Source organism: Lampetra planeri, chromosome 20 (assembly GCF_965212315.1).
Source record: "Lampetra planeri chromosome 20, kcLamPlan1.2.h2, whole genome shotgun sequence".
Classification (NCBI taxonomy): domain Eukaryota; kingdom Metazoa; phylum Chordata; class Hyperoartia; order Petromyzontiformes; family Petromyzontidae; genus Lampetra; species Lampetra planeri.
This window is the reverse complement of record NC_136126.1, coordinates 7,622,707-7,766,885: the sequence shown is the minus strand read 5'-3', so window position 1 is coordinate 7,766,885 and position 144,179 is coordinate 7,622,707. Positions and strand designations below refer to the sequence as shown.

The following is a 144,179-nucleotide window of genomic DNA, read 5'->3' as shown; positions in this document are numbered from 1 at the left end:
ATAAAACAATAAAAATATAAAACAATAAAAATTCTCACGACGTTTCGACCGCAACACAAGCAATCGTCATCAGGTGTGAAATCCACAGCAAGAAATTTTGAAAGAAGTGGCGTTTTTTTAATTGTTTAATATTTTTATTATTTCATTATTTCCCTTCTACGTGACTTTACCGAAAGAACCAACATAACAAGAAGAGCCATGTTATTGGAATTCAGTAAGAAACTCAATATTTCAAGAGCCGCGATGCAATGTGAATATGAAACAACGGTGGGGGTCCTCAATAAATAACGGTCACGGAGCCACAGGTTGCCGGCCCGTGCCCTAGACCAGTGCCGGATTATCCTCGTAGCAAAAGTAGCTACATATGTAGTAGCTACTTCTTCTTGGTTCTTTCGGTAAAGTCACGTAGAATGGAAATAATAAAATAATAAAAATAAAACATAATAAAACAATTCTCACGACGTTTCGGCCACAACGCAAGCAGCCGTCCTCAGGTGGAGAACAGGTCTGTCGAGAAGACACCTGAGGACGGCTGCTTGCGTTGTGGCCGAAACGTCGTGAGAATTATTTTATTATGTTTTATTTTATTATTTTATTATTTCCATTCTACGTGACTTTACCGAAAGGACCAAGAAGATGAATCCCTGCAGTCACGAAAGCTTTAAATCGAAATTTAGTAGCTACTTGTGCCGCATATATGTAGCACAAGTAGCTGCTACATATGTAGTAGCTACGGGCCCCGCACTTTCAAGGGCCCCGCGCTAAATGCTATCAAGCTATCGATTCCGGTTCAGTGATTCTGCACTTGCTCTATTACTATAGTACTACACTGCCATACATTTTTATGAACGACTGGGTGTTTAAGGTTAGCGATTTGTCGTATTATCTGGCTGTACAGCAAATAAAAAAAAATACAATTACTTTACTATGCAAGTAAAAAATATGTGTTTTAATGTTTATTTTTATTTAGGGCCCCTTTATAACATATGCTACAGGCCCCGCACTAGCTTTATCCGGCACTGCCCCAGACCCGCCATCACCAAGCTGCACTGACCAGCATAACTGATTAGCCATGGGGCAGCCTTCATCCACAATTAGGCTTATTGTGCAAATCCCACTCGTGCAAAAAACATTTTACGAATTATCTGACATTTAGACAACCAGAATTTGGATTTACAACCTCGACATCGACATAGAGTTGCCACTAAATTAATATCCAAACGAAAGAAGGCGATCTGAGAGTGACCTCATCCAGGTTCATTCAAAATGCAAGTCAAGAAACTGGCCTAAGCTCCCAATAAAGGACCCTCCTAAAAAGGAGCCCTGTGGTGCCCATCGATGCTTTCCAGAATAAATAAGGTAACGGTTAAATTTCGATTTAAAGCTTTCGTGACTGCAGGGATTCATCTTCTTGGTTCTTTCGGTAAAGTCACGTAGAAGTGAAATAATAAAATAATAAAAATATTATTTCCCTTTTACGTGACTTTACCGAAAGAACCAAGAAGAAGGTAACGGTTAGTTGTTGTTTTTGTTGTCATTTTGATTAGACCGACACGAGGGCATTGCCATTTTTATTTTGTCGAAGGGATGCACCTGCCGAGTTTGCTATGGAAACGCGCACACACGCACGCGCGCACACACGCGCGCGTGTTCGGGCATTGTTGAACGAGCGCGCAAATTTCCACCCACGACGGTTAGAGTTTTTTTTTCTCAGAAAAAAGCTTTCATTTTTCTTTATTACGGGCCCAGGGCACTCGTGGGCTGTTTCGCGGCAAGGAACACAGGCGACGTCGGGTGCTTAAAGTAATGACGGACCGTGGAGATGGAGAAACTCATCCCAGGAGCAAGACACAAAAACACTGTGATTGTGAAACATCAGACTTCTGCGATGGCTGTGTTTACGCCCCGTGAGTGTCATGCGGCTCTTTGTTCGAATGCCTCCACAGTGCAGTTTGGAAAACCGCTAAGGATGCTGCTGGATTGATGCATTTGGCTTTCCGCCGTGCCGTGCTATTAGGTCAGGGGGAGGAGGGGGGGGGGTGAAGGAGAGATGTCGCACACACACAGAAGATGTGAACATCGTCTTACGAATGGCAATGCGCTCCGCGGTGACATGCCTGGCTCGCAGTACGGGGAGGGGTTGGAGCGGTGGCGCAGTGGTTAGCACGCTGTGCTGCGTACCTGGCCAGCTCAAGTTCAAATCGCAGTCACGGCTGACATCGGTGGCGAGCGATAGAGCGGTGAGATCTGAACCGGTCTTGGCACCGCCGTTGGCACCACTACCCCTGTGCCGCTAAGCTCAAGCTTGTGGAGGCGAGGTTTGGTGGATTCTGCAGATTTGTTAAAGTCACAAAGGCAGGTGGCCAGGATGATGGCAGCACAGAAATTGTTTTGTGAGATCAACAGCGTGGACACTTTCCGGATTATCGTGGAATGTCCACCGGCTTACCATTGATTGACACTTTACCAAACGCTTGCACGAAACGACCGCGAGTGTGTGTTTTATTTTTAATATATTACATTCGTGCAGAAATTAGAACCCTTCCTGATGAATCCAGATGATCAGATTAGCGTGTGTCAGTTCAGTGACGGTCCTCTGATACACCCAACACCTTGCATGAATTAATTAGCGCAATGCAATCCACGAGCATTGGCAGCACCGATGTTCCATGACTACCAAAATAGCCTTTTGGGAAGGACAGGAACACAATACGGTGTCAGTGCGATTGAAATTGCGGTAAAAAGTTAGCTTACGGCTTCATAACGTTACACTGCAGCAAATATTCATAACGTTAAGGCTACTCGTTATTACATTTTGCAGTTTAAAAAAAATATTAATTGAATACAGTTGTTGTTGTTGTTGCTGCATACGAGAGTTTTAAATATAATAATAGTGTTTTCCCCCGTTTTTTCTGGCAACAAAACTGAAACCTTCTTACAAGGATTCATGTCTGCATTAACCACAATACTTGCAGTCAAAATTCAAACAAAAAACACACTATGATAATATATGCATTGTCCTGAAACTGATTGGTCCACACAAAGGGACGGCTTTTTTTTAGCCTCGACCCAATTGGTGGACGCCAAAAGGCGTATAGCTCACAAGCAATGCACTATCATTTTGACTGCAAGTATTGTGGTTAATGCAGACATGAATCCTTGTAAAACGGTTTCAGTTTTGTTGTCAGAAAAAAAAGGGGAAAAAAATCCTATTATTATATTTTGGTACTGGCAAAGGAGGTCTAATGATGTAGAGTCTTAAATGTTTATTGCATGCAATGTTGAGATCGTATAGACTGCAAAAAAAGGTGGGATCAGGCAGGATGGGACGGTGGCCGTTGGTCTGGCCTCACGACAGAATGGCAGCCAAGAGGATGTCACACAACCCGGAAGGACGTCCACTGTGGAGGTGGAACAATGAAATCAGCTCGTGCAGGTTGATCGTTGGATTGCAGGACCATGAGAGGTTGCTATCACCTTCGTTCGGCAGTGGATTGATTATGGCTAAGGATGATGATGAATATCGAGATGAAAATTAAATAATATTAGAGGGGTTGTTTTTCTTTGATAAATAGTTTTCCTTTCAGCTATAAACAAGACCACACTTTGCATTCTTCACTTAGAGCACTCTTCCACCAGTGACTATTTCCAGCCGGTTTCAGAGCAGAGATAATCCATCCATTCACCCTACAACTTACCGCCACAACTTCAGTTTCTCCTTGAGTGCAGGTGTCTTCTGGAAATGTACTTTACCCGGTAATGGACTCTGACAATATAACAATTGTACATTTTGTACTCTCAGATCCAAACACGCTCAAATTACGCCCGAACACGCATTTGTCTTTTTGGCGACAGGTCTATTGTACAATTGGCAGTGGGCTCTGCTCATGTCATCCGTCGCAGGCTGTGCCGGTTAGCAAGTTGAACATCACGAGTTCACAGGAAATATAAAAAAATTGCAAAGTACATCCGCAGAATATCAATTGCGGATTTTTTTTATTTCAAATTACCCGAGGTCGTGGGCCACTGCTTTAAAGACATATCAGTTCAATACCAGGACAATGGCCGTACCAGGAGCCTCTTGGAAACGAGGCACGAGTCTCCGTGAGGCTGTCCACGGCAAACAAACGTAAAAATAAACACAACATATTTATAATGCATAGTGTGCTTGAGAAAAAAAAATCTGGAAACAAAGCCAACGATAAAAAAAACCCGTGGCGAAAAACGTGAGCAAATGTAATTGTTCATTTCTGTTTTGAAGACAATGGCAGACTTTGAGCAACGTGACAGTAAAAGTGCACGTGGTTGGAACCGACGTTGGCACCCGACCGAGGTTCCATGTTTACGGGGTTGCTGGTATGACAAATTGTACGTTTAAAAGATATTTGGGAAATAAATGCATCAAAATAAATACAGTCCAAAAGTGTACATTGGGTATTTTAAAGGTAATGGGTGTGTGTTTATGTTGAGGTGGGGTGGTGGGAAGAATGTGTGAGCTCGTTATTTTACATTCGCGCCGGTAAAGAAAGTGTACATAAACAAAATTGGCTGTGGAGACATTCTAAATCTACATCTAAATCACCAAATAGCCCTGGAGAAGGAAATGAGAATCACCGCTATCCCCGTAGATTCAAAGACAGAAGCAAGAGGGCATTTGAGTTAAATGTGTTATTTGTTTTCATAACGACTTCATTTGTTATTATAAACTGCTTTGGGTTATAGTTATGAGGAACATTTGCTAATTTTTAAAGAGGTAATTTCACGCAATACATTATCGGGCATTGAAGATTTTATTCCCAAGACCAATTCATCGTAAGCAACACGATGAGTCATTTACATTGTAAGGGAATTTAAGTAGCCATTACAAGTGGTTAGGAGTTTTAATGGGAGTGGAATTCAATTTAATTTGGTTGGAAAATAATTGTTGCGCAATTATGAGTGCTGTTCATTCGGAGGATGCAAATGTGTACACGCTACGAATTCTAATAACCATTGCGCTGAAACTTATACGAACGCCCTTTGAAGCCTACGCCAGGGCAAAAAAGGGCGTATCAAAAAATGTCAAGGGCTATTATACTCAACAAACATCTATAGTATAATAGCAAGACATTTGACAATCAATTTCATAGAATCGATCAATAAATCTAAGATTTATAACACGCCATATTCAGCAAAAAGCTGAAGCACGGATGGCACTGAGGACATTTTGTTAAACTGAACAGAGTACGTTGAATGCTAAATATTAGCATTGTATATATGTCTTCTTGGTTCTTTCGGTAAAGTCACGTAGAAGGGAAGTAATAAAATAATAAAAATTAAACATAATAATTTTAATTTAATTATGTTTTATTTTTATTATTTTATTACTTCCCTTCTACGTGACTTTACCGAAAGAACCAAGAAGATGAATCCCTGCAGTCACGAAAGCTTTAAACTGTATATATGTACAAGATATTTGATCATTGATAACAATCGTTATATCGTACATCATTCGAAATGTTCAACGGAGATACGCGCAGCAGCTCTGAATTTGAGACGCGTTCATCGCTAATGCCGCGTGTCATTTAGAAGTGCGATGACGGAAAACGCATTGTCCTGCGGAGGGAGCTGGTAGGAACGTTGGGTTGCTCGGTCAATGGCCAGAGTCAACGGCGGCGTGGTGTATTCCGCAAAATATGGCCGACTGTGAGGGCGGGCACAAGCCGGCGTGAGTAGGTTGAACGTTGAGTTTTATAAGGGCACCACGGGGTGACCAGCCTTCCCCACCCAGCCCCTCCCCATCCTCCCCTCCCCACCCAGCCCCACCCTCCCCACCCAGCCCCTCCCCACCCTCCCCTCTCCACCCAGCCCCACCCCTCCCATTTTTGAATGCACGACGGACGGACGGACGGACACAATAATCCCCTGTGGGCTGGTGGAACCAGGTGGTTCCTACCAGTATTAAATCGTTTCGTCGTACGATGGTGGAGGAGGAGAGTCACGCTAAGTTGTCTTAACACGCGTCCCCAGACCAGCTCGCCTGACTGCATTTCAACCAGTCTCCGAACCACCCGCTTCTTCAAATCGATTTAATCTACTTGAAACGTTTTTTTATTATGATTTTACCAGGTAAGTCCCACTGAGCCATATAGCTTTTTTCGGAAACGACCTGGCCACAAATGATACCTCGACGAAGTGGCTGATCATGTGGAAATGTATAGTAGCCAAATACGCGAAACGCACGTTGATTCTAAATGTGGAGGGAAAATCCCGGAGAAAAATCCACGCGACCACGGGTAGAGAGAACACGCAAACCCCAAATATACAGCAGGCGTCAAGGTCGGGATATAACCCACGACTTCATGTATACCAGGCGAGGTAGTTAACATCTTGCCACCGTGTCACCAAACATCTTAACATTCGAAAAGCTCATGGCATTCAACCCACTTAAAGTCACCTTCCCATCGAGTTCCCACTGCTTTATTGACGTGCATTTTTCATGATCCCGAAGACAAGGGGTTTGAAAGGGGTTACCCTGCGAGTAACCCAGGGAGGCATGGTCACCACCAACAAACTGACACGTTCCTAGAATGAGATTTTGTTCTTTAAATTGCGTATTGACAGATGGACCCACGGTTATTTAGACATTCTCCCGACGTATCAGTACAGTAGGCTTGTAACGATTCACTATTTTTTCTTTAAATTGTCACGATTTGTGTGTCACGATTTGATACAAGAAACGATTCAATGTATTTCTTCAACATGTTGGTGATTTGTAGTCGCCACTGGTGGTCCCGTGAACCCGTTACATTCAGCACGCGAACGGGAAATACAGTACAGGTAATCAACTCTGACATGCAAGATGTGATGCCTAACATCGTGAATATGAGACTCAATCTTAAATCGACGAATGCGTGTATCGTTGCATGACTGGTGTGCAATACATTACGTGACTGATGTTGCTATTTGGCAGTGACGTGGCTGTTGAGTGCGCAGGCGGTGCAACTGCACCGGGGCCCACATGAGCCTGGCTACGAAGAGGTAAGAATTGTGTACAAGGCAAGGCCCATTAATGCCTTGCACCAGGACCCACGCCAACCACGTTCCACCACTGCTGTTTGGCATTCACCAAAAATATGATATCTGAATGTACGGCAGTGGTGTAAATGGGCTGGAACGCCCCATAACGCCGTGATGGAAGTGAACATTTTAACCTGGCTGCGTTCCGGAAGGAATCAAGGATGCATGTTTTATTTTATTTGACTCACAGATAGACCCCCCTGGACGAACAGAGAGACCCACAGACACGCTCAGAGACCCACGGACACGTTGAGCTGCTTTAAAGACCTGTATTAGGTGCAGATCGTATGCATTATTTTCAAACCACTGCATGGACTGATTCAGTCTTACCGACCCCAGCAACAGTGCACTAAGCGCTGAGCAGAGCTCACCAACTCCGTTTGCATGTCAGTTGGGCATCACGCCGCACCAGTCTGCATTGCTCAGGGTATACCACAGAGGTCGCAAACGGGTTTTGATTCCTTACCCGTACCCTACCCGAAATGAGTGACAAACGGTTACTCACCAGTGACTCACGGCCTACCCGTACCCGGCCGCACGAGGGTCGCAAACGGCTACCCGTACCCGTACCCGGCCGGGTACGGGTAGCCGGGTATCGGGTAGGGTACGGGTATCGGGGGGTACCCGGTTGCGACCTCTGGTATACCATCGTCACAGAGTACCGGAGTCATCCACCTCGTGAAGCGTTCCTCCGGTGTTAAGAAGACACCGCAGTAGCGGGTTACAGTCGCTAAGCCTTTCCTGCGTCGAAGGAGCGACGCGAGTTGCCAATTTTGCTTCTGGAATAAATGTGGAGGCAAGGAGGCGCCACGCAGCGTGTCCGTGGCATTGACGCATCCCATCGCGTTGGCGACCTTCCAATGAGGCACGCCGACCTGTATCTGCCTCGTGACTCCGCTAATAAACTCAGCTCGACTCTGCGATCAACATCACTGAGCAAGAAGTATCAATCCGCAAGGCACAGAATAGCACGAAAATTACCATTGTGATTACACCCCTGGCTGCGAACGCGGCATCAATCAGCACCGCGCTGGATGAAGACCTCCCACTGAAATCACGTTTCCTGCCCTGACCAAGCGGCATCATTTGAACAACGTATTATAAATGATCGTAACCACCGGCAGAGCTGTGCACTCACTGGCTACAAAGAATAAAAGGAACGCCGGGAGGGTGAGGGACCCTCGTTTCAAACAGCTTCACCTTTGCCAGAGGTGCCACGCACACTAATTTGTGAAAAGGAGCTTCATAGCTCATCGGATTCCTCCAGTATGAAAACTGATTCCGGTTCTGAAACAATGCTGGTGTCAAAATGTGCCCTCGAGCGATCGGTGATTACTGAGTGTTTAATTCAGTGTGGTGGGAGTTTCTCGGAGATGAAAGAGGATCACTTGACTGCACTTTCTCCAGGAGAGCATTGTCTCTGCTCCTCCGCACGAAAAGCCCGCCCGAGACTCTGGGCTGGTCCCTGGGTAAGCCGAAATCATGATCAAGTTGTCTCTTGCAACACACCGCCCCCGTTTATTCTGCGATAAGACTCTGAGGCTACTTGCCCACTGCAGACAAACTGCTCGAGATAAATCCCTGGAATTACAAGACCTGCCGCGGCGAGTTTGTAAATCGGTGATAAGTGTTAATAAAAAAAATCTGCGTACAGTTTGTGGCAAAGCGAGTGTTTTTTTCTAGCAAGTATATGCAGCAATATGCGGTAGATAGTTAATATACGTTTGTGGCGACGTGTACTCCATCCGTGGAATATTAATTACGGCGAAATATTACCAAAATGTAATGTCAACCCCTCCCCGCCCCAAAAAACATAATTCTTAATTAGGCTACACCGTGGAAATTAAATTAGATTGAACGCAAACGTATCTGTGTTGATATAGAGCAGCGGCGCTTGTGTTGTTCGTGGGTGGATTTACGCGTGTTGTTTGTGTGGAGGTTGTATCATCCTGAAACGATCCTGATTAACGAATGGGCACCCATGCCCTGTTTCTCTCTCTCCTCTGCCATCCGACGCCCGGCACGGTAAAATTCACTGAGCCCCCCCCCCAAGTTAAATAATAATGCGGGTGTCCTTGCTTTGCGCGCTGCTACAGCAGCAAGACGTTTCCAATGCGTGCGCACACAACATCCATGTTCACACAAACTAAGAGCCAAACAAACTGGTATGAATCGTTAAACACATTGTCTGGTAATGATGCTGCATTGGCAGTAGTGCACAACCACAAATAGCAATAACAACAACAACAACAAATCAGCTTAACACGTTCCTCAATAACACTGTGGCCTTAAAAGAAGACGTGCCATGAAGAACAGGGCAATTGCCTGAAACGTTGCCTACTAATTGTTTCCTTTTCTGGTTTTTAATGCACGTGGAGAGTTTTTATTTTATTTTAATGAGCCAGAAATACAAAATCCAGGTTTTGTTCAACATAGTTTGCAATTTCCTGATAGATGCCGAGTAATAACGTAACAAACAAGCCGATACGTTACCACACACAGAACACGTTCAGTCCATCAACCTACCAGCATTGTGCGTTAGTTGGCAAACTCTGCTATTGGTTTCAACTTACTGAGGAGTCCCATCATCACTGTGAGAACTGTCAGCATTACCCGCCCTATCCTCTTGGCAAGAGCACCCAACCCGCACCGTGAAAACCTGTAACCGTGCTCGTTACGGCAACGTTACACAGCATGCACTCTACCTCCGGTGTGGAGGATTGCGGGTGATTTAAGAATGTCCTCGTGGATATTTGGTGGCAGAATGTTCGCCAAAACAGGCAGCCGGGGGATCGGTGGCGGGTTTTTTTGTGATGCACATTCCGTAAATTGTGCATCTAGCAGTTTTGTACGTATGTGTGTTGAACTTCTTTCGCACCGTACGTCGACAACCGTGCTAATCGGAGGTGTGGGGGGAGGACAACAAGCTAAACACAAAAAAGCAGTTCTAAAGAAATTAGTTTTTAATCTAGATTTACAAGTGCGTCGCTCCAGTGGCTTCCTAATGTTGGGCGGAAGAGCGTTCCAGACGGCCGCAGAAGCACATCTGAAAGTGTGCAATGCAGTGACCGTCTTTGTTCAGTGGCTAACCAAAAGTTCGTGCCCCATGCAGCACAGTGACCTGCCACTGAGCAGATCATCGGTGAGAGGGCGGCGGTTCGCAGCGCATCAGCTGAGGCACCCCAGGTTCGTTCCTACAAGTTTCTGTAGCAGGGCGATTCTTGAATTGGTCTCGTCACAAATCTGTTTCACGTGGGGCTAAAATGTCAGCGTTTCTGGCCATGACACGGATGGCATCTTGTGTGCACGATTGTTTAAGTGGAAAGGACGCGTGGCCTTTTTTGGAAGGATTAATGAAGAATTAATGTGCACAAGATATGAGGCTGATAGGCTGGCAATTCCTCACCGTTTGGTCTCCCATCGAGAGGATGACCAGCGTGGCGATAGGTCGATGAGATCAATTCATGTGCAGGAGCACGATGGATTGTGGCCATCACCGGACCGCGAGCGATGGTGATGGTGTGGGGGGAGGCCTTCATCCAGCAGTGGATGGACCATGGCTGCTGACGATATCTCAAAACGTTAAAATAGTCTGTGCTGGATCCGCTTTTGTACAAATGTTGGCAGCAGTCATGGAACCAGCGCCTGTTGTTTATAGCATTGTTTATATCACAGTAAATCAAGCCGAGATAGCATGCGTGTGCGTCTATATATATATCGCTGTGTATACAACCCAATACGTGTATCTGCAGAAGGCATAATGCCGCCACATTGAATTCAACAACTGTTTTCTATCGCCAGTTAAAAGCGTGATAAATTCAAAGCTGGAACTGCCTTGTCGCTCTCTTTGCAGATTGCGAAGCCTGCAGATTGACCGCAAGCGAAGAAAGCCTCAATTTTGAAAAGCGACTGTGACATTTGTTTGTACCGATCTATAATCTATAGCCCTTTGCAAACCACTGAGGGATGGTCTCACCACACTGTGTGGAGGGGTGGGGGGGGGGGTGTTAGCCATACTTGACCACACTGTGTGGAGGGGGGGGTGTTAGCCATACTTGACCACACTTTGTGGAGGGGGGGGGGGTAGCCATACTTCACCACACTGGTCAGTGCGAGTTGGTGAAGAGAGTCGGGCCCAGGACCGGTTCAGATATCACTCGCCAATGATGTTCAGCCGTGGCCCGGAATCAACCGGCGTAGCCAAGTTATGGTCAAACAACCCTTACGAGCAGCAAGCAGAGTGTGGAGTGGGCTTCATCCAAATGTACCTTCATACATCTTATAAAAAGCATTGTCACTTAACCACACATGTATATATAATCATGCTTACTGCCGTGTTGGTCATTGTTTCAAGTTAAACTTGAATATAAAACTGAGGAAGAGTGTGGAAATGAGACGAAAAGCTGTGTTATGACCCAGTTACGTACAAAGCCGTTTCATCAGCCTTGGGCAATCCAGACATACGGTGGCTTTAAAAAAAATAACTACAGGAGACCCAGGACACAGCCACTGCATAAGCATAGCAGAAGGAGTTTGTGGCACCATCGCAGGCAATGGTAAAACCAAGCTATCTGATCTGATATTGAAATGCCCTGCTGTGTGCACCACATAGGATTGCCACCTCTAAGGTCTAAGGATTAGGAGCATAACGTGGAAAATTTTAATATCTCATGATAACAGACGAAGGGAGAAGTACATTTACATGGATTGTCTTATTATGCAGCTGACAAAAAAAACGTGGGATTTTATCTTGCACGAAGGCTTACACATTTTACAGGACAGCCACCTCAAAGGAATAACGATCCTGGGAAAATCAGGACAGGTGGAAAACCCCTGGTTAGCACTTAATAGCAGTTACTAACATGGTGCTTGACAGTACTTGAAGTGTACTGTACACCGAGGGATGACTTTCCGAGGAATGACAAATGATTTGACGTTTCATATCATCAACAATGTCACAGGATATAGTTGGAACCCAACAACGAAAAATGGCGTCGGTGATGTATGGAACCCTGTTCGATTGTATCATCCACACAGTGCTGCAGAATCCGACATCTGCCCAAGCCTCGCAGAACTCATGAGATATCCCGGTGGTATGACTGAATGTACAAACGCAACACTTGTTCAATTTATAAAAGTGGTCTGAAAACGAATTTTGTATTCTTCTGAAACTGAATTTCAAGTCCCGGTTGGTTAAAAACGTGGCATTATTTTCTCTCGTACTACAACTCGGCAGAACCTTGCCCACGTGTGTGGGGGAGAGCGATAGTGTAGCGGTTAGCGCTGCGCTATGAACCCGGCGACACGGGTTCGTATTCCCGCTCACGGCCAACACCAGTGACGATTATCTGAACCGGTCCTGGGCCTCCCCTAGGTCGACTCAGCCTCAAATGAGTACCTGGTGCGGTGTGTAAACATTGCCACTAGGGAGACAAAGGCGGTCGGGCGTGGTGCTGGCCACCCACCCCCTCGTGTACCATTCCGGCCTTCATAGGTGCTCGCTAACAGCACTTGCCCTACAGTCTGTTAAGGCTACACGGGGGATCTTTGATTGGTGCTGCGCCACCCACTACCCTCGTGTGCCGTGCCTTCCTTCACATGAGCTGCTCGTGACCAGCACTTGCACCCAACATTCTGTTAAGGCGGGGGGGGGGGTTCTATGTCTTTGTATTGATCATCCCCAGTGGTGGTTTGCACAATCAACTTCGGCGCCTTGAGCACAAACAACCCCTCTGCCTATCGTAACCACCGCTTGATTACGCAGCGTTCCTATCGATTTACGCAAGTTACCTTGTCGGAACGCGTGTCCTTGCGCGTACCCAGAGTCACTTTGGAAATGAATAGCGTGCCTATGGAATTGCATCTACAACGCTGATAATTAGGATAACGAGCGTGTGGCTAACGAGAAAAAAATATATTTTTTAATCGAAAAACCATTCATGCAAATCATCATGCTTACAAGTACAGAGTCAGTAATGTCACTTTTTTGTTATCACTTATTAAAACTGTGGTAATGTTGTGAATTGGTATTTAAGGATTGCACGAAATATTCGACGGCTCATGGGGAATGTGCGTGTTTTTTTAAACGTCTTTTTTTCTTACGTAAAATGATTTATGGAGACAAACAATAAAGTACTGTACAGCTTTATTCTTAGCGTGCGCTGGGCCAGTGTTCTCACACTGTAGTCATCCTTTTCATTTGGAAACACGGCGTGCATTTAATGCGCGGACGCGGCGGCTTTTCACTCACTGCACCGGTAATAACCGGGAAAAGGCAGAATAAATCATGTGTAGTTTTAGCGCAAAAGTGCAGCTTACAACAAAGCTTCAGGCGGCCTTGAGCAGGCCGGAAGAGAGAGGACAAAACGAGATCCATGAATCTTTCGCATCAGCATAACCTTGAACTGGCAGCAATAATGCCTCTTATCCTCGCGGTAATAATAATTATAATCAGTCGCCTTGGGGTTTTATAGGTCACTTTATAGCTGTTCCACTACACGAGATTCCTTAAGGGAGTTTAACACATTGGAGCCAATTTGCGAATTCCATCCAAATATTGTCGACAGCATTTAAGCCACAAACATAATTTGCCAATTTGGATGCTTTAAAATCGCCATGAGCAACGACTGTATTCTAAGTATTTATTTTTTTTGCCAAAATGCAATCTATGTATTCATTATTAACTGCGAACCCTTTCAAAAGGAATTTTATAATACCTGCTAAGCTTCTATAAAGCTGCGGGGAATTATGTCTTGTTCCCCAAACGTGCGGGCACACCCGTTGCCGTCGTCGCGCTTGAGAGCGGCAATTTCTCCCACAAGGCAAAGAGCGGAATAATCTCCTGAAAGGGAATTGTGGCGCACCCAACGCTGTGCATGCAGGAGCGTGACCTCCTTAGGAGCGCGGAGAACGACACCGTGACCCCGAGTGAACCAGCGTCGCTTCAGTGTCGCTTGAATCCACGTTTTTTTTTAAAAAAATCTACCTTTTATTATTTGATGTATTTATTTTTCTTATTTTTTTATTCACTTTATTATTATTTTTCTATTTACGCTACTTTACCGAAAGAACCACATAATATGGATGGCTTGTATTTGTGTTAAAATTGTTAAATGAAAGGGAAGTCCGTTATGATTATGATATACGTTTCAAATATGTTTTATGGCACGAGTTTGTATTGAGGTAAACGGTGCAGCCATACAATTGCTTGTTAGCGACACTGCCGGCTGTAAGGGCCTCAGTTAAAGAGAGCCCCTCCGTAGAGGGTGTATTTGGCCTACTCTTTCGGGCTGGCGAGATGTCTTGCGAAAGGTGGGAGTAACCCACACTTCACCCCAGCGCACGCGATCTGCTGATCGTCTCCACTTGGTGTACTTATTTATATATATATATATCACTGAGTGGACAGGAGGTCGAATCGAACCTGCGACCTCCGGTTTTGCAATTCCAGTGTGCGAACCGTTACACCACGGTAGCATCTCTCACATAAAAAAAAACTAATCTGCCTTTAAAAAAATCTGGATGGGCTATGTTTGCGTTAAAATACTGACGACGGGAAGCGTTACTCCATTTTAAATGTATCGTATTTCAGTAGAATGTCTTAACTATCACACGTAAGCACAAGCTAAATACATCATCTTCTGATCCGTATAGATATATATTTTTAAAATGCAATCGTAAATTGAAACTGACACCGACGAGTATTGAATCGCTTAAAGTTTAATTGACTTGACCTAATTTAGATTTTTTTTCCCCCCTTTCATCATGTGCACCGCACTTCAAGAGATCAAAACATCGGCTTCGACATCTCCATGTCAAGGGGCATTGCGTCCACAAACGCCGGATACAATAATCCTGGAACTAACGGGGGGGGGGGAGAAGCTTTCCCGAGAGGACTGTGCAACATTTGTAGAACAGACGCTGGCCGACGCCGCCGTCACTTTGTTTGGGGCTCGCAAAAAAAAAAAAATCTGTGAATTATTTTTTTGCGTGCGCTGTTGAGCGGACGAGCCATGTGCGCGTCTCTCTTGAACATGTCACTGAGCGAGTGAAAGAGATGAGGACGGAGGAGTGCGGTAGAGGAAAGCGCGTCGCCGGTCGATGCACGAATCGCCGGCGTGTGACAAACCCGATCAGCGAGATTCTGCGGGAGGAGAAAACCAAAGCGTTACCAATTCCATACAGTCGATGGGAATAAATGTATTTACGTATACTGCGTGGGGTTTTTGGTGGTGGTGGTTGTTGTTGCTGTTGTTGATGCGATTGTTGTTGTTGTTGTTGTACAGTTATCGCACGTGGTTTTTTTTTTGTCGGATTGTATCCGCGCGTGTTGTTCCACGTAATTTCTTCGCTCCACGTGTTGGGAGATTGAATTCCTCTAAGCTTCGGCGTTATTTTTGAATTATGAAGCAGCTCCCGGCAGTAAGGGCGAAACATCAGGCATCGTGCCAAAGCAACCCGCGGTACAAACCGGGATAAACAACATCGGAGAGCAAATACATTTGGTTGCGCTGTGCAATTGCTGGGGAACTCGTGCAACGTATTGCAAGGGCTCCGTTGGCACACTAGCCGGGCTGGACGTACTATGTTGAACTTCTTTCACACCGTACGTAGCCAACCAAGCTAAATCGGAGGTGTGGACGATGCGCGGTGCTCCACGCGAGGCGGATTGTGCTTTCGGAACACGCTGCTGCGTCGGGTGGTGGCGGGTTTAACGACACATTTATATTTACGCGATCTAACCCCCCCCCCCAAAAAAAACCTCGATATTATGGATGATATTGGTCGCGAAAGCCTGCGTGTTAAACTGCCGTTGTCCTGTTTGTGCCATCGTATTCATGGCTGCCGTGAAAGCTCACTTGAAGACCGGACGCACAAATAAGCCTGCGTGAATAAATGTGAACAATACAGCCTTTAAAAATTAACCCGTAAAAACAAAGTTTTTCACTATAAATCCTTTATATGCGTGGCATCGGGGCGGCTAGAGTCCTCTCGTCCTCTGGCTTGAGATGGCTGCCACCTATGGGTCAGATGATTGTCTGGCAGCATTAAGCAATTGGTAATTAAATATTTTTAAAAAATTCCCTAAACAGTGTAAAATTTTGGAAAAAATGTTTTCACGAAAATGCATTGTCACGCACAACGAGTCTGTGTGCAAAATGTCAGCTCGATTGGATCACGGGAAGTGGGTTAAAAAACAACCGAAAGATTTGCACGGTCCTAAGCAAGTGTAATAAAGGACTCGACCTCGGTATCTGGCTTGGTGTCCTTTATTCGGGTTCGTATACTTTTCCCACACGGCTCTTCCCCTTTTCCGTAGCAGCCTCACTGCTAATCTCCTCGTGCAGCTTCTCCAGCTGCCCTCGTTGCAGCCCCACCCCTGCTCTCTCTTCTCCGAAGCAGTCCCGCTGCTGTTCTCTTCATGCAGCCTCCCAGCTGCCCTCGCTGCAGCCTTACCGCTGCTCCCCGCTTCTCCGGGGTCGGTCACCACTGGCCGACGGTGCCCTATCCGTACTCTGTGTGTGTGGCGGTCTCGCCACTCTCCCCAGCCTTCGCCCTGCGTGGCCTTACTCTAGCCCAGTCTCCAACAACCCCCCTTCCTCTTCCGGTTTCTCCCCTTTTAGACCCGAACCCTCTCCCCCACGTGACGTAACTCCTCCCCCCATGACGTCACATCCGGAAGGTCGTTTACACCCGCATTACACCACCCTCCCCCGTAGAGAAAATCCAGCCGACCTCGGCTGAACAACAACTCCAACAAGTAATGCGAGTGAACACGACCGAACACGTTAAAGGACACGAAGCATACAATAATATAACAGTAAAACGAAGAACACAACACAACATTCAACGAAATGTGAGGGATTTTGAGCGGGTGCGGGTCGCCGGCCCGTCCCGGACGGTCGGCGGCCCACCCGCCGAGCGGGAACGTGACAGGGTTTTAGGAGCGACAGGACAAAGTTCATCTGTCGCTATTGGAGGCCCGCCAACGTCCCGGTCCCGTATTCCCGAAGGCCCAGCGTCAGAGGTGTCCCGCGATCGCGTCTGCGGCGGGGTCGGAAGGGCTGCGGGTCTCAGAGTTTTCGCAGCCGTAGTAGGCACACCCCGAGCAGAGCCTCCTCTGTTCTGCGGCGTCACGGCCGGCTTGTCTGTAAAAGGCACGACAGGCGCTCTTGCAAGGTCAACAGGCACAGGCAAGGGCGAGTCGGCAGCAACAGACCCCAGCAAGGCAACATCAGGAGATGACGCATCAGGTCGAGGGGCCACGTATGGTTTCAAGCGAGATGTGTGAACGAACCAACGCCGGGATCCAACCCGAACACGCGCCGACTGTGGGTTGGGAACCTCGATGAGGCGAACCGGCCCTTGCCAAGGTTTATGTAATTTAGGAGAGGTACCTGGCCGCACTTGTGGGCAATGGAGCCAGGCCAGGTCCCCCACTTTCCAGGGGCACTCCCCCTTAGAGCGTCGAGCATACCGCTCGTTCCGGGCCTGGGCTTTGGCCGTAGCCATGCGGGCCCCTTCCCGCGCCACAGTAACACGGCGAACGGTGTCCTGAATATAATCAGGAAGAGGCTTAACAGGTCCCCTCACTCCAGTTCTCAACTGCACATTAATCGGCGGCACGTTTTCACGACCATACATAAGAAAAAACGGCGAATATCCTGTAGCCGCATGCGGCGTCATCCGGTACGCCGAAAGTACGCCAGGGATATGCAAATCCCAATCTGATTGTTTTTCACTCACCGTGTGACACAACATGGCGGACAAGGTCCGATGTAGCCGTTCAACCATACCATCCGTTTGTGGGTGGTAGGGAGAAGTCCGTATTTTCTTAGTTCCGAGAGCCGCACACACTTCACCCAACAATTTAGAAGAAAAATTTCGGCCCTGATCCGTGAGGAGCCTCTCCGGCGCCCCCTTGTCCATAACGTACCCAAATAGAAAGGCGTCTGTAATGGACGCCGCTGACTGGTCGGGCAAGGGCCAGGCCATCGGCCAGCGGGAGAGGTACTCCACGCCAACTAGCAAATATTTATTTCCCTTAGCGGATGGCGGAAAGGGTCCCAAAATATCTAACGCCACCAATTCATTAACTCGAGACACCTGAATAGACTGTATCGGCGGCACATATGGATGTTTAGGTGGCTCCCGGCGGGCACAATCGGGACACGCGCGAACGTGACCGACGACGTCTGTCGTCATGCCGTGCCAATAGTAATCTCGCTGCAGCGTCAATAGGGTCTTCTGCACCCCCAGGTGTAAAAGCGTGTCGCAATGCAGAGTCCTAATCAATTCGTACCGCAAAGATGCCGGTACAAGCAGACGCCAGCGTTCCTGTATCCCTTCCCTCCACATCAGCAGACCATCACGGAGAGCGGTTTCCGGCACACCCCCCGTACCCGGTCCCCCACCCTCCTTCACAGGCCGCTTACGTAAAGTCACCAATGAATTGTCCAACATTTGTTCCCGAATCCACACAGACCTCGGGAGATGCAAAATCCCATCAGCCGGTCCTCCATCAGCCGGCCCCGGCTCATTCGGAGCTTCAGGCACTTCGACCGCCAGCGCGACAGGCTGAGGGGGGTGCTGAATCGGCCCACATCTATGCGTCCCAGACGCGCATGCACAAGGGGATCGCTGTGGCAGCCTGGAAAGCGCGTCCGCATTGGCGTGACGCACCCCCTTCCGATGGTGAATTTGGAAGGAAAATTCTTGCAGCGTGTCCAACCACCGCGCCAGCTGGCCGGATGGCTGATCCATCTTAAGAGCATACTGCAAGGCCGCATGATCCGTGCGTACGATAAACGAACGGCCGTACAGATACGGTCGAAATTGGCGGAGAAAAAAAACAATAGCCAACAGTTCCCTGCGAGTGACGCAGTAGCGGGTTTCCGCGGGAGACAAAACCCGACTACCGTACGCCACCACGCGTTCCACACCACCTTTGGACTGAGACAACACCGCCCCAATGCCCGTGTCGCTCGCGTCCATATCCAGAATGAAAGGATGGTCAAAATCTGGATAATCCAACGTCGGCGCCGTAGCCAATAGATCGCGCAGGCCCAGAAATGCCGCCTCTTCTGGCGGTCCCCAAGCAAATTTGTGACCTTTACCCGTAAGGAGGTGCAAGGGCCTCGCGATCGTCGCAAAATTCGGAACAAACCTCCGATAATATGAGGCAAACCCCAAAAACCGACGCACATCCCCCACCGTGGCCGGGGTTGGCCAGTCACGGACGCACGCTCTTTTTTCCGGATCCGTGGCCACCCCGTCCGCACTAACGATGTGCCCCAAGTAACGCACAGAGTGTTGCAGTAGGTGACATTTCTTAGGCTTAAATTTCAAATTAGCGGAACGCATCCTGGTGAACACAGCCTCCAATCGCAGTAAATGCTCGTCAAATGTGCGGCTGAAAACTATAATATCGTCTAAATATATCAGACATGTCTCCCACTGCAACCCCGTTAATACCAACTCCATCAACCTTTGAAAAGTGGCAGGGGCCGCATTCAACCCCATCGGAAGACAGTTAAATTGGAATAACCCCTGCGGCGTACGGAAAGCAGTCTTCTCCCGCGAGGACTCGTCAAGGGGAAGCTGCCAGAAGCCCGAAGAGAGATCCAGCGTTGAAAAGAACTTAGCCCACGACAAGGCATCGAGAGAGTCGTCCATACGCGGCAGGGGGTACGCATCTGCCACCGACACTTTATTAAATTTGCGGAAATCTACACAAAATCGCAATTTGCCGTCCTTTTTCTTAACCAAAACAACAGGCGCGCCCCACGGGCTGTTAGATGGAGATATTATGTCCGCAGCCAACATGTCATCCACTGCCCCACGAACGTGCTCTCGCTCAGCCGGACTCATCCGATGCGAGTTCAACCGAATAGGGGCAGCGTCCCCTGTGTCAATATGATGGTAAAGCAACGAGGTGTGTCCCAAGTCCAAATCGTCGGAGCTAAACACATCAGAATAACTCAATAATAATTTACGAATCGCACAACGTTGTTCCCCGGAAAGGGCAGAATTCTCCCCACACAATTCGGCGATCCAGCGATCATCTGCAGCCTCAGGCCCTGAAACACCACCAACCATAACCTGGCCGGCCAGATGATCATGAGCCGTGAATGCAGTAGTGGCATGTGCCACAACCGTACCAGCCGGTACACACACACTTTCGGTACTTGCGTTAAGCACTTGCAAAAATGGCTGCTGGTCCGGCCGGACAATAGTTTGCGCCCCAACGAGCGCCGATCCGCCCGTGATGGTGGCGGACGGCGACAACAAAACCCCAATAGCTCCTTGACGACCAGGCACAGGCTTCCGATATCGCAAGGGAATGAGCATCTGTGAGCCTGGTGGAATATCAACAGATACTTCGGACAGCGCCTGTACCTGGGCGACAGGAGCAGGTCGCCCCCAGGGCGACGGCAGAAATGTAATTTTACGCCCCTCCGGTAATTCAATGCAGTTATCATTAATTCTAATTAGAATGGGCATCTTGGCCAGAAAATCCGTACCCAACAAACAAGGGACCTCGAAATTAACACGATTCCCGAGGCCGACACTCCCCCGATAGATATTTTAGCGTCCACCTGGCCCACAATGCCCATGCTACCCCCGTTTGCAGCGACGCAGGAAGCGTAAGCCGGACTCACGGCCGCTGGTGGGATGTTCAACAGATGGAATATTACATCCGATATAATGGTCGCGGACGCTCCGGAATCAACCAAAATACATACGTCCACCCCTTGTATTGACCCAGGTACAGTGGACGAACCGGTAGCGGCCGCAACAACCCGCCGAGCCAACTTACGCCACTGCGTTACCGAGCGACATGGACCAGTCAATGGCCTCCCGTTATTAACAACACCCGGATCGCATGACAACGGTGATGAGTGAGGTGTCAAGCCTTGCCGGGAGTCTGGTGCGCACCGACTTGCCTGTGCTGGAGGATCGTTCCATGGTGCGTCCGCTGTCGAGGCCTCCTGCTGGGGCGGACCTGGGACGCGGGCCCAGCAGTCCCTGGCGTAATGGCCCTTACGCCCGCAGCGGAAGCAGTCGACGTCGTTGCGCCGCGCTGCGGGCACCCCGTCCCGACGCGGCCGCGTCGGCGGCGCAGCCCGCGGCCCCGGCCCCCTGCGGACCGGCCACGGAGCAGAGGCGGCTGACAGCTCCTGCGGGCCCCTCTCGTCAGGCACATACACCGCCTTTGTGGGATCCCAACCCGCGGCTCCTCCAGCGACGATGGGCCCCCCCGTCCACGCCGTGACTTGTTTCCACCGGCGCAGGTTAAACTGGGCATCCAGACACTTAGCTGCAGCCCGGGATGTCAGCTTTTCATGGCCACACACCGGCATAGGAATGCCCAGATCCCGGGACAGCTCGAGCATCTTACCCAAGATGAGAGGTTCCAGCAAGTCAGGCTCCGTCTCCGGGTAAGCGGCCATAGCCAGCTCCAGTACCGCACCCCTATATGCCACCGGCGACTCCTCGGGTGCTCGCTGTCATTGAACGAACCAGCGATGAGCATCATCTGGTGGCTCGTAAGCATCCGCCATTTCGTCGAACACTCCTCTCAATGTTTTCTTCTTCGCGGCCTTTATAGAGCGAAAGAATCTGACCGACTCGTCATCGAGAAGAGTCGGCAGAACTTCCAATGCCTCAGTGTCGGTCCACCTTGCAGAGCGTACCGCCGCCAAGAATCTGCAGGCGAAAGCACTCCAATCGCCCCCGATGGAGAATTCTTTAACAGTTGTAAGATGGCGACTGCGACTCCTTGGCGCGCCGTCTTCAGCCGATGACTCATCTGGTGGCATGTTCAACATGGCGTCGCATCGTGGCGTGGTCAAGATGGCGGCCTCTCGCCGCGGAGAGCACAAAATGGCGGCTTCCCACCTTCCTTCGCCTGCCACGCCCAAGATGGCGTCTTCGTGCCGCGTGGCCGATGGCGTCGACAGCGAAGGCAGAGCGGCGACCTGCAGACCACCATCGGCTCTCCCCGACGCCGTCCTCGGCGTGACGAGCTCACACAACTGCGCCAGTACGTTTTTCAGTGTTACAAGCTTCTCCGCCATCTGTCCCCATCGTAGATCCGCGGCATTTGGTGCAGACGGGTCCGCCGACGCGGCGACATCTTGGACCCCCGGCTCCGCGCTCGTTCCAGCACGGATCTCCTCCTCCATCGTAGTCAGGTTCCCCGTTGGAGGAAGGTCGTCGTCGTCGGACGATGAAGCAGATACTGGCGACGGAATATTCTTTTTTCTTAGTTGTTTTGCCATGCCGTTACACTTCAGACACCAGTGTAATAAAGGACTCGACCTCGGTATCTGGCTTGGTGTCCTTTATTCGGGTTCGTATACTTTTCCCACACGGCTCTTCCCCTTTTCCGTAGCAGCCTCACTGCTAATCTCCTCGTGCAGCTTCTCCAGCTGCCCTCGTTGCAGCCCCACCGCTGCTCTCTCTTCTCCGAAGCAGTCCCGCTGCTGTTCTCTTCATGCAGCCTCCCAGCTGCCCTCGCTGCAGCCTTACCGCTGCTCCCCGCTTCTCCGGGGTCGGTCACCGCTGGCCGACGGTGCCCTATCCGTACTCTGTGTGTGTGGCGATCTTGCCACTCTCCCCAGCCTTTGCCCTGCGTGGCCTTACTCTAGCCCAGTCTCCAACAACCCCCCTTCCTCTTCCGGTTTCTCCCCTTTTAGACCCGAACCCTCTCCCCCACGTGACGTAACTCCTCCCCCCATGACGTCACATCCGGAAGGTCGTTTACACCCGCATTACAAAGCAAGCGAACTTAATATAAAGGATTTAAAAACAATTAACCCGTAAAAACAAAGTTTTTCACTATAAATCCTTTATATGCGTGGCGGCTAGAGTCCTCTCGTCCTCTGGCTTGAGATGGCTGCCACCTATGGGTCAGATGATTGCCTGCCACCATTAAGCAATTGGTAATTAAATATTTTAAAAAAATTCCTAAAAAGTGTAAAATTTTGGAAAAAAAATTTTCACGAAAATTAATTGTCACGCACAACGAGTCTGTGTGCAAAATGTCAGCTCGATTGGATCACGGGAAGTGGGTTAAAAAAACGACCTAAAGATTTGCACGGTCGTAAGCGTGCAAGCAAGCAAGTGAACTTAATATAAAGGATTTAAAAGCACACACACAAACACAGAACGTGTTCTTGTTTTATAGTCTTACAAAATGAAACCTTATAATTCCACTCCTTCTCAAATCCCCCCCCCCCTCCTTTTGATTGCATACACAGCCTGCTATAAATTGTTTCTGGTGTGCGTCAGGAAACATTGGAAGAGAAATTGGGGTTAAAGGAACGAACGTCGAGTTTACGAACCTCTTGCCCTGCACATCCAACCCCCTTGTAAATTAGCGACTCATCTCCATACGGCTGCCCCCCCTAATTAAATCAATTGATCCGCGAGTCAGGTGAGGGAGTCTCTTTCTCTCTGGGAAGAACAGCCTGGTGAGCACACGTGGGACTGCGCGATAGGAATGTTATTGTAATTAGGCGGGAACGATTCTCCACAAATCATATTTGGGTCATGGCGGTGTCATCCAGAATCCCACTGTTGACAATCATATTACAGGGTCTTTAACCTTCTTGGTTCTTTCGGTAAAGTCACGTAGAAGGGAAATAATACAAATAAAACATAATAAAATAATTCTCACGACGTTTCGGCCACAACGCAAGCAGCCGTCCTCAGGTGAAGAACAGGTCTGTCGGAAAGACAGCGTCTCATTTAGAACAGGTCTGTCGGAAAGACAGCGTCTGAATGAGACACCTGAGGAAAGACAGCGTCTGAATGAGACGCTGTCTTTCCGACAGACCTGTTCTTCACCTGAGGACGGCTGCTTGCGTTGTGGCCGAAACGTCGTGAGAATTATTGTATTGTTTTATTTTTATTATTTTATTATTTCCCTTCTACGTGACTTTACCGAAAGAACCAAGAAGATGAATCCCTGCAGTCACGAAAGCTTTAAATCGAGGGTCTTTAATGTTGACCTTTTAGAGCAGCCTGCACTTTGGTAACGTCTCACAGTGGTACGATTTGAACCGCTGAACTCCAGCAAGCTGCCAGTGGTGAGCACGTTAACCCCCTTGGTTACGTATGTTTAAAACTCTGTTTATACCACCGTAAATATTTACAGTGTCTCGTGAATTAGAGGACTGTTATTACAACCACTGCTACTCATGATTCTTCCGATATGAGCTAGTGGCATGAGATCTGACACAGACTGCTGTAATCACATTTAATTTTTACTTTTAAATCAGCTACATTATTTACAACCATTGAAACCTATTTTATCGGTAATATAAATTTACGACCATAATATAGGTTGTTGGGTTAGATCGCGTAGATATATAAATGTGTCGTTAAACCCGCCACCACCCGACACAGCCAATTAGCAAGGCGTCAGCTAAACAAAATGTTGCCAATTCGTTCCCAGTTCAGCACACCGGCATGTTGGAAAGTAAGCCCACATCGACAATTCTAGAACAACACTCGTAACGAATTTGCATGTTTTGTTTACGTGACAAACCTTACCAATTGGCTGTGTCGGGTGGTGGCGGGTTTAACGACAGTCATATTTACGCGATCTAACCCAACATCTATTACGGATATTGGTCGCAAAAGCCTATACGTGTTAAACCAAATTTACAACCATTCACCGTTTGCTCAACTTAAGTAACACATTTAAAGTGAATTCAAATTGATACAATGGACACGTTAACGATGTATGGACTCCAGCAACCATGCATTGCAATTCCAAACACGACATCCAAAAAAATAAGTCTTATAAGCCTGTGGGCTTTGGGCACTATCCATTGACAGAACCCCGCTGAAGTGAAGTCATGCGGTGGCATTGATTACAGAATAATGTAAAAGGATTGGAGCCAAAAGGGTCGCTCTATTCGCATGAGCTGTGTGGCAGTAATGGGCTCCCTTTTGCACTGCAACCACCTTCAATATTGAGCCCGTTTACATTTGCCCTCCGCTTTATGGCACATGCGGAACCGCACGTGCGCATGGATGCGTCTGTACCAAAGCAAAAATGCATTACCTACCGAGACTTCTGCTCGTATCAGTCTTGATGTCTTCTAGAATGCAATGTACAGCCAAGCTTCTGGATCAATTTAGAGCAAGCAGTCATCTACTGCATATTTGGCTAAGTTAGGAGTCTGAAATGGACTTAAGGTCGTATCCGAGGACGGGTTGAAAGCTTGTTACCAAGAGCACTGTTAATACTCAAGTTAATGACATTTAATGTGATGGGTGATGTTCTTTGGGTATGTAATTTTTTTGGACAATTTCCATTTTCAGCTACCAATTACATTACACCAAAACACACAATGGCATATAAATGTCCATAATGATCAACCAATGAAACTTAAATATACAAATCCTGTTTGACATTCACCACCATCGTCCATACACCATTACTGCCAAGGCAGACAACAGCCGTCATCGCCATCTACAAGTTTCCTGGCTTAAAATGGTTTTAAAAGTATTTTCATGGCGAAAAGGGCATAGGCAATCTCAGAGTGTCAGCAGTGCCTTTAGCACTGGAGGAAAAAAATATCTCTTTGAAATGTATTCCCACTGTGAGAGTGCATTTGGGTTGTTGGGGGAAGCTACTGGTGCATCTGTTGCCTGCATTTGCCACCAACGACAAGAGATCAGTCCTCTGCATTTGCAGTACTCACAGAATGGCACCGCAGTTAGGTTTTAGGACACATCAAGAGCAAGTTGTACGAGTGCTCATGACCATTCACAATGATTAAAACATGAAGGTGATACATCAAAAATGGGACAATATAGATGTTCATCCAGTCCTCCAAAATGTTGATAGTTTTGATGTTTCAAAGGGTATGAGATAAATGCAACTTTAAACATATTGCACGTTATTAAATGTTTTTCATGCCTTTGCTGAAATAGGCAGTGATCATGTTATGTATAAAAAAACCTTTTCTGACCAAACACTTTTTTGGTCCTGAAATTTGTCTAAAAGCACATTTGTGAGTAAATAACAGGATGTCTAAATGCAAGATATGTCACTAACATACTGCTTGTGGAGGCTGCTAACTACAAACAATAAAATTCGAAAATAAACACTTAAAACTCAACACAAAACACAATTGCAAATTTTATTTTTTGATAGAAGTGTGTGTGAGAGAGCCGGGGCGTAGCGATGTGACTACCAGGTCAGGCTTGGGTGACCACAACTCTCAGGCTGCACAAACCATGGCAGGTTTTAATGCACAGCCTTCATACAAGGCCACCCACGCAGTGACATCCCCAGTGGCGGCGATGCCATCAACCTGCCAACCACATCACCATCCACGTACCATCATCATTTTTCACTTTTTGGTATACTTTGCAATAAAAAAACAACTCCCAATAAACACATCTATTTTACCCCTCTATTTCAACAACAAAAAATGAGATACGAGTTATGGAATGATATTTTTTTAAACCATAAACTACAAAATAAGTTCCTCAAATACAGTAATTGCTTTCAAATGCTTAGCATGGAGCATGGGATTGGAACACAAAATAATGATTCAACAGTTATCAAAGTGAAATCTACACATTGTAAATTGCACGAATGACTACCAAAACGTGCTGTGGCTTAAATAACGAAATGTAAGGGGGTGGACAATAACCGGTGGTTAACAGGCAAAGAAAGCTTGGCGATGGTTAAGCTTGAGAATGAAGGTCATGTTTCGGTTACAGGCAAAGGTCAAGCGTATGTTCTCAGTCACGCTAAGGGCATATTAGTGTCGGTCCCGGTCGCAGTATGTCACTGTAAGGGACACGGTGAATCACGCTATGGATAAAGGTCACGCGTGGTGTTGGGCTAAGACACGAGGGGAGATGGATGTGTTTCGATGCACAGCGGTGTTACAAGCGCTCCAGTTTTTCAGACAAAAACTCCTCCACGCTGTCCGTGTTCCACTTGGTGATGCTCAACTCTTCGGCCACGTTCCCACTCTCGTCCAGCAGCTTCAGCACGGGGTCCGAGCCGCGCACGTACTGCACCAAAGACAAAGATCCGCCGTAGAGGCTTAGCAGACTATTCGGGGAAGTGCTGTTAACGAGCACCTATGAAGGTCAACACAAAGTGGTCGTGTGGCTCTCATTGTGCCAATCATCTTTTTCTCCCCTCCCCCTCCCCCCTCCATGGTGATGCTTACACACCACACCAGGTAGTCATTTTAAAGCCGAGTTGACCTAGGGGGGGGGGACCCAGGACCGGTTGAGATTTTGGCAAACTGAGATTGGCTGCGAGCAGGAACCGAACTTGGGTCGTTGGGTTCATCGCGCAGTGTGATAACCACTACACGAGCACTACCCAACACGTGCTCGGACACACAGACACGTAAGCACATGTGGATAACATTGTTGTCGCATGTGCAAGCATTATTGGCCAAATCAATCATAATAGACGTTGACTGTGGTGACACATTTAACAACTGAAGATCTTCATATGAACACGGCACAGGCCTAACTGTTGATTGAGCAAGGATGTAGTCTTTAAGCACGCGTAACATTTCAATAATAAGCTTCTGCAAATTAAATTACAGATGCGTTAGACCTTGGAGTCTCACCTTGATCGTTAGACCTTTAAACGTGCTGGGCTTGTTGCTCCGCACAAATGCTGCCAATAAACACACACACAAAGTTAACATTTTCACTTTTTAACGAGGGGCATTTATACAAAACGTTTTAAAATTATTGTCACCTTTTATTTATCTATTTTAAGCAATGCCTTAATGAGAACACTTTAACTTCCATAAAAAAGGCAGCTGTCTGAGCTGGTAAAGTAAATATTAAAAAAACCGAGGGAATTGAAACTGTTAAAAAAAAAGCAAGCTATTAGAGATGGAAGCATATGAGGGAGGCCTTCACACAGTTTTAGAAAGTTATAGACTAACAACAATGTCACAAAATGTATGCACCTTTTAAAACAGTCTGCCTCAGCAGCAGGCCATGCTTTCCCACCTGACGACAGACACTTGTGTTGCGCCCAAAACGACGCGATCTATTTTATTTTATACCTACGTGACTTTACCCAAAGAACCAAAGAGCATAAGCTATTACGGCTTTTGCACTTTAAGGAGTAACACAATTCAAACAACTATGCTGAACTACATTTGGTAGACAGAAGCGACGTTTAACATGTATGTTCATGTGTATTTTTTTAATTGGCTTCACAGCTGTATCTCGACAATGGACATGTCCTGAGAACAACCGAAGAGAGATGCTCAAAATGAGCACCATTGTGGAGAAAAGGCAAAAAGTAAGCGGAGGAAGACAGCGGAAGAGATGGCAGCAGCGAGACAAAATCTAAGAGTTCCGAGGCCATGACTGGACAGGTGCAACGAAGGAAAGAAATGGAAGAATATGAAGAGGGAGGCCTTCACACAGCTTTGGAAAGTTATAGGCTCACAACAATATGTATCACCATTGGAACCTCATTTGCCAGTAAAAATATGATAATTGTTTTTTTACCCTTCTATCTGGCAACAAAACTGACACCTTTTTACAAGGAGTCATGTTTGCATAGACCACAATACCTGCAGTCATAATGTAAACAAAAAACATAACTCTGATAATGTGCACTGTCCTTGAAGCTGATTGGTCCACACCAGAGACAGCTTTCCTTAGAGCCTAGTCTCACATGGGTTGGACCAGATGACGCATGTGAGACTAGGCTCTAAGGAAAGCTGTCTCGGGTGTGGACCAATCAACTTCAAGGACAGTGCACATTATCAGAGTTATGTTTTTTTTTGTTTGCATTATGACTGCAGGTATTGTGGTCTATGCAAACATGAATCCTTGCAAAAATGTGTCAGTTTTGTTTCCAGATAGAAGGGTAAAAAACCAATTAACCATATGTATGTTGAACTTCTTTCGCACCGTACGCAGCCAAATGTGATAATCAGAGGTGTGGGGGAAGAACAAACTAAACAAAAAAAGCAGTTCTAAAGAAATATAAATTAGCTTGCCACGTGGCAAAGTTTTTATACGAAAAAAAAGCCCAAATGGGTGCATTTAAGTAAACGTATCTCTTCCCTTCTACCGCATGACCCCTGTGGAGCGCGGCTCCGCACGAAGTGACGTCACCCACACTCAATCACACCACCGTCCCATTCATCACGCGCGCAGGGACGGACAAAATTGTGATGATGCATGGCACAAGTTTAGAGGACGCAGACAGATTAAAACCCCCAGCACCAAGCGGGCAAAGATAGAGCCAGGAGGGCGAGCGGTCTTAATCACGGCCGACAGCGCACCGTCTCTTGAGCAACGACTCTCTGCATTGTCTTCCAGCATTAACGTCAGCGGCAAAGTATTAAATATATTCCACGACAAAACAACATTGACACTTTTAAATGTCGTTGATGTTAGGTGTTTGGAAGTTGGACTTGCATTTAATAGAAACATTCAAGCTTGCTAATTACTTTGTCCGTTTATGTTATAATGTTTTTTTGTCATTTCGTTGAATATGTTTGGGGGCAAATTCTGTGAAGATGTCTGTTAACCAATCTCTTGTTTTTAAAAAGCAGATAGTACAGCACTGTGTAACATTAACCTTTATAGCTTACAAGAAATTAAATGAACACAGGTGTAGTTGATCCATCAGGTTTACTTATCGCGGCAGATTTCCCATATACTGCAGTGCCCAGTGCCTGGGACACCTTAGAGGTATACCATCCAGAATTCAACAATCGTGGAGCGAATGGACATTTTCTTGCCAATTGTTTGATAGTATTTTTTTTATCAAAAAGGCTGATCAAGCCATCCTATTCGAAATCTTGCAAAAATACTTGCCAGCAAATCAATTTCAATACATTACAAAGTCAACGAGAATTATATTTTAATGCGTTACAAAATACGGACGAATGATTACTTTATTTGAAGGGAGAAAAGTTGTGTTTACATTTTCAGATGCCAAATATGAAGAGATAAAAACGAATTACATTCGGAATAAGAGAGCAATGTGAAAGTTAACACCTGAAATGTGGTAATGTTTTTAGGGCTACCTTGCATTGCAGATGCATTCATTTTTCTACACTCGATTACCAAGCTATTAAAATATAAACAATTTTTGAGTTAAGTTGTTGGACTCTGCCGTAAAGCAGATTTAGCATCAAACAACTCACAGAAGCCGATATAGAGAATGTTGCGATGTGACTCGACATCTGTGAAAGAGCGCTATACTCTTTGGTTTTTTCGGTAAAGTCACGTAGGTAAAAAAAAAATTAAAACAACTAAATTAAATCACGACGTTTCGGGCGCATCACAAGCATGACGGACGCTTGTGTTGCGCCAGAAACGTCGTGATTTAATTTAGTTTTCATTTATTTTATTTTTTACCTACGTGACTCTACCGATAAAACCAAAGAGTATGAATCCTTGCAGTCACGAAAGCTTCAAATCTAGAGCGCTGTATAGCTCATCGGATTCCTCCAGAATAAATATTCTGATTCTGTCTGTGTGAAACAAGCAGGACGGACGGTAATTTTTAAATTGAAAATCTTTTCACAACAGTCGTGGTGGGGGTACGGCAATTTACAAGTGAATTCCTTCTGTGAATGAGGAAGGAGGCGGTTCGAGCCATGAGTCACAGTGGGTCGTTAATGTTGCTGTGGCCACAGCCGTACAATAGCTCCTCTCTCCATGAGCGTGCTTGGCGGAGTTCTTTCTCACACGAGACTTCCGGCTTAACATTCTTGCATCCATTGACTTCTCTCCGAAAATCCCCCACCACATCTTCCCCAAAAGCGATGAGAGAGTTACAATATTGATCAATCTACAGCATAACCAAACAAAATCCTTGGGTTATCTTACAGTTTGCACGCGTTAATAATTTAGCAGTGGCTAGCCTGTAGAACTTGGTCCGTTTTGTATGGGTTAATGTGCCGTGTAACACAAATGCAGGGAGTGATAATAAAACAGTCGAAGGGAGATTGTTTCTCGTCATCTCTTTACAGGGCGAGTACATACAGAGATGCGAATGTTGTTCGCTTTGTGTTGCATCACGGAAGAATGTATATTACGAATTTTTTTCAAAGAACTCAAAAGCAATCCTTTAAGTTCAAATATTTCATATTGATGAAGAATACGCATCTCGATTGCAAAGAAAGCGAGACAGGGCTGCACTGTCGGAAATGGAATTTTAATGGTACCTTCATTTGCCTATTTTCATTCACATTTAACATCCTCATCAGAAATGGAAAAAAAACGTGGGAAATATATATATTTCACTCTACACGTACTGCGTATGATGTATGCTGTGATGTTCACCAAGAAAACAAATTGCATTTGTTAGAAAAATTGCACCTATGTGTTGTAAGCAAATAGTGTTCACAACTTGGCTTCAAATCGAATACAACAAAGGTGTATTTTCTATTTGTTACAATTAAACTTGACAATTTGGCCAAACCAAAAATATTTATCAACACGTGATGACTACTGTTTAATGTTAGGATTTTTCTTTTAGAATACTTTGTTACTCGGCATATAAAAGGTATGAATTTAACCCCATCCACCCCTTTTTCCCTTGACTTTGTTCCTCTTCCCTTGCCTTCCCCCATATAAAAACCCTACGTTCCCACTGGGATTTTTGCACAGCGTTGGTGTACGGTGCTTTTTTTTCTGTTTGCGCATAGTCACTTTAAGATTTTTCTTCTTCATGTTTTTGTTATTTTGTTTGTTGCGGTTGCACCCGATTCAAGAGCCGAATGGCTCACAGGGCTATACCAAATAAATGAAACTGAAGTCCCTACGTGAGCGGGGCAGTGAGTCCAATCTTATCTCCTCCCCCAGACCCCAGGGAACACCGACTTAGTGCTTTGGGTCCACAACATTTCTGTACCCCCCCCCCAACCTCCTTATTACGGTTCGAGCCTTTTACCGGGCCTCTTGTCAAATAAAAAAACAAGAAAGTACGAATTGAAGAATCGTGTTTATGGTACAAAACGAGCGCTATCGCGGGTTTTTATTGGCCCTGCAGAGAAGCTACCGATGCATGTGACTCCTGGGATCAATGTGGGAATGCATGTGGCCAGTCAGCTCCACTGAACTGCAAATAATCATGATGGACCGATCATGCTCATCAGTACAGCACTCTTAATTGCTTAGTGTCGTGCTGGAAGGGATATTTAACTCCCAGATATTCTAATTAGTTTCTACCCCCAGATAATGCATTTTGGGGCAAGCACAGCGGTACAGTGGTCAGCTCACTACGATATTAACCAGGCGACCCGAGTCATGGCGAACATCAGTGGCGGGCAATATCTGAATTGTCCCTGGGCTCCCCGTTCAACAACGTGCACTGACCAGCGTAGCAAAGTATGGTCGAACTACCCCCATGACCTAACACGGCATGGAAAGGGCTCAATCCAGCAGCCAATGGATACATCACTGTAAATGATTATCATTCCAGAAATGAAGTTGCCTAAGATAGAGATTCTCAACTGCATAGGATTGATTATTTGAGCTCGTTCCTTTTTTTTATCTCAACCAATTTTTTCGTTTCAACCCCTGAAACATTCCTTTTGCATGCAGGTCAGAGCCAATCCTAAGAGAACAAAGAATGGCAGGGGCAGAGCTTAAGAGTCCAATGCACGTCTATCATGACAATCCAGACTAACAGTTGGGAGCTGAACAATGCAAGATGATACAACGGCCTTGACCAACTGCCCATGTCAGGTCTGCAAGAGCCCACGAAACACTGAGGCAACGGTCCCGTTATTACATTTATTATTCCACAGAAACCGCACGTGCAGAACTGGCTGGAATGTATGATGTGCACGATAAATGCAAAACAGGAGCATCAAATAGAAACATTTCGGTATTGTGCAATTGAAAATACGATTGCACATTCACAGAAGACTTTTGTTGCATAAAAAAAAAGAATTCCTCCAATGCAACAATTCTAATTTTTTTTCCATAACATGAAAGCTCCTGCTTACATTAAACTAACAAAGTCAACGACTCACCCTGGACTTGTGGGAACCGGCCCAGTTTTCATCCACACACTTCAAGAACTGCTCCAGGATAAAGCTGTTCCACATTCAAAGCAAAACACGATGTTAATGATTGAATTAGACAACTCATTTACATATTATATTTCTCCAGGCTTTTGTTCAAACTTCTGACGGTGAAATAAATGAAGTGCTGCACACCAGTATGGGGCAAAATTACTGCTCACCTGTCGAGGGGTGGTTATGAAGGAGCGACGCTCATTTTCAACTCATACCATTGTTAAAAAATTAACCCGTAAAAACAAAGTTTTTCACTATAAATCCTTTATATGCGTGGCATCGGTTTTATTTTATTATTCATTTCTGTTTTTCTTGAGTAAAAGTTTCATTTTTATCACATTGGTATTTGAAATTAAATGACATTTTTTTTTTCCTAAAAAGTGGAAAATTTTTGAAAAAAAAATTCACGAAAATAAGTTGTCACGCACAACAAGTCTGTGTGCAAAATGTCAGCTCGATTGGATCACGGGAAGTGGGTTAAAAAACGACGGAAAGATTTGCACGGTCGTAAGCACGCAAGCAAGCAAGTAAGTGAACTTAATATAAAGGATTTATAAAAATACATCTGCCTTGAAAATAATTAACGATTAAAGTTCGAAATTCAAGTACCAACGCAGAGTAAAGGCATTTAACCCTTTCCCATTCTGAGACGTCTGCAAGTTGCAGGGTGGGTCCCGTTGACCTCCGAATCTCGGAAGGCGCAAGAGCCTCAGCGTTCAATTTATTTAGAGGCATAGCGCCGTTGTTCGTAAAGACATTGTTCTCTTTCGATTTAAAGCTTTCGTGACTGCAGGGATTCATCTTCTTGGTTCTTTCGGTAAAGTCACGTAGAATGGAAATAATAAAATAATAAAAATAAAACATAATAAAATAATTCTCACGACGTTTCGGCCACAACACGAGCAGCCGTCCTCAGGTGAGAACAGGTCTGTCGGAAAGACAGCGTCTGAATGAACACCACCAGGCTTGGAGCGTATCATGATACGTGACTTTACCGAAAGAACCAAGAAGACATTGTGCTCACCGCAGAGAACTATAGCGACACGACCACATTCTATGATAGTTGGTGCCAAACTGTGCCACTCGCCCTCCCGCATGGCATTGTGGGGAGCCTCAGTACTCGAGGTTATTTTATTTTAGTTTTTATTCCGGTTTCATTTTGATTCACGTACATCATCAGAACTTGAAAGGATTAAGCAGGAAAATGCTTTTGGCAATGACATTTTTTGTTTAATATAGTTTTAGTAAGTGTGAATATAAGGTTATTGCAACAATAAACACTATGTGTAGTTTATTTAATAAGAATCATTATATTCAATCAGTCCATTCAGTTCTTACAGTTTTAAGTGCAGCTGCTGGAAGAACAACCTTGAGATTAAATTTTTTTTAGAAGAGGCATTGCATTCATTGGGTTAAAGAAACCCCACCGCTCTCATATAGGCTACTTTGCCGGCTGGTACATGCCTGATTAATAGCATTATCAAAGCAAACAACCCGTTAGAGTAGCTGGGAACATTAGTCTGTGAAGGTGTTATCCCTCTTTTGTCCAAATGGGAATACAGCATTGACTTTAAGAGAGCATTTTTTTTGCCGAGATTGTTAATGGTGCAGGCCATTCAAGAAGTGTGGTCCCCTTAACCCTGCCATCAGTAGCAAAAATATCTCTGAAACCACTTAAAAGTAAATTCAATGTCACCAGCCTTCACGTGACTGAATGTTCTAGAAGCAACATTTTTTCCCACTTCGACTTTATGCCAAAAGAACGAGCAATACAATTTCAGGTTATTTTATTGCCAAGTATAATTTTGAATGTGCATCAGTGGCGATAAAAAAGAGGCTAAAATAAATAAACCTGTGGCACGAGTGGCTGCACTTGTGAGCGAATGTGGCAAGTGTGATTTTCGATGGCTTTCTTGCATATTACCGTATTATCATTCGCACATTAACATTTTACCTCTCTTTTGCGACGTGAAGATGGGCAATAGCCTGCTATAATTAATTTATATTAAACATTGTACTTACCAAATTAGCATGCAGCACTGATGCTCAAAGTGACTTCTCCCCTGACCAAGTGCTGGGTGCTTCACTATATTAACCTTTAAACATTTCATGCAAATAGCAGTCCAAGTCACTTAAATGTCCCTGACAATTTCAGAATGCTGAGCTCAAAAGAGGTTTTGCTGTGGGTGTGCGCACACAGGATTAAAAGGCTTTGGACGCATTCTGACCTGACCGTTAACCTTTTGACATAAAAATCAATTGTATACTAGAGTGTGATCCTTGACCATCCATGAAATTTTTCATCAGGATTGCTGCGAGGAGTGCAAGAGGCATTGCAGGTACAAGCAGTTTATATTCATCTAACACAGATTTAGTATATAGAGTAAGTAATGGTGTGTGTGTGTGTACGTGGGTCTCGTTGCCAAAAACGTATCATGTTGTGATACGTGGTGACTAATTGCAGTATTACCTAAATCAAATGAAAAATATTCAATAAATGTAACATTACTACGCTGTTACGGATTCGTTTTTTATGCTTTTAGTCTTGTTTTAGTGTCTGGATCCAAAAAGGATGGCTGCATTTTGATCGTTGGCATATTATGCAAAAATTACATCAATGACCTTGCATAGACACATATGCAAAGTGACACGTCAGCTCTCAAGGCAATCAATGTAATTTCTAAACGGCAGTTTTTTTTTCTCCCAGCCATAAACATGATGATTAATTAAGTCATTGAATTATGCAATGGTCTGTTAATTCTTCCACATTTCCAATGTGATGAAAAAATCCCACTTGATGGTGCAGAAAGTTCCATTCTGTAAGCTCAGGTGCACCTCAACCTGACACTCAATCAATATTACAAGTCTCACTGCTCTGCAGTTCCATTAATGCCACAAGCTGAGCTTTGGACTGCAATGAACTGGTGATAAAGTTAATATTGGATGTTTTATTATTTACAACACGAAAAATGAAATTTCTTTCATATCACGAGGTTAAAACCTGCTGCAGGACAGAACTGAAATAATCGGATATGCTACACTCATACGAGAAAGGAAGAGTTGACTTAGCTCATTAAAGCACCACATTACTGATTTGCTGTTTATTCATTCAAAGAGTGAACAGGAATCTACTCGCACGGTTTTAAATGTTAAATAAATATATTTACAAATATATTTACGTATATATAGCACAATGATATTTCGGGAAATGGACCTTTTTGAGAGCAGGGAGGGGGCATAAACATCGGCCTATAGCTGGACTTCAGCCTTTAGACTGTGGGCTTTTTGAGAAAACTGTGGAATTGAGAAAACTGGGAAAGTGAATATGCTCATATGGTCAATTCAAAGTTTCTGAATTTTTATCAATATATAGAAATGCTTGCCCTTCTGCATCTTTGATCTGAATGAGAGCCATTTCCCCAAAACATCAGCCAACTATATATTAAACTTGATTTGAAGCTTTCGTGACTGCAGAAATTACTCTTTGGTTCTTTCGGTAAAGTCACGTAGAAAGAAAATAAATTAAATAATAAAATACGACGTTTCGATTGCAACACAATCAATCATCATCAAATCAACATAGACACATGTTGTGTGTGTCTCTGTGTCTCTGTGTTGTCTCTCTCTGCTCGTGTCTGTGTGTCTCCGTGTCTGTGTTTTGTCTCTCTCTCAAATTGAGTTATACCAGATGACGATTGCTTGTGTTGCAATCGAATCGTCGTATTTTATTATTTAATTGATTTCCTTTCTACGTGACTTCACCGAAAGAACCAAAGAGTAGCCACTATATATTTTTTCATTATGTCAATGACAAAGATGTTGAGTATTTTGTAAGTTGTGCCTGCACGGCTCTGCAAATTCCTACAACACTCGATGTAGGAATTTGGTAGCAACAATCTTCGTATAACAAGCCAATTTCATAATGCTGACATGCCTTATTGTCAGCGTGGTTCACTTGGGAAACGTATGAACGGCTTTACAGAGGCTACCATCATTAACACTATCAGATGGACCAACCAGGCAAGGCTGGGGAAAGCCACATGATAATTTGATTCTACCCATTGGCACAGTTGACAAGATATGCCATAATATGGAGCTTCAGAATAGTTTTACTGTAATGTGTTGACACTGACTAATGAGCACAAACATAATTAAGAAATATTAAAAAAACTATACAGCCAAAGTGAAGATAAATTTTCATAGCTAGCTTAATATGCCATTAAGCTGGTTTACAGACTGCCATAATTTGCCTGTATACTGTTAATGCTTTTTTCATAATTAATAATTAACATGGAAATAATAATCTAACACATTTTAAGGTATTTGTGCAGTTTGTACATTCTCGAATTAAACAGCATACTAATTATTTAAGAAAAGTACTGTGGTGTAAGGGTTAGTTAAAATTAGCCCAATATTGTTTAAATCAAGTATTGCACAATGCAATAGGCTCATCACATAGGCAGTATAATGTACAAGAGGAATTGTGCATAATTAGCAACCAGGGGTTTGAGTACAGAAAAAACTGAAAACTGCGTAAAATCGACCAGATAACGACTTGCATAGGCTCTGAAACGCGTAGTGCAAAACCCGGAGCACCTGGGGCTCGTCATAGCCAGTTGATGAACGCGCGTCAGTGGTTGTTGTGCATTACGTCATTCCCTCCGGCTCCCACCAGCCAACCAGCTGCCAGGAAAACTATCCCCGTTAACCACCGCTGCCGTTGTTGCGTACGTACATTGTCAGTAGACCCCATACGCAAGCGTACGCATTTGGGTTAACCCCCCCCTTCCCCCCTCCATGCGTACGTACTAAATGGATGGCCCCATAAGGGGGGTGCGATAGCAGACCTTCAGAGCAGACTCTTCCACCTCCATCTGACAGCAGCGCTTGCAGCCAGGGTCCAGTTGGTCCAGCCCAAACTGGGACAGCAAGTCGCACGAGCTGCATAGCAGGTTACTGGAGAAGCCCAGGTCTCTGCAGGCTTCCGACGTGAACTCTGTGGCATACACCGATATCTGAATTCACACACACACACACAACACATGTTGCGGTTGAACGCTGCAAACGTGGAACAGGGCGTATGTGGAAATTTGACGTTGGTGCCAGTTAAGTCACTGCTTGTGGTGTGAATGGGCATGGCACATATTTGTCTCAAACCCTTCTTGTTTATGGTTTACGAAGCATTTTGACAAGATATGTTAAACCAATGTCAACAAATGCCATCAAAATGTGTGAAGCAGCTTCCATTTGAGAAACACACCCAAGCCCTTGCATTAATCCAATTCGAGCATTAATTCAATTTTAGCATGGATCAGATGTGCCAAATTGCGTTAACCTGCAGGCTGCAGCTCTACTGGACAAAACAAATTCTTACTGACATCGCTGTTGGTAATTTTCTACAATTTTGTACACACCAATATGCAAGCAACAACAATCAAGGAACAATTTTAAGGGTAATTCAATGCCTGTGCAAAATCAGTCGAGGAAACTTGTGCTCATACAGTAAACGTATCCATTTACAAAAGGCTCCTTTTTCATTCCACATTAATTTCCAATGCGTTACATGATGAATAACGCACAATTATATACGAGACGAGTTGAGATTATCCACCCAGTAAAACCGAGAAGCTGGTTTAATCAGCTGTGGATGCAAAGATTCAAAATCATGATCTCAGCCGTGCTGGTTCAACAGTCAGCCCTAAGGCTTGAAACCAAGATCTCAGAGGTACCAGACCAGTGCTCTAACAGGGCCTTTAATGAACCCCTCACTCCCCTCCCCTGAGACTCTTCACCTCAGGACCTTATCCCATCCCAACATCTGTGATGCTGGTTTCCTGCTCTAACAAGACCTTCATATTAACTCATGAAACACACACAGCCCCAGGTCTTTAACTCTTGCTCTCAGCTGTTCCATTGCTCTGGTAGGGTCATTATGAACCACCTGACATTCTACCCAGGAGCTGAACTGTAAACCTCAGCAGTGCTGGCTCTGTCTGTGACAAGGATACTATGGACTTTCTGAGAGACACGAAGCTCTAGGACTTGAACTCTGAACTTCTGGTTCAGGCTCATTGTCCGACACTGTCATTCGGACCCCGCTTCCAAGTATGATGAGATGTTAACTACCTCGCCTGGTATATAGGAGTTAGTGGGTTCGATCCGGACGATGACGCCTGCTGTATATTTGGACCTTGCATGTCTCTCTCCCCGTGGTCACGTGTATTTATCTCCGCGTCCTCCGCTTTTTCCTTCCACACTTATAAACATGCGTTTTGAGTATTTGCCTGCTATAAATGTCCACGTGATACGCCACGTCGTTGAGCTATCATTCGTGGCCAAGTCGCTTCAGCAAAAAAGAGTTATACAAAGTTCAGTTGCCCTTATAAAAGTGTAGTTTAGTTTTAAAAAATCCATTAGCATCGCTACAAAATAAACATACACCAGGCTCAACAAACATCAATATAAGCAGCTTATTCGTGCCTTGTTGCGGTCTTCATGTGAATTATCAAACTCAAAAGTCCAAGTTCCTGTGGCGGCCGCGACCAATGGCAGAGGCACACGCGGGGCCCTCTCCTCCCCCACGTCACCATCAGCTGTGCTGCGTCCGCCTTCACACAACTGCGTGCGTGTCTCTCTTAAACTTATATACACACATGAGCACACAAATGTTGAGATAAACAACTCCCCTCTCTCTCTTGAGTAGCTCGCTACACACTTGGATTTTTGTTTGAATGCGTTTTTGTCCAGCAGTGGTTCGATCACGGCTTAATGATGTCAACCTGTTACAGCTACCGGCGTGTTGCGTGTGGCTTCGGTCCATCTCGCCAGTCGATGGTGAATGAAGAAAACTCGAAACGCACGTCTGTAACACGTGTGTTGACACGCTTGTCAATCCACTGCTGGATGAAGGCCTCGGCCACGTAGCGCGAGTCGTGGGGGTGTGGGGGGGGGTAACTTCACCGCGCTGGTCAGTGCGGATTGAATGAACTTCCAAATTTAGTTTGAACTTTAAACTTAAGTTTATCTTAGTTTAAACTTGGGTGAATCAGCGGCCTTTGCTCGTGTAAATCACGACTACATTTAAAGCCGAATTGACGATTACTTCCAAACCGGCTCGTGTTGGATATCCCACGACAGACAAAACGAAGGGGGTTTAATAAACCGCGTTTGTTTTCTGGCGCTCGCCTTCCACTTCCCTTTGTTATTACAAGAACACCTCGCTCCATAGCCCTACCCCATGCCAGAGAAAGATAGCGGTGATCTCTTTCTACCATATCATCCTCAAAGCAACACATCCTCCGTAACAGGAGTGGTTTACATCTCTGCCTCTATCGCGAGAGACGATATCTTCTACCACGCAGAAGGGCACGTTGCCCGAAACGTCGCCTTGAGTTAAGCGCATGGCGTGTGTTGTTGTTGCATCGCTGGCGACGCATTGCGAGAGAAAGGGCGGCTGTGTGTGTCCGTGGTGTCACGGCGGCCTCGTGTCCACCCCCTTTGGTTGCTCACCGCCTTGAGCAGCAGCAGCAGGAGCCCAGGCCGCAGCGCCGCCATTTCTGCCGCTCTCCCTCTCACCCTCTCTCTCTTAGCTCTCCCCCACCCTCTCTCTCTTAGCTCTCCCCCACCCTCTCTCTCTTAGCTCCCTCCCCCCCTCTCTCTCTTAGCTCTCCCCCACCCTCTCTCCCTCCCACCCTCTCTCCCTCAGCCCTCTCTCTTAGCTCTCCCCCTCCCTATCCCCCACCCTCTTTCCCAACTCCTCCCCCCCCTCTCCCCCCCTCTCTCCCCTCTCCCTTCCCTCTCTCCCCGCGCTGCGAAGCCCCCCCCCCCAAGCCGGCTTCTCACTCCCCAACTGCGCACGCGCGAGGACGGCCTCTCCAATTGGTCAGCTCGCCAAGATCTCGGCCAATCACGTCGCGACGTGAGAATTTTCAACGTAGGTGTCCAAAGCGGTCCCAGAGTCTAATGCCTGACGTAATGTCTCGTATAAAAAAAATTGCATCATTGGGAGGATGAGATTAACACATTAGAACAAGTATTTGTGTGTGTGTGAATTAGACAATAATGCTGGTAAAAGGCAATGACTGGCAAATTAACAGAATGGGTTCTACTGGCGTCAGTAGTAGACAGCCTCTGAACATACTCTTAGGTTTTTTTCGGTAAAGTCACGTAGGTGAAAATAAAAATAATAGAAATAAAATAATTATTATTCATTAATAGAAATAATAATAGAAATAAAATAATTATTTCTATTATTTGTATGATTTATTTTCACCTACGTGAAACGAAAGCTTCAAATCTAGCTTCAAATCTAGCCTCTGAACAGTTTCGTGAGCGGAACTCGGTATCTTTGGGAAGACTCAACCAGGATTTTAATCACGCAACACAAAACGATGAAGTTAAAGCCAAAACGTTGCTTTATTTGATTTAGTCAGCATCAGCCGATGAGTGTCAACGTCTTCCGGAAGTTTTATATTCTGGAAGTTGTCTACCGATTGTTTTATTTGGCGTCCACAGAAAGTGATACTCTACAATGGCAACGTCAGCCTCTGGATCTTCCGGAAGATTCTTTCGCAGACAGATGCTGCCACTCGCTCCGTTCCTCCCCCACGTTCGACTCGGAGTTAGTGCCGTATAACTCCAGCGATTGTCATTATTATTATTAATCACGCGTTTACGAGTTGTGTTTTTTTTTACGATCGAAACAAAATAAATTTTGACAGGCGGCGACGAGTACGCTCGCTTACATAATTTTTTGTACATATACGAGGAAAAAAATATGTAAACATCTTCTTGGTTCTTTCGGTAAAGTCACGTAGAATGGAAATAATAAAATAATAAAAATAAAACATTCTTTTGTTATGGAAATAATAACATAATAAAAATAAACCTTTTGTTATGTTTTATTTTTATTATTTTATTATTTCCATTCTACGTGACTTTACCGAAAGAACCAAGAAGATGAATCCCTGCAGTCACGAAAGCTTTAAATCGAAATATGTAAACATGTTTCACTGTTACGTTTAATTGATTGAAATACGTAACCACGCCCCTTTCACCAACCAAGCTAGTTCGCACCGCCCCCTTGCCCCGCCCTTCTCCCTCTTGCCCCGCCCCCATTCCCCAAAATCACCCAATCCCGACCCCCCCTCTATTAACTCCCCCCCACCCAACCACAGCCGTCTCTGCCTCTCTCTCACCTAACCCCCCCCACAAACCCCGCCCCTCCCCACCTTTTTACTCTCGACCCCCCTCCTCTCCACTCTCACCCCGCCCCCACTCAGCCACCTCCCCCCTCTCAACGATCCCTCTCCCAACCCAAACCCCGCCCCTCTCACTGACCCCTGTCGCCCCCTCCCCCCGTTAGCCCCTCCTCCTCCCTGCCCATCCCCCCCGTGAAAGCGGCGCGTGCCGCCGTGCGGCTGGGAAGGCGCGAGAGGGGTGGGGGGAGAGGGAGGGCGAGAGGGGGAGGGGTAGAGAGAGAGGGAGGGGTAGAGAGAGAGGGCGGGAGGGGGTAGCGAGAGGGAGGGCGAGGGAGGGCGGGGGAGGGTGGAGAGCGCGAGAGGGAGGGCGAGAGGGGGAGGGAAAGCGGTTGGGAGGAGAGAGGGAGGGCGAGGGGGAGGGTTAGAGCGTGAGGGAGGGGGTAGAGGGAGTGGGGAGAGGGGGGGGTAAAGGGAGGGGGCAGAGCGGGGGGGGAGCGCGCGCGCGGGACCCAGGGTGTAGTACACGTGCTCGCGCTCGCGCGCAACACACAACACGCAGATCACGCACGGCACCCACACAGCACCCACAAGCACGTGTTCCTCCCTCCTTGCCTGCACACAGACACACACAGAGACAGAGCACGACACGCTCGCTCGTGTCGTGTGTAGTGTGGTGTGAGCAACACAACGCAGCGTTGTGCGCTCGGCCCGCGTGAGTTTGCCCTGAACGGCGCACACGCGCCACCCGCTCCGGCCGTCTTCTTCGTCTTCCTTCCTCCTCTCCGTGTGTGTGTCCCGCTCCCGTGTTGGTACGTGCTCGCACGCGGGCATGACAAGGCGGAGTTGATGGGCTTAGCGCGAAGCATGCCGTCCAAGCTGCAGTTCCTTGCGGCGCTCGGCTTGGTGCTCGCCATGGTGTACCTCGAGAACCAGATCCAGCGCCTGGAAGAGTCCAAGGGCAAGCTGGGTACGTGTCCCCGTGTGTGTGTCCCTGTGTGTGTGTCACCATGTGTATGTGTCCCTGTGTGTGTGTCCCCGTGTGTGTCCTCGTGTGTCCCCCCCCCCTCTCTACGCCGCCTGACACGATGCTTGTGATGCGTGTGTCTGTGAGAGCGATTTCACTACGGTATGTGTTGTATCCTGTACTGTATGACGGAACTACGGTGTGTTGTGTGTGTTTATACTGCACTGTATGTGCACACTGCGCTTTGTGTGTGCGCCGTGCAGTGTGTACACTGCACTGTATGCAAGAGCACGAGTGTGTGTCCATTGTGTGTTAGAGAGCACTACTGTGCCTGTGTGTACACTGCTACAGCACGACAAATGTGCACACTGCACTGTGTTATGGCACTACATTGTGTGTGTACACGACACTCTATGTACGTTAGAACACTAGAGTGTGTCCATTGTGTGTTGGAGAGCACTCCAGTGTCTGTGTACACTGCTGCAGCACTACATTGTGTGTGTGTACACGACACTATATGTACGTTAGAGCTCTCTAATGCGTTGTGTGTACTGCACTTTGTGTGCGTGCAGTGTTTATACACCGTCATGTGAGTGCGTGTACACTGGCTGTACACTAAACAATTGATTTGTGTGTATACGCTGCACGCTACGTGAGTGTGTATACTGCAACTGTGTGAAACAATGCATTGTGTGTATTGTAGATGTACTGTACTTGTGTGTGTATATCGTGTGTGCGCATATACACAATTGTGCAGTGATTGTGTATACACCACATGTGTGTGTCTTAGTATGTATGCATGTCCCGTGTGATCTATGTCTGTGCTCTGTATATAATATATACATTGTGCTGTCAGTGTACATTGTGTGAGTGGAGGCGTTGTAAATATGCTGTGAATGCATTGCCAGCATGTGTACTGTGTATACAATGCAGTGAAAGTCTACTGTGTACACACTGGGCTGAGAGTGTTGTGTGTTTTAAAGTGCTTGTGTGTACAATGTGCACCATGTGTGTGTACTACATGTACACAGCTGGGAGAATATACACACGGTCCAGTGTTTGTACACTGTAACATAAACTGTAGCGTGTATGCATTGTGCTGTAGGTATGCATTGTATGTGTACTGTCTATATATATAAGGTGCTTTAGAATTGTATTGTCTGTTGTGAGTGTGTACATTGTGTGTGTGCACCTGGGTCCGTCTCGTAACGTGCCAGCATCGAGCCCTTTGCTACTTCACGGTGGCCTCGAGGTGCACCTAGCCTGGCACAAGCTCAGTGGTGATGTCACCGCCACTTAGTGTCGAACGCCGGTCATTGTTGTTGTTGCTGCTTCTGCCTGTGACTGTGTGTGTACAACATACACAGTTCGTACGCCGTACACAGTATTCCGATGGCATTCTCAGTGTGTGCATGCTCTCGCCGGTTTGATTCTCACTGCATCTGTTTAAGAGTAATTATCTAAACCCTCAAATTTCACTATTGACGACGTGGGATCACCTCAGCGCGGCATCTGCTGTGTGGTTGGGCGTCGTCGTCGTTGTATTCTGGTGGTGGCTAGCAATTTCTGTGTCGCTGGATTGCTGAGACCACGGTGGCGAGATGTTGGCTACCTCCCACTGGAGGAGGTCGTGGGTTTGATCCCGATCCTGACGGCTTAGAAATGTGGAGTTTGTGTGTCTTTCTCTCTCCACCGTGGTCGCGTGGATTTTTCTCCGGGTCCTCCGGTTTTTTACCCCTCCACATTTAGAAAGAACGTGCGTTTAGATGATTTGGTTGGTTTACATTTCCACACAATGAGCCACTTCGTTGGGTTATCATTTGTGGCCAGGTGGCTTATGAAAAAAAGAGCTATAAAAACTCGGTTGGCCTTACCTGGTAAAATAAAAAAAAAGTTAAAATCACAAAATTGAAAAATGACAACAGAGGATGGTGCAAGTTGTGGTGACACGTATACAACAGTATTTACAGCCATTCCTTGCAATACAAGTAACCACCCCAAATGGTTAAATATAGGACGCGCAAATAACTTTTGCTTTCTTTAAGGACACTGTGTTATCTCATGTGTGCACTGAAACGAACCATAACCAAGCTCAACAAAAGTCTGAACCTTGACCTTAGCCCAAAACTATAACCCACCTGAGCCTCTTAATGAGACACAAGCAGGATAAGCCAACTTGAGGTTTTTAAGTAATCCCCTATAGGCCATATGAGCTACTTATTATTTGCACTGTATTTTATCTCGTGTCTTATTTTGTTATATAACAAATGTTTTAGTAACAGCTGTGCTTGTGTTGAATGTAGGATTTTGTGAGTGATAGAGACAAATAATTTAGATTGTTAAGTCTTAAAAATACCACTTGCTGGTGATTTTATATGGCACTGATGTGTATTGAAAAAGAGCTGTGTTGATTAAAACATTGCCTTCAATTCTCATTGCTGCCACTGATTTCAAATGATTACGTTTGACCTATTTTCAAAATCATCCCAAAGCAGAAGTTACAGCAAATAATGAAAGCAGCGTTTGCCATCCTAAGTGGCCTCCAGTATTGTTTTTTTGGTCTATATTGCCCCAGGTTTTTCTTTTCAAGATTTCTTTCTCATCGAAGCCTCGTAGCGTGGGTTTTAGGTCCCTCGGCTCCTGGAGCCAAGCTAAGGCACTTAGACAAGATGAAACCAAAGAGAAGATGAGACGGCACACGCCACGTTTCTGTTTGCAATTGCAGCCAATTAAGACGTCCTTCTTGTTCCGTTTTGACAGCGTCACGGTGCCACACTTTGCAACTGCCCCTTAATACTTTCTTTGAACTGCACAAGTGTTCAGTGCTGCAGCCTCTAACCCAGAATAAGTGAAGACTTTGCCCCCCCCCCCTCCATAGTGCAGAGCAGCTGGAAAATCAAGGACAGATGTGCTAGTGTCCTATCTTGCACAAAGGAGGACTTCTTTTGAACCATCATGTGCTACTGTCATTATCATTTACCCCCAGTGAGAGTCAGCAGAACGCAGTACAGTGGTCCCATTATTTGTAGCACCAGCAGGGAGAAAGAAAGTGGGGTTTATTCACCATAATTCAAATATTTTTCTACGGCTTTGTGATTCGTGCAAGGTCTTGTTCGGCATCATTATCAACGTCCAGTTGCCCTAAGTGAATAATGTTGGGGGTCATCTCCATGGGAGGGTCATTCTAGCTGACATCAGTCCCTTTTCCGGATCTCCCTGGTTGTTTGTGATATATTTTTATCGCCTACCATTGTTTTCGCTTGGTTGGGGCACGAATTCACAAATTAATCACTTTAAAATAAGCTTAATGGCTGTATCGGCGATGCAAGTGTTGGCTATCACAGGGTTTCACGATAACCAAAGGCAACTAAGCCTATTGTTGTCTTCTCTGAACACTTTGAAGTTGTGGCAGAGGTGGCCCACACTGATTTCAACTGCAGCGGGGACCATAGAACAACAAAAAGCAAAGTTACCGTAAGACGGAAGCCTAAAAAGTGTCAGTAAGACTACTCTTGAAAAGGAGTGTGTGTGTGTACTCACTGGCTTGAGAGGCATACGACTGTTCAATTTTTCAATACCAGTCTCTGAGAATAAAGCCGCTTCTGTTATGCGTGTTGCTGTTGGTGTAACATATGACTCGCCGGAGATGTTTCTCCATTTGACATTTTCTTTTTTGAAGGTAAATTGCGTTTTGCGAACAAAAAAATTCAAATCCAGAGCTCCCCTCTAACACGTGGCCCCTCGTGAGTTCTTTCCTTTCATATGTAGATGCCTCGATTTTGCCAGCATCATTATTTTAGTAAGATGCAGCGGACAGGCGGGCAATCATGGCTGGCACACACCCCCCACCCACCCCCTTGTGTCGTACAGCAAAGGAAAGGAACGTGTTTGCTTTTCGCACTTTAAGTGAGTTCCGTATCCTGGGGGGGGGGGGCTGGTGGCAAGTTGGCTGATGGTGGTGAGGATGTGGTGGGGCGGAAGGGGGGGGGCCCCCTTCACCAATGCGCACCTGCTCACTCTGAGCCGTGCCAACAGCTGCACGTTTTTAAATGGCAAGCACGCGGGCTCGGCTCGGCGTTTGATAAAGCTGCGGTGCCGAAACTGTGGCCGGCCCTGGCATTTTCAGCCCGAGCCGTTCCAAGTGAAACTCCGCAGCGGACGGGGATGCGCTTAAGAATTATCCGTGAAAAGTTTCGGGTAAATGATATACGTCAGGTTTTCCCCCCAAAAATAAAGTACAATTATGCGCACATTACTTAGTGCAACAGGTCTCCAAATGGTGGCCTTTAAAACGACGATTAAACGTAGCTGAAGCTGAATGGGTTTTTTTTTTTCGCGTTTGTTAGGCGGAAATGGGAGTATCTTGGGGAAACATAAAAGTTAAGTGTTATCAAGGCTTTCTAAGACGCCTGCTTTTGTCAAACGTTTACAAAGCAAAATGTGGCTTCCCTTTAAGGTTTATCCAACAGAAACCTGTTCACACAGGAGCACCGGGGGTCCGTGCTCCTCTTCCGCGATGGCAGCCCTGAGGTTTGTTATCACCTCTATGCATTGCAGTCGTCACGTCGAGGGCCCAGATTCATTTCCATAGGCCTCGAGTCTTTGACAGCGAAACGGCCTCGAGTTGGTTCGGGGGTCAGTCGAGAAGTGTCAGCAGAGGAAGCTTAAGGGGTCAATGGTGCAGATTTTCACCTATGTGTGTACCCAGGCCTAAGCCACGGCTGCTGCTTTGCACAGTGTTTCTTTTTTTTGCCGAGATTTTCTAGGTAAACAAACCAGAACCCCCTTTCTTCATCGCGCTGGAAAATCCAAAACAACATTCGCCGAGTTTGTGCGCAATGCGTTGGCGGTAGCCATCGGTGGAGAATTGTCAGACTCGACCGCAGTGCCATGAGACTTGCCTGATGTGTAAATACGTGGCAGTGTTTGTAGACCAGGGGCGCCGAGGTAACATCTGCCAGAGCATATCCATAACAACGACAAAGGACTTCACGCCTGCAAGCGTTGCACTGTGCCCATTCACTGTGTGTGCAAACATCCAGTAGCAAGGTGGCCCTGTACTTTGACTAAGATCCGAATGAGCTTCGGGTCTTTGATTGTGCACACGCTGAGGTGCAACTAAACGCATTTAGACAACGGTACGTGGGAATGATTCGAGCGTTTACTGCCTGCCTCTGTGAGAACAGCCTACACAGAGCATCTATTGTCTCGTGAATGGACACACGGAGTTTATTGCGGGGCCTTGGTCCTGTTCCCTTGATGGGCGGATTGCAATTTTGAATTGCATTCTCCCCCCCGCATTGCTGTTGACAACTGAGATTGTGCACATGCAGTCGCATCGCATCCTCCGTGTGCACTAACCACACTGCAGATACATCGCACGTCGCTTCAGAGCGTGTGCATCTGCAAGCGTCTGCTGGTGCTTTCACGGTGTCGCTCGTGCGCGGTTGGTGCTGCTGTCCCATGCAAGAGATCTTCTCGGGGCCGAAGAAATGTCGGCGCTTCAACTCTATTTGCGCAGTTGACGTTGCAGAAATGTGGCTCTATTTTGTAGGAAGGCGTTTGCACGCAAGCATGGCGTATTTTCAGATGGCCTTCTGCGGCCGTTTGGAATGCCCTTCTGATAATAGGAAGCCACTGGAATTATGCACTTTAAAATCTAGATTGTAAAATAATTTCTTTATAACTGCTTTTTGTGTTTAGTTTGTTGTCTTTCCCCTGCACCTCCGATTAGCACGGTTGGTTATGCACGGTGCGAAAGAAGTTCAACATACACACATACATGGGGAAGACACAAGCCGTGAAGTAGTTGGCTAGCCAAAAACTGTATGCGGAGAATAGCAAGTTCATAAGTTACGCGTGTTTATTTTTAAACTTGGTGGGAGCCTCAAAATAATGTGGTCTGTGTCGCATTAGTAATTTTATGAGCACCCTCTAGTGAAAATTTGTGGTGCCGCGTGTGAGTAGATTTTCCCGCTGTCGGATAAAACGGGGGAGTCTGAAGGTGGGGATGGTCTTACATAAAACATATATTCGTGCTCTATTCAGTACTTCTGCTGTGGAAATGTGTTTTTTTTTATGATTTAAATTACAAAAAGATTAAACGCTGCCTTCAACAGGCCAAAAAAAACTCGTTTTTATTTCCCCCATTGTGTCTGGCCAACACAAATATTTCAGACGATGATACATTTCAATAAATAATAAGGTAATCACTTTTCATTCGTCTGTTCAGGTCTCTTCACAGATGTTTTAACAATGCGAGAAATGTGAATGTAACCTAAAGTTTATGAGTTTGGGCTTGTGTGCAGTTGCAATTTGCTTAAGCAGCAATGGAGTGGCGCTTACATTTTAATTATTCCCACGAAAGAATGAGTATTTAAATGAATTGCTGTGGGTAAATTGCACTTTCATTTGTAGTATCGTCGAGTAGGACAATCTAGAATGTGTAAAGAACTATTATGAATTGAGATAAAATTCCATGTGAACGTCATGCCTCTTGTAAAATGAGTATAATTATAGGAAATAGTTTAATATGTAAATTAACAAGGAATTCCGTTGTGTGGAAAAGTATACCTTTCTGCCACGTGTGTGCATATAAAGTGTACACCCAATACAGCAGTGCTAATTAAATGTTTTTCCTAAGTATTTGCGCGCCGTTTGTAATTGTTTCACATGCGTGCACCGCAGCAGTAAAACTCTCCCCTGGCCAAAACCGCACACTCCTGAGCACAAGCCCCACCATTGTTGGCAGCAAACTCCCTGCTCGCCGTTTTCTGAGGACCTTTTGGCCTCAATCGCAGCCACTGCTGTTTGGGTCGCACTCCATGGCGGTGCCGCTTTAATTGCGACGATTTAGTGCGTGCACACGCACATGCGCGCTCGGGCACGCTCCGTCCATACTGTACACGGACTCCCACCGGCGTGCTTTCGGCACGCCGCGGGCTAAAGTTGCACCGCAGAGGGCTCAACGCGGCTCAACCGAGGGGTTTGTTGCCGTGGAGTTTTCGTGAGCCGGCACGCTTGTCCGCCGGGAAAACACCCGTTTAGGTCGTTTCGTCTCGATCTGAGGTTGTTGCTCCCGCGCGCTGCTTTTCTGGCGCAGGAAAGAGTGGAACTCGGCGTCTTGGCGTCTTGCACCAGCCGTGTGACCCGAAATTTTTGGAGCCGGGCCGCAGCTTAACGTTGCAAGTGAGATTGCCGGCTTGCGCGGCTTATGCCGGCGTGGCCACCTCGGAACGATTTATAGGTCCGCCCAGGAGGTAGTCTACAAAGCAGCGGAGTGGGCTGTTTTTATATCGATATAAATGTGGTTCGAGTGTGTATAGAGGCTGCTTAACAGCATAAAGCATTCGTCAAAGCATTACTCAAGCCGTCCTAACTCCAGTGTGAAGATGGCCTTTGTGATGGCCACGTTCACTGCCTTTGGGTGCATCTTTCTCGTAAAGGCTTGGGCACCGGGTGTACAGTTTGTGGGCACACAATTACAGTAATTGACCCGGATTTATCCTGTTCAGATTTTACCATAAGGTTTTTTTTTAGTAAATGAAGACACCACTTTTCATACTTGGTGAATTGGCAATAGTAAAAGATACAGCTGCATTATTCAAAGAAATTAACAATTGGGCTTCACTCACTATTTATCAGGCAGAAACAGCCTGACATGGGCATTTTGGTCTTTAAGTGTATTACGTAGAGGTGCATGTCGTTAATCCCCTGGTGCTTGCCACACAAGCACGCACGTGAATACATTTACGGGCACGGATTTTCATGGCACGGCATTTTAAATATTGCTTTCACATACCGGAGCCTCACTCATGGGGTTACGAATGCACGGCACAGTAGGAAATAATGGCAATGCTCTGGTAGAGTGGCTCGGATTCCATCTCTCAAACTTGTGGTGTCAGCTCACTGCATGTATTTGGGCCGACCTTTAAAAGCACAGGTTTGCCAGCCACCACTATCGAGATATTGTTCTTAGTTTTGCCCACACCTCCCCTTCAAAGCACTGCTATCCCTTTACTCATTGTCATTCACTTTGAATGCTGATTTATCCAGATAACAAGTTGTTGCTCTGTCCAAGCTTCGTGCAGTCATTTGATCGATTGAAACGATCATATTTAACGTGTGTAATCTGATGATAAGGCGCCAGGGGTCTGAGAAGTTGCAGGATTATTTGCCGGCTATCGGTGAACTTTAGGCTCGGTGCATCTCTCGTGCGAGATGGTGTGAGTGGGTGGGGGGGAAATTGGATGGGACCAGTAGCTGGGGAAGGGGGGTGGTGGGTGGGTAGTGGCTGAATAGAAAACCAGCAAATTGAATTATTGCTGTTGAAATGCCTTGTAAACAGTTTAATAGCATAAAGTAAAATCTTTTCAGTTGAAATAACTTTTCTTGGCAGTCTCCTCTGCCAAGATGTCTGATTTTGTCTCGTGTGCTTTGCGCGGGCTGTAAACAATACAAGAGCTCCAGAGACTTTACGACGGTGGGGCCTAATGAGCAGCACTGTGACCTCTGGGTCCGGAGTTCATTGGTTTGAGTTCAACCTCTGCTCTAAAATAATTTGTCACGGAGGGGACCTTTGCAAGCAAACAGGTCTATGTGCTTTTAATAAAAGATTCCCTGACACTGATGGAAAGAGTAAGCCATTATTATGATCCAGTGTTGGGACTACATTATAAGAATTATATGCGGTGGAACAAGCAATTAGTATGTTTTTACTGCCTTTCTTTTTTCAGGCTCATCGGATTTGTGTAGAAACCCAACGTGACCGTGGTTGTGAACGTGCAACTGGCTGAATACCTTCTCCGTCGAACCAGGAGCTTGAACTCTGACGCGCCACGTGACGTGACTTACCAGACGCATTATGCAGAATCTCTTTCCCCCGTCTCACTTTTATTAATTATACTTTGGTATTCATTGCAGCTTCAGCTGATAAAAATGTAAACGTTTTGGAATGCTCCCATGGGCTCGAAAGAAGTTCAAAATTTGTACATACAAACATGACCCAACGTTCCAGCTGTTCTAAGAAGAACTTGAAAAGTAGTGTCTGGTGACTGCCCAGAATCTATAATAGAAGTTTCATAAGGAGCTCTGTGGATGTAACAATGGCCTTATAAGAGCACAACGCACAATAGAAAAAAATGTGCATGTCTAAAGTAAAAATTCAGTACTCTGCCAGTCGTCCTACAAACTTGTTTAAGATTCGCCAAAAATCCCTGCCCACATGCCCCTCGGCACAACTATTTTTGGCACTGCAGATATCTCTTCTGTCAGGCTGAAAAGTAAAACTATGATGAGACTCGACTCTCTTGCCCACCATAGTGTGTGTGTGTGCACACGCATATATATCTAGAGGCATCGAAGGACAGCCGAGCTAAGGGAAACTAGTTATTGCCTGCGGTCTTGGCATCTCATTGCCATTGCAAAAAAAAATAGATTTTCAAAAGCTCTTGTCTTTTGATGTGCGGTGCAGTTTTAACTGCTGCACTGTTTTTACCGCTGTGGTGGTAGGCAGCGTATCGGTGCTTTGTGGCCTTGCCAGCTCGCTGTAAACAATGGAAATAAAACTACGAGCCAGTTGGGGTTGCAGTATGATGCCCAGGATGAGCGATGCTCTCCCTCGACCATCGCATTTAGGCCAACCAGCATAGTTGTTTCATTCATTTGGTTTGTTGTCATTCATTAGGTCCTTGTCTGTTTGTAGCCATATCGAACATGTAATTTAGCAGCAGAGTGGAAGTTTGTGCAGGGAGATGTCGAGAACATTACGCCTGACAAGAAGGTTGCGAGCCTTTCTGTAAACTTAATCGTTGGAACATTACGGCTGAGAACTGTGGTCCATTCGACACATTTGTTAAAAAATAATTGAGAAGAATACAAAAGCATTGCCAGTACTTATATGAGCACTATTTTTCACTAAACAAATTGGAGGTATTGATCGAGCAGTCAAGAGTGGACGATAACGCACCTCCAGCGAATATCATTGCGCATTACGTGCATGTTGAAAGTTGTCGGTCAGGCTACCATTTCTAACATAACCGCCGTAGTTAAAATAAATCATTGTTTATGGGCTGCCTGCAAGCAGTGTGTTGCCCATGACCAGGTTTAAAAATAATATTGTTAAAATCCTTGCCCGTTGGGAGACATCTCCAGGAAGAGATACTCCTTTGCGGCACTCAGAGCACTTGCAGATTATATAATATATAGTGCTGCTTCTGCAATAACATTGTTTGTAATTCGTAAAAAAAAGACTTTGAAATTTTCCCCCGACGGCCAAATTGCGCCGAAATCTGGGATCTGTTGGTAATAAACTAATGAATGTAAAATTTTGTTTCGTCGTTTGGGGTTGGCATGTTATCTGAATAAAATAACCTTCTTTGCTATTTTCACCGTGGTGGAACAACAGGTTAATTATTCCTCGAAGAGTACGAGCGAAAAGCGTGTGGTAATTCGCGGTGATACCGCAGGTGTGATTGTGAAATTTTAATGCATATTTACTTTGGACTAAATTGCCAAGTGCATTCGTGATGGCTTTGTTTTGTTGACAACCAGAGGAAACGCATTAACGTTATTGCTGAGAGAGGGCGAGTGGAGGGAATGCGGGGGGGGGGGTGCTCACTGCATTTTCACAGACCATTTATTTATTTGTGTTTAGTACCAGTGAGGCAAATCGTTCAAACACAACCCGCATTTGCACACAAGCCCCAGCGTTCACGTCTGATGAATACGAGTAGGCTTCAGAACGCGCATGTGTGTTTGCCAAGCTCGGTAGAAAATAACTCTTCGGGAACTCGATAATAAAACATTTCATCGAAATAAAATGGTGACTTTTGTTTATTTTTATATGAATAAAGATCCTTTTGCCGTGTTTTTAGCTGACGATAGTGCAGCGCGCTTGTTTGTTTATCATGCATTGGAACGTAATCGGAAGTAAACAATGTTTTGTTTAGTGAATGAGCACTTGTGATTTTACGCTCTCCGTACATCACGCATGCAGAGGAGTGTGCATTATAAACGAGAGTGAGCAGCAGCACTAAAGTAAATACAGAAGAAGCCATTGCATTTTATGGAAAGCCATTTGTCAGATAATAAAATAATAAGCAAACAGGCCAGGGTCTGCTTCACTACGTAACAAATACAAGAAAATGTTTGCAATCAGCATTTGGGCAAATCTATGTAGCGGCTTCAAATTTCTGAGTCACTTCAGCAGAGTTCTGCTTTGTTTGACATTGTTCAGTCGCTCGCTTGATATTTATAATTAGTCATGCACGACTAACCCCTTCCGTCCTGCTTTGTTGCTTTGCGAATCTGCGTCCATCGAAACAAAGCAAGCGGGGCAAGTGGCCGCACAAAAAAAAACTAGAAAAGTAAACGTCCGGCGAAGGGTTTGGTAACCCATTTGTCGTTGACATGCCGGCCTTTTAAGGGGCAGCTGCATACTCGAGTCGCGTCCCCTGTGTGATTTAAAACACAGGCGACCACGCCTGGGATGTGCGCACGCACACATGCGCACGCCACGCGCCACATCAACAGTTAAGGCAGTGAGCATTATATAACCCTTCAGTACTGCTGCGAACTAAAACGCGTGTTTAATAAATCACGTGAATCACAATGGATGCGTTTTGGGTTTTTTTTTTACGACGGTAAAAGTCGTGCCAAAATTAATTTGTGTCCCGTGTACTCACCCCTTAGGTTTTGATTTACTTTCAGCTTTTGCTCCACAGCCCGTTTTTATTTATTAATTATCCACTGTGCTTCTGCTAGGCAAGGGTGCGGGGCGGTTGGGCGAGGGGCCAGTCAGTCATGCCCCAATATTCTTCATCGTTTGGACTGTCCGAACCAATTGAGCGTGGCTGTAAAAGGTTGGGAGGACTTAGGAGTTGGCGGGGTGGGTGGTTTGGGGGGAGAGCAAAAGAACAACCATTGCCTCGGCCACGATTGACCTTTTACGTAGGAGGATGACGCCGAGGTGTCAGCATCGGATTAGAGAGTTGCTTACCAACCGCGTGCCACCTCGGCATGCTTTGGGATGTCGAGGATTAAAACAGGGATACCGCGGGTTGGCGGTGGGGATGGCGTGGGTTGCGGTGAGATTCCGCGAGCTGGCCGCCAGCTCGACTCAACATCTGCTTTGCTTCTGCGCAAGTTGGCACGTGCCCCCCCCCCCCGCGAGAATCAGCAACAGAGGCCACGCTTGCGCAAGCGAAAGCCCGATCGCATGGAATTTCCCCGCGCGGTGCCACGAGTTTATTAAATCGGCAGTGCGTTTATTGCATTTTGCCTGATTCGGTGTAGGAGCGATTGTGTGGTTTGTGGAGATGGCTCCGTGTGGAATTGAATAAGTGTGCTCCATGGCATTGTTGCGAGGCCCCATTGCATTATGGATAGCAGTGTCTGACCGGAGTGATTGGGATGCCCGGTAACGGGGCCGGTGTGCACTTTTATTGCCATGTAAAAGAAATCTGCCCTGCCTTTCATTAATATTTGGCCTTTGTTACTCGCTCGGCAATCCCATAGTGCTTTACTGAAGCACATTGGGAGCGTGTGCGCTGTGAATGCATTAGTGTCACTTTAAAGGGCAAGTGTTTTGTTATTTGGCACTTGCGGCTGCTGTGAGGCTACAGCGGTAACACACCCAACCTGTTTGCAGTGAGAAAACCCTGTACGTTTGCATCAACTGGGGGCCCTGTGATTGAGCCAACTTGGCATTTCTATGAATAATGACTACCATCGATGTAATCGTATAGCATCTCAACACACCAGCGGTCCTGCTGCTTCAGGCGAGAGGCAAGGTAACATATTATTTTCTTTGAACCTGTCTCCGTGACTTTACCGAAAGACCCAAGAATATGATTTCCTGCAGTCACGAAAGCTTTAGGTCAAGGAAATGAGGTTACAAGTCAACGGCCTCAAATATTTACACAACTTAAAGTTGCAAACGTAACTAAATATTCCTAAGTGTGAACTTTTTGCCCGTGTACATATGTACTGGACTGCATTTCACATTAATAGCATGGTAAGCCTGAACAATTGAAAGACATTTGCCTTTTGCTGGTGCTTGGTCCCATCCAACTGAACGTGCTTGCTAGTTCTTTTGAATCTATCCCAAAAAGTCCAAACGATGTATTTCTCTCATGAGCATGGATGCAATGCAGTAATCATCTATGTACAGCCCCTAAGCCAGTGGTGAAAAATACACACAGAAGACTACCACAACGTGCGTCTGATTTTATCAGCCCCAGAGATATAATGGGCTGAGTCAACTTCCAACCACGATTTGAACTCGCAACTTTCCAATTGCGAGCCTCTCATTCTTCTGCCTGAGGTCACGATGCATTGAATCGTTTGTTTAAAGGCACCGCATACGCTTATAATACACGCAGTGGTACCGTGTGTAAGATTCATGTCGATTGTACACTGATGTTCACTTTGGTTTCATGGTCACATAAAACTGTGCAAACAACGACACACACGAGAAACAATGTAAATGATAACAGTAAAAACAAGATTGAACGTACATTTTTCTTGGATTGATTCACGACCTCGCAGCGTGACATTTCATTGAAGCGCTGGGGCAAGGGCACGTGAACTATTACATATCTACTTAATATAACCCATGTCAAAAACTTGAAATGACTAATTGTCTTCAAGGGGTGACCAGTCATTCTTGGTTTGTGGGATGGGGGGGTGGTAAATGGAATCATTTACCAATTCCATTTGTTCTTTTTTAAAGGGAAATGTTGTGTTTACTTGGAGCGCCGGCTGAATATATACGACAGACAGAGGCGGCGGCGTCTCTGTGGATCTCCGCTGTCCTGGCCCACAAGCGGCAGTTCATATTAGGAGCTAATTAGCGCACGCATCTGATGGGAGACACCTCTTCCAGCAAAGATGTGCACGCTAAGTGGTGCGTGATGATACGAATAAAAAAAAGTATTGGTATTATAGCAGTGATTTTTTTTCTATAGCCGGGTAACCAAGAGGTTAACGCATTTTCCACTTAGACAATTGGCACTGATCAGTGCGACACTTGTAAGTAATGTCTGCTTGCTCTGCGTGTGTGTGAAGATTAAAGACCCTGTGATGTCATTTTCAAGAGTAGGCCATTGTTTCTGTGTGTCATGGCCGAAGTCAAGAAAGACATTTGTCAACTATCTACAACTATATTTGTGAAAAATATTTTTATCCCACTCTGTGGCTGCTCCCTATGGGGTCACGCAGCTGTTCTCTCAATGAACTATGAACCCAGAAACTTGTGTTGGACTCCCAGCCACTGCTAACATCGGTGGTGAGTGATATCTGAACTGGTGCTGGTTTGTCCTCTTCACCAAGCTGCGCTGGTCTGCATCCAGCATGGTGTGGATGAGGCTTTTTTATGCAGCAGTGAATGGTGTTGCTTTTTATTTTTTAGGCTACGAAAATTGAATTGTAGTTTATGAAATACAGAGGATTCTTTAATTCATGTTACTTTTAGCATTATTCGCTGAAATCATGTGAAAAAGGTTAAAACATGCATGTTTGCTGTTAATGGTTTGCACGTGTTAATAAAAAAAAATCTGCCCAACGGAAGAGATGAAGGTGCTTGTTTATACTGCAAGCGGATGTAATATGGTCTCGGCTAATTTAGCCGTCAGGATTAATCTTTAGAAAATAAACACTAAAAGGAGCGCCTGCATTGATGGCTTCCCCCATGTGAATTTATTTATACATACGGTGTAAATGATGTTTTGGATTACTGAAAAAAATAAACAACCTCGAAAAAAAAACCATTGCTGGTCACGTGTTCCTCAGTCAAGGCCATCATCACCAGCACATCTTGGGTGCAACCGTAGAGAATCGCAGTCCGCCCATCAATTCACCATCACCTCGTCGCCTGTTTTTGCGACCAGCGCATGGCTGCTTCCGTCCGACCATTCCGCCCCGTGATAATATTACATAATGATTACAAACCACGCGACTTTGGTGGGCCATTACGAGCCCCCGAGTTGAGTTACAGGCGATTGACCTGTGACCCTGGAGCGCGTGCATGCAAGCCCGCTGATGCCTGCCCGTTCAAACTCATCCTGAAGCCTCTCTTTTTTAAAATCCTTTATATTAAGTTCGCTTGCTTGCTTGCTTGCGCGCTTACGACCGTGCAAATATTTTGGTCGTTTTTTAACCCACTTCCCGTGATCCAATCGAGCTGACATTTTGCACACAGACTCGTTGTGCGTGACAATTAATTTTCGTGATAAAATGTTTCCAAAATTTTACACTTTTTAGGAAAAATAAATTATATTTAATTACCAATTGCTTAATGGTGGCAGGCAATCATCTGACCCATAGGTAGCAGCCATCTCAAGCCAGAGGACGAGAGGACTCTAGCCGCCACGCATATAAAGGATTTATAGTGAAAAACTTTGTTTTTACGGGTTAATTTTATTAAGTTCACTTGCTTGCGTGCTTACGACCGTGCAAATCTTTCGGTCGTTTTTTAACCCACTTCCCGTGATCCAATCGAGCTGACATTTTGCACACAGACTCGTTGTGCGTGACAATTTATTTTCGTGAAAAATTTTTCCCAAAATTTTCCACTTTTTAGGAAAAAAAAAAATGTCATGTTTAATTTAAAATACCAATGTGATAAAAATGAAACTCTTACTCAAGAAAAACTGAAATGAATAATAAATAAAACCGATGCCACGCATATAAAGGATTTATAGTGAAAAACTTTGTTTTTATGGGTTAATTTTTTGTGGTGTTGTTACGCCGTGTAGTTTTCCGAAATAACAATTCTGCTCATTTCCACGTTGTGTGCAGTGTAATGGGGGCCGTGATTGAAGGCGTAATCACCGTTTGTCCTTTTTCAGTTGTTTGCATGTAATGTGTGGTGATAGGCTTAATACAATCAGCTGTTTTGGTGTTTGTTTGTGAAATGTATTTTCAAAACAGAAATTATAATAGATTTATAGTATAGATGCATATTAATCTGGGCAATGAACTGGTACATTTAAAAAAATGAAAGCTATCTTCTTTATAGCGATTTTGGTTCATGCTAAACACTTTTAATATTGTCCATCTTTTATTAAATCTAAATAGTAACATAATTATATCTATAATACAAGAACCAAAAAATCGTGAAATCCACGAGTACACCCATCACGTTATTTTCGTGTAAATCTAAATAAATTATAAGGAGTCTAGCAGTAAAAAAAAAATAATTAAAGATGTTTGACATTTGATTACAAAGCGGGCCACATTATTACTTAAGATGATTCCATACTTCACACGCAGCTTTGTAAATTGCACCGTGCATAAAAAGATGTCCAGATAAATATCTCGGAGCAAGGCTTAACCATTTACATGCCGTGCATCTATCTGCAAGTTACTCACCGCTTTGGCTCCGCTATGTGAACGTTTCACCTGGGCCTCGATTGTCTCTACGATGAACAGTACCGCCCCCCCCTTTGCAATCAAACGCAGTGACGCTCGCAATTTGTGTGTGTGCGTGTGCGATCGTCAGTACTACTATTGTCCCGTCAAATTAAGCTTTCCAAGCGCTGAGCTTGGGCAGTGCGACTGCTCGCGGTATTGTTAAATGATGCACTTTGCATTTTCCTTAAGAGACATTTCAAAGGGGAGTGTGATGAATGGATGGTAATTATGCTTGTGGCATTTAGAGCATCAGAGGGCGTGCCCGTGATGAACTGGTTTGATGGCTCCAACAGTATGCCACGGAGTTTTTTTTTATTCCTTTGGCCATGGAAGGGTGTTATTTTGATAAAGATTTTTTTTTAATTAACAGTTCCTTTCTGCCGAATTACATTAATCATTTGCGTAAGTGTACGTTTACATAATTAGTGGTCTTAATTTGCCAGAGTGGATGACGTCAGTAGTCTTGAAGATGTCGTTTTTGAAAAAGGTCATTGCAGTTATAATTATGACTCGTTGGTTTGTGGCATACAAACAATTGTAAAACGATCCACAGTCTACATTGTCGTGTCAACAACAATATATTAATTACACATCAGCACCTATTTGTCTTGGCCTTTAATAAGTAGCGACCATTTATGATTGGCCATTTAGAGTTCATGGTGACTATCCATTAAATGAGTATCCAAACAGTTCTCAAACGGGAGTTCAAACCTATTAAAATCCATATCTATTTAACAACGAAAAACATGTTTACATGTTAATAACAGAGCCACAGCAATACCATCTTACCCATGCATTGTCACCTATTGTAACATGCTTGGTTTCTCGAAAAGAAGAGAGTTTTTTTGAACTGCATGATGTCAGGGTCTGCCAAGAATAGCGCCTCATTACCATCATCTCTAATCTGCAGCTTTGCCGAGTGTCTCTTACACCCAGGGGGCACTTGAGTTACCAGAGAGAAACTGCGCAACTTCTTCCCTCCTAAAGTTGCCCCGTTGCATCGCGCCCGAAACTGCCGGACGAGCCGCGGGGGTGAAGGTCGTGGACGCGTGTTCTCCGCAAACCGCGCACGTGAAACGCGACACTGCGACGTGAGAAATCGTTGGCGTTGGTGAGACACAAATACAACACCGGTGACTTGATAACAAAACCATCGCGAGTCTCACCATCGAATGGCCCCGGCGCAGGTCATGACTTTGGCGATGGGCTGTGACAAATCCCCTGCCGTCGGGAAGCCCAGCTATCGTTTTCGCCGCCTCGCCATGCTGGGGGGAGGCATCGCCGGAGCCGTCCGGCGCTGCATTCAAAATATCGCGACTACCCCCGGGGCTCCGCTTCCCGTTTGCCCACATTGATTTCTCTCACCGGGAAGTCTCTACGCCTGACTTTTTCACAGCGGCGCCCATTAAATATGAATAAGAGATGGGTTGGAGCATGCCAGCCCAAGTCAAAATAAATCCAGTGCGCGGTAGCAAAACACTGTGTCATTGCCGCCCAGGATGACAGGACCGACGCGGTGTTTAAACGCACGCTTTCAATCTTCAATTATAATGTCACAACAAGGGTGTTGGTGCTGCCAAAAAAGTGACCCTTAAACTGAGTTTTAAAACCCTCTTTGCAAATCAAAGTGGCTCTTGCCATCATCATTATTATTGTGAGCACCAGTAGCCAATATAAATGTGAGTGATGAGATTGCCTCGTGCACTCTTTGTGTTTTTATTTTCCCATTCTCTTCTGGGAACGAGTGAGTCCACGGTCTTTCACCAGCCACTGCCTACGTGCTTGCTATCGCGACTACTGCATCCCCACAATGCGCTGCAAGGCACTCGATGTAATAAATACAGCAGTCGTATTTCTGACAGGATCCGTTCTGATTGACGGAAAGCAGAGCGCTTGGGTGAACACGTACCGATTTCTGCAAGTCGCACCTGGCGCATAACGAGTTACGCAGAGGAATTCGAGTTGACGCCGCATCGCAGATAACCTTGACATTGAGACGGTTGTCCGGTTTGAGCGACTGCACGTGGCTGGAAACGCATCTGTCAGTGCTGCGCGCTTGAGTGGACGTGTGTGTGTGCGCGTGCACGCGTGCGCATACACAAACCCGTGGGGAGCAGTAGTTGTAGCGGTTTCGCGCGCCATGCTACAAACCTGACGAACAGAGTTAGATTCCCGCTCACGGCCATCGCCAGTGACGATTATCTGAACTGGTTCTGGGCCTCTCCTAGGTCGACTCGGCCTCAAATGAGTACCTGATGCAATGTGTGAACATCGCCACTCGGGAGACAAAGGCGGCCGGGGGTGGTGCTGGCCACCCAACCCCCTCGTGCGCTGTGTCGGCCTTCATAGGTGCTCCCAAACAGCGCTTGCCCCGACAGTCTGTTAAGGCTATACACGGGGAGATGTTTTTATTTGTGCACAAACCCGGGAACGTTTCACTTGTCAAGATGCATCAGAGCCGCTCGCTTGCCCATTACTATGGCGCTCCATACTGACGGGCAATGGTCGACCAGACATAGAGAACACGCGATTCGAAATCGCAAGGCTGCAAGTTAAAATCCCAATCGGGGTCGATTCTGCCCTTCACCCTACCGGGGCTGAGGTCACGTGTGTACCCGCTGCACAGCGTACAACAGCGATTGTTTCGTGGATTGAATCGACGCACATCGTATAAAGGTGACGTTTCCAGCACCTGCTGGGGTGCTGTAAACGTGAGGTCATTGTTTCCTCGTTTCCTATTGTTTTCGTGAGAAACCATTTGGATGTTTTTGGTGAAATTTATGTACTAATGATATACATTTTGTAACGGAATTTAATTGCAATCGCACAGCTTGTTTAAGTAGTTCTGCAGTACCTTTATTTCTGTGATTTATATTTTTCACTTCTACTTCGTGGTTATTCGTTGCTTTTTTGGATAAACATTTGGGGAAAACATGCATTTAGAGTATTTGGCTGCAATACATTTCCGCGTGATAAGCCACTTCGTTGAGATAACATTTGTGGCCAGGTCGCTTCTTAAAAATAGCTATATAGCTCAGTGGCCCTTACCTAGTAAAATAAGAAATAGTTCAGTTTTTTTATTTGTTTAAAACAGCCTTTTCCTCCGGCACTTTATTTCAACGGGCTGTTCACCATTAAAATGAAGATAGATGCTCCTGCAATTCTTTTGAGCCTAAGGTAGGGGTGGGGAACGTCCGGCCCGCAGGCCGTATGAGGCCCGCGAAATCATTTGGTCTGGCCCTGCCAAGGCAACCGCAGGTGGGACTCGAAATTCAATAAATCTAGGAGCAAACCTGGAAAAGCAGTTGCGAGTAGCAACATCATCAATACCAGCTAACATCGCACGCCTGGCCAAAGAGAAGCAGTTCCAGCCATCGCATTAGGGGTGAGTTAATTAAATGTTTGACCAAATATAACAGGCTAATTTTTAAGTTGATAATTTTGTATGGCCCGCGAATGATGTTATAAATGTCCAAATGGCCCTTTGCAGAAATAAAGGTTCCGCACCCCTGGCCTAAGGCATGACGACCTGCGTTGAAGCGGGGTCTGAACTGTGGCGAACGTTGACGTATGACGAAACCATCGAGGCCACCGGGTTGCACGTTGGCTCTGTCAATCCGGTTCATACGCTGCCAACGTGTGGCGTTAATACCTGTTTTGTCGGCGGGTTGTGGCACGGGAGTGAAGGGGGACCACTTAATGTGCTTCCCTTGTATTCATTATGTGTTACCACGAGGCTTGCTCCGCTCACCAATCAATATCCTGCAAATGTGTTTTACGTCGCCCCCTTGTATGATTTACGCAGCCGCTAAGGCTTGTTGTTGGCGGAGGTTTAAATCTTGTTTTTTTTTTACCCCCACCCCATACCCGTTTGTATTCCGTGCATAAAATAATCTCCAACCAACTTAGTGCGCTTTTGTGTGCAGAGTGCTCACACCTCCAAAACAATGCACAAATATTAGTCACCATACCACTGGAGGCTCTTGTATTCCGCGAGCATTCAAACTGTGTTTGCTTTATAGCTTGGCAGTGGCTTGGGGCAAAATTCTCACGTGACAACACTTGGCCTGTTGCTGATAATAGTGGTGATTTATGGCAACAATGAGGCGTGCTAATTAAGTAGTTTAATAGGTTGAGATATTGTGCGCTTCTAATTGTAAAAAAAAGCGTCTCTTGTTGCCCGGATAGCCAATTCTAATCGGACACTTATCGCGCTCCGTGTTGAAAAAAGCCAAGCTTGACACGTCGCTAAGTGGTACGACAACTGTTACACAAAAGCGGTGTCAGAAATTGGCAGCCAGGAGAGGTGGGGGGGGGAGGAGGCGATGAGTTGACGAAAAATGCGGTCCGTTGTGCGTCTCCCTCCCCCAACCTGCGGGCCAATGACCACGGTTGTCAATGCCCCCCCAACCCATTGAAGAGTCAGCCCAGTCGCACGGCCACCCGGTGACCCCCCCCCCCGCACTTTTACACACAAGCAATTTGAGTTGGCACAAAACAAACGGTTCGCCAACGTGCCCCTAAAAAAAACGATGGGGGCCATTTCGAAGACTCATCGTATACCAGTGGTGAAATTGGTCCATTTGCACCCTTAATATTTAAATGCTTCAATCCTTAATATTTAAATGGAACCCATCGTCGCAGGGTCTCGTAGCGATTCATTTGTTTCCGTTGTGGCTTTCGTGAGCGTCGATTTCAGTGTCGCAAAGTCCTGGGGGCGCCCGTTAGCACTTTATAATACAGTTCTGTCTGCTTAGCTGCGGCGAAGAGGGGATTGGTGGGAGCGGCGGGGGAGCACTGGGTAGGGGTGGTTGACTGCACTGACAGGCACAGAGTTGAGGTTTGCAAACACGGCCATCACGCTCGCACAGGCAAACTGAATGGCGTTCATGGCGCATGGCCAAAAGCTTGTGTTCGGTTTGCCTGCATCTCTGCATTCCATTAGGCTGCTCTGTGGGAGACCGGGCAAGCATTAACCTTTATGCTGATGATTCTTCCAGAATTCTGGGAAGGGATTTGGTGAACTCCCAACAGCTGCGTAACATGTCTTAATAAAAAAAAATAACTTTCTCTGCCTTATTGTTATACTTGGAAATGTTTCAATCCTGAATGCGGTGCATGGACTAGATAATAATTCTCCCGGTCAGTCGGCTTCACGGTGGAGATGATGATGTCAATGGTGTGGTGGTGGTGGAGGTAATCTTGATGAATCAGATGTTTTAATCTGCAATCCACAGCAACGGTTATAGTGGGCAGTATGTACAGTATTTAGAATCGTTTAGCACGGGAAAAGCGCAGGAACTGCTTGTAAACTGTTGCTTTTTTATTCATATGTTGTTAAAATTTGGCGAGGAGTGTTTTCACAGAACCGCTATATTAGCGGCTCAGCAAAATGGGTTAAGTGAATTTGGGCCGTTTTTCAGTGGATGTACACATACGCCAAGGGCGTGCGGGATCGTCAGCGAGGCGATCAAGTTATTGGAAACTGCAGGGCCGGGCGTGGAAGCAGAATGGTCGTGCTCCTATTCAGTTTCGCTCTTTTGCCGCAGTCAACCCCGGGGCTGCAGGGCCCTGGCTGCGATGCCGAGCGCACAAATATCCAGCGGCACTCGAGATTCCATCTCGACGCTGAACTGCGAAGGAATCCGACGCGTGCGCGAAATTTTACGTGTCGTTTCTCGATCGTCGGAAATGCATTCTTTTGGAGTTAGGGGGTGAGGCTCGGTGAAGAATTATTGCGTGATCGTGTTTTTCATTGCTTCGTAACATTTACATTTATTTCCCCAAAGCGTGATGCATGCGTAAACAAGTAAAGCAAGCGCTTTGCTAGCTTGCGTGTCTTGTAATAATTATGATTTAAACTTCGAAGGCGCTCAATCTCGAAAACGACTTGGAGGAGTGAGGAACCAAAGGTGCAAGTGTGACATCAGCCAGGCAGCAAGCCAACACCCAAAGGGTAGTTTTGGTGGATCACAGCATTTGTGCGATCCATCAACCCCCGCCTCCGCAGTACTGGATTACAGGCGTGCACCAGGTATCTTAAGCTTCATTAATGAAGAAATGTACTTTTAAACTACTGTCAAGCGTTTGAGTGAAGTCTCTTACAACGGCATTCCCAAAGGGTTAAATACAAATTCAGTGCATCGGCATCACTGGAGCACTGAGATGTAGTGACAAAATGATGATTAAAACTAAAAAAAATCTAATTTAATGAAGCTTCAAACTCGTGTCAAACAGCCTGGTCCACACAGTCTGGACATATTTGGGTTTTTTTGGGTTGCATCGTATGTACCAAATCCGTTAACATTCTAATTGGTGAATTGTTACCACCTTATTAAATGTGCGTTTTGTAAAAAGTTATCTGACAGCACGAATAAAGTGACCATGCAGTTGTTCCGTCTTCCTTGCTAATTTAGTACAACACTTGCTTGCCATAAATGAACCACAATACGTTGCCGATCACGTCAAGGAGCATAAACCATAATGCGAACTCCGGTCAACTTCGCACCGGCTTTTGGATAACCATTGAACAAAGATGGTCACTGCATCGCGCACTTTCAGATGCACTTTTACGTTAGTCTGGAATGCTCCTCCTTCCGATGTTAGGAAGCCACTGGTGCTATGCATTTTGAAATCTAGATTAAAAACTAATTTCTTTAGAACTTGTTTTTCTGTTAAGTTTGTCCTTCCCCCGCACCTCCGATTATAATTATCACGGTTGGCTACGTACGGTGCCAAGGAAGTTCAACATAAAACAGAACAGAGTAGTGGGACCCTGGGTAATCGTAGCTTTGCCCAAGGCAAATCATTATTATTAGCCTCCAGCAGACCAATGGCACCACAAACACTGCGCAAGTTATATCTACTGCGCATTGATCTACCAGCCACTAACTACCACACCAGTTCCATCAGACAGCAATTGTAATGTGTGGTGACATTAACGAGAACTGGCCATGGTGACCCTTTGACCTTTTGACCTCGGGTTCTTGGTGGCCGTTAGTTCGTCCGAGTCGAATGTCACTTGACAAGCGGACGCAGCAGCACCTTTCACTGCTCCACCACTCCAGAGAAATGAACCAACTTGTGATTCATCTTCTTGGTTCTTTCGGTAAAGTCACGTAGAAGGGAAATAATAAAATAATAAAATAAAACATCATTAAATAAATGATATTGCATCACGTAGAATAATAATAAAAATCAACCCATAATAATTTTTTTTATATTATTTTATTAAGCTTTATTCTAATTATTTTATTATTTCCCTTCTACGTGATTTAATATAAATTATTTTATTATGTTTTATTTTTATTATTTTATTATTTCCCTTCTACGTGACTTTACCGAAAGAACCAAGAAGATGAATCCCTGCAGTCACGAAAGCTTTAAATCGAAATTCAACTTGTGATTTAAAAGAAATTTGAGTTTACAGCTCTTAAAGCGAATTAGCTGCGGGTTGCATTAAATTCCTCAAGACCTCAGGAGGCTCGTTTCAGATGAGCCAAACAAAAATATATATGTATTTCAGCGATGACCATGCCCTGTCGGTGCTTATGCAAAAGTCTTATTGCCAGCATCCGAACCGACCTTGCACTATGCGGCTACTCTCCGCTGTCTCCCCGTAGAGCAGCGTGTACTTTGTTTCGTATTTTGGCGAATGTCCTGAATTTCATGCTGACTTAATATGATTTGACATCTCGAATGTACTCATTTATTTATTATTTATTCCCCAGCTGCGTCGCCGAAGCACTCGAGCTGGAGGTCATTGTCACATCCGTGTGTGTGGTTTTTTTTATAGCGCAGAGTCCAAGTGGCATGTGCGCAGGGGGCCAATGCCGCAATAGCTGCTGGTCGCATGCCGTACACAGCTGAACCCTTGTGCCTCGTCTCCAGAGGTGGACTTGCCCTCAATAGCTGCCTTGTGTGGTCCTTGGTGTGATCACTGTGGTTTTGTGGTCGTGGCCTCAAAGCCGTGCGAGGATTTATCGAGAGTCGTCAGTGCATAATGGTTGCAACAGGATGGGTGGGGAGGGGGGGCTAATCGATGTTGTTGACAAATAAAATATGCTGAGTTGCGCTCGGCATGAATAGCACGCGGGGCCAAAGCTAATCAACTTTGAGGCTAATGGAATGTGCTTAGACCTCCTGTTAAGTCAGCTTAATGTCATCCTTCTTACATGCACTTGCCAACACCTGTAAAGGTCAGCCCGGCACACAGTCTTCACTTTGCAGGCAGATTCACCCCCCTCCTGCCGTTCTCTCAAAGGACGTTTAGCTTAATCTTCTGTGATGGCCAGGTGGACTGGAGGAGATTAAAATGGCTTTGCTTTAGCCCATCACATGCGATTCCTTAGTTTCTACATTCCACTCCGGTTTACATTTTCATGGCAAGGCAACAACTTGTTTTTATGGTTGCCCTTGATTTGGAGTCGAATGCTCGGCACCGCTGTGTTTTGATCGCCGGTCCTTGTACGCGAGCCGTAACGTCGACAGCAGACCAGCTCCCTTTCCATGCCTCGTGACTGAACGGTGCAGCGTGTCCTGCAGCGTTTGTTTTAGTGTTGTTCCGCCGCGGTGTCTCGCGTGTTTTTCTTCATTGTTGCTCTGCAGTATATGTCGACCGTTCCGTCATAAGCCGCGGGAGTTGAGATTAACGCACCTCTTAATTTTTCATGCAGCAGAGGGTGAGGGAGAAAAAAAAATCGCGCGCACGTAACACAAGAAAAAAACCCGCCGGCTGCACTTCAGGGGTGCCTCTTGCTGCATGTCAATTACAGCGGATATCGAGTTTACCCTAATCAAAAGCACTTGCAGGTGGATGATCCCCAGAAAGGCCAATAATCGTAATGCTTTGCAATGTGCATCCTGCGCACGTCTGCTGATTAACTGTAATGGTGAGGGATTTTTCTTTTTACAACGGCATACAAAATTGTCAAGAGACCGCATCAGTGCTTCAGTGCCTCCACCGTTGTTAGCCTCGTAGGATCCAGAGGCAAGCGTCTGTTAAGACTGCATGGCACACTAGTGTTACCTCCACCAAGAACACCTGACCACCTTTGTTTCCCCAGTGAGAATGTTTTACCAACATAAGAGTCATTGTGCCTCATTTTCCCACCTAGAAATTCTGTTAATTGCCCTGATTTGCCATCAACATGTGATTCGAGAATTTGTTTTTTCTCTTCGAATTGTGGTGCACAGGAGAACCCCCGTGGGGCTGTGGGTGGCACGGACTACATGCGACATGCATACGAATTGACAATAATAGAAAATTTCGCGCGCACGATTCGATGGCGCATGTGTCGTGAGTGCAGGAATCAATGTATTCATTTAAGTCGACCGAATGGATAGGCCCACGACTGGTTGGGTGACATGGCACCGATTGTTGTTGCGCGTGGCCACGAATCGAATCGAAACGCACACACGGTCACTCTATTATTTGATACCGAGGGGACAATCTCGGCAAACACCTTTTGGCCAGCAGTGTGGTTATTGTGAATGGACGCTCCTTGGATAATCTGCCTCGTGCCGCAAAATAAATACATTCTGTATTGTGCGTGGGAGTGAAGGCGGTGGCGGGGGGGGGCAGCATTGTTGCAATACTTTAGAGGTATTTGCGAAGGTGGCTTGTAAAATAACACTGGCCCCTTCTGCTGACATTACACCTACGCCGTAATGAAGTGCTTGCGCGTTTTTGAGTGTTGCAGGTTACGCGTAGGTGATCGCCGTCAAGCTAATAATTACTCGGGCAGATGTGCGCGGATCTGGTACGGATGGAGCGATGACCCTCACGCGTGCATAGAACAGAACATGCGCTTACGTAACGCAAACCAGCAGAATGAATTGACATCTCCGAAACGCCCCTTAGTATTTTTCTGTCTATTGCGCTTGTTAAAACACAGGGAGGTGCCACTGAGTCTCAAGACTCTTTTTCAGGAGGATCCTGCCGAGTGTTTGCAGAGGTGGTGTTGGGGGTGGCGATTTTACTGTGATTAATGCCAATTGAGAAATTAGCAAATTATTTTTATTTGCAGGCAAAATCATAAGTTAAATCCGTTTCTTGTAAACAATAGCGTTTGCCCTCGTTTGCCTGATGGCATTGAAAAAGAGACAATTTGATTTCGAGAAAAAAAATAGCTACATCTTCACCAATGTTAGTAGTCATTTTGTAAAATAGTTTTAGCTTTCAGTAACCACTATCAATCTCACCATCAACAAAACGTAATTGCTCAGAACGGTTTGGAAGATATTTATTGCACCCATTACTCAATGGCCCAAACATTTTAATGCAGGGCCCTCTTAAAGAAATTGTCTTGACTTGTCGAGGATTTTCTGGATTAATTTAGTGGTGTTAATATTAAAGTGAACACACACACACACACACGCCGCAAACCGAATGCTCCACCCGGATTAACCATACAATTTCATTACCTCCAATGCTCAATGGCCAAACGTTTTAATGAAAAGCACCCTTCTGAGAAAAAAAAAACATTCAGTGGGACTATCCTGGATAAACAAGAGTATTCATTACACACGGGCACGCCGAAAAAACAAACGCTTCGGGATTAAAGAGTTTCGCCCAAGGGTTTTTTTTCCTGCCACCTTCGAGGTGCCTACTGTGTATTTTTAGCACTCTGTTGTGCTTGTTAGGCTGTTAGTAAGTGGCATCCTAGCAAGCGATTCACTGATCTCCCGTTTGCCATTTGAAACGTGCAGCTGCTGGTGTGGATCTGAGAGCAGGTGCACACTTGTGTGGGGGATACCACCCCCACCGCCCCCCCCTCAAGAGGCATCGCTTGCTTGGCGCACTAACCGCAGACGCTCATTCCCTTGGAATTCTGTGTGTTGTGACTGCCATCTGCGACGCCGTCGTGCGTTTTGCAGTGGCCACACGCCCCCCCCCCCCCCCGTGCTGTCGCTATGAGACTTTGGGACCGTGCCTGACTCGCGTCCCATCTTTTTTTCCAGGAAAGCCTCTCGTGGTTTTTCTCAGGAGGGTTCCCCGCATTGTGATGTTTGGCCGATTTTAACTTCACGAGTAAATCGGCGGCGTGCTTATTGTGATTGCGTGGTGGGAGAAAATCGGTGCCTTGGAAACCAGCGGTATGCATTGTGAGGGAATACAACTCCTCGATCGGTCTGCACAGACGGGTTTATGAATGTCCCTTCTGTACTGCCGTCTTGTGGCTACATCTGTGGTAAATCGTCTGTTCTTTGCAAAAAAAATCCCAGTTTCTTAGGACAATAGACTGACAGATTGGTCTGATCTAGGTATAATTTTTTCAAGTCGAGTAATGTTGCTTTTATGTCGATTTCTATTTTTTATGTAATATTCATATGTAGATTTCACGTTTTTTTACGTAATATTAATGAGGTTTTTTTCATCTCTTTAATCTAGAGTGTTAATTGCATTGCTTAGAAATCCAATTACGGCTGGAAGTATGTTGCATGTTTTTACTTTTTGTATGTATCGAGGTTGCAAATTATTAAGTGAAAATAAAGCTTGTTCCCAATTAAAGTATTTTAAGAGTAAATTTAGGTTGACAGTTTTGAGTGTCACTTTTACCCAACGTTCCTCGATATTTTGTACGAAAACCCATCTGCATCACAGAAGTTTATATGCTGTGCGATAATGAAGTGATAACAACTTCGTGCAAATAGTGGCAGGCAATGTACTTGGCTGTTAAATTATGTAGACGCATACGTTGTCCGACTGTAAGCTACTGCATACAAATCATCATTATTACTACTGCACAATATATACACACTTTGCCCAGTAAAGCCTCATTGAGTCTCAATACTCTTTGCATGAGGGTCTGTGGGGCTTCTTGGCCATTACCTCTCCCGAGTCTTTTTTTAAAGATAATAGATCAAAATATAAAAGATATATATTTTTTATATTTACACTGGAGGAATCAGATCGGCTATAACGCTCTTTTTCACGGATGTCCAGTCAGGCCAAGTCACAACAAACAATACAAAAACACGATAGGCGTGCAAAGTATAGGAAAGGTAAAAAAAATAAAAAATATTTACACAAATAAAACTAAACAATTTTTTTTATCTTACCAGGTGAAGCCTACTTGGCTATTAGCTTTTTCAAAAGTGACCTGGCCACAGATGATAGCTCAACGAAGTGGCTTATCACGTGCAAATTCATAGCAGCAAAATCATCTAAATAATCTCAACCGATATCTTGATTGCCGAAAGAGAGCGCTTGTCCACACGTATGAGATGGCAACACTGAAAAGTGCGCACGGATGAATTCCCAAACTCATTTACTTCCGCATCCTCTCCTCCATCCACCTTGCAGCCCAGCGAGGTTTTTTTGAGTTTCACACCACACGTGGCACTCATCCACCCATTCTGACCCCCACCCCTGCCCCCATGTTCCTGGACAACAGACGTGCGTTGCCACCATCCTCAGCTGAATCCACACTTGGCTGGGCACGGGTTTAACAATCTCTCGCATTCCGACGCGTTTGGTATTTATTGAGAGTGGGTGCAGAGCGAATGCCCCTCTTACGGGCCGTATAGACGTTTAATACACTTCCTGTGCAGGTGTAACTTTTCTCTTGTTTAAAAACTCGCTATATTTTATAGGGCTTGGGCAACGGCCAGGTTTTCCTGCCATAGCTGCGCCGTCTCTCAAAGACGTGCAATATAAACTTTCTTAAAGCACCGTTCGGCGCGCTTCTTTCTTCGTGGGTCATTGCCCGCGTCACTCAGCCAGGTTGAGCCGAGTCGGCGGTTCGATCCCGACATCTGCCCAAGCAACACCGGCGTTTTGTTACGCGCGTGCATCGACCAAACGGATCCATTGAAATCAATTCGTTTGGTCAAGAAACATCCATTTCACCGTTGGTGAATTGATTATTTACGGTGTGTCCAAATTACGTGAGCAATATGCCAACGTCACACTATATCTTCTTAGCGGTGCTAACACACCTGTGCTAAACAAGACAAAGCAATATGAAACAATGCGAACGAGACGGTCAAAACTAAATGACAAATAACGGTGAACCGCATGTTGGCAAATGGGTACTTGCAGCAAATCTTTACCCCTCTTCTCGACAACGCGCCAAATCGCTGGGCGGAAGGGGTGAAATTACCGCGTGCTTTGTTAGTGCTGTCTTCTGTGACCTAGCGCTGGGTGGAACCTCTGCATGGTCCTCCTGCGTGCTCTTCTGCCTTGCTCTGTGAATGGTGGCTTTATGCTAATACGCATTTTAACGATCGCCTGCAAAATAGATAATCGAGGTGTTTGCGATCGCCGCCCCCCCCCCCACCAGGAACACAGCAGTTATCGTGAGAGCCACGTCGGACGTGATCACATCTCTTAACCTCGCGTTTCATCTCATCGGAAAATAATTCTCATTAAAGTGGCTTCTAGAAATGTGGCTCGTCAACAACAGAGGGGAGTAAAATTATAATTAACAAGACCAAAGATGTCTGTGCTCAAGCGCTTTGCATCAGGCTGTAAGTCCAAAGCATGTACGTCATGTGCATCTTATTATTATGATTGGTGTATTATCTGATGGCGTTTCAGATTGCCATGAAGGCTATGGATTGAACATACAGCCCAAGAAATCGCAACGAGGACCATGCCACCCTGCAGATTTGTTTGTCGCTCAGATCTTGCCTGCGTGCCGATCCGTTGTTTGCAATAGCATTGGCATGCGTGTGAGAAGGACACGTGGCATTTGAATTTTAACCGGCAGGGCTGGTATATCATCTTTATAGAATACGCCAAATATTTCAGAGAGGAGAAATTGCATTATCGAGGTGACAAATATTTAGTCATAATTAGAAAGGGAGAGAATGGAACAAACATAAAAAAAAACCTCGACACGTTCGTCAGTAACACTGGGGCCCTAAAAAGCAAACGTGTGCAATTGGCGGCGTTTCAGGCAATGGCCTTTATTCATTTATATTTTTTCTTTCAAGGCAGTTTCATTGCCAAATGTATACAGTTTTTAAGTCCTTTATATTAAGTTCGCTTGCTTGCGCGCTTACGACCGTGCAAATCTTTCGGTCGTTTTTTAACCCACTTCCCGTGATCCAATCGAGCTGACATTTTGCACACAGACTTGTTGTGCGTGACAATTAATTTTCTTGAAAATTTTTTTCCAAAATTTTACACTTTTTAGGAAAAAAAAAAGATATTTAATTACCAATTGCTTAATGGTGGCAGACAATCATCTGACCCATAGGTGGCAGCCATCTCAAGCTAGAGGACGAGAGGACTCTAGCCACCATGCGTATAAAGGATTTATAGTGAAAAACTTTGTTTTTACGGGTTAATTTTTTTTAATTCTTGCTTGTTGTGCACCCCTGCTATTGCAGCAGCAACATCGCAAAGTACATTTTTGAACATTTTATAGTTTATCTTTCCTAAGAGTGTGCCGTAGCTAAGCACACTCATCATAACCTGGGTTATAAGAGTTGTGGGTTTATAAATGTACTTAGTTGGCAAGCATTGTTTGTCTCCTGCTATTAGCCAGATACAAATTTTACCATAATGGCTGCATAGCAGTGCTCCAGTATTGATTCAGAAACTATGAATGAGGATGATGATGGTCATACAGTGCTAAGTGTACATTTCTTAGCAAAGCTTTCCCCCTGAGTGTGTGTGTGTGGGATTTTAAATAGAATCATTTGACATTACCGAGTTCCCTGTTTAATGGGTAAGGTGAACGTGCGCGTGATTTGTAGCGCGTGCCCATAACCGTTGTGTCAGATGCGGTTTGATAAATGAATGATTGAGGAATTAATGAATCCCTATTGACGTTGAGTCACTGCGAGAGGCGTGAACAGGTTAATTTCTGATGCGTATGCAGACTGAAATGAAAACGCTTTTTTTTTACATCATATTGAAAATTATACACGTGCAGAAACGTAAATTCCACAATTAAACACAACGCCAATTAATATTTAATCAGCGATCAATAGCAATTTCCCTAATTGACCACATGAAACGCGTAAAGCCGTTGGTCAAATTAAGACGGTCTTATGAATAATTCAATCCCATTTGGGGATTTGGCTCACCTACAGATGAGTAATAATTGCTAAAGAATGTTTGTTCCGGCAAGACCATTGAACGGGTGTGGGGGGGGCATGGTCGTTTCTTCTCATGTGCACGCACGCTCTCTCATCTGTTGGAAAACAACGGCGCTCGATCGTGTTTAAGGTTAAATTTATGGGCACCTTTATTGGCGCTGGCCCAAGCTAACCGGTTGAGTGTGTTGGACGCGACCGTGCCAAGCCCACGATATTATTGCTGTGCTCACTCCAATCTGGCCTCCCATCTGTTTACCCATTTGGCCACGTCACTCCAGACGACGATGACGGAAGAGGAGGATGGCGAGTGTTCGGTGCAAAATCTGGCCGCCTTCTCTTCAAACTTCGTCATTCGAGGTGCTGGGCCGCCGTGTTTCTTGTTGCCCGACCTAGTTAGGCATCCGCCCCATGGTCAGCTCATTTAACTTTCCAAGTTACTCGCACTCGCCCATTCTTTTGTCCAGCGTCATGTGCCACGGTGGCGAGATGTTAACTGCCTTGCCTGGTTTACAGGAGGAGTTGGTGAGTTCGATCCCGACCCTGACGATTCCTGTATATTTGGAGTTTGCGTGTTCTCCTTGTAGTCACGCGGAGTTTTCTCCAGGTCCTCCATTTTTTTCCTCCACATTCAGAAGCATGCTTTTAGAGTAGTTGGCTGCTTTACATTTCCACGTGATAAGCCACTTCATTGAGATATCATTTGTGGCCAGGTTGCTTCTGAAACAGAGCTATATAGTTCAGTGGTCCTTGCCTTGTGAAATAAAATAGTTTAATCGTTTTTATTACGTAACATTTTTGAGTTTCAACTGTTACATAACAATCTGCCCATGAAGCTGTATTTTAAAAAAAACGTATTTTCATCACTATCTTTAGTCCATCATATTTTACACCCGTGAAATGTTCATCTAGTGCGATTGGAGCAGGTGGATCAGGTGGTATCTTGTGTGTAGCCTCTCTGATTGTTATCAGATTACAAGAGCTCTGGTTTGGCTCAGTAGATTAGAGAAATGCCCTTGCCCTGCCTAGCACCAACCATCCAAGTCATCTGCTTGTAATCAACTCCCTAAGCACCCAGATAAGCCATTGAAAAAAACATCAATTTCAATTGAATTGTGCCCTAGATTTTACAAATTAATTGCACCCCAACATTATTGCTTCATATCAGAAGAGTGAGCTTATATATACTGGCAAATCCTGAACAGTGTAATGAGTTAAATATTCATGTGTCCACATACCGTGCTATGAGGGCCCATAAGGCTGGGAGGGAATAATGTGGTCATTTTATAAATTACACTTTTCCATTTTTTGGTCTCATCTACTCGCTGTTCATGCAATAATATTCTCCATTGGAGGCTTCCTTTTAACTTTATTCCTACATATTCTCCCTCTGAAGTGGCTTATCCGAAATTTACTTGATATAAAGAACGGGCAGGTTTTTTTTTTGCCGATAGTGGAAGTTTTACGGCCATATTCATCTTTTATTTGCGCAGCTCAAAACTTAATGGAATAAATTTATGCTCCCCGCATAAAGTGTGTCTGCAAGAACGCACGTTCACTGCGACACCGTTAAATGTTCATTTCAATCAACGTGTTACTTGTTGAGAATGTTTCAGAGATGTCTCACTTCATTGTTTTCGTAGAACGTCAGCCTACCATCAGTGGGGACGCCCAGACAGTCGGGTCCAATGATCCTTTCATCAACATCATCATCCTCATCCTCCCTGATCAATAAATGCAAGCACTGTCTATAGCTACGTAATTAGTGAACCGTTTTGCTGGAAAAATATATTTTTCTGTGCACGCAAGTAGTTTTAGACAGCAAAAGCACACTGGGAAGCCCCTGATTGTTTGCATGGCAAGGTGACGGCAGCATTCTTGCAATGTTCGAGCGCACACCGCCTGTGTGTGTTGAGCACCGGCTCATCAAGAGTTGGATTTGTAACCTGTTCGTTTTATGCAGCAGCGAGGTTACTAAACATCGGTTTCAAGCTAAGCAACGCTCGCCAGTGCAATGTAGCCCACCGTCCTGCTGTTAATTGTGCACGTTTGCTGAGAAGCCCTCCACGTGCATTGTGGGGGACAATTTGGCACGAGCCTGAGGCTGCACACACAGCTTCAAATAGTTTACATAGCGGATGAGAAACTCCAAGATTTGCAATAAAGAGTTGGGTCCCTCTGATCACTCCCACACGCAACGTGACGTGCTGCGCTCATCGTAGGGGGGGTGGTTCTGTGTCAACGCACTACATTATTAATAATTACCCGTAATGTTTGTTTAAATCCCTGCCGCGTTGTTTGTATGGCAACGCGAAGAAAACATAATTTTGATGCAAATTTAGGCCATGTTGTTTAAGAGGGAACACTTTCACGCTGCCAGGTTCCCCCATAAATGTGCGATTTAGAGCGATAACTGGCAGAGACGATTAAGCAATCTTTAACGAGTTTCTTTTTGCTGGTGAAATATATTTGCTGTGAATGTGTTTTACGTGAGAAAAATCAGAGAAATGTATTGGAGTTTTTGGATTTTTGAAACTGTACAAACAATGCATTTTAATATTTGTTATCTTTCTTGAAATTTGAGCCAGTTTTCGTTACAAATGGGCTATTGGCATCATGTTATGAGGCAATGTGTCCATCCAGAAGCCTCACGGTGCATTGCAAACCACCCATACGTTGGAGTGACCTGCTGAAGAGGAACTCTTAGAACTTCTTCTGAAATGCCTTCAAGTGACCTTTGTTTATCCACGTGTTCGGTCTGCTGCACTTTCCCACCTAAAACTGAACTAAACTATTTGTTTACCAGGTCAAGGCCACTGCACTTTTTTTTCGAGGCAACCTGTCCAAACATGGTAGCTCATCGAAGTGGCTTATCCTATGTGAGAATTATAACATAAACGCATGTTTCTAAATGTGGAGGGCAAAACCGGAGGATCAGGAGAAAATTACACGCAGCCACGGGGAGAGAGAAGATGCTAACTCCAGATATGAAGGTGTGGGATTGAATCCACGACCACCCAGGCGAGGGAGATAACATCTCGCCACCGAGGTGCCACCTGCCTTGCTAAAGAGAAATGTTCATCACGTGGAAGATGTTTCTCGCGTGGGGAATTCTCTAGAGCTAAAAGTTGGGCCACATTAACTGGAAAACCAAATTTTATATATTTTTCTTCTTGGTTCTTTCGGTAAAGTCACGTAGAATGGAAATAATAAAATAATAATATTTGTTCTTTCGGTAAAGTCACGTAGAATGGAAATAATAAAATAATAATATTTGTTCTTTCGGTAAAGTCACGTAGAATGGAAATAATAAAATAGAACCAAGAGAACCAAGAAGATGAATTCCTGCAGTCACGAAAGCTTTAAATCGAAATTTACATATTTTGTTGTGCAGTTATTGGTGACTTGGTTAAGACCACAAACGCATTACACTTGAAATCCTAATTTAATCACAGAAAATATTTAAATAGCGAGTGTGTGATTAGACCAAGAAAGGCTGAGCTATTGGTCAGGTGTGGCCTCTTGATATGTCAAATTGATTGTCGTGTAAAGGCGTAATTGTCAGTCTTTTGCCATTCAGAGATTACCCAAATTTAGCTTCAAATGTAGATTGATAGCTTAGTCCCAGTTTAGCTGGTTTAAATTCAACAAAACAGGCATGTGAAACAAACATTAAATAGTATCCATGTTTTACAGACCATCTTTTCTCAAGGCTCGACCAGTAAAATACTTAAATTAATGTAATTGTCCACACTCAGCAGCTGTAGCCGTTTAATTTGCTTTTTGTAATGCTAATAAAAAACACACTGAGAATAAACTGACCAATAACACCTGCAAACAAGTGCTTTTCCTCCAATTTGCAGTGTCAAAGACTAGGTGGTAAATACTGATGCAAATAATTTCCTGCCATTTTTTTTTTATTCCTTGACTGTAATTTTCAGTCAAATTTTGGGCTGGGAGCTCTCCTCCCCCACCCACCCACTCACCTCCCTCCCCGCCCGCCCGCCTCCCCGCTGGTGCAGGGGATTGTGAGCACTCCATCACAAAGCGAGCCATATGGCCTGTCTGTACATAATAACCCCCATCATATTACGCTGATGTAGGAGTGAGTAACGGCCGACCGTGGTTGCTGCATTCTTATTAACCGTTTTCTGCACGAGCCATCGTTTACGAACGGCCGGAGCTAAATCGCAGCTTCTCCGTTGCTCTGCCCTTTTGTCTTTTTTTCCCCCGCAGCGGCACGGCTGTTTGAACCTACACGGCAGGCTTCCCTGCGCAGTGAACGGGTGTGAGACCTGTCCGCTGTATGCCTGCGCCGTAGCCGTTTTTTGGTGAAAACTCTGACCTAAAACCGCAGTCGTTTAACGTGTCCATTCCGATTGTTTTCGACCGCCGCTGCGACGTAAATAGGAGGGAAAAGCAGAGGCGGAGGGAAATTAAAATAAAAGTTACGACGTAATTTCATAGCTGGGTGGGTTAAGCCAGGCAGGAGGCAGCAATATGGAATATGCACGCTGATTTACTGGCTCGTGCAGCCTTGTGTGAGGAATCGAAACGGTGTGCTCGCCGGATATTAAGAGCGGGCCTCCGGTCGCAAACTGCGCTGAATCGCCGCGAGGCCGTTGCGGGATACGGACGACGTGTGTGACCCCAGGCGTCACGCACCCCCCGTACCGTTCGTGGCACCACCGCAAACGTCAATTTGTCAACAAGTATCCAGGTGGTTCATTGGGCACTAACACCTTTACCAGAGCACTGCGCCAGCATGTGGTATATATGTATGCCGGTGTTGGAATATGGGTTGCAACTGCCTGTTAATAACTTCACACGCAAAAATTCAAACGCTTTATACTGTAAGTTATATAACTTGCAATTTGACTTGTTCCTCTGACTGTGACTCATCTCTATATTAAAAATAAATATGCCTACTTTTCTATGCAGCGTCTTCAGATTTGGTTCCCTTTTGATGCCACTGTAGACAATACATCCTTATTGAATTGTGATTGAAGGGACTTCAGAAGTAATAATTAAGAAACTCATCATTTATTTTTTAACCAGGTAAGGCCCACTGAGCCATATAGCTCTTTTTCAGAAGTGACTTTGCCACAAATGATAGCTTAACGAAGTGGCCTATCATGTGGATATTTTTAGCAGCCAAACACTCTCTATAAACGCGTGTTGCTAAGTGTGAAGGCACAAACCGGAGGACCCAGACAAAAAAATCCACGCAACCACAGGGAGAATATGCAAACCCCATATATGCAGGCGTCAGGGTCAGGATCGAACCCATGAGCTCCTGCATACCAGGCGAGGAAGTTAACCTCTCGCCACGGTGGCTCCCATAAGTATGAAGTATCTTCGACGAGCGGTGAAGGTTCCAAATGTCAATGTTTTCACCTCGTGGAACGATGCTGATAAGCACGGTTGGATGGTAATTAGGATCAAAAAAGACGAGAGAGTTGTATATAGTGGTGTCTTATTTCATGGACGTGCAAACCCACCACGATGTGATCGCACTCAACAGAGGATGTGCAGAATGGGGTTTTCTGCAACAACAACAACAAAATAGGGCGAGCTGACTGGCCCAGGTTGCCCTCAACAAGCACCGTAAACAAAATCGAAATCTGAGTGCCACATTTTTTTTTTAGTTTGGAGGATCCGTCAAGTACCTTTTGGCAGCAATAAAAAAAGGAAAAACAACGCCCACAGGTCACTTGGTCTTATTTACGCGGTTGCGCCAGTGCGTTGTGGGTGCGACCGCACGTGGCCCGCACGTTCGGCTTTGCGCCCTCTCCTCCCGTCCGCGCAACGAACCCCACTCTGCGATCGACACCAGCTCGCGTAGCGAGCGGCTGCTGTAAATCGACGTGATTTTCATTTTTTTATTTCTGCTCGCTCGCGTTTGGTTCCTGCGCTCGGTTCTTTGTCGACGTGCACGTTTAAAGCGGAGATTCTCGTATAAATGGCGTGCTGTTTATACTGCGTGCGAGCGTGAGTATACAGTAATGCTGCTGCCCTCATTACCTCGTCGCCTTCAGTTGCGATTAGCGATTCTCAACAGCGCTACCTCTCAAAAATGTTTGCGTGCATAAATGAACTCGTTACATTATGAATCTGCGATGCTGTTTACAAGCAAAAAATGCATTGAGCATAAAGCGACTAAATATAATTGCTGTGAAACAAATTACAGAAGTTGGGTCATTTAAAAATAATACTGCATCGCTAAAACGAGCAAAGAGAACCCATAAAACATGCATATATCAATTACCTTGCATACATATTTACGTGAGTGTGTGTATAATATGCAAAATCTAAGTGTGTGATTGCCACACGATCGTCTGGCGTCTACGTACATGGAGCGCATGCGCTCTCTTTCCTTGGACCGCTGAAGCCCTCGCATTTGGCGGCTCTGCTCTCCCGTCCACATGCTGTTGCGAACTTTCTCTTCGCCTCGGTCGATTTAACCCCCCGGCGCGACACTTGCCGCCCCCACCTCTGCCTGCCATATGCCAGGAATTGAACTCGTAAGGAAGCACGTGGAGAGGAGAGGCTCGCGTCAAATGCGTTGTCGACTGAGGAGTGTCTTGCGCTGCGGGTGGTTGTTCACACGCTGTGGAAATAGCTCCTCCTTTCGGAGTGTTTAGATTATTGTTTGGCTGCTGTAAATTTCCACACGGTAAGCCACTTAGTTGAGATATCATTTGTGGCCAGGTCGCTTCTGAAAAGAAGCTCATAGCTCCATGGGCTTGAACTGGTAAAATAAAAATTGTTCAGTTTCATTATTTTGGTAATTGTCTTACCTTTCCTAGACTTTACACTCCTATCGTGTTTTTGTTTGCTGTTGTAACCTTCTGACCTGCCCCCCCCCCCCGCTACTGGACATCTGTGAAAACGACCTTTATAGCTCATCGGATTCCTCCTCCAGTCTGAATAAAGATTCTGATTCGGGTCTTTCGTGAGTGGTAGCAGCGACGCCCTCGGCGCGGCGGCGGAGCAGAGATCGGCATTTTTTACGAACGGCGTCGGGGAAATCGACTGTGCGGGACGACGGTGCTCGGTGGCTCCACAGTGGGGAAGGGATTTTAGCTGCAAGCGGAGCGAGGTGCCGTGTCAATCAACGGCCGTGACACCGGCGCCTCGTACAGCTTCTAACAGGCTGTTGAGGCAAGTGCTGTTAGCAAGCACCTAATTAAAGCCAGTACAGCATACGAGGGAGGTGGGGAGGGAGGTGTGGCCAGCACAACGCCCCTCCGTCTTTGTCTCCCCAGTGTTGATGCTTACCGCACCAGGTACTCGTTTATGGCTGAGTCGACCTGGGGGGGGGGTGGGGGCCCAGGATCGTTTCAGACATTTCTCATTGGTGTTGGCTGTGAGCTGAGATTGAACTGGGTCACTGGGTTCTGATGCTCAGTGCACTAACCACTACATTAATGCTCATTTATACACACACATAGCATGGGAATGATATACACGTGATTACACACTTACATATTTTGTATTTACACGTACAAACAAACCCTTGGTCAATCCATTGCTTCGTGTCAGAGGTCCAATAAGATCTGGTGCTTTCCGGGTGATAAGGTCATATGAGCAATACAATTTAAAATTCTATAATCTCCAAATGTGTTTCTGTCTGCATATCATTGCTCCATATATATATACAGGTGCGCATAAAAATATGCATGTGCTGTATACATGCATACGTGCATGCATGCATTTTCAATATATGTATGGCGATTTCTCCATCCGGTGAATGCGTACCCATGTCATTGTATGATTGCCGTCTTATCAGGCTTATGCAAATGTAATACGCATGCAAAATATTATTTTAAATGTTACGCTTACATTTTCCTGAATCGGGGTGTTTAGGCAGGCCAGGAAAGAAGCCTCGATGGATTTGCCTTTGTTAAAAAAAGCTGGCTGTGGTAAACGATAACATCTATTTTAATCGATGAAATCAAAATCTACTGCTGTTTTGCGCACACACATTGGCCTCATGTTAATTGCATCCGTGCGTGGATGTATACGTGCGTGCGCGCGTGGATGTATACGTGCGCGCGTGTATACGCGCGTGTATACGCGCGTGTATACGCGCGTGTATACGCGCGTGTATACGCGCGTGTATACGCGCGTGTATACGCGAGTGCGTGTGAAAGGGGAGCGGTAGTGTCGTGGTTAGCGCACGGCACTAAGAACCCAACAACCGTCTGATTCCCGCTCACGACCAAAAAAGTGACGAATATTTTTTTTACATCCATGCCCATCGTCCACTGGGGAATTAGTCTCCACAAGTTCACAATCCCGTTAGGCCCCCGGAATGTAGTGCAGGCAGAGTTTTTGGAGGGCACGGAGTGCCCGCCCCTACCACCTTGCTTCCCGAGACCATAATCGTAAGCCTCCCATCTTTTTTCTGCATCACGAGGCAAGCTGCAACTAGTTTTAGATATCCAGATAAAAGTTAAAAATGTAATACTATTTTCACACTTCGAGCGTCGGGCATGCAAGAAACTGCGTACAACCTTTCTTGCTTCTTCATCATCATCGCCTTGTGTGTGTGTGTGTCTGTTCTGAAGTCCAGTTAGGCAGTCTACTTGGCAAGCGTATGCTTCCCACTGGAAGAAACGTCGAGGATGGTACCACGTGACGGGTGTGAACCTGGCGCATTGCGGCGTTTGCGCAGATTGTGCAATTCTTAGTGGAGGCGTTCGATGAGAGACTTTCGTTGACGGCCCTGATGGTCAGAGTGGCGGCTATCTCGGCCTTCCCCCACGAGGAAGTCGAGTGGCACGCAGTGGGATCCTCAGAGTGCTGTTAAGAATTGTCAGTGCCATGAGGCAGGAGAGGCCACCAATAAGGTCCAGGGGGGGGGGTGTAGCTCCCTTTTACGCCTGGTGCTGAACGCTCCATTGTAGTTCTCTCTTTTGTACCCTGGGTGCGACGTGCTCCCGAGAGGCTGTCAACTCTCCAAACGCTGTCTCGGTTGGCGATCACCTCACCGCGAAGGAGGGTTTGGCAAACTACGAGCCCTTGTGGTGGACCCTCCATTTACCGTCATATCTAACGGGAAGGTCAGTGTCGCGGACTTGCCCCCCCCCCCCCCCCCCTTGTTTGTCTTGAAGGTTCTTTCCGAGTTCCATATCAACCGGGAGATTAAGCGTTGTAGGAGTTTTTGCCCCACCACCTTTCTGCTCCCCGGCAGAAGCAAGGCTTCATTGGCTCGACCCGGTTCGTTGGTCGTTGATCTTCTGTCTCTTCTCTGTCTGCCAACGTGGAGTAAGGCGGAGCAGCTGTTTGTGTTGTAGAGAGAAATAAAATGGGGGGGGGGTGGGAGGTGGAGGCGGCGGCTTCCAAACAGAGGGTGGCTACATGGCGTGTTGCAATGCATCCAAGAGGCGTGTACGAGATCAAGGGGCGCGGCAGAGTCGAGCGACGTAATCTGTATTCCACCAGGGCCACGTCGTCAGGTGTCCTGGGCTAGCAAAGGATGTCGTGCCGCTGGCATGAATCTGCAAGGCCGCGGTGTGGAGCTCCCCCCCCCTCCTCCACCTCACATGTTTACCAAAACACTGCAGGCCTAATTTGTGGGGGTGGGGGGGGGCTCAAAACGGCCGATTTTAGGAACGCGGTGCTCTCGACCGCGGTGACCCAGTAAGAGCTTCCTGCAGGTTAAGATCCTTTTTCTCGCCTCTGGCTTAGCTCTGTCTTTAATTCACTTGTGTACAGTCTGACCGTGTCGGTGGCCATTGTATAAATAAACAGGGTTTTAGCAGCTGCGTTAAACCCAGTTTTCATGGTTGGCCACCCGGCACGCTCCACATTCGTCCACATTCCCCGCAAAAAGGGTTCCCACCTTCTCTAATGCCTGGGCGGCGTGTATCTGGAGTGTGTGCCGGTAAGGTGAAGTGCACAGTTGTGCTTGGCTGGATTGTTTTGTTGAGTTGCCATTGTTATTGTCTGATTGGTCTGTATCTCATGGCGACGAGATGTTAACTACCTCGCCTGGTATACAGGAGGGCGTGAGTTCAATCCCGACCCTGACGCCTGTATATTTGGAGTTTGCATGTTCTCCCCGTGGCCACGTGGATATTTTTCTCCGGATCCTCCGGTTTTTCCTTCCACATTTAGAAACATGCGTTTAGTGTATTTGGCTGCTGTAAATTTCCACGTGATAAGTCACTTCGCTGGCTATCATTTGTGGCAAAGTCGCTTCTGAAAATAGCTATATAGCTCCGTGGGCCTTACCTGGTAAAATAAAAAAAAATGTAGTTTAGTTGACCTTGTTAATGCATCTCACAGATCCGGGTTGCCGTCACGTAACCTCCTTAAATCGCTAGGTTATACACGTGCTTTTGGAACCCATCTCGCTCGGTTCGATTGTCAGCCATGGGTTAAGGGAGTCTTCCCCTAGGTTCACTCGGCCTTAAAGGTGTGCTTGGACCGCTGTGTAAACATCAGCACTGGGGGACACAAACGCGGCGGGACGTGTGATGCTGGCCGCACCACGCCGCCACGTGTCAATCTGACACGAGATAGGTGCTCGCTTAAGAGCACTTGCCTCAATCGTGTTTCATGGTTTTGCAGGCGATATTTGTGTGTCCGCGCGGGTGTGCTCTTGGAGATGCACGTGCTTGGAATTACATTGCGAGATGGGAACAGGAACGCATGGTTGGAGAAGATACGCAGGTTAAAGATTTTGACCGCACAGAAAAGCAAGTGGGCTCTGACAAAGCATGTCAGGAGAAGGGAGGATTGGAAGTGCTCTAGACCCACGGCGGAGTAGCAGCCAGCAGAGCGACCATGGCCAAGATGAAGCTGTCAACGGCCCGTGACAATTACCTGGGCCTCCCCTAGGTCGACTGGGCCTCAAATGAGTACGTGGTGCGATGTGTAAACAAAGTCGGCCGAGCATGGTGCTGGCCACCCCACCCCCGTTGCGTGCCTTGTCGGCCCTTCACAAAGGTGCTGCTCGCTAACAGCACTTTTACCAACCGTCTGTTAAGGCTATCCACGGGCGGGGGGAAATATTTGTGTTCTCTGTGCTGTTGATGCAGAGCGGGCCGTGGCGCTGCACCAGGTGCGAGCCATAGAGCAGAGGCACACACAGGAGCTGGCAACGCGCGCCGAGGGTGGCCCCTGGGGAACGGGGGGCCCAGACGACCTCATCGTGCTCTACAACCGCGTGCCCAAGACGGGCAGCACCTCGTTCACCAACATCGCGTACGACTTGTGCGCCCGCAACAAGTACCACGTGCTGCACATCAACACGAGCCGCAACAACCCCGTCATGTCGCTGCAGGACCAGGTGGGCGTCTACCGCAAAGCACTCTTGCCAGGCGCGTGACGACGCGTCGATTCCCTCAAGCTCGGGCGATACATCGAACGAACAATTGTGGGCGTTAGCGATCGATGTTTTTCTGTTGGGGTGTGTCGCATGTTAATGTCGTTCAACGTCGCCCGCCCCCCCGCCGCAGCCGCTAGATAGAGGCACAACGGTCTGCTGCAGTGTGGTGAAATAGAATTGATTGCGCGAATTGAAACGTGATCATGAACCACGATGATTAAATCGGCAGGAGGGGGGGGAGTATTGTTACACCCCTAGTGACAGTCCCACACCCCCTAGTGACATGGGTGAATGGTTCCTTCCCTGCCGGGATACGTTAAACCTAGGGTTTTGTGAGCTCGAAAATAAATAGTTTTCATAATCGCGTTAATTAAATTCTTTCATTTATTTGTAATTCACGTATTGTGTCGAGTGTTATCGTAATAGGTATTTGCATTTCTATTAAAATAAATTGTCGCTTATCAAGATGGTAAACAAAAGAATGTAATTACATTTCTCATGGCATACAGTAAGCAACAGACCAGCTGTCGTAGAAAATATAGAAATCTTTAAATCTGGCAGTGAGGTCTAAAAACAAAAGCACAATATAGAATAATCGTGCTCGCTGCTAAAGTGCCCGCTAATTTCTTGCCACGCAAAGCGTTGCTTTTGACTGCTGCACTTTTATTGAGGCTGTTCAAAACATCGGTGGTCATTCGTCAACGACACTGCCTTAATTGTAAAAGTTTATAATAGGTAACGTTTCGGGCAACAGCCCTTATTCATGTGCTCCTGATATGTTAACAAGAAGGACCATCGCCCAAAACATCGCCTTTTGTATATGTTTTCCGGTCAAGGTCTCAGCGTTATCGACGAACGTGTTGAGTGCGTTTTGTTACTTGTGCTTTGTGCAACGCTGCCAATGCAGTGTCTCCAAATAATTTGTTTACTGGCGATAGGTCACCTCTCCGGGTTGATGTGCGTAAAATTCGTGGTGCGTCGCGCACTGCACATTTAGGCCGGCGACACGAGCGACGCTTCAATTGATGTCTCGCCGCCGTCCCCCGTCAGGATGGGATGACGTGTCATGAGCACGATGCCAATGCTGTAAATCCATCCTTCCCCCCCGCTGAATTACGGCTTCTGCTACCGCAGCCCCAAGTCGTCTTAAAAGCAGGTAGCAGCATGTGCTCGCACGGACTTTGTCAATTCAAAGGTTGGCGGTGTAGAGGGGGAGTGGAATCCCCAAAATAAATTCTTCAGTTCAGAAACGATGAGTGCCTGGCTCCTACAAGCTCGTGGCATGGCTTGTTAAGCCATGCATCACGCTGTTAGCTTAAACTCAGCCAGTGTTGATGCCAAATAGTCAATTAAAAACATACCGTTAAACAGTAAAACAAGGATTGAGCACCGCTGTTGTAAGGCGGCCACCTGCTTGTAACGACCATGGAGGCCCTTAATGGGCCACCTCCGGCGTAATTTCGGCTAACCGTGTGTATGGAGACCACAACCCCAGCGACGGCAGCTTGATGGGGAAACTGTCAATGGTCATTACCCAAATGTTCTGCCGTAACTTTAGAAACATGGACAAGGATTATGGGTTGTGTATTTTTTTTTTTTCTTGGGCTCTCTTTACCAATTTGTTTAATTCCACCGTGTAGCACTGGTCGTAACGCACAGGAATTATTTGCTCTAATTTGTCAAAGCTAACGGCATGTGACCACACGGGAAGCATCCCCCTCGTACCTCGCGAACGCGCTTCAGCGTCGATCGCAGTCGTACGTGCGGTGAGAGCGCGCACCTGTTGTCAACGTCCGGAGTTCATAGCCAAACCCGAAGCAACGTCACCCAAAGACTCTCCAACCTTCCCTTTGGCCATCTTCCTCGTCCAACGAAACGGATGGTGATGAGCCGAGCGGATGTGCCGCCTTGTAAAAGGGGGAACTCGGCACGCATTGCCGAGCCTCCTTGTTCTCGGGTGGTGCCTCGCCGACTGCCTGTCGCACCCGGAGGCCCCTCCCCCCCCCTCCCCTGTCATGCTCACGACGCCGACGGCCACATCCGCGAACATAAGCTCGTTAAATTGGCGCCGCCGTGCTCGAGCGGGTTTTAATTCGCCGTTGGCGCCAGGAGAAAGGATTTCTGCGCGGAGGAGGAGAGCGAGGCGATGGACGCGTTGTGCGAGAGAGGATGGCCGAACCTGTGCGCTCCCTCTCTCGTGCGCGGGACCACAGGGACGCGCGCTAGCGGAACCAGAAACTTTAACTGCGCTCCGCTACCGTGTGCAGCATAGTAATTTCAAATAGGGATGCAGGGAGGATTGTGAGAAATGCAGGATACTTCGTGCTGCGTACGTTTCCTTCGCATATGCAATCACGTACGAGACATCGATGCCTCGCTTAGCCTAGTTTGACCGTCAATAATAAACGTGTGTTCTTTGCGAGCGCCAGTAGCACGCACAGGGAAGGGTGTGGGCAGCAGCAGCAGCAGCAGCACACACGCGCACAGCCACCTTTTGTATCCTAAAATGTAATGTTCGTAAACCCATTCTTAACAAGTAGTCACCTTTAGGCCTCAGTGTACCTAGGGGAGGCCCAGCCCGTGTTCAGATGTCAAGTGGCGCTGGCGATGGACACGGCTAGGAGGTGAACCTGTGTCGTTAGCGCAGTGTTCTTGCCGAACCAAAGTAGCACAGCTCAATTTAACACGTAGGCTTTCGCGACTAATACTATTCATAATCAACGTTTTTGGGTTTAGATCGCGTTATTTATAAATGTGTCGTAACCCTCCACCACCCGACACGGCCAATCAGTAAAAAAAAAGTGTCACGTTGACAAAAGACAAATAGTTCACTGCTTTAGCCCACCGGTGTGTTGAAGCGTGAAACCACAACATTTACAATTTTTGAGTACGACGTTTTGCTGGTAATTGCATCCAGCATCCAATGCACAATAATACACACGTGCACATGAAGACAAATGTCCCCCATACAGCCTTTACCAGAGCTCTTGAAGCAAGCGCGATAAGCGAGCACTGGTTAAGGCTGGCACGGCACAAAAGTGGGGGTGGTGTAGTCACCACTCCATGCCTGGCCGCTTTTGTTTCTTCAGTGGTGATGTTATACCCACTGGTCCATTTGAGTCCGAGTCGACCTAGGGGAGGCCCAGAACCGGTTAGGATACTTGCCACCATTATTGGTCGTGAGCAGGAATCAAACTCGGGTCGCCGTGTTCGCAGAGCAATGCACTAAACACTGTGCGCTTTGCACACACGTATGCACACAAGATACACAGATGCACGCACGGATGCACATGCCCACACTGAAAGATATTACTTGCACGCATGCATGAACACGCATGCGCAAGCCAACTAGGGAGCTGCACATAAATACAAAGTGTTGCACAATCTGTTTCATATAGCCGGTGACTGCTACCTTTTATTTGTTTAGTACTCTTGACCCCGATTGTTTGTGTTTCTTGTTGTCATTGTTTTCTTTTTAAGGCGAGATTTGTTAAGAACGTAACGGTGTGGAAGGAGATGAAGCCGGGATTTTATCATGGACACTTGGCGTTCGTTGATTTCAGCAAGTGAGTCGGAGTGTCTCCATCAGCTCGCTCGTGCTTCTCTTGAGTGTAATATTGCTGTCATATCCGTGGGGTGTTTTTGCTAGTCTAAAAAAATTATGGGAAAATAAGAATAGGTTTTACCATATCCGGAAATAAAGCAGGTTTGTTTTCATGTTTTGCCACAAGTACGTGTGGTTAATGCAGACATCATGCCTTGCAAAAGGTATCTTTTTGGTGTTTGAATATCTTGACAACTGTTTAACACGTAGGCTTTCGCGACAGGAGGATTTTATCCTACAAATCTGGCTGCGGCCTGATGATGCCCGTTGTAATTGCTGGCGAAACGTTGTGCTAAAATTGCTAATGTTGTGGAATTACTCTCCAACACACCGGTGTGCTGTACTAGTAACGAATTGGCATGTTCTGTTTACGTGACAAACCTTACTATATTTCACGCAAGTTTTGTGGGACTATGGGAGGAGGTTTAGGAGGAAAATGAAATGTATGCAGTTGAAATTTGGTTTCTTACAAGCCTGGTGAGAAAAAAATGATTACATCTCGTGAGGAACAAACATTTGGAACATCACGGAGAGTGAACACTCGATAGGACGGAAGAGAGTTGCACTGTAGTGGGTATAGTCACGTGTGGCAGATGGATGAAAACTCGATTACCCAGGTGGTCCTCTCAATTATGAACGCAGGGAAGAAGAGACAGAGTTAGCAAGGGGTGAGACTGAGGTGCCATGGAGGCCTTGGGAGAGAGAGAGAGAGAGGACTGCACCTGAGATTTATGAAGACAGAAGTTGGGAAGATAGGAATGTTTGTAGTCTCCCAACAAAACCATGCGATGCCTAGACATAGAGACTGATGAGTATCATAATGATTGTTGGTGTGAGCATCGATCCATATTCATTATTGTCAACTTAATCGTCGTTCCGCCCCGGCACCGACTGCCACCGCAGGCAAGAATGGTGCAGAGAAACAAAGCGAGGCTTCTGGATGTGACGAGGCGACCTCTTCCAGTCGAGAAATGCCACGAAGCAAGTTCCCCCGCCCACTCGGCCGTGCAGAGCTGCAGTACGGGAGCTCCCTCCCCCCCCACCGTGACAGGCGTCGTGTTATCGTGAAGGCCGCGAGTCAACGGAGTGGTGTCGTTCCCCACACCCCCAGGTTCGGCGCCTACAGAAAGCCCATCTACGTAAACGTGGTGCGCGACCCCATCGAGCGCCTCGTGTCCTACTACTACTTCCTGCGCTTCGGGGACAACTATCGGCCCAGCCTGCGGAGGCGCAAGCAAGGGGACAAGAAGGTAATCCGGCTTGGGTTCACGCGCCAGTGGGGAGTGGCCCACGCGCACCTTGGAGGGTGAAGGGTTTGGTCGACCGCGTAGATTTGACGAGCCCCTCAAAAAACGGTGATTGCGGGAGGTGGTAGTACAGCAAAGTGGGTTCATCAACCTGCCTTGATAAACCCAAAGTGGGTTCATCAAAGTGGGGTCATCAAGGCGAGCTGATAAACATTCCACGGTGGCGAGATGTTAACTACCTCGCCTGCTGTACAGGAGGTCGTGGGTTTGATCCCGACCCTTACGGCTGTATATTTGGAGTTTGCATGTTTTTTTTCTCCGGGTCCTCCGGTCTTTACCTCCACATTTAGAAACATGCTTTTCGAATAATTGGCTGCTATAAATTTCCACATGATACGCCACTTCCTTGAGCTATCACTTTTGTGGCCAGATCGCTTCTGAAAAAGAGCTATACAGTTCAGTGGGCCTTACCTGGTAAAATGAAAAAAATCGTTTAGTTTATAGTCTGTGCAGACCTGTGAGCGTTATCATCTCGTAAATGTGCTTTTTTACAGACGCTCTGGTTTCTTGGCACGATTAAAGCCCTTCTTTTATAGCATTAATATGTTATTAATTACAAGCCTGGGGCTCAGAGAAGGCAAAGGTGTGAAACCTTTCCTGTGGAGAACTTAACGCTTTAATAATGGGGCAACTATAGCAAACTCATTCGCACAGGGTATCGTCGTTTCGTTGAGATGGCGATTAAGGGGCCGGCGGAGTGGTGGTGCAATGTTTCGTGCACTTTGCTGTGAACCTGGTTACCCGAGTTCAATTCCTCACCACGGCTAACGTCACTGGCAAGTGATCTGGCCGAACAAACCCTAGTTGCTGGGGCGTAATGGAGATAACTTAATCCAGCAATGGATTAGCGAAGGATTGCAAATTGCTATTTTCCCAATTGGCTGCTTCAATTTGTTGGTTGTTTCTTTAAAATGTAATTTTAGATAGTGCTTTGTTACCTGTGCAATTATGTTTCTTTTATGCATGTATGTTGAACTTCTTTCGCACCGCACGTAGCCAACCATGCTCATCGGAGGTGCAGGGCAAGGACAAACTAAACGCAAAAAGCTGTTTTTTATTGTCTAGTGTGATTATTGAATTGGCATTGTTATTTTTTATATAGATTTATTTTGTTTGGTATCTGCAATGAATTTTCCAAATGTGAATCGTGCCTCTTGTATTTTAAACCAGGAGCGGGGGGGAGGGCTTGTTTAAATTGGGCTCTCATACCATTTCTAAAACAAGGTCATTGATTGGCATCGAGTGGGTCATCTGATAATCGATCCACCAATTGCTTTCATTCATAAGCGACCGAGAGCCCATTGATACTAATAATCCATCTTTCGATGGAGGTTTCGTGCGTCAAACACAAAAGACGAGAATGTAAAGGTGTATTTCACTTCTGAATTAAAATAAAATTGAGTGCAATAAAACACCCAAGTGAGCATTCATGAACAATACAATAAAATAGATTTCGCACACTTTGTCTGGTATCAGCTCAGAGCTGCATTCCAGGTCAATTCCCGTCTTTGTCCAATTTGTAGTCATGCGGCTTTAACAAAATCATATGGGGACATTCCTGATGAAAGCACACAATGTGTTTGTTTCTTCTTATGCAGTTTTTATATTTTGTATCTTGCCAGGGCCCATCAAGGCCAAGGCCAAGGCCAGCTCCATTGTGGTTTCTAGATTATTTATAGGTCTGAGAAAATGGTTTAATTTCATATTTTATAACCTCTGTGTCTTCAACGGTTTTCAAGACAATGTAGTTTACATAATCTTTACCCCGCTACTTAAAAAATCTTGCTGTTAAGAGATATAGTTCTGGAAGACGGTCCCATAGGAAGACACAATATGATACTAGCGTAGTGCTATTGTCATCGGTTGTCAAACTAACTGTAAAATTACTATATCGATTCATTGCATACACAAGAGGGGTCCAAGCTGTCCAGCTAGTCTGGAGCAGTGTTCAGACATACAGCGTTGGCATCTCTCCCGCCTTGTCAAGCCTCTTTCCAGATTGTCTCTGCCAAATTATCCTGTATGAAGGTTTGCACAAATGTGGTTCTATTTTTATTGATGAAGTTATCCACACCATTGGTACCTCATTTGCCAGTAAAAAATATGATAATTGGTTTTTTACCCTTTTATCTGGCAACAAAACTGACACCTTTTTTTACGAGGAGCCCATTGATACAAATAATCCATCTTTCGATGGAGGTCTCGTGCGTGTATGAGGTACCAATGGTGCAAATGCTTACCCCGAGCTCTCATACTCTGATGGTGCATTGATAGATAGATAGATCGTTTATTGTCATTGTCACCAGTACAACGAAATTTAAAATGCTCACCAGTCAGGGCATCATTCATAAATTTAAATTAAATAAAACAAGAAAATAAAAATAAAATTAAATGAAAAATAATCAATTTATACTATATATAAAAACAGCCCAAGTATACCCACATACCCACATAAGGTTACATTTTGTCATTGCACATCTCTATTTCACATTCAATTGTAAACACTATTACTTAATAATTAATTAGCATTATTGAGTGTGGTGATCGCTGTAGGATAAAAGCTCTGTTTGAATCTGTTTGTGCGTCATCTGGTCCAACCTATGTGAGACTAGGCTCTAAAGAAAGCTTTCTCGGGTGTGGACCAATCAACTTCAAGGACAGTGCATACATTATCAGAGTTATGTTTTTTGTTTGCATTATGACTGCAGGTATTGTGGTCTATGCAAACATGACTCCTCGTAAAAAAGGTGTCAGTTTTGTTGCCAGATAGAAGGGTAAAAAACCAATTATCATATTTTTTACTGGCAAATGAGGTTCCAATGGTGTAAATGCTTACCCTGAGCTCTCATACTCTGATGGTGCGTTGTCTTTGAGTTGTGCGCCTTTTGGCATCATCTGGTCCAACCCATGTGAGACTAGGCTCTAAGGAAAGCTGTCTCGGGTGTGGACCAATCAACTTCAAGGACAGTGCATACATTATCAGAGTTATGTTTTTTGTTTGCATTATGACTGCAGGTATTGTGGTCTTTGCAAACATGACGCCTCGTAAAAAAGGTGTCAGTTTTGTTGCCAGATAAAAGGGTAAAAAACCAATTATCGAAATTATCCACAGTTTAGAAAAAGGTCTCCTCCAAAATTAAGTGGCACCTTGCAGTCTTGTCAGATTTCTGAATGCATTCGCAGCGTTCAGAAAGTGTCTACAATGTTTCGTATTATCTCCAGGCCCTGGCGCATTGATGGGACAGTTCAGACGTCAATGCTTATCACACACACACTGTCCAATACATGTTGCGAGCGATTTTCTGAGACTTATAGAAACCAAAGTGAGTGGATACTGGCATTAAGCAGATTAAACATCGATGTCGGGTGTCAATAGGCTCAACTTGGTGACGTAACGATGAGACTGTAACTGGGCTACATTACCAATCGGGGGAGAATTGCAAAGGATGACGTTATACTGCTGAGGCGTGCAACCCGCTTCCGATTGGTCGTTGGGAAGCTTTATTTGACAGGTGCTGTCTAAAAACGGTTGATCCGCGGGTCGAAATTTAACCCACGGGAGTAATGAGACCTCGTGGAAGCCTCTTAATGAAGATTGGGGGACGAAGGGAGAGGAGTGTGACGGTGGTTGTTTGCATGAGGGTGCCAAGCCGCACGTGATCTCTGTGTACGCGCGTCGTCGTCGTCTTTGCTAACGCGACGTTTTCCCGTGCCGATGTTTTAAACCTCGTCTCCCATCTCGTGGAGTTCATTAAGAACTTTAACGAACGTTGTTGTGTTAAAAAAAAGAGTTGGAAAGTTTTTAATTTGTTTTCGTAATTTCTGTCGTTTGGGGGAAGAAAAAAAACTTTCAGATTTATTGCGCAAATTATTAGAGAAAAAGCGATGTAATACAAATCAAATGAAAAAAATGTTAGCTCATGCCACTATTTTGGTACTATTTATGAACCAGGATTTTTGCATGCTCCCGCCCCCCCGTGTGGAATATGCAAAAGACTGCAACATGACTCTTCTGAAAGGGCCCCCAGCGTGCAGTGTTTGGTTGGGTCTCATCAGCAACAAAAAATCAATGGCTCAAAACCTAAGACCGGAAAACTAAATTGTGTGGTGCTTTTGTCCTGTTGGTCTTCTCATTTAAATAATGTTGCTAAGCTGCCTCACTATTGTGCTCCTGGGGCCCGGTGCCCAAGGGTGGCTGGCTGCCTTTGCACACATAATGATGTGTTTACTTGTTTGGTCAACATGTGTCCCATTATTAGCTGGATTAACCTAATGGGTGAAAATGTAATAGCCCTGTGGGAGCACTTACAACGCTTTGTCCCAGTGGACCCCAGTCCTGGCACGTGCGTCACACATCCACGATTCGTCGATTTCAAATGCATAAAATAACACGTTCTCGTGTATAACCTTCCCTCGAAGGGCATTCTCTTGAGAAAGGGAGGGGCTAAAAAACACCCCGATGTTATTTTAAGGGCAGCGGCGCCTTAACGGCACTTGCGTAAAAACGTGTGCCCCCTTTTTCAGACCGAATTGAAAGCAGTGCCAGATTTTTCTTAGTTGACTTTACATTTCTCACGCTGCGGACATCCAGCCCCAGGTGACACAGTGACCCAAATTTGAGCAATCATCTCGACGAGCTCGTCATCAGCGACGAGCGAGCCTGTGGGGAGCGCACTTCGCTTGGAGGGTAGCGGCGGTGGTGTCGGGAGGAGATGGGAGAGGTGCTGCAGGTGTGGGAGCGTCACATCTGCTGTCTCACGGACGCGACGCGTCTCTCGCGGTGCTTGTTCCTGGCTCGCGATATCAGATTTTTTATTCATCGTCTTTTTTCACAGATGTCCAGTCGGGGCGGGTCATAAGTTCGCACTCATTACACACAAAGTTCATGCCGCAAATGAACCACAATGCCTCGCTGATCTTGTCAAGGAGCATAACTCATCGCGCAAAGTCCAGTCGTCCTCAAAGCGGCTTTTGGCTAGCCATTGAACAAAGGCGGTCACTGCATCGCCAACTTTCAGATGTAACTTCTGTGGCCGTCTGGAACGTTCTTCCTTCCGATATTAGGAATCCACTGGATCTATAAACTTTTAACTCTAAATTGAAAACAAATTTCTTCAGAAATGCTTTGTGTTTAGTTTGTTGTCCTTCCCCCGCACCTCCGGTTAACACGGTTGGCTACGTACACTGCAAAATAAGTTATAGCATACATACAGAAAATTACAAAAACAAACAATATCTCGCGGTCGGTGTTTCGTGCCCGCTCCCACAGACGTTCGACGAGTGCGTGCAAGAGAAGGGCGTCGACTGCGCCCCCGAGAAGCTCTGGCTGCAGATCCCATTCTTCTGTGGCCACAGCGCCGAGTGCTGGTGCGTCCCACTTCACAAACAATGTATTCGTACTCGCACCCTTGCACGCTCACTGGTACCTCAACTGTCACGAATTTAAGCTCGGTTGTGCGTATAACGCTATGGGAAAAATGTTACCTTCTTAAAGTCAATAGAGCAGCAACATTTCATTATCGGGAATGGCGCTAGAAGATGAAGTTGTAAAACTACTTTTGAGGTCATGTCAATAGGTCATTCTCAACCCAACACTAGATGGCACTCCTTAGTGATCCGTAAACAATGCCTCATCGTTTGTCTGTTATCTGGTGTATTGATACATTCTAGCCCTAAGAGTTTGGTAATCCAAATTTTATTAAAAAGACGATTGCGCAACACATATTTGGCCATGTATTTGTACCTAGGCTGAAGCTATCCAACTCGCTTAAATTTCAATGTCGGGAATTCAAACCCATAGTGTCATCGGTGCCCGTGTCGTTGATTTAACACCAAGCCACTCTGAGCCACCCAAGTCGGCTTTCGCAATTAATACAAGTCACCCAAATAGGCAATTGGGGTCGTTGCCAAAGTACATAGTGCAGAACCCCCCCCCTCCCCATTGTGCTTTTCTGAGCTGAATCCAGTCTCCCATCTGTCTAGGAATGATATCTATTATAAAAGTCCGGTTTTGTCCGTCAACTAAATTATGAGAGCCTTTCAGAAGGCCTAAATCAAAAAAGTTATAGAAAGTGGATCTCCCCCCCCATTCCCCCAGATGTGGGGGTAAAAAATTGACCCAACAGGTTTACAACAATTGTCGACCGCCACCCATCCCCCACCCATGTTTTTAATGTATTTTATAGGCATATGCCTACATACCCTATATGCAATAGAGCCAGTAGTATCTGCACACATTTGGGGGGGGGGGGAAGGGGGAGAAAAGGACATCAGTGGGGGCGAAAGCGCCAAGAAGCCTTCTGCAGGAGCTCGACTAAGGTGGCTGTAGGCCGCCGAAATTCCAGTCAATTAAAAATCCCATCTTGCTACCGGAGAGCAGTGGACACTGAGCCAAGGAAATGACCACTGGATTCTTCAGATGCCCCCATAAAACCTTATACAGTCTGCAAGTCTCCCTCTATCAATGATTCATCATGCACATCAATTATACATCCTCTTGGAATGCTGAGTTATGGGCATACGTTACGTTGGGTGTTCACTGACAAGGTTCAGCTTGACTTTTCGAACAATGGATGAGTGTTTTCGTCCACACTTTATGGGTGCTTTTGCAGGGCACTGATTAAAATTTCTGGCATTTCACACCATCTAATGGAAAACTACTTGACATGCTGCGGCCGCGACCCTCACCAGGACAAGCGGATTGAGAAACGAACCAAGGGACAAAAATTATAACTGCATGTTAAATTACAATTTCCAAATATGTTTATTACCTAAACTAAAATACAAATCAAATATTAAATAACACGTAAATATACAAATTATTAATACACGTAACAAATACAAATGTCTGGCCTTTCACACCATCGGTTATAAATACAAATTACCCCTCAAGTGGACTCAACATTATATGCCCGCCTACCTCTTATCATGCGAACGAGTGCGCATCAACGGTAGCGACGCGTGCCCTCGCACATCAAGTAAATTTTTATTTTCGCTTAAAAGCGTGGCGCCTTTCCTACACAAATCTGTCACTCACAGCGCCATCACATTCAATACCGTGAACTCGTAAACACAGAAATAAAAAAAATTATACGATGACAAAAAAATGTTATGCGATCGCCCCGGCCACTGACGCATCCTCGCCGACCAACCGCACTCCTCCAGTCAGCGCGTTTGGCTACGTACGGCGCGCGCGTGCGTCTGGGATGCGCAGGACGGTGGGCAGCCGCTGGGCTCTGGAGCAGGCGAAGCTGAACCTGGTTAACGAGTACCTCCTGGTGGGGGTCACCGAAGAGCTGGAGGACTTCATCCTCATCCTGGAGGCGGTGCTGCCGCGCTTCTTCAAGGGAGCCACAGAGCTTTTTAAGAAAGGTAGTGCTCTTTTATTTCCCGTGAATCGCTTGTTTTTTCCTAAACTATTTATTGACGCGCGCATAAACAGCGCAACCGGAGGGCAGTTAAGATGTCGCCACGGTGGCGAGATGTTGACTACCTCGCCTGGTATGCAGGAGGTCGTGGGTTCGATCCCAACCCTGACGCCTGCTGTATATTTGGAGTTTGCGTGTCTCTCTCCCCGTGGTCGCGTGGATTTTTCACCAGGTCCTCCGTTTTTTCCCTCCACATTTACAAACATGCGTTTAGAGTGTTTGGCTGCTATCAATTTCCACGTGATCAGCCACTTCTTTGAACTATCATTTATGAAGAGCTCTATACAGCTCAGTGGCTCTTACGTGGTCAAATAAAAGATAGTTTAGTTTTAAATTTGCCATAGCGTTATGGTTTCTAGTTTGTCGCCGAAGGATGATAGCCCAACTGATATTCCCCTCCCCTCCCCCAACCCCCACTGCGCTGCACCAGGAACAAAGTCGCATCTTCGCAAGACGGCGGAAAAGAAGGCGCCGTCGGCAGACGCAGTGCACACGCTGCAGCAGTCGGAGGTGTGGAAGCTGGAGCACGAGTTTTACGAGTTTGCGCTGGAGCAGTTCAGCTTCATCCGCGCGCACACTGTGCGGGAGAAGGACGGGGAGCTCTATCCCCTCGCCCAGAACTACTTTTACGAGAAGATTTACCCCAAGCAGAGCTAGCCGCGCCCGCGAGGGTCACGGAGGGCCATCCCGGTGCCGTCCCCCGTGCGTGGCCATGACGGGAAATGTTCGGCTCGGCACCGTGCGTCTCCGAGAGAAGACGCAACGGAGCCCTGTTCTCTCTGGTCAAAGCGTCCCGCACAAGAAGGGAGGAGGAGGAAGAAGGGGGGGGGGTGATTTTGGCGAGCGACTGGAAGATGGAAGACTTAGTCACAGCATCGTTTCTGGATAATTGTTTTAAAATGTGAGAGCTTTGGTTTCATTCATTTTTTTTGGTCACCTGCTTTTGAGTTGTGTGGGGGGTATTTCTTTTGTTGTCTCTACCAGTAGCCAACTCGGCTGCCCGCTACCCAACCACTACAATCGAAGGCTCCTAAAAGGCGACATTTCGTCGCCCTTGTGAGGAAAATCCACTCAAGGATTGTAACGTTTTCCAGGGACGTGCGTGCAAATGTCAAGATCGATGGTAGAGAGAGCATTGGGGGCAGTCGGGGCCTGTGCTCTGCTCCGCACGCAACAGACGGCTGAATGGTTGAGGGGAAAAAAAACTGTTCTTTGAATAATGGACGTGCACGCAGCAGCAGCAGCAGCAAAGGGTTGTTTTGTTTTTTGTTTTCTGTCCGGGACCACTCGTGCATAATAACTCTTAGACGACGCATTATTATTGTTTTGGAAATAAATGTCTCAACGTTGGATACATGACGACAGTTTGAATTATGTTTATGTGCGTGTGTGTGCTGTGATAATTTAATGTTTTTTTTTATCAGGGAGACGCTCGCGCACACACGCAAAATATATTCTCAGCTGGCGTGGTGTACATTTCCTTAATGAAAAATCTAGCGAGTATGGTAATACTCTTATGAAAAGAGCATATAAATCATACCATTAATATTAATTCACTGGATAAAACACTGTTTTGAAAATGAGAGTGTTTTAAATGGTGTGTGGTGTATGTTTTGTATCTATGAATCTCACGGTCTGAAATAGAGTAACAAAGCTATTCCTTTTTTTGTGTGTTTTTTTTGCAAAACACCTGACCCACAACATTCTCTACGGGTCAGCTTTTGTTGTGGGTGAAGAAATGTGAAGGTCATCGAGAATAAAAACGGAATTTAGCGATCGTCATTTTTCATCCAAAGTTATTACATCGTACTGCACTGTCTGCAGATTTCAGCATAAGAATAATTGCCTTTTTGAAACATTCGTGAATTTATAACAAACAAAAAAACCCCCATCGTAATTTTGTATTAAATGTCAACAAAACGAGGAGTATATATATAATGTAGCTGTTGCAAAACTATTGGGTGAGCCTTTTTGTTTTACTATTTGCGAGATTAAAAGAAATGTGACTTTGTTTTGTGTTCCTGCTTTTTGTCCCAGAAACCGACGGGGGCGCGTTTGAATTTTGTTTTCATTCAAATTGGTTTCAACGCCTAAATGGGGCAACACTGGTTTCTTCCTTTCAATTCTACTGCGCTTTCGTTTCTTATTTGCTGTAATGTACCCTAGTTGTTAGTGTCAAATAGTTTCTGCTCCGTGTGATACATGCTTTTCAGTCTTGCGTGTTTTTAAGTTAGGTCCGAGGTACAGTGTGTGTGTGTCTTGCATTGCTGGTTCATGGATGCTATCAATAGTTTGCACATCTTAACGTTGTCCTTACCTGCAGATGCCGCTGGAATAACATAATGGTCGAGAACTGGACTGTTAACCTTTACGCGGTCGATTTGGCAAGTGCATTTGCCGTGCCACACAGACACGAGCGGAGACCGGCGCACAGCCAAATCTCGCTGTGCCAGTGCACAATTCCTGGCGTTTGATCGATCCTATGCCTCGTCAACGCAGAAGAGTGGCTGAAATCGGGTGGTCGCTAACTGCCATCGATTTGTTGGCCTATATACAAAGTTGAATTTAAAAAAGAGATTTGTTTTTATTTTGATGTCAAAAGATCTGATATTTTCTACGATTCAGGTAAGCTTCATTTTGCTGTAATTTAATTTGTCCGTGTTATATAAGCGTGAATCGATGGCCAGCAAAATCCCACGTGAATTACAATAACTACGACGTATAAAACATTAATTTAATCTAAGACTTTAATGATGGGCCCGCAATGTTTAAAACAGTTTCATCTTTGTGTCAACGTTCATTTGATTCTGTTTGTATTTTTGCAAATTTTCAAGCAAATGTTCAATCGTATTTTACACAATAATAGTAACATCAGCCATTTGTCTATCTCCTGCTGGATGAAGGCCGCCGCATGCCAATCGGTTCATACGACCTGCTAGAGCAGGCATCAGAACTAAGAAAATATTGCGGACTGAAAATCATTAAGAGATATTGGGAATTGCACCAAGAGACAAAAGCAGATATATCAGATAGCAAGAGCAAATTTGGGAGATGTGATTTTAACTTAAGCGAGCATACGTGGGCTCGGGAAATACGCCACGAGAATGGATGATGGCCCAACGAGACTAGTGATGGAATGACAGCCAAGGGAGAGAGAGGGGAAAAAAAACACTGAACAGGTTGATCACTGGGGAGATGGGAGTGAGTCGATGAGCTCTTGTGCGGGAGCAAGACGGATTGTGGCGTCACAGGACTGGAGGGATGGCATAGGTTGTGGGGGGAAGCCTTCATCCATCAGTGGGTATGCAATGTCTGATGAGTAACATTATAAACAAAACGTGCGCGTCATTAAAAGTTGCTTCGTCGTGGTGGGTTTCCATTGTGATTGAATTTTAAAAAAATTTAAATTAATCTTGAAACACGCTGTTTAACAATAACAAAATAATAACAATACAGTTATTGGATGTTTACCGTTGTTGGTTTGGTGTAAAATCACATGAAATGTTCTATTTTTCATGTTTTGTATATAAAATAAAGTGTGGTGATATTTTACCGTCGTTGGCGCCTGTTCCGTCCAACACGTTCGGCGCCTTCTCCCCACCGCGAGCTCCTCCGTAAGCTCAGTGAGTTCCTCAGTGAGTTCCTCAGTGAGCTCCTCAGTGAGCTCCTCCGTGGAGCTCCTCAGTGAGCTCCTCCGTGGAGCTCCTCAGTGAGCTCCTCCGTGGAGCTTCTCCGTAAGCTTCTCTGTGAGTTCCTCAGTGAGCTCCTCCGTGGAGCTCCTCAGTGAGCTCCGTGGAGCTCCTCCGTAAGCTCCTCGGTGAGTTCCTCGGTGAGCTCCTCCGTGGAGCTCCTCCGTAAGCTCCTCGGTGAGTTCCTCAGTGAGCTCCTCCGTGGAGCTCCTCCGTGGAGCTCCTCCGTGAGCGCCTCCGTGAGTGACACATGCCAGGCACCCCTCTACACACGGCTCCGTTTCTCACTGAATCTTCTCCAGCTCGCTGGTCTACCGAAGTTGGTGGCACGTGACGAGTATCTCTGCAGCCACAGCGAGGGGTGTACGTGATAATAACTTCATAATGATTGCAGTTGTATATACTGTAGCGTCATTCGTGCTAATTGCATCTCGCAACGCTGTTGCAATAATTAAACAGTTCAACGCACATGCATAAACACATGAAGGGCTAAATCCTATCCATAGCCAATATTAAGTAAATGTAACCCTCCAGAAAATAAAACATGAATGAACAAATCAAGAAATGGCATGCAAACAAAAGGCACAAACAACAACAAAAAGTTATCAAAACAGAGGTAAAGAATATTATCTATGTATGTTGAATTTGTTTCGCACTACGCAGCCAACCGTGCTAATGTTGAGGTGCGGGGGAAGGACAAACTAGACACAAAAAGCAGCTCTAAACATCTTGGTTCTTTCGGTAAAGTCACGTAGAAGGGAAATAATAAAATAATAAAAATTAAACAAAATACAATTCCCACATGTTTTATTTGCATTATTTTATTATTTCCCTTCTACGTGACTTTACCGAAAGAACCAAGAAGATGAATCCCTGCAGTCACGAAAGCTTTAAATCGAAATTCAGCTCTAAACAAATGAGTTGTCAATCGAGCTGTAGAAGCGCATACCTCCAGTGGCTTGCTCATATCGAAAGGCAAGAGCATTCCAGGCGGCCGCAGATGCGCATCTGTATGGAACTGTGCAAAGGTTTAGCTCCTCACACCAGCAAGAGCAATTAGTCCACCAAGTGACATCCCAAGATGTGATGCGATGGATGCCGAAATATTTGCAGGAGAGCTGACCCAGCTAACAATTAAAACCCACCGCGCTGCTTATACGGCTACGAGGCGTTATGGTGGTGACGAGTACCCGATGTTGCCGGCTGTGGCCGACTCCCAGTGAATGCCAGTCTCCTAGATTTGAAGCTTTCGTGGCTGCAAGGATTCATACTCTTCTGCTTTTCGGTAAATTCACGTAGGTAAAAAATTATAAAAATAAAATAAGTAAAATTCTGAAACGTGATTTATTATTTTATTTCTATTATTACTTCTATTAATTTTATTTTTTTTACCTACGTGACTTTACCGAAAAAGCCTACGAGTATATAATGCCAGTCTCCTCCACGCCCGTCATGATATTAGCGCTGAGTTGGAAGCCGACTCCTCGCCTCTCGACTCGTTCGTCCCTGCGAGGTTGATGGTCCCTTGTGACACCGGTATTAGAATAATAACACTACTCATCATGCACTCTGATGAGATGCAGTAGTAATGCAGTGCAAATGAGTCAGTGCTGATTAGGTGCTATTAATCCCCAATCCTGTTACCAATTGTGCAAATACGTAGCTAAGAGTGTGTGGTTAACTCGATGCTTGAAGCAGATCCTTGATGGGTTGTGCTAATCTTGGCGTGCCAGTTAACTCTCTGCTCTATACATTCGTCCTAACCCAGTGGGTTAAACGAATTCTTCATTCAATTCTCACGCAGCAGGAACCCGAGTGGAATCTAGCTGAGAATATACTTTGAAAGCAGGAGGGCATCTTGCTGGCCGTGCTGTAAAGAGAAGCCACCGGCGCAGCGCGATCACCTATCGCTGAGAAATCGAGAGGGTCTTCTTGGTTCTTTCGGTAAAGTCACGTAGAAGGGAAATAATAAAATAATAATAATAAAACATAATTAAATAATTCTCACGACGTTTCGGCCACAACGCAAGCAGCCGTCTTCAGGTGAAGACCAGGTCTGTCGGGGAGACACCGTCTGAAAGAAGATGAATCCCTGCAGTCACGAAAGCTTTAAATCGAAATTAAAACGCGAGAGGGTTTTGGGCATCGCTGCATCCTTTCCATCGAGTCGCTGGAAGCACGAGCAAGCGGATTGTCCTCACGCGGTGCTACAGCCCGGCACGTGGCACGCCGAGGTCGGCATCGGTGCAACGCAGTGACGGCTTTTTGCGCTGGGAACACATTCCTGCTGCGGAGGGAGCTGGTAGGAACGTTGGGTTGCTCGGTCAATGGCCAGAGTCAACGGCGGCGTGGTGTATTCCGCAAATATGCCCGACTGCGAGGGCGGGCACAAGCCGGCGTGAGTAGGTTAAACGTTGAGTTGCATAAGGGCACCACGGGGTAACCAGCCCCTCCCCACCCAGCCTCACCCCTACCCAGCCCCACCATCCCCACCCAGCCCCTCCCTGCACGACGGACGGACACAATAATCCCCTGTGGGCTGGTGTAACCAGGAGGTTACTACCAGTAATATTTTTTTCTTGTTCCGATTCAAACAGAGCTCGCTCGGTGGTGACTTTGTCAATTCAAACGTCAAGCTCGCGACACGCGCATCGGGTACGATAATCCCTGATGTTCGGTTCGTGTACGTGCGCTCAACGATGGGGTTCGCGTGGCCCCTGTAGTTGCTAATGGAGTCCGCTACCTTTTCCGCAATGTTGACAATAGAACCAATTTATTAGTCGAATCGTGGCCTTGCATCGGAATTAAATCGACAGGGGGGGTGTGGGTGGGTGGGCTGGTGGGAATCTTGACACCACCTGAAGCTGGGTTTGTCTGCGCGACGGTCAGCAGGTGAACGCGTGGTCCAAGTGACCTTCGTGCTGGTACATGAACCACTGACTACGTACGGTGCGAAAGAAGTTCACACATACATACACCCGCCAGGAGCGAGCATTGGGCTCAAATGAGACAATGGGAAGCCAAGGTGAAAGCAGCGAAGGCTACAACATCAGCAGGCTGTTAAAGACAAATAAGTACCCACGTTGCTCTCTTAAAAGTGTTCTTCACTCATTTTCAGAGGGGGACCCACTTTCGCCGTTAAGACATCATCGGTGTGTGGGTCGCCACACATTTGAAATAATTTGGGTTTGACAGCAGCACGATGATGATGATGGGGGTGGGTGGGGGTGTTTCCACGTGTCGTGTGTTGTTGCATGCGGCACGTCAGGGGCCACACTAAGGGCCACCAGGGGCCACAGTCGCCTGCGGGCCTTGCAATGAAGAGCACTGTCTTAAAATATCCATAAGAGGGTTTTTTTGGGGTTCGATTGCGTAAATATAAATGTGTCATTAAACCCGCCACTACCTGACACAGCCAATTAGTGAGGTTTGTCACGTAAACAAAACATGCCAATTCGTTACTAGTGTAATAAAAGACTTGACCACGATCTCTGGCGCAGTGTCCTTTATTCGGTCCGTACTGCGTTCCCACACGGCTGTCTCTCTTATTCTCTCAGTGCTGGTTCCGATGTCACTCCAGTCACCATCAGCAGCCCCGCTGCTGTTCTTGTCGCTCTTGCAGCCCCACAGCAGCTCCGCTGCTGTAATCTCACACAGCTCCCTTGGCTGTTCCTGCTGCAGCTCTGACAGCCTCGTGCTGTCTCGCCTCCTCGTCGCTCCTGCGACTCTTGGCAGCCACCCCGCTGCCCCTCACACACAGCCTTACTGCCTATCTCTATCTGCAGCTTTACACCTCCCAGTAGCTCCCTACTGTTCCCGGGGTTGGCTCCCGCTTCGACGGTGCCCCCTCGGCTCGTACGCCCGCGTGGCCCCACACCGTTCCATTCACACCCCGACTACCTTCTCTTTCCGGTTTACCCGCTTAAGGACCCCAAACTTTCACCCACGTCACCTGGCTCCGCCTCCTCGTGACGTCACATCCGGAAGGTCGCTTTCGCCCGCATTACACCACCCTCCCCCATAGAAAAAACCCAGCCGACCTCGGCTGAACAATACCAAAGCGTAATGCGGTGAACCGACCTTCCCCCTTAAAGGACACTAAGCATGCAATATAACAACAAGAACAACAACACAAGTAACATCGACGAACGTACGAAAGCATGCGATAAATACGACGGCAAGAACAAGAACAATAACAACATACAATCAACGAAACGTAAGCGATTTGGAACGAGTGCGGGTCGCCGGCCCGTCCCGGATGGTCGGCGGCCCACTTGTAGAACGGGGACGCGATGGAACACGAGGAATGACAGGGGGTAATTCCCCTGCTGCGATTGGAAGTCCACCGACGTCTCGTGTCCCTGACGAATCAGTCTTCGTCGTATTCCGCGAATGCGCCTGCAGCGGGGTCGGAAGGGTCGCCGGGCTTGAAGGTCCCGCAGCCCTGGCAGGCGCCCTCCGAACAGGCCCACTCCTCCCCCGCGGTGTCACGGTTGGCCTGTCTGGAACAGGTACGACAGGCGCTCTAGCAAGATCAATGGACGCAGGCGGGGAAGAGTCAGAGTCAGCAGCAACAGACCCCGGCAAGGCAACATTGGGAGATGACGCATCACGTAGGGGAGCAACATATGGTTTTAACCGCGACGTATGAACAAACCAACGGCGAGACCCAATCTGAACGCGCGCCGACTGTGGATTGGGAACCTCAATGAGGCGCACAGGACCATGCCAAGGTTTGTGCAATTTAGGAGAGGTCCCCGGCCGCACCTGCGGGCAATGGAGCCAGGCCAGGTCTCCCACCTTCCAGGGGCACTCCCCCTCAGACCGCCGAGCATACCGCTCGTTCCGGGCCTGGGCTTTGGCCGTAGCCACGCGGGCGTTTTCCCGCGCCTCCGTAACCCGGCGAACCGTGTCCTGAATGTATTCAGGGAGTGGTTTACGAGGTCCCTTCACCCCAGTACCCAATTGCACATCCACCGGAGGCACGTTTTCCCGACCATACATAAGGTAAAACGGCGAATACCCTGTAGCCGCATGGGGCGTCATCCTGTACGCCGAAAGCACTCCGGGGATGTGCAGATCCCAATCTGATTGCTGTTCACTCACAGTATGGCAAAGCATGGCAGACAATGTCCTGTTCAGCCGCTCAACCATACCATCCGTCTGCGGATGGTATGGAGATGTCCGTATTTTCTTAGTCCCAAGGCCTGCGCACACTTCAGCCAATAATTTAGAAGAGAAATTTCGGCCCTGGTCCGTGAGGAGTCTCTCAGGCGCCCCCTTGTCCATAATGTACCCAAACAAAAAGGCGTCGGTGATGGCCGCGGCCGACTGATTGGGCAATGGCCAGGCCATCGGCCAACGGGAGAGATACTCAACCCCTACCAGCAAATATTTATTTCCCCTCGCCGATGGTGGGAAGGGTCCCAATATGTCCAGTGCCACCAATTCATTGACTCGAGACACCTGAATCGACTGGAGAGGCGGCACGTAAGGATGTTTAGGCGGCTTACGCCGGGCGCATTCAGGGCACGCGCGCACGTGCCCTACGACATCTGTCGCCATGCCGTGCCAAAAATAATGACGTTGTAACGTCAACAAAGTCTTCTGCACCCCTAAATGCAATAGTGTGTCACAATGGAGAGTTCTAATCAACTCAAATCGCAAGGACGTTGGTACCACCACACGCCAGCTTTCCTGGAACCTTTCTTGCCACATAAGCAGACCATCTCGGAGAGCGGTTCGCGGCCCCACAGCCGAACTCGGACTCCCATTGTCCCTCATAGACCGCTTCCGCATGGACAACAACGACTCGTCCATCATCTGTTCCCGAATCCAGACAGACCGCGGCAGATTCAAAACCCCATCAGTCGGTCCCGGTTCCATCGGAGTATCCGACTTCCCGACGGCCAACGTAAGCGGCTGAGGGGGGTTCAGAATCGGCGAACACCTATGCGTCCCCGACGCACATTTACAAGGGGCGCGCCCTGGTAATCTGGAAAGTGCGTCAGCGTTCGCATGGCGCACTCCCTTCCGATGTTGAATTTGGAAGGAAAATTCCTGCAGCGTGTCCAACCAACGTGCCCACTGTCCCGATGGCTGGTCCATTTTGAGTGCATATTGCAAGGCCGCATGATCCGTACGCACAATAAACGAACGACCGTAAAGGTACGGTCGAAATTGGCGTAGGAAAAAAACAACCGCCAAAAGTTCTCTACGAGTGACACAGTAGCGTGTTTCCGCAGGCGACAAGACTCGGCTACCATACGCCACGACGCGCTCTACGCCCCCTTTAGACTGTGATAATACCGCCCCAATACCTGTGTCACTCGCGTCCGTATCAAGAATGAAAGGGCGATCAAAATCGGGATAATCCAATGTCGGGGCCGTAGCCAATAGATCACGCAGACTCCGAAAGGCCGCCTCTTCCGGCTCTCCCCAAACAAATTTCCGTCCTTTACCCGTAAGGAGATGCAAGGGCCTCGCAATCGTCGCAAACCCCGGCACAAATCTTCGGTAATACGAGGCAAATCCCAAAAACCGCCGAACATCCCCCACGGAGGCCGGAGTCGGCCAATCCCGGACGCACGCCGTCTTTTCGGGATCCGTGGACACCCCCTCTGCACTCACAATGTGCCCCAAATAACGGACGGACCGTTGCAGTAGGTGGCATTTCTTTGGTTTGAATTTCAAATTGGCAGAGCGCATCCTCGTGAACACTGTCTCCAGCCGCGTTAAATGTTCCTCGAATGTGCGGCTGAACACAATAATATCGTCCAAATATATAAGACACGTCTCCCACTGCAACCCCGTCAAAACGAGCTCCATCAACCTTTGAAACGTAGCAGGGGCCGCATTCAATCCCATCGGGAGGCAGTTGAATTGAAATAACCCCTGCGGCGTACGGAATGCGGTTTTCTCCCGTGAGGATTCGTCAAGGGGAAGCTGCCAAAATCCCGAAAAGAGGTCCAGTGTGGAAAAGAACTTAGCCCCCGACAATGCGTCAAGGGAGTCGTCCATACGCGGCAGGGGGTACGCATCTGCCACCGATATCTTATTCAATTTCCAGAAATCAACACAAAATCGCAAGTTGCCATCCTTTTTCTTAACCAAGACCACAGGAGCGCCCCATGGGCTGTTAGATGGCGATATAATGTCCGCAGCCAACATGTCTTCCACCGCCCCCCGAACGTGTTCTCGCTCCGCTGGACTCATCCGATGCGAATTTAACCGAATAGGGGCAGCGTCGCCCGTCTCAATGTGATGGGAAAGCAACGATGTGCGTCCCAAATCCAAATCGTCGGAGCTGAACACATCCGAATACGTCAGCAACAATTTACGCAGCGCATCACGTTGCCCCACGGACAGGGAAGAATTTTCGTCACATAAGGTAGCGATCCAACGATTATCCGAACCCCTTGGCTCGGAAACACCAGCGACCACTCCCCGGCGATGCGGACAATCGTGCGTCGCAAACGCCGTAGTGGCATGTGCCACAACCGTACCGGCCGGAACACGGATGTTTTCCACCCCCGCATTAAGCACCTGTAAAACCGGTAATTGATCCGGCCGGACGATGGTCTGTGCCCCAACTAACGCCAATCCTGTTGTTATCGTGGCGGATGGCGACAACAAGACCCCTACTGCTCCTAGCCGATTGGGCAGGGGCTTCCGATACCGCAAGGGTATAAGCATCTGTGAACCAGGTGGGATGTCCACAGATGCGACGGACAGCGCCTGCACCTGTACGGCCGAAGCAGGTCGCCCCCAGGGCGACGGCAGAAACGAGATTCGACGGCCCCCCGGCAATTCAATACAATTCTCATTGATTTTAATCAAAATGGGCATCTTAGCCAAAAAATCCGTGCCTAGTAAGCAAGGAACCGCCAAAGATCTCGATATTAACACAACGCCCGAAGCCGACACATCCCCTATAGATATCTTAGCATCCACCTGGCCCACGATACCCATACTACCCCCGTTCGCAGCGACGCAAGACCCATAAACCGGACGCACAGCCCCCGGCGGAATGCCCAACAGATGGAAAATGACATCCGATATAATAGTCGCAGACGCTCCCGAGTCGACCAAAATGCGCACGTCCACACCTTGTATAGACCCCGGTACAGTGGACGAACCCGTAGCGGCCGCGACAACTCTCCGTGCCAATTTGCGCCACTGCGTAACTGAATGACAAGGCCCCGTCGATGGCCTTTCTTTAACAACAACAATAGGATCGCGCAACAAAGGTGGTGGGTGAGGTGTAAAGCCTTGCCGAGTGTCTGGTGCGTGCCGACATGCCTGTTTCGGAGGTTCCTTGGTCGGCTTGTCCGGTGTTGTGGGCTCCTGCTGCGGCGGACCCGGGAAGCGGGCCCAGCAATCCTTGGCGTAATGGCCCCTACGGCCGCAGCGGAAGCAATCGGCCTCGTTGCGCCGAAGTGCAGGTCTTGCATCCCGGCGGCCCCGTTCCGATGGCGTAGCGCGCGGCCCCGGCCTTCCGCGTCCCGACCATGGAGAGGAGGCGGCCGTCAGCTCCCGAGGACCCCGCTCATCCGGCACATAGATCGCCCTTGTGGGGTCCCACCCCATCGCGCCTCCTTCCTTGACGGGCCCACCCGTCCATGCCGCCACTTGCTTCCAGCGACGGAGATTAAACTGCGCATCCAGACACTTTGCTGCCGCCCGGGACGTGAGCTTCTCATGCCCACACACAGGCATGGGGATCCCCAGATCCCGAGACAGCTCCAGCATTTTTCCCAATATGAGAGGCTCGAGCAGATCCTGTGGCGTGTCAGGATATGCTGCCATGGCCAGCTCCAACACCGCACCCCTGAACGCCACGGGCGATTCTTCGGGTGCTCGTTGTCGTTGAGCGAATCGCCGATGCGCGTCGTCAGGTGGCTCATAGGCGTCGGCCATTTCCTCAAAAACTCCACATAAAGTCTTCTTCTTATCGGCCGTTATGGAACGGAAAAATCGAACAGATTCGTCGTCCAGTAGAGTCGGCAACACTTCCAAAGCCTCCGCATCGGTCCATCTTGCTGAACGAACCGCCGCCAAAAATCGGCAGGCGAAAGCGCTCCAATCGCCCCCGATAGAGAATTCCTTAACTGTAGTAAGGTGGCGACTCCGACTCCTCTTTACGCCGTCTTCCAATGATGGTTGTTCTGGAGGCAAATTCAAAATGGCGTCGGCCCGCGGCGTGGCCAAGATGGCGGTTTGGCGCCGCGGAGCGCGCAAGATGGCGTCTTCTTGCCGCGTGGCCAATGGCGGCAGCAGGGCAGGCAACGTGGCGGCCCGTGGAGCACCTTCTCGTTCCGTCGTCGTCCTTGGCGTAACGAGGTGACATAGATGCGCCAGGACGTCCTTGAGTGTCTCCAGTTGTTCTGCCACCTGTTGCCATCTTTGATCAGCGTCCGATGTTGTTGACGGACCCGCCATCGCGCCGACATCTTCCACGCCCGTCCCCGTGCTCGCCTCAGCAGGGCTCTCCTCCACCACCCCAGCAGAATCCGTGGTCGGAGGGAATTCGTCGTCGTCGGACGAAGAAGCCGATGCTGGCGCCGGGGGAATTTTCTTCCTTACTTGCTTAGACATGCCGTTTCACTTCTGACCCCAGTGTAATAAAAGACTTGACCACGATCTCTGGCTCAGTGTCCTTTATTCGGTCCGTACTGCGTTCCCACACGGCTGTCTCTCTTATTCTCTCAATGCTGGTTCCGATGTCACTCCAGTCACCATCAGCAGCCCCGCTGCTGTTCTTGTCGCTCTTGCAGCCCCACAGCAGCTCCGCTGCTGTAATCTCACACAGCTCCCTTGGCTGTTCCTGCTGCAGCTCTGACAGCCTCGTGCTGTCTCGCCTCCTCGTCGCTCCTGCGACTCTTGGCAGCCACCCCGCTGCCCCTCACACACAGCCTTACTGCCTATCTCTATCTGCAGCTTTACACCTCCCAGTAGCTCCCTACTGTTCCCGGGGTTGGCTCCCGCTTCGACGGTGCCCCCTCGGCTCGTACGCCCGCGTGGCCCCTCACCGTTCCATTCACACCCCGACTACCTTCTCTTTCCGGTTTACCCGCTTAAGGACCCCAACCTTTCACCCACGTCACCTGGCTCCGCCTCCTCGTGACGTCACATCCGGAAGGTCGCTTTCGCCCGCATTACACTAGTACAGCACACCGGTGCGTTGGAGAGTAAACCCACAACATTTACAATTCGAGTACGACGTTTCGCCCGTAATTACAACCAGCCTCATCAGGCAGCAGCCTGGGCCGGATGGTGGTGGGTTTAACGACACATTTATATTTACGCCATCTACCCCAAAACCAACATCTTATGGATAATATTTATCGCGAAAGCCTCCGTGTTAAACCAACTTAAAAGATAATGCTGCAGGCCTTTGATTGAATAAAGAACATCACTACAATGCAACAATGATGTATCTGCGCTTGTAAAAGGTGCTAATGTTGGTCGTTTTTTTGTAATTCAATCACTGACAACAGCGGTCACGGTGACGGCCCTCACAGCTCGTTAAATATGTCCCCATGAGATTAAACTAATTTGTGCCCCATGCGCTTTTCAGAAGATGTCGGAACATGTTCTGCATTTCATTCTGTATCTGTACAGCTCAGGGGTAAATCTGTGCGTGTACCCATCTCCTCGCCTTGTCTGCCTGCATCTCTTTGTCCCCCGTGTCCACGTTTCTAATTATCCATCCAGTCTCTTTCCATCTCTTGAGTCCATCTCTGTCTTTTCATTTGTCTCTCGTCACCCCCTGCTCACTTTGTATTTTCATCCCTCTTCTATTTGTTTCCGTTTCCCTTACCTCGCCACTTATCCCCCCCCCCAGTCTGTCTCTTTGGGTTTAAATCGCTCCCCAAAGCTAATGTGACTGACCTAGGACTGAGCCGCATTGTTCCGCCAGCCCTGATGCACACGGCTCGAGGTAACAACATTGCCAAGGGTCTCTCTGTTCTTCACCGCGGTCGGTCGCTCCTCGACTCCCAGGGTTTTTCATCAAACTGCTTTCGAACTCGCCTTCTTGCGTGAGTGGCATTCGGGTGCTGATCTACTGTATATATCTATTTTATTTTTTCATTTTACCAGGTAAGGCCCCACTGAGCTATATAGCGCTTTGTCAGATGCGACCTGGCCAAATAATAGCTCAACGAAGTGGTTTATCTTAAGACAGCCAAATACTCTAAGCGCGTGATGTCGATTCTAAATGTGGAGGGAAAAACCGTAAGACCCAGAGAAAGAGTCCATGCAACCACGGGGAGAACATGCAAACTCCAAATATGCAGGCGTCGTCAGGGTCGTGATAAAATCGACAACTTCCTCCATACCAGGCGAGCGAGTTAACATCTCGCATAAAGCGGCACCCACATCATCAAGGCAATATGCTCGTTGCGGGCCGCTGGTCGACGGTAAAAGTGTCCGGAGGACCTTCAGGATTCCACCAGACTGCTGCCCAGTCACGGTTGGGTGACTCTACAATTGCAGAGACGCCACCTGTAGCACCCGCGAGGTCGCTGGGATACCTGTGTTTGGGTTTATAGTTTTGCATTATTATTCTTGAAAATGTTTATTACAATTCGCGCGCTTAAACCGAACAAATATGTTGCTCCGGTTAATCCGAAATCTACGTGATTGCCTCTACAGTTCAGGAGTTGCATATCTTTACAACAGTGGGCGGAGTTTGATTGATGTTGAAAGGCGTGGCTCTGCTGCTATCCACTTAGTGGGCCGAGTCTTCTGCGTGGGAGCAGGAAAGTGTCATTGTCACTGAGCACGTGGCATCGATCGGAAATCGAAAGCGTAACAATGAAAATCGTCGTTCGTGCTTCATTTAAAGTGATTTGTCCGATCATTTATTTTGTGAGTATTAATTGACGAAACTGTGCGATGGCACAGAAACTTAAATGTAATTAATACCGAAATGAGTGGGGTTTGTGGCATAGAGATCCGCGGGAAAGGGTTACATATTTGTTTTATTATCCGCGATTTTGAATTATCCGCGGCCATCCTCCCCGTCATTTGCGCGGATAATCGAGAGTCGAATGGACTCTCACAACGCACCACGTGATCACAAGGGTAATCCCATTTATAAAAAAAACCGGTACACAGAAACCAGCAGAGTGGAAAGGTAATCAGCGTTGCCAACTAAGAGATTATTCTTTCCGGAGAGTTTTTTTTTAGGTATCCCATCACAACCAAAGAAATGTAGTCAAAGTGACTTACGACGACACATCCAGCGACGTTGCGGGACGAGGACACGATGCAGAATTAGGAGCAAGTCCAGGTCCTTGTTGGTACTAAGGAAAGATTCTTAATCGATACACGATGTTCAAAGAGAGATTTCCAGCTCATACGGCCATTACGGCCTTGCCTCATCTCATCCATTGCAGCCCTGAGCCATTTGTGTAAATTCCGCATTTCTGATTACAGGAGCGTGCCCATCCATAGGCCACCCATGGTTGACTTCCCGCACAAAGTGAGACACTCATGCTCCTACTAATACGTCGTAAATTGCCTTGTGATGTTTTCGATGACCGTTGATGTAGGGTCTATCAAGCGACATCCATTGACCCTTCGAAGTGAATCCGGAGACGTTCTAACTCAAGGAATTGGGCAAACCAAGAAGGCAGTGAGACAAAAATTGAGGCGTTCGAGTGGGTTGCAGTTCCGGTGTATGTGTGTAAGTATAGCAACGCTCAGGGGTGGACCAGCAACTCCCCAAACGAGTGTTTTCAATGCTCACAGTGTTTTAGTTTAAACACATTCCTGCGGAGGGAGCTGGTAGAAACGTTGGGTTGCTCGGTCAATGGCTAGGGTCAACGGCGGCGTGGTGTATTCCGCAAATATGCCCGACTGTGAGGGCGGGCACAAGCCGGCGTGAGTAGGTTAAACGTTGAGTTTTATAAGGGCACCACGGGGTGACCAGCCCCTCCCCACCCAGCCCCACCCCTCCCACCCCCACCCAGCCCCACCCTCCCCACCCAGCCCCTCCCCACCCAGCCCCTTCCCTGCACGACGGACGGACGGACACAATAATTCCCTGTGGGCTTGTGGAACCAGTAGGTTCCTACCAGTACGAGACATCAGAATGTACGAACGTGTCAGTGAACTTATCAATGATGGGCGGCAAATGACTGGAACGACGTCGACTGCAGCGTTCTTCATGAGCAAGGCCCGCGGGCGACCGGCGGCCCCTGATGGCCTTCAGTGAGGCCCTCTGACGCGCCCCGGCATCGTCGTTCTGCCGTCCAACCCCCAATGGTTTCAAATGTGTGGCGGCCCTCGCACTGATGGCGAAAGTGGGCCCCCTCTGAAAATTAGTGAAGGACACTGGTCGACTGCATTCAAACGAGGCACCGCCCCCTCGCTGAACTTTGTTGATGCTTCAACGACGAAACATTTCAGTTATATCGTTTTGCTCAGTGGTCATCTGCTCGTGCAGACACCCGCCAACATGTGTTTCCCAGGTTGCGGTTAAAAAAAGAAAGAATGGATCGACAATGTCACGGTTAAAAATAAAGGACACACGAGCGAGGCAATATCTGCTTCTGACGCTGCATTTTGCCGATGCTTTTTCTCGCATCGCGCTTGCTTCTGATTATCTGCCGGGATTCATTCTCATTATAAGTCCATACCCCTCTCACTTCATCGTCTCTCTGGCTTATTATGTTAACTTAATGTACAATCTATGCAGCAGCAACAACAACAACAACGAAAAATTGGCGTGAATTCCGCATGCCTTCTCTTGCATTTGCCTAATGAGTGTCATTAATTCCGTTTAACAAGGCCAGTGTCGCCGCGTGTGCAGCACAAATAGAAATCGGCAGCAGCCGCCGTTGAACGTCGCATTGTTCGACACCCACCTGCCATCAAACCAAAAATATTGCTTTCATGAAAATCAGCCGGCGATCATTCTGCATCTCCAAATAAAAAAAATATAAGGTGGGGGGGGGGAGAGTGTTTTCGTTCAAATATCACCTCTTTAAGAAATGCTTACTCTGTACATGTTTTCCACAAAGGCAAATTCATTTCAAACTAGTGCCTCGTCGTCAGGTGCACATTCTTACACGGGAGCAGCACGAAACGTGCGCGTGTTTGCTGCCGTTCAAAGAACGGCTTTGAGTCCGTACCTGTGTGGCCTGCGGCTGGCTGGAGTGAGTGGGTTAATGAAGGGCTATTGACTCAACCAGTTAATGACTTCGCCGTAATCACCCACGGTCAGTGTAATTCATAGATGCCTTGGGTGTGCAATTAATAAACGGCTAATGAGGGTGGCTCCTGGCTTTCCCGCTGGATGCTGGTGTTGTGGCCAAGTTTTTTTTTCCGTTCGAACGCCACGGCTTGTCTGGCTTTGATGAAGCAACAGCAGCAGCGCAGTGAGGGGTGAGGGGTGGGGGAGCAAACACAATTCTAGCCCCCCGCCCCGTCATCTTCCTCCGACGACCCTAATTTCTGACCCGGCTCCGACGTCTCGCTCTCTATGAGCACATTTGTGCTCCTCCATCGGCTCAACTGTCCGGCAGCCAGACCTCTCTGCCCATACCACCCCTCCACCTATCCTCACCCATGCCAATTTCACAACTTTACGCATGTGCCCCATACCCCACTGTCTCTCTTTGTTTTACGATCAGTGGAAACAAGAAGATGCTCGGTGTATTCGGCACTTTGCTTCGTTCATCATTTCGTAATTTTTTTTTTATATAACTTTGCTTTATGCAAACCCCCACCTCTCGCTCACTCTCTCGCTCTCTCTCTCTCGCTCTCTCTCGTTCTGCACGCAGCCCTTCTCGCAGTCCGACGGCCTCCGACGGGTAGCTCATATCAGCATGCAGAACTCCCCGTCATCTGCCACCGAGCACACGGCCTCCTCCATCGCCCACTGCTCCTTGAAGGCCGGCACGGGGTGGGTCAGCCGCGCATGGCGAAACTCCAGCCCACACACCCTGACTCCGACCAGAGCGCGGAAGATGCCCAGGCTGCTGGCCGGACGTTTCCCCTCTCATCCACGCTGCACCCATCAGACATCCTCACTCACCATCACATTCCACCTAATTCTGCCTTACCTACCTCTGCAACATCAACTCCATTGCCAGCCCCTGTCCCTCCATCCATTCCACGGCCTTCCTCACTGAACGCCGTCGGACTGCATCTGGAAAGGGCGCTATATACACATTCGAAATAGAACAGGAGAGGCCTCGTTGAGGCCATGCCGGCATACGCCGACATCTGGGGAGGGCGTTGAGCGGTCTGTCACGCCCGCACAGGGGAAGGAAAACTCTAGGTTATGTTTTATTTGTCATGATAGAGAACCATATTTGCAATGTGGACGATTGCGTCGTAGCAGTATCGCCACATCCCCAGTAAGCGTGCGAGGTTGCGTCGACGTTGGCTTGCGGATTGACGCTTTGAACCAACATTCCGTGTTTACTGGGTCGCAGCAACCCCAATCACGGGCGATTGACGGAGAGCGCTAACCTGGGTCAAGTGTCTCCCTGCCCACTCGATCTACAAACCACTACTCGCCTGGCTTAGGGTTAGTCAACTAGACAGAGTTTTTACTTTACCAGGTAAGGCTCACTGAGCTATGTAGCATTTTTTTTCGAGAAGCGACCTGGCCACAAATGATAACTCAACGAAGTGGCTTATCGCGTGAACATGTAAAGCAGCCAAATACTCGAAACGCGTGATGTTGATTCTAAATGTGGAGGGGGGAAACCGGAGCCCCCGGAGAAAAATCGACGCGACCGCGGGGAGAGAGAGACGCGCAAATTCCAATTATTCAGCAGCCGTCACCAGGCTCGGGATTGAGAGCCCACGACCTCCTCTATACTCGGCGAGGTCGTTAACATCTCGCCACCCAGGAAGAGGCTGAGCGATTCTGAATGCCCGTGCCCAAGGTCGTGCATTTTCTTCCGTATGAACGTGGGTTTAAAATATTGATTGCGACGTAGGTTGGAATGCAGATGCGCACTCACGTGGGAGGTGGGAGGGGGGAGCAGGGGGAGATGGGGAGAGGGGGGGGAGCAGGGGGAGGTGGGGAGAGGGGGGGGAGCAGGGGGAGGTGGGAGGGGGGGGGAGGTGGGAGGGGGGAGCAGAGGGAGATGGGGGGAAGTTGGAGGAGGGGGAGCAGGGGAGATGGGGGGAGGTTGGAGGAGGGGGAGCAGGGGAAATGGGGGGAGGTGTGGGGGAGCAGGGGGAGATGGGGGGAGGTGGGAGGAGGTGGGAGGAGGGGAGCAGGGGGAGATGGGGGGATGAGGGGGGGGGAGCAGGGGGAGATGGGGGGATGTGGGGGGGGGGAGCAGGGGAAGATGGGGGGAGGTGGGAGGAGGTGGGAGGAGGGGGAGCAGGGGGAGATGGGGGGATGAGGGGGGGGGGAGCAGGGGGAGATGGGGGGAGGTGGGGTCAAGGGCGAGATGGGGGGGGCAGTTGAACCCGGTCTCAAATGTTTAGACGGTGCCCTTGCAGGTGGTACAATTTAGAATAATTTTTCATCATGAGACCTCTTTTGCCAGCACCATAATATGAGAATAGGGTTTCGCCTTTTTTCTGGCAACAAAACAGGTCCATCACCATCATGGCTTGGCTTCGCGAACGAAGATCTAGGAAGGACATCCACGTCTTCTGCAGGCACGCTGGTGGCTGAAGAGGCTTATGCGGGACAATCAGGTCTTGCCACAACAGCTGCAAGTATAGGTCTCATCTGGGATGGGTGCTGAGGGATCATGGTTCTTCCTCCTTCTCCTTTTGTCCTCCATACGGGCCCTGCGGGTATCTTCGAAGAAGGAGGTGGCATGGTGGACTGTGTGCCACCAGGAGTTGCGATCAGCTGCTTGTGTTGCCCACTGACGGTGATCGATGCAGCAAGCAGTGAGGGACTTCTTCAGGGAGTCTTTATATCGCTTTCGTGGTGCCCCTATGTCGCGATGGCCAGAGGACAGTTCCCCATACAGCACAATCTTAGGTAAGCGGTGGTTCTCCATCCTGGCGATGTGCCCTGCCCAACGAAGCTGTGTCTTGAGGACCATGGCCTCGATGCTGATGACCTTCGCTGACTTGAGGACTTCAGTGTTGGCGACGAAGTCACTCCAGTGAAGGTTGAAGATTGTGCGGAGGCAGCGCTGATGGAAACGCTCGAGGAGACTCAGGTGACGACGGTACGTGACCGTGACCCAGGACTCAGCGCCATACAGGAGAGTGGTCAGCACAACAGCTTTGTAGACGTTGACCTTTGTGGCTCTTTTAAGGTTTCTGTTGTTCCAGACACGTTTGTATAGTCTGCCAAATGCACTGTTTGCCTTGGCCAGCCTGTTGTCGACTTCGTTGTCGATCTTGGCGTCAGACGAGATCACGCACCCCAAGTAGCTGAACTGGTGGACAGCTTTCAGTTCTGTTTGTTCAATGAAGATGCTTGGTGGATGGTGCTCCTCATGGGGTGCGGACTGATGAAGAACGTCAGTCTTCCTCAGGCTGACTTCAAGGCCGAAGATCTGAGCTGCTTTCGCGAAACAGGACGTAATTCGCTGCATAGCTGCCTCTGTGTGAGCAAGGAGGGCGGCATCGTCAGCAAAAAGCAGCTCCCTGATCAGTTGCTCCATGGTCTTTGTGTGGGCCTGCAAACGCCTCAGGTTGAACACGCTCCCGTCGAGACGAAAACGGATGTATATGCCATCAGCGTCGTCGAGGTCCTCTGTGACCTGCTGGAGCATCATGCTGAACAAAATGGTGAACAGCGTGGGAACAAGAACACAGCCCTGTTTCACGCCGTTTGCAATAGGGAAGGGCTGCGAGAGATTGTTGCTATGTCTGACTTGTCCAAGCTGGTCTTCATGAAGCTGGACGATCATGGTGAGGAACTTCGGTGGGCAGCCTAGCTTGTCCAGGATTTTCCAAAGTCCCTGCCTGCTCACGGTGTCAAACGCTTTTGTCAGGTCCACAAAGGTGACGTACAGCGCTTTGTTTTGCTCCCGGCACTTTTCCTGAATCTGCCTCAGGACAAACACCATGTCTGTGGTTCCCCGGTTGGCTCTAAAGCCACACTGGGTCTCTGGGAGGTGATCTTCAGCTATTGCGGGTACCAGTCTATTCAGCAGTACTCTTGCGAGGATTTTGCCGGCGACGGACAGAAGTGTTATGCCACGATAATTGGAACAGTCTGATTTCTCCCCTTTGTTCTTGTACAGGGTGATGATGACTGCATCTTTGAGATCTTGAGGGAGTTTACCCTGCTCCCAGCAGCAGACGAAGAATTCATGGAGTTTGGTGTGCAGTGCTGGGCCTCCGTTCTTCCATACTTCAGGAGGGATGCCAGGGGGGAGGTGGGAGGGGGGGGAGGTGGGAGGGGGGAGCAGAGGGAGATGGGGGGAAGTTGGAGGAGGGGGAGCAGGGGAAATGGGGGGAGGTGGGGGGGGAGCAGGGGGAGATGGGGGGAGGTGGGAGGAGGTGGGAGGAGGGGGAGCAGGGGGAGATGGGGGGGATGAGGGGGGGGAGCAGGGGGAGATGGGGGGAGGTGGGGTCAAGGGCGAGATGGGGGGGGGCAGTTGAACCCGGTCTCAAATGTTTAGACGGTGCCCTTGCAGGTGGTACAATTTAGAATAATTTTTCATCATGAGACCTCTTTTGCCAGCACCATAATATGAGAATAGGGTTTCGCCTTTTTTCTGGCAACAAAACAGGTATTGAATTGTTAAAACACAAAACTGAAAGCTTTTACAAGGTTAGAATTCTTTGTTTGACACTTGTGCTACTGCGTCGGCAGCGGGTGCACAACGCCCAACGCAGTGCTTGCTCTGGCATCAGGCAGCTCTAGAGACGTGTCTTCATGAATGCGAGTTTGAAAGAAAAAAAAACCCAACACAAACCACGGAGCGCACTTGATGTATTTGTAGTGTTAATCACCACGAACATTATACGATGCAGAACTCAATTCGTATGCAATGACAATAATGTAGTTTCCCCAAATTACTTGCACCCTCCGAAACGACGCATCTCCTCTGAATCTGTCCGCTGGGTGTACCGCTGCCGGGGGGCGGTGAGTTTCTGCTATCGAGTTGTGACGGACGGTGCGTGTCTGTGCGTTTTACTGATATAGAATTCTCTTTCACGTTGCATCCCCCCCCCTACCTATCTCCCAAACAGTAATGCGCTAACAAAGCGAGATGCACTGCGTGGCCTGAAGCACACACACAGACACACACACAGACACACACACACAGACAGACACACACACAGACACAGGCAGGCGCACGCATCTCCATAAATCAGCATTTGCTCAACGCGGTATGTTGTTACATTTTCAAGATTGATGCAGCGATCGTCCACTTAACATACCCTGCGCCGTGTATCCAAGTAATCCCGCTCTGAAACTGCAGCTGCTGCTGCTATTAAGGGTGGAGTTGGGACGCCTTCAGCGGCGTGCGCAAGGCCAGACGAAGTCACGGTGGCTAGGAGATGTTAACTACCTCGCCAGGTATACAAGAGATCGTGGGTTCGATCTCCCGACCCTGACGCCTGCTGTCTATTTGGAGTTTGCGTGTCTCTCTCCCAGTGATCGTGCAGATTTTTCCTCCGGGTCCTCTGGGTTTTTCCCTCCACATTTAGAACCGTGCATTCAGAGTATTTGGCTGCTATGCATGTACACACGGTACACAACTTTGTGGAGCTATCATTTGTGATTGCCAGGTCGCTTCTGAAAAAGAGGGCCCTAGATGGTCAAATAAAAAAAACATAGTTTATCGTTTAGTTTTAAGCGGCCGTAGAGGCTGGCTGCCGGGCAGAATCCATCGGTCTCAATCAGACGTGACAGCGCTTTGATAAACACTCGCCAACTGAGACACGCCTTGCTTCCCGTGCGGCGAGATGTGTGACGACTGCTGCGCGTGCGCTAATTATGCGGCGCGTGTCGGGTGCAGGGAGATATGAGACATCGTCAATGCATCCTGAGGATTTTCAATAAAAACACAAACTTCTTTGAAAAAAAAAAGAAACACCGAGTTGTTGCAAAGCTTCAGAAATTTTCAGTTTTCCATCTTTTATTTCTCATCGAGCTACTCTGAGCGGGAATTTAAAATAGTTTTTTTTAGTATGTTGAATGTTATTAGTTTTTTTTTTTTCAAATGTGCTTCATACCCCTGTGCATGTTCTGTACAGCCGATATTATAAAATGCGGCATTGCATATTTATTGTTGTGGATGAGCCAGAACGTGTCGACTGTGGAACGACCGACACACAGATGGAGCAATGAGATCAACTAAAAACTATATACTTTTATTTTACCAGGTGAGGCCCACTTACCTATACAGCTCTTTTTGAGAAACGACCTGGCTTTCACAAATGATAGCTCAATGTGAAGGGAAAAACCAGACGACCCGGAGTATAATCCACGGAACCACGGGAAGAACATTCAAACTCTAAATATGCAGCTGGCGTCAGGGTCAGGATCAAACCCACGACCTCCTGTATATCAGGCGAGAGCAGTTAACTTCTCGCCACCGTGTTCACGCACAGGCGTGTTGATGATAGAGCGGCGGTTCCCAATCCTTTCGAGTGTGCGGACCCCTTTTTTACACCTCCAAACATTTCGCGGACCACCACGTGCTTACTCGTAGTGATTTCAAACTGTTCATTTCCTTGGTGAGGATGTTATTATTTATCGTTTCCGCAGGTTGAGAAGCACAGTGGCAGGGCATTGGCATCGCCGGACCGTGACGGATTGGCGACAGCGCGGGGCAGACCTTCCTCCAGCCAGCAGTGAGTAGACAACGGCCGATGCTGATGAGCATTGGCAATGCGGAGACTGGCACCCGTCGTGGGAATGTGGAAATGCCACCAGTGGCTCAAGCCCTCCTCGACAGATGCGCGTCACCCCCACGCCACTGCGTGTTTGGCAATGGATGGATGTTCGCGTGTTGTCATTTTGCGACCAGGCGCTGTCTTATCAAATTGGCCCCGGGGCGATGGCTCTGACTTGACATCTGACGACACGACGGCAAACAAATAAAAATATCGATGTTGAATTAATCGACAATGGCAACTGTGACCTCCAACGCGAGCGAAACCTTGGACAACCCCAACGTAATCGCAGTTGTGCGTGACATCGAGATTTAATTGTTTAAGGATGGTGAAAAAACCCTTATCAAGATTGGTTTGCGTATGTGTACTTTTCGCGGATATGATATGTAAACTTCTATATTCTGCGAATGAAATGGTAGGAGTTTGCAGTCCTATCATTAAGTCTTCTTGTTGATTGATAATGGCACTGTCATGAGCATGACATACATAACCCGCCCCCGTCAAATGAAATCTGTGGGTAGGCAGAGGTCAGATGGGATCTCTTGTGTGTTGCTCTGGGTGTAGAGTTGGTGGACAACTAATGGATGATGGAACTCTTCCCCGTGTTTGCCGGTTTTATCCAGTCGATCTTGTGACCGTGATGAATGAGTGGGGGAGTAGAGGGGGTAGCGGTGTGGAGCTTTTTCGGCAAAAGGGCAACTTGCCTCGGTTACAATTCTCAAATGCCGATCGTTGGACTGTTAACAAACTGCAGCCCCGCTCGGCAAGCCCGCCCGTCTGCCGCTGCCGTGGTTGGCAGATGGGAAGCGATCTTTCAAAATCCTGCCCGCTGCTGGATGGCGCTGCGGGGCACCAACGAAGCACGCTTCCCGCTATGAATCACAACTCAAAGACCCCCTACGAGATGGCCACGCTGTGTCGGTGTGTCAAGGCTCATCCGAACCCTTGAATGTTATCTACAATTACAAATCCCGATACTGTATATAAATAGAGACATTGGTGAACGCGAGTGTCAGCCTCTGCTTTCTTACGGAAATTGAGCGATTATTGACAAATGTGGTATCAATGGGGCTGGGAACGGCCGTCGCAAGGTTACGGGACAACGCTATCGCTTGGTTAAGCCCGAGACCTTTGAGAAAAAGTCGCGTTTATTTATAAACCCAGGCGAGAAGCCACTGAGAGTGAAGAGCCCAGCTGGGACCACGAAACCAAAAACCGACGAAAACAACGCAATGGAATACAGGTGGGAAGTTGCCACAGCAATAAAAAAAATACCAACAGCAATTGCAAGATCAGATGAACATTTGACACAAACAAAACAACAAAGAAAATGTCCATGTAAAAATGCATGGAGTTAAGCCGCGTTTAACGATTACATACATTCGTCAATAAATACCAAGCATGTCATAGGTGACGTTTCGGGCAATGGCCCTCTTCACAGTACATTAAGAGAACAGAGAGAGGTAAAAGTTATTACAACAATGCCGTTTTCTCCTTCTAGCGTCACTCGTTTAGGTAAATATCGAAATGAGCGTGTCTTCTTAATTGTAGCAATCAGGTGATTTACGTTGCGTTTTCATAGCGTCATGCTTCTCTCTTCAAATAACACTCCACTGCTCGCTCAGCAGGGTAACGGGCCTCATGTGATGACTTGGAATATAACCATTGTCTCCTACTGAGAATGAATAAATATTGGCGTGAATTATAGGCAAAGCGGCGGGCGATCTGGCAAGGAAAGAGTTAAACCAGGGAATGAATGGGCAGATAGAGCGAAGAGCTGACGAGGGAAGGGTTAAACCAGGGAATGAATGGGCAGATAGAGCGAGGAGCTGACGAGGGAAGGGTTAAACCAGGGGAATGAATGAGCAGATAGAGCGAAGAGCTGGCGAGGGAAGGGTTAAACCAGGGAATGAATGAGCAGATAGAGCGAAGAGCTGGCGAGGGAAGGGTTAAACCAGGGAATGAATGGGCAGATAGAGCGAAGAGCTGGCGAGGGAAGGGTTAAACCAGGGAATGAATGGGCAGATAGAGTGACGAGCTGACGAGGGAAGGGTTAAACCAGGGAATGAATGAGCAGATAGAACTAGGAGCTGGCGAGGGAAGGGTTAAACCAGGGAATGAATGGGCAGATAGAGCGACCAGCTGACGAGGGAAGGGTCAAACCAGGGAATGAATGAGCAGATAGAGCGAGGAGCTGACGAGGGAAGGGTTAAACCAGGGAATGAATGAGCAGATAGAGCGACCAGCTGACGAGGGAAGGGTTAAACCAGGGAATGAATGAGCAGATAGAGCGAGGAGCTGACGAGGGAAGGGTCAAACCAGGGAATGAATGAGCAGATAGAGCGAGGAGCTGACGAGGGAAGGGTCAAACCAGGGAATGAATGAGCAGATAGAGCGAGGAGCTGACGAGGGAAGGGTTAAACCAGGGAATGAATGAGCAGATAGAACGAGGAGCTGGCGAGGGAAGGGTTAAACCAGGGAATGAATGAGCAGATAGAACGAGGAGCTGGCGAGGGAAGGGTTAAACCAGGGAATGAATGGGCAGATAGAGCGACCAGCTGACGAGGGAAGGGTCAAACCAGGGAATGAATGAGCAGATAGAGCGAGGAGCTGACGAGGGAAGGGTTAAACCAGGGAATGAATGGGCAGATAGAGCGACGAGCTGACGAGGGAAGGGTTAAACCAGGGAATGAATGAGCAGATAGAACGAGGAGCTGGCGAGGGAAGGGTTAAACCAGGGAATGAATGGGCAGATAGAGCGAGGTGCTGGCGAGGGAAGGGTTAAACCAGGGAATGAATGAGCAGATAGAGCGACGAGCTGACGAGGGAAGGGTTAAACCAGGGAATGAATGAGCAGATAGAGCGACCAGCTGGCGAGGGAAGGATTAAACCAGGGACTGAATGGGCAGATAGAGCGAGGAGCTGACGAGGGAAGGGTTAAACCAGGGAATGAATGAGCAGATAGAGCGACCAGCTGGCGAGGGAAGGATTAAACCAGGGAATGAATGGGCAGATAGAGCGAGGAGCTGACGAGGGAAGGGTTAAACCAGGGAATGAATGAGCAGATAGAGCGACGAGCTGACGAGGGAAGGGTTAAACCAGGGAATGAATGGGCAGACAGAGCGAGGAGCTGACGAGGGAAGGGTTAAACCAGGGAATGAATGGGCAGATAGAGCGACCAGCTGGCGAGGGAAGGATTAACCCAGGGAATGAATGGGCAGACAGAGCGACGAGCTGGCGAGGGAAGGGTTAAACCCAGGGCGTGCAGTAGCTGCAGAGCGATCGGGATGAATCGACCGGCGTGCTGCAGAGACGCCTGCTGCCAGTCTCGCCGTGACGGGCTATTAATTTAGCACCGGGTTTGGCTGTGACAAGGCCACCGCTCGCCAATCGATGCATCGCTCTGCGTCTCCTTTCTGTCCTGCCCCTCCACCTCCTGCCAGCACCCCCCCCCCATCTCTTACCCTTCTCCTCCTCGCTCTTCCTCCCCCCCCACAGCCTGGGAGGGGGCACTGGGGAGGGCTTAGCGAGGTGGCTAGGGCAGGGATGTGGGTCAGTGGCACCGCACGCTCGCACGCTCGTTTCGCAGATTAATATGGAAGTGTCACACTGATGATGCTCTGGTTATGAGCCACGGGTGTCAAGACCTCTCCTGCATCAACCCCCGCGTCAGTGATAGCTCTGATGAGCCAGTGGGAGGGCGAAGTGGTTTTTGTCTTGATTGTTATTATTATTTTTTGGAGCTCAAGTTGATTCAATGTATTGTTTTTGTATCGTTTCCCTGCCAGGGATGATGATTCCTCGTGTGCCTCTCTTTCGCTGTACCCCGCTAATTGGCGTGCGCTGCAAGCGAGGTCGCGTGCCCTCTTGATTCTTGACGCGGCCGTGTGTCTGTCATGCTCTATTTTAGTTCTTTAATGTTCCCAGCGGTTACAGTGAGTGGGGAAATCACAAACGACGTCAAAAACCTCGCTTGGTATGCAGGAGGTCGTGGATTTCGACCCGGACCCTGATGCCTTGTTGTATCAAAATATTATTTTTTTACTGGAGGAATCCGATGAGCTATAATGCTCATTTTCACAGATTTCCAGTCGATATATTTGGAGTTTGCACGTCCACTCTCCCCGTGGTCGCGTTAATTTTTTTTATCCGAGTCCTCCGGGTTTTCCCTACCACATTTAGAATCAACGTGCGTTTCAAGTATTTGGCTGCTATACATTTCTACATGATAAGCCACTTCTTCGAGCTATCATTTGTGGCGAGGTCGCTTCTGAAAGATAGCTACATAGCTCGGTGGCCCATACCTGGTCCAATAAAAAAAATAGCTTTAGTTTTACAGCAACAGCAACACAGAAGAAGACGCAGCAGCGGGCTGACTTGCAATGTAAGCCACGGCAAGAGGTCGCCATCCATCGACATCCCGTTCGCCTCGTTACATTCGTAAACACGCGCCACATCGTAAAGCGTGGACATGGAACTGGGCAATCGGATGCTTTGGCGCTTGAGACGACGATGGTGCCAGCACGCGGGGAGGGGAGACCCTTCCATTGAGCGGTGGATAGAGAATGGCGGTGGTGAAGAAAGTTCAAATGAAGAGCACCACATTTGAGCATCTCCATGTATTATGATTGGGTTCAGTGATGACATCGTGTTGCTCTATTTAAGACCGGAAGCAGGTGGATGGCTTGACTCTTCTTGAAAATCGCCCGATGATGCTGGATGTAATTACCAGCGAAACGTCGTAACACTCAAATAGTAAATGTTGTGGAATTACTCTCCAACACACCAGTGGGCTGGAGTAGTAACTAATTGGCGTTTTGTTCACGTGTCAAATCCCTCACTAATTGGCTGTGTCGGGTGGTGGAGGGTTACGACACATTTATACTTACGGGCTCTAACCCAAAAACCTTTATCATGAATAATATTGGTCACGAAAGCCTACGTGTTAATCTATAACACTGGTCAACAAAAAAAATTCTGGCCTGGACTTTTGCAGCTGTTTTAGACTAATTTCAGGGTGCTGATTCCAAATCTGATCTCAGATTTGCTCTATCACATCTCATTTTTATGCTATCGGCATACACCATTTTCATTGATTTTACCCGAAATTAACTCTGTCACTTATGATTGCAAGTTGTTGCGAATTAGTGACTACTTTAGTGTTAAAACATGGTGCTGTATTTTTAGGATAGTGTGTTTATAATATCATTTTATGTAGATATCCACATTTATTTAATATTTTTCTTCTGCAGTTTTTATTGAAAATGCAATATTTGATATCTCAAAACCTGATGTGATAGACAGTAACTGATGCCAGATTTGGAATCAGCACCCCAAAATTATCTTAAACCCGTTGGAATACCTTATGCCAGAAAAAAGTGTGTTGACCAGTGTTATGGAAGGGATGGTTACGTCATCTGTAATCCACCACCCGGCCACCCCGTCACGCGTAACAAATGTCATTTGCAAAGTGTAGATCACAGCGGTGTTTTCCACTGCACCATGGGCCTTGGCAATTACGGTCGATGAATTCGACCGATGATTATGTAATGCAACGGGGCTCTTGCGTCACGTGCACCGTGCGTCTCGTGTCGGTGGCATTTGGCACGGGAGGAAAGTTTCACCGCGTGTGCCTGACAGTCAGCGGCGGCAGCGTTAGCAGCAGGGGCCACTGCGCGGGGAGTGGTGAACTCGATATGATCGTCGGCTAGCCGGGGGCGCGGTGCGGCGCGGTGCGGCGCGGTGCGGTGCTTGTGCCGCTCAGCACGAGCTCGTTCGTTCATGCTGCTCCGCGAATCTTGTCCCCCCACTCCTTCTGACACTTGGGCTATGCCCATTTAAAATCTTTATAAAAGTTGCATTTAGGGGCTTACCCCCCCCCCCTTATTTTCTCTCCGCCTGATGACGACCGCTTGTGTTGCGATCGAAACGTCGTGACATTTTTATTCACTTTATTTTCATTATTATTTTTTCTTCTATCTACGTGACTTTACCGAAAGAACCAAAATAATATGAATTCCTGCAGTCACGAACGTTTTAAGTCAAAATGTAGTCTTTGTTGACGTGCGTTTTTGTTCTTTGATGTGTTTATCAACTGCACCGTGCACAGGCGAACATAGTCCTGCGGAGGGAGCTGGTAGGAACGTTGGGTTGCTCGGTCAATGGCCAGGGTCAACGGCAGCGTGGTGTATTCCGCAGGCGGGCACAAGCCGGCGTGAGTAGGTTAAACGTTGAGTTTTATAAGGGCACCACGGGGTGACCAGCCCCTCCCCACCCAGCCCCACCCCTCCCACCCTCCACCCAGCCCCTCTCCAACCTTCCCACCCAGCCCCTCCTCACCCTCCCCACCCAGCCCCTCCCCACCCTCCCCTTCCCACCCAGCCCCACCCTCCCCACCCAGCCCCTCCCCACCCTCCCCTTCCCACCCAGCCCCACCCTCCCCACCCAGCCCCTCCCCACCCTCCCCTCCCCACCCAGCCCCTCCCTCCCCACCCAGCCCCTCCCTGCACGACGGACGGGCACAATAATCCCCTGTGGGCTGGTGTAACCAGGAGGTTCCTACCAGTATTAGCTCTTTCACATCTCCCTTCGTCGAGTCCCACTGCTGGATGAAGGACTCTCCACGCTGCGTTGGCCGTGGGGGGGCCCTTTGGCCTTGCTTCACCATACTTCACCACGCTGGTCAGTGCGGGTTGGGCAAGGCATGGCTAAGGGGCAAGACCAGTGGCAATCGGTCAAGTGGGGCCCCAATATTTGATTTGTCTCACACGGTCGCACCTTGGGTGCTATACATCGCGGCTCCTCTTGCCGAATCGCACCATCACATAACTTTGTTGTTCTTTGACGCCGTTGTTGAAAACACATCTCACGGTTGTTGTCAAGGGGGCCCCAACTCGTAGATTTGGCCACCGGGGGAGGGGAGGCGAGGGGGGGGAACAAGGCACCACCTGCCCCCACGCTCGTTCCGCTGCTGCGCATGACTGGTTCAGATATCACTCGTCACTGATGTTCACCGTCACCAGGGATTGAAGACAAAAGGGCCGGGTTCTCATGGCGGTGCTCTAACCGTTGTGCCACGGCCAAAATGAACTAAGCCAGGAACCTATAATAAATATGGATTTTTATTTTTATTCCTCAAATAAATTCATTGCGATGAAAGTGCTGCACCCGCAGGAGAGAAGCGGCTATCTAAAGGTTATGCTGAGACTTTAATGCGTGGTGCGATAGAACTGGCTTGCTATTTCAATGTTTGCTGTCAAGATATGTTAAACCGTGTGTGTTTAATTTGTCCGGACTGGAATTTGCTTTTTGTTGCAATCTGTGAGTCTGATTATGTTTTTTTGGCAGTAGCAGACTTCGCGGTTCCCATGTATTCGTTGTGGCCCAGATGTCCCTTCGTGAAGCGACTTCTGGTCTCGGAAGGGCACTCACCCTGTGTTAAATAATTGCAAAGAATTAATTAAGTGCGTGGGAAAAGAGGCCCTTTGATGGCATATGCCAATTAGTTATTCATGGACTGACAGCAAAAGCACGCGCAGTAATGCAATACAGTTTGGTTGTATATACAGTATTATATTCTTAGGTTTTTTCGGTAAAGTCACGTAGGTAAAACATTAAAATTCATAAAAGTAAAATAAAATAAAAAGCACGACGTTTTATTTTATTTTACTTTTATTAATTTTAATGTTTTACCTACGTGACTTTACCGAAAAAACCTAAGAATATGAATCCTTGCAGTCACGAAAGCTTCAAATCTAGAATTATACAGTATTAGATTATCTGTGGGCGAATCAGACAATCTTCACAAAGCCGCACTTTGTGAACCTCCCCATGAGCTGACAAATGCAAAATAAGAAAATACAATTAACTCTGACACTGTGAGTTAATGCGGATGATTGGTGTCCTTTATTTTACCGGATCAGCGTCTATTGCTGGTGATTACACATTGCGCATATTGGAGATGTGGTCACCATAGTTACATGGAGGCAGTTCACGCTGATGGTTAGGAGGTAATAGTGGAGGGGTGGGAGGTTGGTTTGGTTGGTTGGTTATTTTTTTGTGTTTTTTTTTTATTTGCTCGTTTAGGCGACGAACTCGGCACGCACGGCGCAGGTTTAATGGAGCGAATGACGACGCGCGGGCATTCTACATTCAATAAATGTGTTTATTCGCAGCAAGCAAACGCGGCAGGCGGCTGTGAAAGCAATTCCCGCAAAATTAGACAAATTCTCTCGGTGTCAGCGTCTGCCTTTGTCATTTTTAATCAGCGGCTTGCAAAACACTCTGGAGCTGCACGTGTGACCGGCAGTATCCTAACTCGCACAGCGCTGTGTCTCTAAGTACCCGGCCTTGCGGTGACCTTGACACTATCACCATCATGGTTTTAATTTCCAAAGATCCCCAACCACCCCACGATTCCATATCTGATAATACTAATACTTATTATTATTCCTTTTTTTAATCCACTGCAGGTTTAATGCCACCCCTATGATGTCCTTAAGCCCACCATCATTGATACCTGGTTTGATGAAAATTATTAGAAGATCCAAGAATTGATCGATCACAAATGCAAGGCTTTTTTGTGCTTCGCAAAATGACACCAATTCCAAGCAAAATAAGTTGAATGACCTACAAGCTAAATCAGCGGTCCAGAGGAGGACCTGCGATATGAAACACAGAAGGTGGTAAGACAAGGCGAAAGAGACCCAACATTTTGCCGACATCCATAATTTGCGTGGCTTCTTCAGTACCACCAGAACCGCCTATGGTCAAAGCACTCAGGGACCAACCCCACTGAGGCCTACGAATGGAGGAGATATGAGCATGGAGAGGGAAGCTGTCAACATTCGCTGGAAGGAGAATTTGAAAATCTTCTCAATCGAGACTCGTTCGTCGATGACAGTGTTTTCCGCTCCATCCCACAACACCCAATCGAAAATGAGCTTCGACTCCCCCCGACCCTTGATGAAGCGAGGAAAGCCATCAAGCAGGTGAATAACAATACGGCATCTGGAGCAGATGGAATCTCTGCTGAAATCTTCAAACAAGGGGGGGGGGGGGGGGGAGCTCACGTCACTGCTCCAAGCGCTCATCTTGAAGAATTGGAAATACGAGGAAACCCCAAAGGACCTCAGGGATGCCATGATTGTGACAATCTTTAAGAAAGGAGATCAAGCCGATCGTGGGAATTGCAGGGGGGGGGCACCGTACTGTCCACTGCTGGAAAGATAATTGCAAGAACTCACCTGAACCATCATCTGCCACTTGCTGATGAACTCCTCCCAGAATCCCCGTGTGGGTTGAGGCACAACTGCAGGAAACATATTAGGAACAACATAAACCTCTCTATTGCCTTCTTTGACCTCACAAAAGCCTTTGCTTCTGTCAACCGAGACGCACTGTGGAGCATCCTGCAAAAGAATGGATATTTGTAAAAAATTTTCGCCTGATGCGTGATGGTATGCGAGCAGTCATTATTACCATTGGAACCTCATTTGCCAGCAAAAATATGATAATTGTTTTTTTACCCTTCTATCTGGCAACAAAACTGACACCTTATTACAAGGAGTCATGTTTGCATAGACCACAATACCTGCAGTCATAATGCAAAAAAAAACACAACTCTGATAATGTATGCACTGTCCTTGAAGTTGATTGGTCCACACCCGAGACAGCTTTCCTTAGAGCCTAGTCTCACATGGGTTGGACCAGATGACGCAAAAAGGCGCATTATGACTGCAGGTATTGTGGTCTATGCAAACATGACTCCTTGTAAAAAGGTGTCAGTTTTGTTGCCAGATAGAAGGGTAAAAAAACAATTATCAGTCATTATTAGTAATGGATCCCTCTCAGACCACTTTAAAGTTAAGGCTGGAGTCAAACAAGGATGTGTCATCGCCCCAACACTCTTCTCAATATCCCTTGCCGCGATGCTGCAGCTAACTACTGGTAAGCTTCGAGTGTAGCTAAACTACCGAATGGATCGTGAAGCTGTTCAACTTCAACCAACTTCGATCGAACACTAAGACCATCCCGAAAGCAGTTGTTGAGCGCCAGTGTGCTGACGATGTTGTCGTGTGTCCACTCAGAAGCAGATCTTCAGGCAATCGTCAACACTTTTACCGAGGCATATGAGAAAATGGGACTGACGCTTAATATTTTTAAAGACTCTGGTCCTCCATCAGCCAGTTCTCAATGAGCAGCCCCCCAGCTCCGACAATTTACATCCACGGTGAAACTCTGGAAAGTGTTGAGCATTTCCCACACCACGAAAGCCTTCTTTTGAAGAATGCTGACGTCGACAAAGAAATCAAAAATCGCCTGAAATGTGCAAGTGCAGCATTTGGTCGGCTGAGGAAAAGGGTGTTTGAGGAACGTGACATCAGGTCCAAAACCAAGAAGGTGGTTTATCAAGCAGTCGTGATCTCTACCTCACTGCACGGATCTGAGACGTGGACAACATACAATCATCCCCCGATTGCGAGGGATAGCCTATGACGATGACCCCCTATGGCGTGTTATAGCCACGTGCTTTACTTTTCCCCATACTTCACCGTAACGGTCACTGCGGGTTGGTGGTGGACCCAGCACGGGTTCACGTTTACGTATCACATGCCATTGATGTTAGCCGTGGGTTGCAATTGAGTGGTAGCTGGGTTCAGGGTAGCCGGGTTCATTGTGAACATCGCAATGCGCCGCGTGGTAAAGCACAGAAGGAGATGTAGCCTTCCTTGTCATCTGATGTCGTTATTACAGACGCGATGTTTTAGGACACGAAGCCGCCCAATTAGATGTATATTCTACGAGCCCATGAGCGCAATGCGAGTCAACAGCAGGAGAACTGAATCCACGCTGCGAATCCACTGGCACTCGTATGGGACGCACAGAGCTGACTGTAACATTCGACTTGGGGCGCCACGGTGGCGATATGTTAACTACCTCGCTTGGTATACAGGAGGTCGTGGATTCGATCCTGACTCTGACGAACTGTATATTTGGAGTTTGCATGTCTCTCTCCCCGTGGTCACGTGGAATTTTTCTCCGGGTCCTCCGTTTTTTTCCCTCGTAAATGTATCATCATGCGTTTCCAGTATTTGGCTGCTATACATTTCCACGTGATAAGCCACTTCGTTGAGCGATCATTTGTGGCCAGGCCGCTTCTGAAAACGAGCTATATAGCTCAGTAGGCCTTACCTGGTAAAATAAACACCTAGTTTAGTTTTAGTTAAAGAATAAATAAGAAGAAGCAGACGAATGCAAATCTCTTTGCCAATCCACTGCTGGATAAAGACCTCCCCCCACACCGCGTCGATCACAGTCGGGGTTTGACGATGCTTCAACCACGCTGGTCAATATTGGGGATAATGCGATGCTGAAGTCATCACCGCAAAAATCACCCTCACCGCAGTGCCTGCACCTTATCCTTCCTCACGAAAACTGAGCAGCTCGTGGTTCACGTGGAATGTAACGACAGGATCAGAGATTGTAGTAGATGCTTTTTTGTGATAGATTTTTTTTTATTTCTGCAGATTTAGGAAATGTCGTGTGGACAGAGGTGGCCCCAGTGGCTCGGAGGTCAGAACATTGAGGCTCGCAGCGCTGACACCCTCTGGCTTGAAATCCAGGCAGGTGCCGAGATTGAAACCTGTGATAAGCCGCTTCCGTGAGCCCATTATCCAAACTAAACTAAACCATTTTATTTACCCGGGTAAAGCCCACTAAGCTTATAGCCATTTCCTCAGAGGCCACCTGGCCACACATGCTAGTTCATCAAAGTGGCTTAATATCATCATCATCATCACACGTGAGAATGTATATCAGTAGCAAATAATCTAAACGCGTGTTTTTCTTCTGCTTCTTCCTCTAAATATGGAGAACAAAACCGGAGGACCTGGAGAAAAATCCACGCGTCGACCACGGAGAGAGAACACGCAGACTCCAAAGAGACAGTCCGGGCATCGTCAGGATGTGGGATCGAACTCACGACCTCCTGCGTACCAGGTGAGGCACATAGCATCTCGCCCTTCTGATTCTCCAACAGGAAAGGCTCCACTGCTCTGCGAGATTTCCACGTGGATTCTTCGCCTGGCCACACGATGCTCATTGCGCAATCGGAATAAAACTGAGCGGAAAATATTTTCAATCTAAATATTTGAAAAAAATAAATGCCGCAGACATTTACATTTAGATGGTGGTGAGTGCCAGAGTGCGGGTGCAGATGCAATCATTAGATAATGGTGCTTCACTGTCTATTCCTTTGCACTGTTGTTCTTGATCGATTAATCATATTACGTAGCTTTTCGTGTCTTTTCATAATCAAAGTGGGTGGTGGGTTATTTATAGAGAGGAGTTCCGTTTGAGTTGGATCGTAGCACGAAGAGATACTACGATCTACGAGAATGTTGCTCGTAATGATCTTCTTGGTACATTAGGGGCTATCATTATTGCAGTGCATGGCCCATTGCGACGAATGAAGCCACTATATTTCATAGGCACAGTCAGCAGAAGTTTCGCAGTAGAGGCGGTGGTGGGGGGAGGGCGATGTTGCTACGTGGAATTCAAATTAAGTATTTTTTTCCGTGTAAAATGTTTGAATCATATTTGCCAAGTTTGGACTATGACGCCAGCACACGTAACGGCCTCCTCTTTTGAATGACATCACGGGATTTTAAAATCCCACTGGGAAGCAGGCGGAGTGTTAAAAACATTTTACAATTAAGACACCTGCAGTGATAACCAGGGTGGCCCGGGGGATTCGAACCGTGAGCCTCTACAACACGCATCGAAGGCCCTACCTCCCACCGGGCCAAAGTCACTGCTCCATTGGCACCAACGACCCGCTGAGAGAGAAGGACGCGCTGAGCATTAATCAACCCATAACTGAACCTTATGGCGGGACCCCGGGGTCCCATAAGCCCCCGGCTCTCGCATGAACTGCGTTGCGACGTCATTTGATGTCTGTTGAAGGCGAACGACACGGCGATCTATTCCTCTCGACGAGCTCTACACGATGCGCTCATCAAAGTTTAAAAGTTTTGTTTCTTCTGCGCATTCGTCCTCGCTGCTGCGCTTGGTCATGACATGACAACAGAATGATCTGCGCCAGGCGGGTCGCGGCGTTTATGTGCGCGGTGGGATGGAGTCGCCAAAAATAAATAAATTCATTTCGATTTTGACTTCCGTTTATTCGGGACCCCGGGGTCCCGACATAAGGTTAAATTCTTTAATTATAATTTCTTAACGGAGTCATACATTACAGTATATACACAGCAGGGAGTTTTTGTTAGTCACCCGAATATCGCTCCGGGTGAAGGTGTCTCGCACAACCGGGGAATGTTTAACTCATGGCGTGACATGGCCTACGAGAGCACGTCAAACCCTTCCCAGCCACAAGATAAATAAACCCCAGCGGCCTACGACTTTAGTTCTAACATTGCATCTAAGTTTGTTATTTTTTGTTTAAACAAATCATTTGGTGATAACTGCATTGAGCGACCCTCACAACAACGAGCGGAGCGCCGGGTGAATAAAGCACAGCAAGTTGGAACAGTAGGGGGCACAGGTGGTGCATCAGCCAGTCATCTCAGTCATCTCAGTCAGTCGACCCGTGGCAACCCGCTGGGTCTGTCCCGTGACCTCCTGCCAGCGGACGTTCGACACTTCACGTGGCCTCAACGTGCACCTAGCCTGGCACAAGCGTCGTGGTGACATCACCGCCACTTAGTGATGAGTGGCGGTTGTTGTTGTTGTGTACCCGCGTGTCTGTGTGCATCCACGTGTGTGGGGGAGCAGCGGTGTGGCCGCTGAGCGCGCTGCGCTACGAACCCCGAGTCCCGCTCACGGCCAACACAAAGTGATTATTATCTGACGCCGGTCAAATGAGAACCCTGGTGCGGTGTGAAAACATCGGCAGTGGTGAAGACAAAGGGAGCCGGGCATGGGATGCTGGCCACACACCCCCTCGTGTGCCATGACGACCTTCATAGGCACTACTCGCTAACAAGCACTTGCCCCAAAAGGGCTATTGAGGCTATACGGGGGGGGGGTATCTTTGTCTTTGTGAGCCATGCGTGTTTTGCGCACGTGCGCGTCAGACATGGCCTTGAGTCGTCACTCGTTCTCCTCGCTCCCAGAACACTTTCCCAATTACAGGGAGGGTGAAAGACGAGGGGGGGGGGGGGAGTGGGTAGCTGGTGGGGGAGCAGCCACGGGGGAGAAGAGCCCATCGCGTAATTGCGAACCGAGAATCGAGGCTCCCCCACCCCCCGAAGTTGCTGCTTCCAATTAGGGCGGCCGGTTGCTCGCAAAGATTGAGTCGTGGAGATGAAAGGAAGGCACCACGTTGACTCGCTGGCAGGAGGATCCCGCTAAATGCCCCCCCACCACCACCACTCGGCAGAAAACCCCCCCACCCACCTTACGCATTCCCCTTCCCCCCACGCACCTCATATTGCCCGTGGGATGTGGGGAGGGCGGCTGGTGAAGTTGGTGTTGGATTATTTGCAGCAAGTTGACACAGCAGGGGGCACAGGTGGTGCATCGACCGGCCATCTCAAGTCAGTCAACCCACGTGGCACCTGCTGGGTCTTTCCCGCGACCTCCTGCCAGCGGCCGTCAAAGCGCACCTAGCCTGGCACAGGCGCCGTGGTGACGTCACCGTCACTTCACGACGAATGGCTGCTGCTGCTGTTGTTGTTGTTATTGTTGTTAGATCGTTGCCATTGTTCGTGCAATATGGTTTAAAGAGGGCGGTCAAGTTCCCTCTCTCTCACTCTCTGCCTTCGAGAGAGAGGGGAGTTAAATAAACACATTCCTGCGGAGGGAGCTGGTAGAAACGTTGGGTTGCTCGGTCAATGGGCAGGGTCAACGGCGGCGTGGTGTATTCCGCAAATATGGCCGACTGTGAGGGCGGACACAAGCCGGCGTGAGTAGGTTCAACGTTGAGTTTTATAAGGGCACCACGGGGTGACCAGCCCCTCCCCACCCAGCCCCACCCCTCCCACCCCACCCAGCCCCTCCCCACCCTCCCCACCCAGCCCCTCCCCACCCTCCCCTCTCCACCCAGCCCCTCCCCTCCCACCCCCCGCCCAGCCCCCCCCCCCACCCTCCCCACCCAGCCCCTCCCTGCACGACGGACGGACACAATAATCCCCTGTGAGCTGGTGTAACCAGGAGGTTCCTACCAGTATAAGTTGAAGCTTGAACAAGCCTCATTCCATCATGAACGCCGACATCGTATGCACAAGAGACACGATACTCCATCAGGTACGATGATCTCCATGCACTTCATAACGCGTCTCACATTTGCGTCACCAGCAGCAGCCAGTGACACTGATATTGACCCCAGTGACTAAGAGGCCGTCCATAAATGACGTCACGCACCTGGGGGGGGGGGGAGTCAGATATTTGTGACAATGTGTGACGAGGGGGGGGGGGGTTGAGAAATGTGACGTCACATCAAAATGCGCAACTTTAAATAAATATAGACAACACGTTCTACTTAATTAAATAGACGTTTTAATAAATGTTTTCTCCTGCAACATCAGAGTGCAGCGCCACATTAAATACGCACTACAATGACAATAGTTTAAAGCGATTTGAAGCATGTTTTATATTTTGGGGGGGGGGGGGGGCAGAGCTTTGTGACGTCATATTTTAGGGGGGTCTGACTTTTTGTGACGCCGGTGTGACGAGGGGGGGGGGCAGTCAAAAATCGTCCAAAATCGCGTGACGTCATTTATGGACGGCCCCTAAGCTAAGCTGTGTGTCTATGTTCTGTGTGTCTCTCTCTGTGTGTCTCTCTCTGTGTGTCTCTGTGTTGTCTCTCTCTGCTTGTGTGTCTGTCTGTGTGTCTCTGTGTTGTGTGTCTCTCTCTGTGTGTCTCTGTGTGTGTCTCTCTCTGCTTGTGTGTCTGTCTGTGTGTCTATGTGTTGTGTGTCTATGTCCTGTGTGTCTCCGTGTCTGTGTTTTGCCTCTCAAATTTAGTTCTACCTGATGACGATTGCTTGTGTTACAATCGAAACGTCGTATTCTATGATTTAATTTATTTCATTTCTACGTGACTTTACCGGAAGAACCAAAGAGTAATTCCTGCAGTCACGAAAGCTTCAAATCAAGTTTAAACTAAGCTATGAACTATTTGTTTTATTTTGCCAGGTAAGGCTCGCTGAGCTACATATCTCCTTTTCAAAAGCGACCTGGCCACAAATGATCGCTCAAGAAAGTGGCTTATCATGTGGAGATGTACAGCAGCCACATACCATAAAAGCATGCTTCTTAACGTGGAGGGAAAAACTGGAGGATCCGGAGTAAAATCCACGGGACCACGGGAAAAACACGCAAACTCCAAATATGCAACAGGCGTCAGGATCAGAATCGAACCCACGACCTCCTGTATACCAGGCGAGGTAGTTAACATCTCGCCACCGTGGCGCCCTGTCATGTATGTTAAAACTCGAGTCGCACGTGACGTAGCCAACCGTGCTAGTCGGAGGCCCGGGACGCTGCAGTGGTGTAACGGCGATCTGCTCTGGACGTTTCAATCCCAGAGGTCGCGGTTCGTGCTCCCGGTTCTGCAGTTAAAAGGTTGAAACAACGGTGCGAGTTGATGGAGTCTTTCCTCTCCACCGCCTGTCCACCCACGGGGATACGACCACAGTCGGTCGGCAGATCGCGCGTCGTGGGGGTCAATCGTGTGCGGTGTTCCCCACCTCTTCCAAGGCGTGTGGACAGCGCAGGAAAAGTAGGCCAATGCCCTCGAGAGCAATGTTCTTCTTTGCAAGGTCCGCGAGCTACTGGCGGCCCCTGACGCGTGACCCTCGGACAATTCACAGATGTGAAAGCACCTCCCATCATCTCGTGCTGCTGTCTAAGGGGCCGTCCATAAATGACGTCACGAGATTTTGGACGATTTTTGACCCCCCCCCTCGTCACACGGCGTTACAAAAAGTCAGACCCCCCATCAAAATATGACGTCACAAAGCTCTGCCCCCCCCCCCCCAAAAAATAAAACATGCTTCAAATCGCTTTAAACTATTGTCATTGTAGTGCGTATTTAATGTGGCGCTGCACTCTGATGTCGTAGGAGAAAACATTGATTAAAAAGTATATTTAATCAAATAGAACGTGTTGTCTATATTTAATTAAAGTTGCGCATTTTGATGTGACGTCACATTTCTCAACCCCCCCCCCCCTCGTCACACATCGTCACAAATGTCTGACCGCCCCCCCCCTAGGTGCGTGACGTCATTTATGGACGGCCCCTAACCCCAATGGTTTCAAATGTGTGGCGGCCCTCACACCGATGATGTCCTATTGGCGGTGAAAGTGACCCCCCCCCCCCCCCTGCTGCTCTCGAGGCGTGCAAACACATCTCAGGGCTGTACCTTTACCTTTATTTAGAGAGATACAACCTTGCCAGTAGCAAAAGGCGATCCTTGTGCGTTTTGCAACACCCAGCTATCATGAGATGCCTTGGCATGCAATAACAGCGTTCTTATAGCATGACTGGAGGCTTGAATTTGATTGAGGCATGGCCCCTTTAATTCTATGCGGGGTTTTTTTGTTTGGAAAATATTGTTTTGCCCATGAGATATTATCATCATCATCAATAGGAGCTGCAATTTAGAAGCCACGTGTATATATATTTGTGCCAATTTATCCCCTGCATGCATAATATAATTTTCGATTGTGAATTAACGTGATAAGTCGTTGCCATGGCACTCATTTCTAATTTCTCAGCCCATTTGCGTTACGTCGTCCTTAATGCTAATATATATCAGTGCATGCAATATACTCAGAATTAGAATCTTTGTTTAGACTGGAGGATGAATCCGATGATCTGTGAAGCTCTTTTTCACAGGTGTCCAGTCGGGGCAGGTCAGCAAGTTACAACAGCAATGATGCAATCAAAATTATAGGAGTGCGAAATAAAGAAAATGGAAAGCCACTAAATATAAATAAGCGATAAATAAATACATTTAATATATAAGACTGATTTATCAAGATTGGGCGAGGCAGGAAAAACAAGAATAAAACGGTCTCAGACCACACCAAGATAACGCCACGCACCATTATTCCCACAAATAAAGTGGCACATTGACATTGAACTATCGATACTGCACAGGTAATGATCAAAGGTACAAATCACATGTGCCGATGTGACTGTTATCCAGAATACATCTTTCGGCTACTTTTTTGGTGGAAGATTTACGACGTTCAGGAAGGAAGCAAGGTTGGCCCCATCCCGATTGCACGCCCGTCACCTGCCCGCTTGCTCCCTGGTTGGTGCTGACGACAATGCAAGTGTAATAATAAAGGTCGTGGAAGCGACTTCTGGAATCCGGTCTTTATTTGTCTTTCGTTCACAACACTCCCATCTTACTCCTTCACGCTGCTGACAGACAGCGTGAGAGGGAGAGAGAGACACGCGCGGCCACGTGGCAGCCTGGACCCCGCTCCCGCGTGGCCTCACCCTCCGTTCGTTCCAGATCTGACCACGTGTTGTTCGTCTCCTCCCCTTTTAATACCCAGGTCACGTGGTACCTTTCCACCAATCCTGGTTAACCTCTATGGAATCTTCTAGACTCCATCGTACGTTCCCAGGACCGTGCCCCTGACTCGTCCCCCCATTGGCTGTGGCTAAAGCCAGCAGAACCAATCATCTACTTGCAGATGTCACCTTCCCATTACGTCAGGGCCACGCCCCTAGACTTCCCCCCATTGGCTATGGGCCAGGACCAGTAGAGCCAATCATCATAACGAGGTGTGATCCATCAGCAACCCGGATATATCCTCACATTACACAAGGATACGGCCACTACGTACTGTATGTTGAACTTCTTTCGCACCGTACATAGCAAACCGTGCTAATCGGAGCACGCTTGTGTATCGACTTTTCGCGGTTGTGTTGTAGAGCTCAGATGCGTTCGATTCTGATGTTGCCTGTTCCTCTCGTACGTAACAACTCTGATGTTGTTGTCATTGCCCTGTGCCGATACAACACGGATCGCTCTTGCATAGATGGGTCGCTTGGCGACAGTTACCGTAGTTCCCCCGTACCTCCGATTATAACGGTTGGCCACATACGATGCGAAAGAAGTTCTACATGCATACATACACGGGATTTTCTGTGTAACAAGTAAACATCGATTGATTGATTGATTGAGGGCTGTTTTCATATGGTTCTGGGTTGTATTATATGCAATGTTTCGATTTTCAGCTACTGGGAGCTACTTCAGGAATGTAATCAATTTCCTGAAGTTCCTTCCCTTTGAGCAAAATGTGATGTGATGTTACAATGCAGCAATGTCGAATGTGCTGTGTGGGCTTCCTCAAGTAACCATATTCAGAAATAAGTATAACCCGTAAAAACAAAGTTTTTCACTATAAATCCTTTATATGCGTGGCAGCGAACTTAATATAAAGGATTTAAAAATATATTCGCCTGTGGAGGACGCGGGGATCGATCCCGCGACCTTTGGCATGGGAAGCGAGGGCGCTACCAACTGCGCTACTCCGCCACGGCCTGTGGAGGGGTTACGCTCTGGGCTCTTACACTCTGACGTTCAGCCAAAGCCATGAATGCGTTCTATTTGAATATATGTAAAATACAAATTTTTTGCCTAAAAAGTGTAAAATTTTGGGAAATTTTTTTCACGAACAATAATTGTCTGGCACAACGAGTCTGTGTGGAAAATGTCAGCTCGATTGGATCACGGGAAGTGGGTTAAAAAACGACCGAAAGATTTGCACGGTCCTAAGCAAGCAAGCAAGCACGCAAGCAAGCAAGCAAGCACGCGAACTTAATATAAAGGATTTAAAAATGATTTCAGTTCCTTACACGTGGCACGAAACGTCGGACAATGGTGCTGTGGAATCTGCGAGACAACTCGAAGCTGACGTATCGGAGGGAAAAAACAAGACCCCAGGGGTTGTTTGTATGAATTTTTTTAAAAGAGCACTCACGGGGCTTTTGACCCCGTGACCCCCGTAAGCCGAAACCATTTTCGCTCGGCTCCAGCCCCCTCACCTCGACCGTTCGAGAACAATCACGCCGAGGAGCCCGTTCAGGGCTTCTAAGACGTATGGATCCTGGGACGGCGAATGAGCCCGAGGGATGGCTCAATCGTTGGGCATGGTGAGTGCGTGCGGAAACATGTATGTGCGCACGTATGTATTTTATGTGTGGGGAGCGGTGGTGTTGTGGTTAGCGCGCTGCGCTAAGAACCCGGCGATCCGAGTTCGATTCCGCTCACGGCCAACACCGGTGATGATTATCTGAACGGGTCTTGGGCCTTCCCTAGGTCGACTCAGCCTCAAATGAGTACCTGGTGCGGTGTGTAGTAAACATCGCCACTAGGGAGACAAAGGCGGCCGGGCGTGGTGCTGGCCACCCACCCCCTCGTGTGCCGTGCGGCCTTCATAGGTGCTACTCGCTAACAGCACTTGCCCCAACAGTCTGCTATGGGCTAAACGGGGGAATCTTTGTCTATGAACTTCGTTCGCACCGTACGTAGCCAACCGCACTTATCGGAGGCGCGGGGCAAATTGGAGGTGCGGGATGTGGTGGTAAGACCCAGGACAAAGCAATGTTCCGTTCTGCTTGGCCATCTTGAGAGCGCCTTAGGGGATGGATGCCTCCCCTCATTCCACGCCCGTGACTGCGTCGTTGACTTGCCACCTGTTTGTGGCTAATTGAGCGTCAAAATTCTTAAATGTGCGCGGCCACTATATCCCACGATGCTCATTATGGCCCCATGACAGTTGCTACACATTTTTCCTTTTTGGTCTTCTTTGAAAAGGAATACGTGTAGCCGTGAGGAGTATGAGCACAAACTCATTAGTTAATTTGAAACAAGGAAATTAATATGCATGTAAAAAACAAAGTAATGACACTGGATCACCTGTGGCCGTGTTTATCTTCCTGCCGGTTTCACGGTGCGCGAAGCTGACAAGCAAAGGAATAAACACGCAGAGCCGAGTGAATGAGTTCACGAATGAGTCGTGCTGCAGGCATCACGGATAGATTAATAATGATGCATGGTGATAATTAATGATTATAGCGAGTTAAGGAATTAATGCATTAAATACGTTTTTTTTTTGCTGACAGCAATAAAATAATGATTGATGAAGACGGTAATTGAAAATGTAACGGTGACATTGATGATGACACTTAACTAAAAGTTTATAATCTCCACACATCGACAGCTAATTTAAATGTGACCGATGCTTAAAATTAATTGAGTAGCGA

The 144,179-nt window shown here is 47.3% G+C and overlaps 2 protein-coding genes across 3 annotated transcripts; one reads left to right on the top strand and one right to left on the bottom strand.

Annotated features, from left to right (window-relative positions):
- Positions 1 to 26,208: 26,208 nt before the first annotated feature.
- On the bottom strand, positions 26,209 to 40,816 carry SELENOF (selenoprotein F). Its single transcript, XM_078603470.1, has 5 exons — positions 40,641 to 40,816; positions 37,979 to 38,146; positions 33,087 to 33,150; positions 27,687 to 27,736; positions 26,209 to 27,111 (listed from the first exon to the last, which is right to left on the bottom strand). The coding sequence occupies exons 1-5, from the start codon at positions 40,683 to 40,685 to the stop codon at positions 26,980 to 26,982; spliced, it is 459 nt and encodes a 152-aa protein (XP_078459596.1). The 5' UTR covers positions 40,686 to 40,816; the 3' UTR covers positions 26,209 to 26,979.
- Positions 40,817 to 42,823: 2,007 nt separating this feature from the next.
- HS2ST1 (heparan sulfate 2-O-sulfotransferase 1) lies at positions 42,824 to 101,988 on the top strand. 2 transcript variants are annotated; one of them, XM_078603468.1, is made up of 7 exons: positions 42,824 to 43,298; positions 85,811 to 86,061; positions 89,581 to 89,666; positions 90,816 to 90,954; positions 96,281 to 96,378; positions 98,225 to 98,382; positions 98,869 to 101,988. In XM_078603468.1, the coding sequence occupies exons 1-7, from the start codon at positions 43,178 to 43,180 to the stop codon at positions 99,093 to 99,095; spliced, it is 1,080 nt and encodes a 359-aa protein (XP_078459594.1). In that variant the 5' UTR covers positions 42,824 to 43,177; the 3' UTR covers positions 99,096 to 101,988. The 2 variants fall into 2 exon arrangements, with proteins under 2 accessions (XP_078459594.1, XP_078459595.1); XM_078603469.1 differs by lacking the exon at positions 42,824 to 43,298 and adding an exon at positions 74,954 to 75,119.
- The last annotated feature ends 42,191 nt before the right edge of the window (positions 101,989 to 144,179 follow it).

Excerpts from the sequence above, each read along its gene's own strand:
- HS2ST1 (XM_078603468.1), top strand. The coding sequence starts at position 43,178 with ATGGGCTTAGCGCGAAGCATGCCGTCCAAGCTGCAGTTCCTTGCGGCG. Across the intron at positions 90,955-96,280 it reads GCAAGCAAGGGGACAAGAAG|ACGTTCGACGAGTGCGTGCA; the intron begins GTAATCCGGCTT and ends CCGCTCCCACAG. Across the intron at positions 98,383-98,868 it reads CACAGAGCTTTTTAAGAAAG|GAACAAAGTCGCATCTTCGC; the intron begins GTAGTGCTCTTT and ends GCGCTGCACCAG.